Genomic DNA, 122,066 nt, shown 5'->3' with positions numbered 1-122,066 from the left:
TTTGTTTGTTCCCGTTGCAGTCGTCAGGGCACCGAGTTTGCTTCCTCAAAGCACTCGGGGCTGTTGGTGCATCCCGCGGTCCCGTGCCTCAGAGCTCAGCAATCCGGGCGCCCTGCTCCGAGCAGACGAGGACTGAATCTGCTGGGAGCCTGAAGCCGACCCCTCTCCATCCCCCCCGTCAGCAGCATCCAACCTCCTCTCTCCTCAGAGGCCTGCAGTGATTTTGAGCTGGTAAAGATCCAAAGTCCACGACAGCCGCTTGACCCTGTGGTGGGGTTGGGTAAACCAGGCACCGAGCCGCGGCGTTCCGCCGACCCACGCTGGGTTTGCAGAGGGGACGGCTCCATCACCTCCATCACAACAGTCCTTCCCTTCAGGTTTGGTTTTGTTCCATTGTGGCCACGGGTTCGAGCTGGTTCCTGGGCCCTGGTGGCACCAGAACCACGGGCTGGGGTTGTTGTGCTCTGTGCATTGGAAACCCTCCGCTTCGCCAGTAGAGAACTGTACAAAATCCCAGCTGTGCTGAGGGCTGAGCCATGGTAAAGGCTGAAGGTCAGAGCCATCGGCGTGGCAGAAATTCCCCGTTAACCTTTTGTCCTCTTCCAGTCTCGGGACCGCTCCTCTTTTGGTGTGCTGGGTTTTTTCTCCTTTGGAAACTGATCCTTCAGGCCAGTCCTTGCGTTAAGGGTATTTTATGAAGAAACCAGAGTTTTTAGTGGTGTCTCCCCTGAGTATTTTCAGCAAATTTCATAGGCACCTTCAAAAAAAGCTTCCGGAATTCTCGGTTTTGCTACAAGAACCGGTCCCGTGGAGGGAACCAAAATGCTGCTTAAAAACAAACAAACAAAACATACAAACAGAAAGAACCCCAAACACTCATCCTGATCACAGGTTCCAAGCATCCAGTCCTTTGTTCGTAACCTCTCAGTCACCCTAATTCCAGATCAGCAGAAGATGCTGTTGAGATGTTCCCCTGTAGCGTACCAACAAGTTGAGAGTTAGAGAAAGGGCTGGCTCCAGGGTCTGGTAAACCCTCAGCTCCTACTTGGAATTCAAGTATTGAGGAGGGCATCCTGGACCCAAGAGGAGCATCCCAGAGCCAAGGAGAACATCCTGGACCCAGCGACAGCATCCCAGACTTCACAGGAGGGAGGGGCTGGGAGGCAGGCGATAGACCACATCACAGAGCTCCTGCTCCATTGGGTCACCTTCTCCTGACTCGAATTTTCACGTGAGGCATCGCAGAGTTTACAGTTGAGGTCTTGCTTTGGCCGTACAAGACCAGGGTCAGTGGAGAAACACGAGGAGAAAACCAGCGTGTGCTCAGGTGAGGTGAGTGCACCTTCTCTTCTCTCTTGCTTTGGCAACGTCACTGGTCACAGGCTACATGCTACTACCAGAAACAAAACAATCAGAAATAAAGCAAAGTGGCCACAGAAGTGCTTGTTCGTGTCGCGGGATTCATGTCAGAAAACCAACAAATGGGAAGTGACTGGCAGATGTGTCCGGTCAGTCCGGAGCCTCTTGGATATTGCAGAGAAGTGAGTGTGTGTCAGCACGTGGCAAGCTACATAATAGAAGATGCTACATTCCTTGGAAAACAAAAGTAGTGCTGAGTTGGATTTCTTTCTGAGTGCTTGTTTTCCTCTTTGAAGAGCTTTGCCTCCGAGGCAGGGAATGGAATCCAGGGAAAAGAAACCCCATCACTGCACTGCTCCAGCAGTGCTGGATGGAGCGGCCCGAGATGCTCCCGCCGGGTGGGCAGGACAGAACCACATCGCTCTGAGTCCTGCCCAACGGGAGGAGGTGCAGGAACAGTCCTGGGATGGGGCAGCAGCCGCAGCCCTTGGTCTGCATCATGGAGGGGGGGGTTTGCTTCTCCTTCCCCCTGCCTCAAAGCGCTCGGCCCTCGGCCATCTCCAACATCCCGGGATGTGCTCAGGGAGGAGCGTGTGGAGAGCAGGGAGGGAGGGTGGAAAAGAGAGAAAGAAAAAGGGTGCGGGAGGACCAGGATATTTACAGCATCCAGTGACAGTTCTGCTGGGGCAGGGGCTCCCTTCCCCGCCCAGCCTCCCCCACCAACCGGCCCCTATGGGCAGGAGGGGCTGGTGGAGCTCTCCAGGGAGGACTGGGAGAGGCGGCGCGTCAGGGGACCGATGCTGGGGTCGGCCAGCGAGGAGGTGGGGAAGAGTTTGTACCAGCCCGCGACCGCGCTGGAGAGATCCAGCTCCTCCAGGATGATCTGCGCCATCCCCATGAAGCACTTGTGGTCCATGCGCCCATAATCTCCCCAGACGATCACCTGTGGGGCAGAGAAGGCGTTGGGGGCACTGCCCTGCTCAGCGGGTGGGGATTTTGAGGAAATCTTGGCAAACTCGGCATGTCCAAGCACGAAGGACCGGCCATGATGGGAGCAGGGAGGCTGAAGAACAGCAATGAGGATGCTGGGTTCCTACACCCTGCCCTTGCCTCATAACCCCCCCCCCCCCCCGCCCCGGGAGCTGTGCGGGGGGAGTTCATCACCTGCAGGACTTTGCCCTGGGGGCTCTCCTCAAAGAGCAGAGGCTGCTGGTACGAGGGGTCGCAGGTCTTCTTCACCACCTTGGTCTTCTTCTTGGCCAGGCAGATGCCGTTCTCCAGCAGGTAAACCTTGACGTAGGTGGCTGCATGGGGAAACGGGTGAGAGACACCAGCTGGGAGCAGGCTCCGGTGTGGTCCCGGCACTGATCCCGTCCCCATCATTCCCCCTCCATCCCGCACCCACTCCCTTCCCATCCACCTACCAGGGATGGACTTGGAGCCCATCTTCGGGATAAGTCCCCTTGCCTGGATCACCTCCACCTCCAGCTGCCCGTTGCGGTCAGCCATGCCAACGTGGACATCGCCTAGGAGGAGGGACAAGACGCATTCAGCACCCGCCCCCATGGTCACATCCCACCGGCCACTTTGCTCCCCCTCACTGGAGCATCCTCATGCACTGCCCAGCTCCGTGGGGCTGGATTTGGGCCCCCTTGGCTCACCCATGGGTGGCGTGGCCAGTGTCTGCCGTCCCACCAGCTGGCCCGGCCCCAGCCCATCCAGGAAGTCACTGAACTGGCTCTCGGCACCCAGCCGGGTCGTGGGGAAGATGAACCTGTGCCAGGGAGAGCAGAGGGATTCATGGAGCGTCGGGCAGCCGGGGCTGCAGTGGGATCCCCAGCCCCTGTCACCCCGCGGTGCCTTACGTGCCGTCGGAGCTGTTGCTGTTGGTGCTGCCGTCGGTGGACTCCCGGCTGCCCTGCCGGGTGATCCTGGTCCTCATCTCCACCGCAATGCCGGTCTCCGTGCTCCTCCGGATGTTGCTGCGCAGCTTTTTGGGACCACCCTCTGGAATCAAGGCAGGGGTGAGCCCGGGCAGCGCCGGCTGCACCCAGACCCATCAAAGCAGGCACAAGAACTGGAGCACTGTGTATGGCCAGAGCATCCCCATGTGCTGCTCCCTGGTACAGCCCACTGCATCTCACCGCATGGCCTCCAGCAGCCCCATCAACGTGTGCCCATGTCCCTGTGCCAGTGGGGACCGGCACCCTCAATGCCAGAAGCAGGCACAGCCCCAACACTGATGTCTCCCTTTCTCCCGCAGTCACATTGTCCCCACTGCCGCACGTCCCACGCGGTGGCAGATGGCAGGAGGAGGAGTGTGGCACGAGCATCCCCCCTGGCACCGCCGGCAGCCCCGCTCTTGCCGTGTGAGCCTGTGTGTGCCGGTGCCGTGGTGCTCTGGGGCAGTCGGGTTTGTCCCCACATTCAGGGCTGCCTCCGTGGAAGTGATTTTCTGGTCCTGGGAGCCCCCCCAGAGTGGGTGCTGCTCCTCTGGGTACCCACAGCAGGGGCCTCCCGGCTCTGCCCTCCCCGGGTCCTGCCTGGCTTCATCACTTCTTGCTTGGGTTTGGGGGATAATGATACCCCTTCAGAAGCACCTTGGACGTGCAGGGCTGGAGGGCTCCAGATTTTACCTCCTCTCTTTATAGGACATTTCCCAATCACAAAATGCCAACAAGAAGGGGAATAACAAAGCAGAAGAGGAAAAGCCGGCACTAAACTGAGCTTTCGCTTCCCGCGCCCTTTAAAAAGCTATTTTAAGCACTTAAATGTTTCCCAGAGCCAGGCTGTTTGACAAGTCCTTTCTCCGAGATCCCTCCGTGCCTGTGGCCAGGAATGGCTGTTACCGGGAGGGGGGGAGCTGAGGCCAGACCAGACAACGTCCCCACCTCAGGTCTGCAAATGGTTTTGGCACCTGGAGAAGTGCTGGTGTGCCAGGGAAGGGGTTCCAACGGGCAAGTTTAGGTGCCTTCATCAGACACAGAGCGTGCAAGTGTCCACACACTGTGTAGATGAGGCCCTCAGCGCCATGGGTTAGTGGTGGCCTTGGCAGTGCTGGGGCAAGGGTTGGACTTGACCTTAAAGGTCTTCCCGGCCCAGTTGGTTCCATGGTGGCTCTGGGCAGCCGGGACTGTGCCAGGGGCTGAGGGGCCCGGGGGGGGGAACAGCGCTCACCGGTCTGGTTCAGCTGCAGCGTGCTCTTGCTCCACTGGGACAGCCCCACGATGGCCACCATCTTGGCGCCGAGGCTGGAGCGCCGCTTCTTGCTGGTGGTGCCGGCGGTGCCGGCGTCGGCGCTGCCGCGCGCGCTCTTCTCGGCGCTGTACATCTCGCCGCTGATGCTGGAGCTGCGCACCACGCTCCTGCCCACGCCGGCGGCCGCATCCCCGTTGAACATGGTCAGCCACTGGCAGGGATCAGCTGCGGGGGAGGCAGGGGGGGACAAAGCCATGGAATTCCGGCATCACGACCCATTGGGACCATTTTTCCCCACCCATGGGTGCAGGAACCCCCATCAGCCCGTGATGCCCGGTGAGCAGAGGAAGGAGGGGACGTTGAGGCTCGGGTACAGCCAGACCTCCCGCGGCTGCTGCCTTCCCTTCTCCATGAATATTTAAACTCCAGTGGGAGGGGAGCATCCATCTTCTGAAGAAAGGTGAATTATTAACTCCAGGCCAAGTGAAGCCACTTTATGATAATGGATGGAGGCAGCGCCTGGAAAAACATTTCTCTTTCAAGAGAGATGGCTGCGAATGCAGGGATGAGTGATGGGAATGGGGGAGCAGGGCAAGGAGGGGGCTTCTGCTGCCCCTTGCCACCCAGAAAAGGAGCTTCACAGGGGCACAGTCCCTGAGGGGAGCCGTGGGCTCAGCTCCAGCACTGTTGAGCTCATGGATTTATCAGTTACAGGACGGATGTAACAGGGGCAATTAGTAATCAGTCATTGCCATCATTGATGGGCTCCCAGAGAGCAGCACCCAGCCCACGTTTCCCTCCTGGTTGGTGTTTTCTCTCCCTCTCTGCCCAGGCTCCCTCAGGCGCCGCTTCCATTCCTCATCCCCGTTGGTGCTCGGTGCTGAGCAGGACCCCGGATCGATCCAGTGGGATTTGGGGTGCCCCCAGCAGCAGCACATGCTCCCCTCCTGTGCACACGTTCCATTTGCTGCTGAACAAGCTCTGCCCCGAGGGTTTGGGCCCTTTGGATAAAGCCGTTGGTGAGGGCCAAGCACCCGCTTGGAGCCATCCCACACAGCGTGTGCCCATGGCGAGCGGGGACAGGCGAGAGCAGCCAGCAGCACTTGTCCTGTGCTCAGCGCCTGCTCGAGGAAGAGCCAGGACCTTTGGGATGAGCATTTTCTGATGCCCAGGGCCACTCTCCAGCCCCCTTCCGGGCTCCAAACCTGCTGCAGCCCCTCACAAGGGGGGATTTTCTCTAGGAAGCTCCTGCTGCAGGGAATGGATCCCACCCGCTGCCCCAAGCACAGCTCAGCGCTCCCCATGTTCCACGCCTCTTCCCTACCCCGTGCCTCAGTTTCCCCACCTGCAAGCCTGGCGTTAGGCAGTGCCTAAGGAAACACGCAGCCCTTTGCATGGGGCCCGGCGGGTGCAGCACCTGGCTCAGGCCTCCCCAAGCGGTGTTCCAGCAAGGAAAGCTGCGGCACATCCCAGCCCCGGCCAGGAAACACAAAGGGCTCCTGCTGCTGTTTTCCCCTCTGGCGCTTCAGCTGCCAGGAGAGCACCGGGCTCTGGTGGAAGCAAATTAGATGAGGAGAGCGGAGCGCTAATGGGATCATTTCCAATGCATCACACGCACGGATAAGCCACCGCAAAGGATGCGGCCCTCACGCTCCTCAACCCACAGGATGCTCTTTCCCATGCCCATGGTTTTACCGCCTATTCTCCCTCCACAACCTGCTGCTGGTGGGTGCAGGATGGGGAGATCAAGGAGGTGCCAGCGCTCGCTGCCGGGATGAGCTTGGCCAAGACCGTACCCAAGCACCAGAGCCCGTGGCTCTCAGCACCAAGCCGGCCTCGGCACCGCAACAGCATTCCCGGCTGGCACAGCCATCCTAGGGCTGCCCCTGCTCCCTGCCCCAGCAGCGGGTGGGGGATCCAGGGAATCCACCCGCTTCCCATCACCCCGGCTCTCTATTTTATTTATCTCTATATCGCACGACACCGGGGCTCTCGGCGCGGCCGCGCGGCTCCCGCGGCAGCGGGCTCTCATGCACGTCCCCTCCTTCCCCACCATGGACACGCATCCCGAGCCACCGGCGCTTACCGACACCGCGCACCGTCCTCCCGGGACACGGCCCCGGGCACCGCGGTCCCCAGCGAGCCGGCCCCGGCTCCGGAGCGGGCCGGGATGGGGGTGGGATGCACGGAGCCGCCGGGAGCACCCGGCAGCGCTGTCATGGCTGTAGCATCCCCCCCTGCCCGCAGCCAGCGCCTGGCGCCGGTGCACAACCGGCAGCAAAACGTGCTCCCTGTTGCACTGCAATCGCTGCTGCGGCCCCCGAGCCCCTGGAGGCGGCCGGGGCTGGACCCTGCCCTCCCCACACCGGCACCCAAAGGCAAAGGGGAGGGAGGCACCTTACCGCCCTGCGGCCGTGCGGGAGGAGCGGGCAGCGCTGTCCCCGCCGAGGCTCAGCTCCAGAACCCATCCCCGGCCGGAGACGGAGGTGACGGGGCTGGTTAATCTTTAAAGGGTTCCGGAGAGCGGGGCTGTGCCGCTGCTTCAGCATCTCCTCCAGCATCTCCTCCAGCATCTCCATGGTTACATCCCTGACCCAGTTCTCCTCCCGGCCCCAGCACGGGCAGAGGGGTCCAGCGGGGTGGGATGCACCTCGCCCGGGCTGGGGACATCCCTGTGCAGGGCTTTGGGTGCCCAATGACCCTGCTGGGTCCCTCCAACTGGACAACATGGACCTGCCGGGTGATGGTGGGGCTGGGAAAAGTGGGGAGCAGGACATGGAGGGTTGGGGGTCACAGGGGACCCCAGGGACTGGTGCATTCCAGTGACTGGAGGGCCTCTGCGGCTGCGTGTAGTGAGCAACAATGCAGGGCTGTAAGAGCCCCAAATGTCCCACTGAAATAGACATGAGGGGCAAAGTATTGATGGGAAAACTGGAGACCAGTAACGAGCAGCCTGAGAAGAAGGACTTGGAGGTGTTGGTTGATGGGAAACTGAGCATGAGCTGGCTTCAGTGCGTGCTTGAGCCCAGAAACCAACCATATCCTGGGCTGCATCAAAAGGAGGGTGACCAGCAGGTTGAAGGGGGTGATCCTGCCCCTCTGCTCTGCTCTCATGAGACCCCACTTGCAGCAAGGGGTGCAGTTCTGGTGTCTTCAACATAAGAAGGATATGGAGCTATTGGAGCAAGTCCAGAGGAAGCCATGAGGATGCTCAGGGGCTGGAGCACCTCCCGTATGGAGCCAGGCTCAGAACACTGGGGCTGTTCAGCCTGGAGAAGACAAGCTGCGTAGAGACCTCAGAGCAGCTTCCAGTGTCTGAAGGGGGCTATAGGGATCCTGGGGATGGACTCTTCATCAGGGACTGGAGTGACAGGACAAGGGGTAATGAGTTCAAACTGAAACAGGGCAAGGTTAGAGATAAAGCAGAAGCTCTTCCCTGTGAGGGTGCTGAGGCGCTGGCACAGGGTGCCCAGAGAAGCTGTGGCTGCCCCATCCCTGGCAGTGCTCAAGGCCAGGTTGGACACAGGGGCTTGGAGCAAGCTGCTCCAGTGGAAGGGGTCCCTGCCTGTGGCAGGGGTTGGAGTTGGATGGGCTTTGAGGTTCCTTCAACCCAAACCATTCCATGATTCTACAAAAAATCGGGTGTTTTGGCAAAGGCCCTGGGGAAGGAGGGAGGAGCCCAGCGGGAGCCCACACACAGGTGGGTTGAGGAGGAGGATGAGGTGATAAATGAGAATGGTGGGGCTGGCTGAGCTGGTGGCTTGCAGGGGAAGGAGGCAGAGGGAGTTTGGGAGCTCTGTGCTCCCTCAAAGCCCTCCAGGTCAGTGTCCCCACGCAGAGATGGGGTCTAAAAGCCCCAGCAGCGGGGCAGCAGCTGCCCCTTCCCTTGGGCAGCCTCCAGCAGGGAGGGAGAGCACTGCAATGCTGCTGGCATCTGGAGCAGGTAGGACCTAAAATCATCGGTTTGGGGGGAAGAGAAGCTCCCTATGGCTGCTGCTGTGGGGCCTGCCAGTCCTGAGCAGGGCACAGCACCCTGGGCAAGCAGCAGCACTGCTCACAAGCATGTGTTCCTCCTTGATATTAGCAAGTAAAGCAAGGGGTTATTTCCCTAAAAGTACTTAATGCTCATTAATTGCTCCAGGTTTGATAGGCAGCTGCTCATAGAGATTTAATTGCCCAGCAAGAGGTATAAATCAGGGCACGTGAGCTGAGAACTTGCAACTCCAGCTACTGGAGCTGAGCATCTCATTGCTCAGGCAGGTTATAGCAGTGATTCTGGCTGACGCTTGCTGCAGACACAACACTAAAGTTCCTGCACAACCTCTGTGGAAAGGATGGGTCCAAATAGGCTCCATCTGTAGGAAAAGAGGAGCTTAGCGGTGTGTCTGAGGCAGCTGGATGATATCCACTGGCATGGGAAGTGCTGCTGTGGTTGAAGAGCTTGGTTCCTCCCCCTAGACCTGCTGGTGGGATGTAGTGACAGGGTCTGATGTTGTGGCCTGTGGGTGTCCCTAAGGGCTGAGAGATGGCTTCATGGCGAGCAGCTCCTCCAGCAACACAAGGAATGCATCACCTCTCTTCCAGGATAAGCAGTGGGATGGTGCTCCTCAAGCCCAGGAGCAGGTCAGGTCTGAGCAGCCTTTCTGCTCCAGCTGCTCTCCCCTGCACTGCTCCTGGGCATAGGATGGACTGGGAGCACCACTGGGACCCAGAGCAAGGACCACCGGAGCTGCAGCCCTGTGTGCGCATCTCCAGCACCTCGATACCACAGAAGAACCAACTGTCCCATGCAGGAGCAGGTGTCCTCCTCATCCCTACTGTGTCCAGATGCATCTTGGCCACCGTAACTCATTGTCACCTCCACTCCAGCTGCAGTGATGCTCCTGGCTCCATCCGGGAGCAGTGGGACAGGGAACTGAGTCCCTCCAGGCAGGACAGGCAGGAACAGGGCACCTTCCTGCACCCACCTCGTGGCCATCTTTCACCGGGTGGGAGGATGGATATGGGAGCTGGCGGCACCCACGTGCCCCTGCCTGGTGGCCTGATCCTGGGGCCTCTGAGACGCCCACGACTATGTCCCTGACACCGTCCCTTTCCCTGCGTGACGTCTGCCACCCGGTTAAATCAGATCTGCACCGAATCCCATCGTTTCCAAGGCAACGAAAAAGCATCAGAGGAGCAAAAGCCACCAAGCAAAAGCTGTGGCGAGGGACGGGCAGCTCTGCCAGGTCACCTGCCTGGCAACGAGGGCTCATGGCACTGAAGCAAGCACCGGCACATCCCTGGTTGTCCAGCCCCATCCGGCAGGCACGTGGCAGGGACAGGCTCCTGCAGGGCAGAGCTCGGTGCCTCTGTGTTGGCTGCACCCTGGTGCTGGTTCTGGCCATGATGTGGAGCTTGGGAGGGAGCAGAACCTTGCTGGGGACGTGCCCGAGCAGGCGCATGGCCACCACCAGCAGCAGCCTTGGGTAGCGCGATGCTGCAGGCGTGCGGCCCCGAGAACTGGGCCACTTCCATGGGGAGGCAGTGGGGATGTAGGAAACCAGCCCAGGGCCATTGGTGGCCCCCAGTATGGACCAGGGATGGGATCTCCTGGGCTCAGCCTCGTGCCTGCCCTGCACTGCCACGCTGGGGCTGGTGCAGCTCTCCCCAGCACGGAGGGGCTGTGGGAAGGAGCTCTTTCCGCTTCCCAGCAGCGGCTGCCTTCCTGGCTGCACGGCCCCAAGCTCTGCAATGCAGCTCACACAGCTTGTCTGTGTGTGTGAATCCCATCAATATTGCATGGAGCTGCTTCCTCCAGGGGAACGGCTGCTGTCAGCTCCTGCTTTCCACTGCTCCTACAGGCATCCTCCTCTTGGAGAGAGCATCCACTCTCCTTCCACCAGCCCCCTCTTTCCCTCCCCTTTCTGCACCTGCAAATCTCTCTTCACCTTTCAGGGGTTGAGAGCTCTGGGGTCCTTTCGGGGTCCCATTAAGGCACTGTGGTCACTGGAGCCTGCCCGCAGCAGAGGTGCCCAACGCTGCAGGCACCCAGGACCTGCAGCTCCAGAATGGGTGACTGAAACCACCACCACCCTCCATCTCCCCAGCTGCACGTCCATCACAGGATGATAAATGTGGCCCCATCGTAGCTTGGTGCCAGCAGCCCTGACTCTGCCTGACCAGGTCCGAATGCGCTGCCCAGCACACGTCCAGCCGCAGGTCCCAGCTTGCTCCCAGTGGGAGCCAGGGTGGACGAGGCTGTTGGCAGAAAAATTTGCTTTTTAAATGCTAAGACAGCACTATTCCAGCAAAGCTTCTTAAGCAGAAAACTTGCTGTGGGAAGGCTTCTGTGAGCCGGAGCGATGCCAAGAGACAGCGGGAGCCTGGCACTGCCCGTGGCTGGAGCAGCACCGGCACCCACATCCCTGGCAGAGCAGCAGGATGGGATGATGGGACCCTGGAGCGCATCACTCACCACCCAACAACTAAAATAGGTGCAAGTCCCCACATGCAGGCTGAGGACTCCAGCTCTGGCGTTCCTTTGTCTGCGGGAAGGGTGAGGAGCCGGGAGGCTCCCACCATGGTCCAGCACTGGGAGCCATGGGCCTGGCAGGCAGTGAGCACAGTGGCAGCAGGGCTGTCAATCCTGCACGGAAGCACTTTCAAGTCATTACTACAGCAGCCTGTTTCCTGCTATTTGAGGTGCTGTGACAGAACATTTGGAGTGAGTTGAAATGGATGCGAGGAGACTGTGCCACACGGCCTGGGCTTCACAGGCAGGAAAATGAGGCATTTTCCTAACTTTAAAGTGTCTCTTACATCAGTGTGATGCTTCCCGTAGGCTGTGCTGCAGTGAGAGCAGCAGAGAGCCGGTGGAGGGCTCGGTGGCACCGGTTGGCTCAGCTTGAGGGGCAGCAGAACCTGTGGGAGGATGAAGCTGGACTATGTGGGGAAGCTGGGGGGGGATTTGCCCCTTGCCTTGGGATGCAAGGAGCCATGGAAGAAGCAGACCAAGATGCTGTGATCTCATCATCCCCTGTCCATATCCCGTAAAGGTTATTGTGACCGGTGCTGTGAGGATGGGGCTGAAAATGGGGATGAAACGAGCCTGGGAGTGCTGTGACTGCAGAGGAGCACCTGGGACATGGGAGGTGGCAGGAGTTTGCCCTCACAAAGGGTGCTGGAGCATGTACAGCACTCTTCAGGAGAGATGTGAGCACAGCACAAGGGCTGGCTTCCGAGGGGTGCTGCTGTAGGGGGAAACAGGGACATGTTTGAGCTGGGGCCGGACGAGAGGCGTGGGAGCAGCCCCTACCTGGCTCGGGCACTGTTTGGGCAGGCAGCCCCGTGTCCCACAGTGCAGGGACGGCCCACAAGCAAAGCCCATCCTCGTGCTGTGGCCCTAGGGGTCCTGCAGGCTCCTGCTCTCAGCACATTAAGGCAATGAGCAGCACAGCCCCACGGGATGTTCCCTGTGCATCAAGTGATGCGACTCAGCCCAGGGCCAAGGGCTTTGCTCGCTGTCCTGCCCGGACCCCCAGGAGCAGGCACTGGCCATCACAGAGCCCGGCACGGCCACCACTTCCCACGGGGACACCTCTGCAGCTCAACGTGAGCACCCACGAGTGGCCCTGGCTTTAGGGACTGTTGTGGCTGGCCAGGCCCATGCCCACCCCAGTGCTTTCCTACAGCTGGAATAAGCGATGCCCACGCTGCTCTCAGGCTTCTCCCCACCCACTGTAATAGCCCCGGCTGTAGTATGCAGGGAGCAGCGCAGCCCCTCTGCCCATCCCAGGGCATCGTTTCGCTCCTCCTCACCAGTTCTGTTCTGGATTTCCCTACAGCACCTGCCCAAAGCACCATGGATCATGGACCAAGCCGAGCCAAAGCCGTGGCCGAAAGCACCGGCTGGAGAGGTGAGCGCTGGCTGCTCGGTGCCACTTCCCCAAAGCGGGACCCCCCCGTTTCACCTGTTCCGACCCCCGGTTCCCCAGCGTGCACGGGACGGGGTTGACGTCAAAGGGCTTTCAGCGGGGATGATGGATGGCACGGGAAAGAGCTCCCGTTCCCGAGCCGCTGCCTGGGAATCGCTACCCCGAGGCGGGGGGGGGGGGGGGGGGGGGGGGGGGGGGGGGGGGGGGCGGTGAACCGGCCCCGGCAGCACCCAACCGGGGAGCCCTTGGGGACTGGGGGAGCGCAGCCGCAGCCCCCACGCTCGCAGTGCAGTGATGTTCTGGGGGTGTTCCCGTCCCTGGGGAGTGTTTTAGGGGTCCCGGGTGCACCCTGCCCGCAGCCGTGGGGTGCAGCGGGAGCACCGGGGCTGTCCCACCGGGGGTCGGGTTCCCTCGCCCCCCCCCCCCCGATCCCCGGCGCTCCCATCCCGCTCCTCGCGGTACCGCAGCCCCGACGGCATCCCCGGAATCGCCTCCCCCCCCGCTCCCGGGGGATGCTCGGGGCAGGTGCGGCCCCGCTCCCCGCCGGACCCAGCCGGTGCCGCGGCCGCGCCGGGCTCCGGGAGCGCCAACCCCGCTCCGCCGCCGCGGGCACTCACTCACCGCTGCCGCCGCCGCCGCCCGTGCCCGCTCCTCCCCTCGGCCCCGGCGGGCTGCTGGGAGCGGCGGGCGGGGGAGCCCCGGGCCCGGCCCCGACGGGCGGCGGCGGAGAGGGGCCGGCGTCCCCCCGAGAGCGCAGCCGGGGGCTGCCGCCTGCACCCGCTCCCGCAGGGGCACACCGGGAGCTGCCGGCTCGACCCCAAAGCCAGGGTCCGGACAGCGCAGCCATCAATGGATCCCGAGGGCTGGCGGCTGCAGCCTGCACCTGCCAGGCGCACCCCCGAGCCTCCAGCTTCACCCTGAGCCCATCAAACGGACACCAAGAGCTGCACCTCACGGCCATGGGCCAGACCCCAGGAGCCGGCCAGACACTGCACCCATCAGCTGGACTCCACGAGCTGCCACCCTGACCCTTCTCCCACCAACTGGACCCCAAGAGCTGCTGGCCGGACCCAAGGCCCATCACCCGGACCCCAAGGCTGCCCACAGGGCAGCGGGAGCCCCCAGCCAGGCCTGAAGCGCTGCTGCCGGTCCCTGCTCAGCTCCTGCTCCTTTGGGAACACAGGAACCTGCCACCTCCGGCCCCTTCAGCTGCCACCGGAGCAGAGGGTGGCCCTGCCTGGGGGACAGAGCCCTTGTGCCCTGGCTCCTTCTGAAGGAAGAAGTTGGAGCAGAGGCAGCCCCAGTTCTCCCGCTGCCCTTGGACTCACCTTGGCTCCCCGCACACAAACACTCCTTTCCCTCTCAGCAGCATCTCTTCACTCGTGGTAAATTCCTCCAGCGCTTTCCCTGTCTTGCCTCTGAGGCTGACATGGAGCCACGTGCTGGGAGGAAATCCTCCTTCACTGCCTTTAACTCTGTCCCTCCCTAAACCACCTCTGGGCTTGGATTCCCCAGCGATGGGCTCCCATCCTCACCATGCCGCGGGCCCACCCGTGCAGGGAGCCACCCGGTCCCCATGGGCAGAGCCCCCGTGGTGGGGTCAGGGCCTGGGCTGATCGGGGGCAGTGTCCCCAGGGTGGGTTGGTGAGTTGGGTGCTCAATGGGCACCCACAGTGCAGAGAGGATGGGAAAGGGAATTCCAGCTGTGGGAAGGGAAGGGATCACCGGGGAGAGCCAGGATGCGGCGGGTCCAAGCGCTGGGCACGGGAAAGCTGGATAGAGAGCAGGAATAGCTGAAAGAACTAAATATGGAAACTTGGATAAAACCTCGCTGAAGTAGGGAGATGGTTTCCTAACAGAAGTCAAAGCATATAAACAAAGTCAGGAGAAGAGAGGTTGTCTGAGGGGCCTTCGGAGGAATGGCTAGGAAAAGCAGCTGAAAATATCTCAGTAGGGGAGGCTGGTTCATCAGAGCAAACTTCCAGCTCTGTGGGGAAAGCGTCAGTCCTGGGAACAGGCTATTTGGGGGCAAGAGACAGCGAAACGTGTCTCAGGAGGGACAAGTGTTTCCTGTTAATGCATCATTTTCAACTGCCACATTCTGGTGGTAAAACGTGAAGTTTATGACAATAATAAAACAAGAATGACAAAGTTTTCAGTTCGATTGGTAGGGAACTTTCTGACCAGCTCTGGGTCTCCGCTTCCCTTGGCAGGTTGCTCCAGGATCCCTCACTGACCTCCCACTGGGAGGGACTTGGTGGCTTGAACTGATCCCCTGGGATGGACAGAAGCCCCGGACTTGGTCTTGTGCAGGGATCCCACCTCTGATGTCAACCCATCAAGGAGCTCAGCTCTCTGCTCTGTCAGCTCCTCACCACTTTCTCCTTCACGTCTTGGGTTTGTGCCGGCGAAAGGGAAGGTTTAATGCGATTACCCTGGTAAAGCCCCACATAAGAGGATTGGTGGTGCTGCGGTGCTACCGGCAGCATGTGCCACAGGGGTGAGTGTGCTGGCTGTGGGTGCAAGCCCGGCTGTCACAGGACCCCAAACCCTGCTGTCCCTGCAGGGGTGACCCTGGGATTCTGCAGACCTCATGGGCCAGCATCTGCCTGTGCTGTGGTGGCTGCTTGTCCCGGTGAGACGTGGATGGGATGGGCAGCAGAACACAGGAGGGGGAAGAAGTGCCTGGGGGTCTGGGGTGGCCCCAGGGATCTGGGCTGGGTATCTGGGGGGTGAGGGCTGCACCTCGAGCAGGGTTATGGGGAGAACATGTTTTATGCTGGGGCTGGGTAAACCCAATGTGTTTGGCAGAGGTTTCTCCAGGTCTCTCCTGCCTGGGAAACCCTGCTGCAGTGGTACTGACCAAGCTGCACTGAATCCTATTCCTGGGAGCTGCATCCGCTCCCTGCTGCCGGCACGATGTGGGTGCTTTCCTGGGAATGGGTCCCCAGTTGGAGCTGGGCTGTGAGAAACAGGGAGCACAACAGATATTTGGGGGCTCTAGAGAAGGTAAAAACTAACAGGCCTCAAAATCTGGCTCTTAATAACCTCTTTTCCCCCAGAATCCACAAAGCAGCATGCCCATAAACCGTTTATACCAAGGTTTTTCTTCTGACACTTTTCTTTGCGCCAAAGCAACAGCTTGGTTGGGATGAATCCAGGGATGGGCTGTAACCGGAGTCCCAGGGACAGGATGGGCTTGAGCCGAGGAGGAGGGGGGTCAGGCACGCCCCCTCTGCTCTGAGAGTCAAACATCAACCCTTCCACAAGCGGCCCTGGGACGCAGCCAGCGCAGCTCCTGGAGCTGTGGTGCAGCTCCGCAGGGATTCCCTCAGCAGGTACCAGGAAACCAACAAACCACGAAGAAACCTGTGCAAGCTCTGATAGAGCAGACAGGAAAAGTGCTTTTCTTTCCCCGCTTTCTTGTTTTCCTTGGCTCCTCCCCGTTCCGGGCAGGCTGACACAGAGCCCTCTGTGCTTGAGGATGGCTCTGACCCTGCTTGGGGAAGCGGAGCGGCTCCAGGCAATGAATCACTGCAGCCGAGAGCGCAGGTGGGGGACAGGGAGATCACAGCGCGGAGCAGCGGCGCACAGCGGGATTCAGCGGGAGGAGAGTGGAGGAATTGTGCAGGACCCCCTCGAGCAGGGCCTGGATCCTGCAGGAATCAGAGCTGAGGGTTTCACAGCTGCGGCCAGCAGCAAAGTCAGCAGCAGTGCCGGGTAACTGACTTAGAAATGAGTCATTCTGAAGAGGGGCCTCGCGTATCGTCGCCCTGGAGCGGCACCACCATCACCAGGCTGGCTCCGGAACGGTGAGAATTAGCATTGAAAACAACATCCCAGCTCCAGCACAGCTTTTATTTCTCTTGGCTGGCTTGCAAGTGCCCTGAGATCATAAAGTTGCAAGACTCTGGATAAAACTGCAGGCCTTTGCTGCAAGATCTCTCCCGCTTCAGCGCCAACACAGAGCCTTCAGGCAGCCAAGCTCCAAACCCACAGCATGAGGAGAAATGTGTCCCGTTTCCTGCCTTTGGGCAAATGTCCCACAGCAGAAATCACTGCTCTGAGCCCTGTTCACAAGGTGCAGCAGGGATTTTCTCTGTCCCATCAGGAACTCCACCAGCAGATACTGCTCAGTTTGTGGAAAGGTGAGGGTAGCGCAGCAGGACACAACTTTCCTTTCCCCCATATAAATGACGTGTAAAGCACCTGACAGGCAAAACCTTGCTGTAGTTGTAAACTGGACGCACCAGGTTTGTGCACCAGCAGGACCGGAGGGAGGTGAAGATGGAGCCGCTGCTCAGGACGGGCTTTTTCATGGGAAAAGCACTGGAGCAGCGTGAGTCACGCTCCGGTGTAACGTGCCCCGGAGCCGGGGTGCGGTCCCTGGGGAACGAGCGGGACTGCAGCCTGAGGCGGCTCCAGCTCGGGCAGGACGGGAGCAGAGCGTTCCCATGCGATGACAGCCTGGGGGCTGACGAGGAGGGTTGGACAGCTCAGCCTGGACAGCGCTCAGGCACGGAGCCCGCCGGGAGAGCCGAGACCCGGCTCACGGAGAAGGAGCTCCCCCGCGGGGCTGGGCTGAGGGAGGCCGAGCTCCGCCCGCCAGACCAAGGGGCACGGGGCTGGGGAGCCGGGGATTCGGAGACACCGAGGCACGGCACAGCCCAGCCCCGCTCCGCTCCCCTCCCCGCCACAGCGGGGCCCAGCCCGGCGGACCCGACCCTGCTCCGGGACCCGCCTCACGGCCCGCCCCGCCCCCGGCGGCTCCCGCCCCGCCGTAAGTCTCGCGAGATCAGCCGCGGGTCATGCGCCTGCGCATTGCGGCCGCGCAGGGGAAAGGGGCGGAGCCGCCGCCCCACCGCCTCACGGATCCGCCGCCATCTTGTTTAGCGGCCACTGGGCGCTCGCTCTGCTCCGGACGTGACCCCCTCCCCCCTCCTCCCGCCAGCCGGGCCGGGGGCAGCGCGGGCGCCGAGCGGACGAGGCGGAGGCCGCGGCACCGGCAGCGCCGGTGAGTGCAGAGAGCGGGGGAGCGGCGGCCCGTGAGGGGGGCGCGGGGCGGGGGCGGCCTCAGGGGTTTCCCCCCCTCCTCTCCACCATCCCCGCCAACGGCTCCGCGCCGATTGGCACAGCAGCACCGCGCCCGCTGATTGGCCCGCGCTGTGGGAGGCGGGTGAAGGAAGCTGCGCGCTGATTGGATACCGAGGAGCGGACCGGGGAGAGGACCGGAAACCGAGCCGTTTCCCCGCGCGGACCGGGGCCTGCAGGGCGCGCACAGGGGTCAGTGTGGGAGAGCTCGGTTTGATAGAGCGGTGAGGCCACGTGTTACCGTTCAGCTGCAGATGAGCCGTGGGTCTCCGGTAGACACCTGAGGGATTGTTTAATTTGTGCTTGAAGCCCGGTGGCACAGAGAGCTGTGAAAATACGTGCACATAAACACAGTCTCTAAATTCTGCTTTTCCCTGAGCTGAGAAAATGACATAAATGTCCCCAAGGATAGTGAAGTGCTGTGAGCTAAAAGCAATAGGAGTAGGGCACGAACTGAGGTTTCAGTCAGGTCCATTCATCCTCTGGAGCCCCTTTGCTCTGGAGCGAGGCTGAGAAAACTGGGCTGGGTCAGCCTGGAGAAGAGAAGGCTCCTGAAGGGGAGACCTGAGAGCAGCTCCAGTGCCTGAAGGGGCTGCAGGAAACCTGGAGAGGGGCTTGGGACAAGGGATGTAGGGACAGGCCAAGGGGAATGGCTTGAACCTGCCAGAGGTGAGACTGAGATGAGCTCTTAGGCAGAAGCTCTTCCCTGTGAGGGTGCTGAGACGCTGGCACTGGGCGCCCAGAGAAGCTGTGACTGCCCCATCCCTGGCAGTGTTCAAGGCCAGGTTGGACACAGGGGCTTGGAGCAAGCTGCTCCAGTGGAAGGTGTCCCTGCCTGTGGATGAGCTTTAAAGGTGCCTTCCCACCCAAACCGTTCTGGGATTACCTGTGCAGGTGTTTGGGGGTTGGGGCACAGGACAGCTCTGGGATGGCAGCACCAGTTTATCCTCAGGTCGGCTGTGCTGTGTCCCAGGGCTTGGCGCCAGAACCTGGAGCTCTCACAGGTTTTGGGCTGCTCATAGAAAACAGTTACCACTGGCTACTTCTTGTGCAGTGTGACTCTTCATGTTGCCTTTTGAAACACTTTGGTTGAGTGAAGTTTTCTCAATGTCCTTAGGAATAAATGCTTCTTGTCTGTCTCAGTAGCTGAGTGCAGGCAATATGGAGCAAGCACGTGGGTACCTTCTCTTCTAGTCCTACATCCAGAAAGTAGACTCCTGGCTCATCAAACACCTTTTGCTGCTGTTGCCCTTGGCAAATTAGGTTATGGGTTTGGACTGGGCTACTTCTGCTGGGTCTGTCTGTCCTCAGTTGCACCGTGCTCCGGGCACAGCTAGCTGTCCCTTAGGTTCTGGTTGCGCTGGTGACAACCTGATGTCACGCTCTGTTGTAACTGCCCTGAGGCTTGTGTTGCTCTTAAAAGGGCTCATGTGAGATGCTGGTGTTTAGGGTTGCTCATGGGCACCGGGCAGCACCCAGAGCTGTTTGCTCTGAGTGAAGCCTGGGAATTGGGTGTATTCACCCCGGTTGTGGGTCAGTCTTGAGGCAGCCCCTTGCCCGGCCCAGCTGCTCCCTGTGTTGTTCTGTACTGGGTATTAATCAGTGGCTTCGTTCTCCCCACACGCCCCAACAGCCCGTGGGGCTTATCTGGAAGTGCCGCAGGTCCCAGAATGTGACAGGTCCGGGGTTAGAGCGTTCCCTTCCCTTTGGCTCTGCAGTGAAACCTTCAAGTGGGATTTTGGCAATTCCCAAGTTAGCTCAACGACGCCGGGACACTCAATGCCCTGTGGGATTCCAGAGCTGCAGCGGTTGCAATGAATCCTTTACCACAGTGTTCCCAAAATTCATTTGGGGCCCGGGTTCCACTTTTCCACCAGTCATTACTGGGAAGAGCACAAAGGTTACCAAGTGTGATGATTATTATTTGTTTTAAGACACATTTTAACCATTTACGTATAAAAATAGGTCTTGCTGGTGGTTTGTTACTTAATCCCTCCTCGCTCCCGGCCCCAGATCCCGGTAACCCGCTATTTTTCCCTCTTTTGCTCTTTATTCCGCGTTATTCCCAACGGTACTTAGGAGCGTCGGTAACTTCCTGGGCTCAGATGCCACCGGCAGCTCGCCGTTCCCGGCACCGGGCTCTCCCCCGACCCGCGGACCCCGATTTGAGGGGATATTCCCGGCCCCCAGCTTGTTCTTGAGGCCGTGGGGCCCGCATTCGTGCCGGTTCGAGACGCCCCACCGGACGTTCGCTGCCGGTCGGTTCGTCCCCTCCCCGAGGCTCTGACAGCACGGGGAGCGGCGGCAGCGCAGTCGGCTCCGATGCACCGGTGCGGCCCCGGTTGTTCCGGTACCGCCCGCGCCGTGCACGTGACCCGCCGGTGGCGGCGGCGGCGGGAGGAGTGGCAGGAGTGCCAGCCAATCAGCAGCCGCCCCCCCACCCCTCCGTGTGTTTGAATGGGGCCCTCCCGCCAATAGGAGGCGGCCGGGGCGGGGAGCGCGCGCCCGGGCGCCGCTCTGACCCCTGCGCCGCCTCTCAAGGTAACTTTAAAACAGGAAGTGGACGGCGAGGTTGCGCCGCCGGCGGCAGCCAATAAGCGTGCGGGGCCGCGCCCTCCCTCGGCGGCACGTAGCCAATGGGAGAGGGCGGGGCGGGCGCAGCAGGGCAGGCTGAGCGGCGGCTGTTAAAGGGGCCGGCGGCCCGGTCCGGCGGGGACGCGGAGTCCCGGCAGCCAGGGGTCAGCTCAAAGACAAAGCCATGGCGGCAGGGCGCCCCCCGCCGCTCCCGCGCCACCGACCCGCGCGCAGCGCCCGCGGCGGCCCCGACCCGGTGAGTTCAGTCGCGGCGGCCGGAGCCGCGCTGCTGGGGCGGGGGGCGGCTGTGGCCCGGCCCGGTGATGAGCGAGCAGGCCACGGTGGCGGCGGCGGCCTGCCCGGCCCCTCCGTGCCCCGGCCTTGTGCGGCGGGAGGAGGCGGATTCGGCGGGGGGTGGCAGCCCGAGAGCTCCGGGGGGGGGCGGCGGCGGGAGGCTCCGGTACATGGCGGCGGTCGGAGCCCGGTGCTGAGCCCCTGGCGCTGCCCGGGGCTGTGGGTATGGCCGGGGGCTCGCTGTGGGGGAGCGCCGCCCCGGGGCCGATAACCGGAGGGGGGACACACACACAAAATGGCAGCGCCTTCCCCCTCCCGGGGCCGCCGCCGAGCCAGGGGAGGGGGTGGGTCAGTCTCCCCCGGCTGCCCTTGGCCGGGCTGCCCGGCTGCCTGGGAGCCGCCCGCGGGCACCGGTCAGAAGCGCGGCTTCTGGGAAGCAGCGGGCCCCCCATCACCCCTAAACCCCCGCCAACCCTCCGGCAAGCATAAGCAGCCCTTTGTTTTCCTTTCTGGTTGCAAATAAGCGCTGAAGGTCACGGGAGCCCCGCAGCCCGGCGGTGACAGGCAGGAACCGGGTCGGAGTGTGCCTTAGCTTCCAAGTTTTCCAGCCTAAAGGGCTTTGTCGGCTCTGCCGGTGACACCCGAACTCTGGTGGGGCCAGGCTCCTCCTGCCCGGTGTCGCCGTCAGAGCCCGGGTTGGGCCTTCCCTCGTAGCACGAGTGACCTTGAAATCCCACTGCTCCGAGTTTGGAGAGCGAAGGACAAAGTTTGTTTATGGCACTTTGGACTGAAGGGGAGATAAAAGGAGGGAGAATCCGAGTGGCAAAAAGCTGCTGCCGGTGGCCGGGGGCAGCAGGAGCGCGGGGTAGGCTGTAGGTTAGGGTTGAAGTTAGTTTTCAGCAAGGAGCTGGATCACATTGCAGACATTCCTTCTCCTCCGCTCCCACTGAGATGCTGAGCAGCGCTGGTGCTGTCCTTGCCTCCTCAGGGTGAGCTGGTGACGTGCTCCAGTGTTCTCAGTCCTGCTCTTACCCTATTTATTCCTTCCCTGATTGACCTTAAAAGTGTAGCAAATGAGAGGTGATTCCATTGTGCAGCCTGTTTTTGTGGATGTTAGGAAAGGCACATGTTAACCTCATCTCATGCTGCTGTCAGCTCCTAACAAAGGGCTGCATCTTGGGGTTAAACCTCACCCTGAAAGGTCTTTGAATTGCCACAGTCATCAAGTATTATTGTGGGTGGTTTAATTTAAGTTAAGGCTGAGGAACAGCATCACCTTGGCCCAGGCAAAGCTTATCCAGCTCCTGATGGTGTCGGACATATTTCAGTCTGAGAAGGGCCAGAATGAGAAGCGTCACCATAAGTCATCTATTAATAATGGTGGCAGCTCCGGTATGTCTATGGAAAAGCAGCAGCTCCTGCCGCAGGCTCTTGGCCAGGATGGGGGATTTACTGGCTGTGTGAAGGTCAATGGTAGCATCTTTAAGCAAAAACAAGGTATCTTTTGATTTTTTCCTTGAAATGAGGCTATATTCAGCTGCTACATGATTTGAAGGGGTGGCAGAACATGAGGGAATCTGTAGCTAGCACAAGATGAAAAAAGAAATCCTCCAGAAGTCTCATTACACCCAGCGTTTATCGTATTTCATTGCTTAAGCTCGCGGCATGTACAAATGGGTGCTGCTTGATCTTTCTAGGTCAAGAGCAGCAGGTAAAGCCTACAGCCTCTGGTAGCACCAGAAAGGGATTTAGTAACAAATAATGCCAGTTCCTGAATTTTCTTGCAGTGCCATAGGGGAAGGTCCTTGGATCCCATTTTCTGCCTCTCGGAGCAGTCAGTACTTTGTCCCCTCCATCCCTGGGCTCCAGTGGTACTGGCTGGAAGCGCAGGCGCAGAAAACGGGAGCATCTTCTTGGTGAAGGGACTTTCCCTGCTTGGTTTGCACTGACTTAACTGGCAGTGCAGGCAGCGGAGGTGTGAAGGACAAGCTTATGTGGGAAAGTGCTGGGTTGAGCACCTCGATGGCCTGGAGTGGGAAGAGGAGGAGGAGGAGGATGTGTGTGCGCCTTCCTCGGAGGGTGCTGGCTGCCTGCAGGAGGTCACCTCTCAAGCCATGTCTTTGGGTTGGAGTGATTTTATTGGCTTTAATCAGACCGGGATCTTACATTTCTATAATGCAGGGTGACATCTGCATCTTAATAGCATTGGCACATGGTTTCTTAATTTCAGGGTTTACTGATCTGCCCGTGTTGCAAGTGAGTTACATTTGCATGGCTGCTCACTTAAACGCTTTCATGAGTACCTTTTGGTAAAGCAGGCACTTTATTGTGTTCCAGAGGGTCAGAAACTGTGATTGTGACAGGGGCACTGACAGCCAGCTCCAGCTCCAGGATACCTGACAGAGCTGCCCAGGAGCTACAGGAAGTTCTTCGGTTTGTGCTCAAAAAGTCAGGTTTTCTTCCTGCTGAGACCTCACTTTGTAAGTTGCTTTCCTGTTTGGTTGCTTCCTGATAAATCCACATGGGTCACTTTGTCTTTTTTCCTCCATGAAGATGATGTAGAGGGTTAGAGATTTACAGATTTGTAATACAGCAAATAAAAATACCTACTTAGGCAAGAAGGGCCTGATGAGCCACCCCATCAGCCTTAGAGCAGTGCACTTGGGCTCCATTTAAATGGGATCTGCTGAGCTCAGGAGGTGAAAAGCTTATGGTTGGATGAAAGAATTATTTTTCGCTTTTGCATTATTTAACTGATAACAGTGAGTAAAGAAAGTAACAGGAATGTTGCATGTTAGAATAAACCCTATAGAACAGTATCCCTGATAACCCCTATAGAGCAATAACCTTGCAGCCCTCTCAAAGCAGTAGGTAGATCTGACTTTTCTACCCAGAATAATGAGGTTTGCAGATGTTAGAGGCTGGTTCAGCCTTTCACCGCTTTCAGACCATCTCAAGTTCTTGTGAATAACTCCTGTTTGTCACTCGGGGTTCTCTGGGTTGTACCTGCTCTGTCCTGCTGTGGTCTGAGTCGCTCTTTCTGCCTTCCCCTCTCCAGCAGCACGGTGGTGGCTGAGCCTTAAAAATGCAGCTGAAGAGCCAAGAAACATGTGAGGTTTCAACTGCACTAAACCGAGTGGTTTAGTACCTTTGGCCTAACAGTGCTGCAGCAGCCGGGTGTCAGCGCAGGGGTAGATGATGCACATCTGCTCCAGATGCCACCCATGTCCCTGTGTGACAGGAGGTTACAGTGAGTGCCCAGCTCAGCTCTTCCAGCCACTTCCATGGCTGTCAGGAGCAGGAGGAAACGGGAGGGCGCTAAGAAGACTTTGTATCAAGGAACTCCTAATTTAATGCAGAACTATTTTTAAATTCAGAGTCTCAACTAGAAAGATAAAATCTCTGTGCTGAGCGTGTGTAATCCCTGCTGTCTGAACAGGCATTTTGCTTGTGCTTGCACTCCAGAGCAGGAAATGTGTATGTTGCATGATGGAATTGCTACTGCCTGAAATACAAACGAAATTTCAGTTACAAATGGAATTCAGAAAGTGCTTCAGTTATTTCCAAATCTAGTGGCAATTTTCAGCTCTGGTGGTATTTGTTCGTGGGACTGTGGCACAGGATGCCCAGAGAAGCTGTGGCTGCCCCGTCCCTGGCAGTGTTCAAGGCCATGTTGAATGGGGCTTGGAGCAAGCTGCTCTAGTGGAAGGTGTCCCTGCTTGTGGTTGGAGCTGGATGCGCTTTAAGGTCCCTTCCAACACAACCAGGCTGGCATTCTGTGATGCTGTCATTGAGTGGGTAGTGGAGAGGCTGTTGAAACCCAGCGCCTGGGGATGGGAGAAGGGAGGAGCAGAATTCCTGCTGTAGGTACCAGGGTGGAGAAGGGGCGAGTAGGAGTCGTGTGATCCAGCACAACACAGACTGCAGTGCTCTTAGCAGGAGCTGAGCCATGGGAGTGGTGCAGAGCAGATTTGGCTGCTGAAATCCAACATCGCTGGTTTAACGGGTTGTTGGAGGTGTTGGAAGATCCCGGGATTTGTAACTGATTTGGGCTTAAATCAAACGCTTCACCTCGTGAGAATGAAAACGGCAGTAATGCGTTACCGGTATTAGGGGGCTAATGTTCAAACTTTGAAGGTGGAATAATCTGCTGCTAAATATTCATAGGAAAAAGGGCTGGAAGGCACCTAAAGACGTCTGGGTTTTTTTTTCCCTGCCTTAAGGCAAGATCAGCTTGACCCAAACACCCTTTTTGCAACCTGCTCATAAAACCCCCTAGCAGTGAGTACTTGGTACCCTCTGTAGGTAACTTGGTGCAGCATTTAACTACCTGCTTACGTTCAGAGAGACCTGCAAAACACCCCTTATCCAACAGTGTAGAATGATTCTCCTATCAGCTGAAATCAACCCTTCCTTGGTACCACCTATGTGCTGTGGATTGTGTGTATGTGGTACTGCAAGAGGGAACAGATAAAAATAAACACAAGGAATTGCAAAAGTTCCTTAGAATAACCCACTGGAAGGAAGCTCGTGCTGGATTGTGCTGCTTTACTGACAGCCTCCGCAAATGGTTGTTCACAAGTTGAAAGGTTGAGCAGACCTGCAGACTTGCCTGGGTTTGTGCTCAGCACCTTTGTCCACCACCTGAAAGCTGCATTAGATTTTACAGCTGTATTTATAGAAATGAAAGAGATTCCCTCTATCTTTTGCATAAATAAAGCTAGTGTTCAGTCTAAGATACCTGCTTTGGGCCTATGGTTTAGCTGTTTATGTACAGGCGATGAATTAGGAATAATAATGCAAGTTTTGTGCTGGGTCTCAACAGGCTGTGTACATGGAAGCAGCTCCTCCTTTTGGAAGGCGTTTGACCCCTTTGTATGGCGCACCCCAGCTGGGGTCTCTCCAAGCCCCATTCCCAGGATGTGTTCACTGTTAGTTCTCACAGAATCATTCAAGACATCGAGAGCCAAAGGCTCATGTGTCGTAATGTGGATCCCTGCGTGCTGCAGCTTGTGTCTTTCCTTCTGCTTCAGCAGGGCCGGGCACAGAGCTTCTCAGTGGCTCTTCCATCTGCCATAGTGCTGCTGTTTGTTTAATTCTCAGACCTCTATAGGAGGATTTCCAGCTTGGTTGGTTCAGCTCCTGCCACTGGTGCCAATTCTTCATCAGGTTTTTATGGGGCTGTAACTGCAGCGCATGTTCCCTGGCTAGAAGCCTTCTGCAGGGGGTGACATTGGTGGTGTGCCCAGCTTAGACCCTGCTCTCATTGCTGTATCAGAAGTCAGGTGAGTTCTCACAGCTCAAGCAATTCAGAATCATTCTTACACCATCACTGCCACCACCAAAGCAAGAAAAAGTAGCTCTTGGCTGGGGTTCTGCCATCTTTGTATTGTAGCCGAGCTCTGCACTGATGCTGCTTGGCCTGTGCCTACTGAATGTGTCAACTGGAACTGTATTGGAAATGAATTTGACCTTGTCTCATGAAAGAAACTCGCCTGAAATGATCTATGTTGACTTGAATAGATTTGAAGCAGAACTGCTGTACAGTGAATCGAGGTGTGATACCTCTGGAAGCAATTTTAGACCATTAAAGGTCCAAACTCAAAGGTTTGTTTTAGAATTAAGACAGCAATACATACAAACCAAGTGATGTTGACCTGCACTGCAGAGACAACCTTTCAGTTTGGTTCAGCCACTGTGATTGCTGCTGAGAGCAGAGTTCTGTTGTAGTCCACTTCCAACTCTGTGTATATCCTGTGATATTCTGTTATCAAGTCAGGTGTTGGGTACCAGGTAGCTAATTGCTGTAACTGAAGTAACGAGCAGCATCTCAGGAAGGCATTGGCTTTTTCTCCTGCACTGGGGACTCCTCACTTACATTTACAGAAATGTATTACTAAGTTCATATAAACCCATAATTATTATTCTTGTGAAACTAGTTCTTGGTTGCTAGATTGTTCCTTCTGATCCTAGCAGGATCGGGTGTCTGGTGCTCACTGCTACACAGAGCTCATTCTTCAGACATGCAAGTGTGGCTCTGCACATTTCCCTTGTAAATCGAGGGACAGGCTCCCACCCTGGAACGCTGCTGTTTGGAGAGCACATCAGACTGAAGCGTCACAGAATTCAGATTTATTCACAATAGTCACTTTTCAGCTCTATGGATCTGTGTTTAATTCTTTGGCTTCCCAGGTTTTTCTGGGTGCTGTGGCCTCAGGGTTTATTCTTGGCTGGTGAAGGTGGTACATTAAACCAAAGAGGAACTCCATTGCTTGTTGTCTCCTGTAGCACTACTTCCTAATAATGAAGTAGGGAGTTTGGGGCAATAGTGGATGGTGCAAAGCCGAGAGTATTTAAGAAGAGTTGGAGGGGGAGAGGGGGTTGTGGTGTGAGAGCCTTCTAAGCATTGTCCATGTGGTGGTGAATCTGTATGGTGGTAGAATCATAGATTCCCAGATGGGTTTGTGTTAAAGGGACCTTAAAGCCCCTCCAGCTCCAACCCCTGCCACAGGCAGAGACCCCTTCCACTGGAGCAGCTTGCTCCAAGCCCCTGTGTCCAGCCTGGCCTTGAACACTGCCAGGGATGGGGCTGCTACTCAGAGCCTCAGCATCCTCACAGGGAAGAGCTTCTGCCTAAGAGCTCATCTCAGTCTCCCCTCTGGCAGGGGATTTGGTTTTGCAGTGTCACAATTTTTTTTGCAATTTCACAAATATTTATGTGTTACCCTGATTTGTAGCTATAATCTAAGGATGTTGAGGCAAAACGTTTGCCTGAGCTTCTGTCTTTCTTTTTAGCCTCCACCTTCAGTTTTAGCTGTCTTTTTTAAGACACTTGGATGGAATATGCTGCTTCTGCCATGTAATACCGCGTGGTGTAAAACGGGCTCTTTCCCATAGCGTAAGTCATGGGAATGCAACAGTTCTGTATGCAAAGAAGCTGACGGTTCAGATATTACCAGAGCCTGTGGTACTTGATGATGTTACTGAGTTACTGCCTTCTTCATCGGGAGCCTTGAGGCCCTTCAGTGCTTGCCCCTGGCACACACCCTTTGCATATCCCTTTGGATATTTGGATAAAGTTCATTTGGATCTGCTCTCCACCCAGCTGATTCTGTTTGGTTGGCTTCTTAGTCAAGGCGAGCTTGGGAACAACTTAAAAGTAGGCACGTCAGAAGCTGCGACATGACCCTGGCTCATCGGGAACGTTGTTCTCTGGTTCCCAAGCTCCCTTAGTGAGTGGCACCCGCGATGCTTGGCAATGTCCCATGGTGGGGGCTGGCAGCTCCTGCTCTCCTGGGGCTGGTGGGCTCCTCCAGGCCATGGGTTTGGCAGAGAAAAAGCCCTGGGTACCTCCTCCAGGTGGAATTGCAAGGTTTTATTTGTGATTATACTGTACCTTGTGTTTTCAATAGCAGGTTCTTGCACAAGCTTGCAGATTGTAGGCATCCAGGGTGAGAGAGCTTCATTGGACTGCTTCCCCCTTCCCACAGCGTTAAAGAGCACAAACCAGCATCTGTTTAAAATCCAAATAACAAAAGAAAGGAAAGAAAAAACCACAAACACATAAACCACAGACACCAGAGGTGTCCTCGTGCTTTGTGCTCCGATGCACTGAAGCATTTCAGCGGTTGTGAGCTGCCCTGGGATTTTGTGAATTTTATGTTGGTAAAGGGTGTTGTGCTCTGGTGAGCAGCAAGGCTCTAATTGCAGAGTGTTGATGTGGTGGTTCTTGGCTGTGCTTTGCTGGTCTGCTCTGTAATCCACAGCGCAGCACAGGGATCCACAGAGCACCTCTCCCCTTCTTATGGGGCTGATGAGGAAATGTTCAGAGGAGGAAGGATAAAGTATAAGGAAGCTCTAAAAGTCACCAGCAAACTGCATATCAAAAAAGACGATCAGGTTTAGACATCAACAGTGTGAAAGCAGAGGAACTGCCCCCCTTCAGCTTTGGTGGGCTTATCTTCTGTTGGATGCTTTGGTATTTGTTGGCACTAATCCTGATACGAGGCATTCTTAAAAGACAAGAACACAGCTTCCCCTTGTAAAGGAACTTACCTAAGTGCTCAGGAATGGATTCAGTGGACATTAGTTTGTCTCTCAGAGCCAGGTCTGTAGTTTTGCATGATGGTTTGGCTTCTCTTTTTCTTACAATCCTTTCTTAGTGCTTGCAAGCACCTTCAAGGACACTTGTGTATCTCTTTTAATGGGAAGAAAATACTCCAGTATGTTCTGAGCAGTTTCAACCTGCTTAGGCTTTTATTTTGGAGTTTATAGTGATATCATTCTATAAGTTATTCAGACAATCAGCCTATTGCTGACTCGTGTTTCTACTCTGACAATTCCTAACAATTATCTTAAACAGTCACTTAAAGCAGCAGTTGTCCCTTGGGGTGGCTCTGAACCAGTCATGTGCTTACATTGAAGAGAGGAAGGTTTTTGTATTCATTGACAGGGCTTTTAAAACTCGAGATGGCTGGAGTAAACCATTGCTAGCTCTTCCTGAAGTCTGGATGAGTACCATGGAGGTGTATGAGAAAGGGGAGGCTGCGATGAGCTCTTAGGCAGAAGCTCTTCCTTGTGAGGGTGCTGAGGCGCTGGCACAGGGTGCCCAGAGAAGCTGTGGCTGCCCCATTCCTGTCAGTGTTTCAAGGCCAGGCTGGACACAGGGGCTTCGAGCAAGCTGCTCCAGTGGAAGGTGTCCCTGCCTGTGGCAGGGGTTGGAGCTGGGTGGGCTTTAAGGTCCTTTTCTGCCCAAACCAGTCTGGGATTTATGATATATTTAATGCAAGAAGGTTGCTTTTGCCTGCGGTAGGAAGTAAAGCAGTGGTGGTGGTGGAATTTTCTTCCTGTTTGCTCCATTATCCATTAGTTTTTTCCTCCTTTTTTCAACCTGTTATTTCGTAGGGTTCTGTGGAGCATTATGTTCCAGTCCAGCATTTAAGTGGGTTGAATTAAGTAATTTGTAGTTTTAACTAAAGCCTTGAAAAGTTCTGTGGCTTGTCTGCAGGGTGAATTGCATCTCCAGCTGCAGAAAAGACCCCGTCTAGTGTTGGTGTTGAAACACTGCCAGTACCAAGCAGATTTCAAGGATTAGCTTTTGTTTAGGTGCTAAACTACTTCTTGTCTACGTCTGACAATGCAGATCAAGAGGGGGAAGCTGGGAAGCATCAAATGCCACTTTAACACTCTCATTGGAACGTATATCTCTCTCTATTTTCTTATAAATATATGAAATACTTGAGTTTGTAGGTGGATAGTATTATAATGCAAATCATTGTTGGGAGAGTCATCAAGCAACTTGTCAGTCACCTATTTCCATATGTTCCTTACTTGGAGTTCCTCCTGTCTTGCTTTGAGACTGCAGATGCGCACTTCTGACCTCCTCCTTGTCATCCCCTGTCAGAATCCCCTTTGGCTCTTCCCACACTTCCCGTGTCCTCTCCTCAGGTTGATGAAAGAGAAATGCAACTGTTCACAGGCAGCCTGGGGAGCTGCGGGCTGCAGGAGGGAACCAGCTCATTGTCTGACAGTCACCTCTTTGAGCTGATAATGGGGTTTTATGGATCATCACTGCTTTGGAATAGTAGATTTTGGGAGGCAGCAGCCAACTGCCAGTAGTATCACCAGTGTTCTGGTGTGTTGTAAGTTACCCCTGCTTCCCTTTGGCTTGAGGAAGGACTGAAATCAACCTTGACACAGTGAATCCAAAGCAAATGGGAATTATGCCTGTCTGTGTCAAAGCTAAATCTGCTCTTGGGTCCTTTTCCATTACATGGCGACACAGAAAGACCTGCATATCTGGAGATATTTCCCTATGGAAGGTGTAGCACCTTTCTCTTGCTGTTAGACACAGACACTGTTTGTACATGGTGTGTGCTTGTGGTTCATGGCAGCCTCACAGCTGCTCTGGGTGACCCTAAGAGCGTTTAACATCAGAGCCTCACTTGAGTGGTGCGTGGTGACTGCTGGCATTCACCAGGATGCTTCCAGTGCCCGGGAAGCACCGAGTCTGGTCCTGCCAGGTTGTGTCTCAGCAGGTCTTGTGCGTGCCTCTGGCATGTCTGCTCTGTCCTTCCAAGCTGCATTCCCTGTTGGGAATCCTGCCAGAGCCATGCGCTGCTGTCGCACGGAGGAGGCCAGCAAGACTGCCCTTGGTGTTCCAAGGGGTGCCAAAGGTGTGCATCTGACTTCATTTTAATATTAACTAGAGCTGTCCTAAGAGTTCCTTGTCAGAGAGGCACAACTTGGTCAGGGAGGTTATGGGGGGAGGAAGAATTGTGTCAGCTGGAACTTGCCTTATGCCTGGGCAGTGCCACAGGGGCTGGTGCCACCTTCGTCACCAAGGGGCCAGGTTGATCCATGCTGTGTGTCCTGAGCACTCCACCCCCTGCAGCTCAGCACAGGCACGGGGCAAGCCTGAACCCTGTTGTTGTAGCTCTGTTTTCTCCTGCTGCCACTGATACACACTGTGAATAACAGCATTTGCAACGATACACATCTTCATGCACAGGCAACGTCCAGTGTATATTTAATAACAGCCAGGCTTGCTGAGCAGCCTGCACTTGCAGAGCACTGAATGACAGCTGTGGGGCTTTTACAATTGTTTCAATTAAGATTTGAATTTTAAATCTCACTTTGTGCTTTTGACACTCTGCATTATACAGACTCTTAATTCCTCCTGTTGATTGTACCCAAGGAGAAGAGGTATTGTAAATTTAGCATCAAGCCACAAAAACTTGACACCTTTCAAATAGGCACAGAATCAACTGTTTCATTTCACTTCTTAACTATAATATCAGGCTGACATTGACATTCTGGTTTCAGCTTGAGGGAGATTTACTGACACATCCTGCACAAGCAAGAGGAAAATGATTTTACAATAGGTGTGTACTGGAGTGGGAGCTGTGACTGGGCATCAGTTATGTTCTGTAACTCCTTGTGGAAACGCAGAGCTCCAAGAGGGGAATAGACTGGTTTTTTGTTTCAATTATATCTTTTTTTAATGTTCTTTTTCAATCTTTGGAAAAAGAAATAAAACTTTAAATGCAGCTCTGGAGCCTGTGAGTGTCTGCCTTGTTGCTGTAGCATGATGTAGCATGCATCCCCCCCTTCCTGTGTTCCTGGGGCTTGGGGGGATCTCGGGGAGCCTTTGCCTCCCCCCCTCCCTCCCTGCTAACATGTGTTGTTCTCTCTCCCAGCTCCCAGGATGTCTGCGGACGGTGGCTTTGGCACAGCTGGGAACAGCGATGCCCAGCAAAGCCTCCAGTCCTTCTGGCCGCGTGTCATGGAGGAGATACGCAACCTGACTGTGGTGAGTGTCCTCGTCCATTGCCTTTCTCCTGGAGAACTGATGCTGAAAAGTGCCTGCTAATGCCTGTGAGCAAGATAATTCAGCTTGAAAATCCCTGCTGCTCGTGGGATCCAGTAGAGTTGCTGTGTACACCTCAGGGCTGGCTCATAGCAAAATGATGTGCACCAGTTGTACCTTCAGCTCGTTCTGGACTGAGCCAGACAACAGAGCTGATTCTGAAGGCTCTTTTAACAGGCTGCCTGAGGACCATGGCTGCTGCCTGGAGAATTGCAGAGGAGTTATCTGCTGTTTGCAAAGGAAAGGGAAGTGATTTTAAAATAGCTACATGGTGTGTAGCTGCCATGTGCTGTTCTAGCTTCCAGAGGCTGAAGGGTTTGAGAATACACCTTGGGTTATACTCCATGGGCTGTTTAACTACTGTTCACACTCCAATGTAAATGAGGGATCAGCATTGTCCGTGCTGAAGGACAGGCCATGTCAGCACACGCTGGGAGATGTTACTGTCCAAAATGCCACTTAGTCCTTTCCCCTTCAGAAATTCAAACACTTGGCTAATGACAGTTCCAATTTTGTAAATGAATTTTGAGGTTTAGGCTGTTGCGTAGAACTCTTGTGCCCTCTTCTAGAAACATCTCCTTTGACAAGCCTGAAAAATCTGAAAATCACATGAATGCCAAGTGCATGGTTATCACAGGCTTTATTAATTTAAAGACATCTGATTAGAAAAATCCTGTATAGGCTGCGAAGAAGAATTGGACTAAGTGGCTTCTATTTTTTTCCATCCCCAAAAGAGATGTGCCTGAGAACAAGGGCATATAATAAAAGTGACTTTTCAAGAGAGACTGATATCTTACTGTGTGATACAGTGGTCCTGACAGCACACTCCAGTGCTTCTAATGGAGCTCAAAACAAAAGAGCTCCAGTGGAAGATGGGCTTTTCAAAGTGAAAACCCCAATCCCCCAGCCTGAAGATAAGCTGCTTTTTTCAGGCTGTGCATAGATAGTTGATTAAAGAAACAGATGTAGAAATTTGTATGTATAACCAGAATTAATGACTTTCCTCTTTGAGCACAGTGAATTCTTGTGTTCAAGAGCTGTAGTTTGTCTTCATCCCCACATGAAAGGGGTTTATTATGCAGCTTATCACGTATGGGCAGCTTCATTTTTAACTGTCGTGTGAATTTATTGCATTGCAAGCTAGGAATATTGCGCTGGGGACAGTAGTTGGAAAGGAAAAAGGATAACTGCGAAACATCCATGTGTAATAAATCCTGAAATGTATTGGCATCCCATGGATGTGGACGTAAGTAAACTTAAAACTGTCTCACCATTCCCATTTCCAGCCTCTTCTGCATGTGCTCTATAGCAGAGGTCAGAGCGGTTTGATGGAAACCTGCTTTCTGGGGCACGCTCTGTCTGGGTTTGTGTCATGTGCCACTTGTAGCTACAATTCAGAGGAAAAAACATGGGAGCTGCTTTTGAAGTCCAAACCGGAGTTCCCTCTTCTTTGCCCACCACAGCAGAAAGGGTGCTAGCCTGGGCTTGGAGAAATGGGAAACAGAACCAGGCTGGAAGGAGTTTCCCAGCGCTGCAGGGAGTTAGAAGAGACCTAATTTGGGAAAAAGAAAAGATGAAGAATTGGTGTGTGAGGTTTGTTGTGCTGGGAGGTGGCCAGTGCTGGTCGTGCTTCCCTTCCCCACCTTGCTTGTGTGCTAACGGTGATTTATGTGGCGTTTGCCTGTCTGCCTTAAAGGAATAAAGGAGCTTTAATTCTTTTCTCATTTCTCCCACTGCCTTTCCTCCCTGAAGATGTTAATGGTGCTGTACCTGTGCAGCTCTGCTTGCAGCTCAGCTCGTCATAGAAGTTGATGTGCTTAAGGCTGTTAAGAGCTTCACAAACAAGACACTTTGTCCTCATCTGTCTGTAAGGCTTGCTCAAAGCTCACCAGGCTCTTGAAAAGGAAAGAACCTTTAAAAAATGTTAAAAACTAAACCAAAAAATGTAACACCCCCCTCTTCAGCATGTGTTTCCATGCCCTGGAGCCCCTTACACTGCTTGTGTGACGGTTACTGGTTGAAAATGCCTTGAGCATGCTCTGTGTTCAAACACAGGTCCCAGCCCTGGCTGCCCTCTTCTCATTGCCCCCAAATCCTTCCAAACTTCTGTGATCAGCAATGGATGAGGCAGCCCTCAGCACTCCACCAGGCGGAAATGTCCCCACCTCTCAGATTAGTTCTGGATTTTCCTCTCTCTTTTCTTTCACTGCCTTGTCTCACAGTGCTTCCTTCCCTGGAGAAAGGAGTTTTCTATAACATTTTGGTGAAGAAGGGAAGATGTGTTTTCAAAGCCCTTTGTTTGAAGGGACCCTTCATTCCTGATGCAGTGGTGCCTCAGCTCAGCCTTTCTCACTCTTTAAGAGGCTCCTGGTACAGCACACTGTGGATTTGTATTATTGTATTCCTCTCTGTCCCTTCAGAGGAGGCAGAGCACTGCTCATAGCGAAGCTCAGCAGTTTCCCTCATCCCGAGAGCTCTGCAGAGAGGATCTCTCCAAGGGACATGTCATTGGTATCTCCAGTGCTGCTCCTGTTGGGTACGTGCTAACAGCTGAGCAGAGCAGGAGCATTCAGTGCAGCACTCACTCTCCATCCCTGAACCCAGCGCTGCACCACTTGGAGTGAGCAACAGATGCTGGAAAACAGTGAGAAATCCAGCTAAAAACAGGAAAAGAGATTTCTATGGAGGAGACTTCTGCAAGGTTTTTAACACCAAAATTGGTATCGGGCAACGGGGAAGTGGAAATAAAGCCCAGAAGATTTCATCCTGTGGCCCCCACATAGCTCTTGTTTGCCTTCATTTTCTCTTGTGGCTTTTGGTAAATTCCAGTGGTTCCGGGTCCCAAGACACTTAATTGAATTAGTTGCCTCAAATATAAATAGATGCAGAAATGTCTAACATCAGAAACATCCTGTTCTGCAGAATGGCTGCAGCTTTGAGATGAAATAGTAAATACAAATGTCTGACAGGAGATTTAACAGAATTCTATCAGTACCAAATACAGAAAAGCAGATGAGAATTCTCAGGCTTGAGGAGAATCTGCTCTGCCTCAAAGAAAATAAGTTATTTGTGTAAATCTGTTAGCCAGTTCTGGTCAGTTCAGACTTGTTCTGACATCTTGTATTTTACCTTTGTTTTAAGTTAAGTATCAGTAAAGTGTCTCTCAAATGTGCATCTCTCTGCAGAAAGACTTCAGGGTTCAGGAACTCCCTCTGGCTCGGATTAAGAAGATAATGAAACTAGATGAAGATGTGAAGGTAGACTCATGGGTTTTTCTGGACTTTTGCTAATCCTTTGGTGGATATTGTAGCAATTCCTTGCAATTCATTATTTCTTACCAGCATTATTTATTATTATTTTAAAGCACACTCGAACAGTTGCCTTGAATGCAGTAGTAGCTGGTGTGTAATTAAACAGAGCTGGGAAAGCAGACTGATTTGGGAGCTTTGCAAAACTCTGTCAGTTTTGCTTTCTGCTGGTAAAGATCAGTTTTCTGTGTAATTCTGGATATTTCCTGTTTTTTTCTAGCGCTTGCTTGTCTTTGCTCATGTGTCCTCTGTGTTTCTCCCATTTCTTCCCTCTATAAAGCTTTATGAAGTGATAGCCCTTAACCCTGTGCTCTACAGTTTCAAGTTTTACGGAAAAAAACAGGTAGTACTTCAGGCGGGTTACAGGGGTGTGATACCAGTATTGGAGCTGAGCCCTTGACGTGTGACTGATGACCATAACAAGTGCATTCACTGATGAAAACTGCACTGCCTTCTTGTTTTTCCCAGTTTGACACCATCCTTCTGTTAGAACAATCTTTAACACTTGAACGAGATCCTGAAGGAGGTGTGTGTTGTCTCCCTGTACAAGCAAGCCATTCATTCATCTGGGAAGGGAGCAAACCCAGGCCTGAGGTCCCAGATCTGTGTCTGAACCAAATGAGTGCCACGTTTTTGCTGATGAAGAGGAAGAGGAGATTTGTAGGGCAGGGCAAGTTTCTGGCCTGGAACATTGTTTAATCAGAAGGCTGTACTAGAAGTAAGCAGGAATGCCAAGCCAGCTAATAATGAAAGTGCTTAATTTGAGTAAACTTGAGCTAGAGACTTTTTAAGGAACAGGAATTTGGAGAGGAGGCAGAGTCCTTGCTCAGGCCTCCAAACCTCCTTTGCAGTTTCAGCAGTTACGGAGTCACAGAAGAGCAGGTTGGTATTCATTCCAAACTACAGAAATGTAACGATAAAGTGAGGGCCAGGTTTTACAATGAGCCCTCAGTCTGTCCTCTTCAGTTGCCAAATCCCTTATGTACATGCCAGGACACTGCTAGGAGAAGCTGCTGTTCGACACCATCTTGGTGAATGTGCACTGATGCTGTTTACTGGCCATAATGAAGTACAATAGAACCATCAAATCCTAGAATCCCAGGTTGGAAGGGACCTGAAGGATCATCTGGTCCAACCTAACTAGGCAAAGCATGACCTAGACTAGATGGCCCAGCACCCTGTCCAGTGAATCTTAACAGTGCTCAGTGTTGGGGAGTTACCACTTCCCTCGGGAGATTATTCCAGGTTGTTCTCACTGGGAAAAATTTTCCTCTTGTGTTTAGTCAGAATCTCCCTGGGAATAACTTGTGCCCATCACCCCTTGTCTTTTCCATGTGACCCCTTGTGCAAAGGGAGTTCCCATCTTCTTTATAGTCATCCTTTAAAGGCTGACAGGGTCTCCATGACCTCATGGAGCTGACATTTGACCATTTGGCAAACTTTAGATGCCGAGTCCTGTTCACAGTGTGTTTAACTGGCATGTGGTGACTCTTTGGGACTCTGATTGCAGATGATCAGCGCAGAAGCTCCGGTGCTGTTCGCAAAGGCTGCCCAGATATTCATAACAGAGCTGACTCTGCGAGCGTGGATACACACAGAGGATAACAAGCGCAGGACGCTGCAGGTAACAGAGCTGCTCCCACCCAGCCTTCAGCTGCTTCACCAACTTTCCAGCTCTTTGTTTCCATAATATGAAGCATGTTTTGTGGACAGTACCTTTAGTGTCTGTGTTTACCAGTATAAACCTGTGTACCACGCACAGGGCGCAGTGCAACTGAAATGCTGTAAGCAACAACAGCAAAACCAAACCAGAGCTGCAGCTGTGAGCTAACTGACCTGCTGTGAGGACTCGGGTAGCTGTGGTGGTCAACTTGGGGTTGATTGGGTTTTCAGTAGTAGTTCTAATGTAAACCTGTAGATGATTGTATGGATAAATTGAGATGAAAACAAAAACACCCTCCTCTGGGACAGATGACTGTTTCTTCTGGATTGAGGGGCCCTCAGTAATAGTCATATTTTAGTGGTTCAGGAGTAAACTGTAACTCTTTAAGGTTAAGAATTGAAACTACACCAACAATCAGTTCAGGCCTTCAGATCAGAGGTGAGAAATTTAGGACCATGTCACGCTCCTGTACCCTGGCACTGAGATTGCTGTGGTGGCAAAGAGACACATCTGATTTCAGTCCAGAGTTGTCCTATTGGCATCCAGCCACTCAATCCTCAGTAAACTGGGCTAATGCTACTTGCTTAATTCAGGTTTTAACACAGTCACTGTCAGAGGATGTGTTTGATAGATATTCCATGATGAAGATGCTTTGTAAGTAGAAGTGCTGACTTGGGCACCTCCTCTTAAGAGTTTTCAAGCTTGGATGGGTCCATTTATTTCAGAATTGTACTTAAAACTTGATCCTAATGTGCAAGACCTTGAATTGTCTCAGGTTTTGTTGCTGTCTTGCCTTCCCCAGCAGCTGCTCTCCACATGGTCAGTCCAGCTGCAGAAATGCAGTTGCTGCTTATCAAGTACTTGGGAAGAAAACTTGGAGTGGTCTGAGTTATGGAAGTGTGTTCCCGAGGAGATTGGATTGAAGCCAGTTCTCAGCAGGGCGAATGGAACAGGAGCTGTGTCTGTTCAGGCCAAGTTTTCTTCCTGGTGAAGACACTTCTGTAACACGTGCTGCCTGCAGAACAAAAGAAGTCTCTCAGGCTTTGTGTGTGATCACTCTTTGGCAGTTAAATGCCAAAGGCAGTGTGAGGTTTAGAAATGTCAACTAGCACAAAGCGAGAAGGTTGATGGTCTTTCAGATTTCACCTCCTCATCAGGCAGCATGGGCATCTGTGTCTCAAATCTTGTTCATATACATGTATATATATAATATATATATGCTTTACAGATTTATCTTCCGCTAATGAGACTTTTAACATCTTCTTCAATTAGCCCAGCTTTGTAAAAAGGCTTGCAGGGGTTTTAAAATGACACAGTACTTCTTTTGTTGTGGTTTTATTAAGAAATTCAGCTTTTTTATCATGGGGGTTCTTTCAGATCTTAAGCATATACATTTAAGTGATGGCTTATTGCTGGGTTACTGTTTATGCAGGTCCTTAATGCTTTGACCTAATGCTATTCTTTAGCAGGCACGGTATGAAAGCAAAGTTACAAGCTGCTTGGAGCAGACATTTACCTTGCCAGTTTTTCACAGAAGCTCGTTGGCTCTTGCGCATCCTTTTTCTGATACATGTTTGGCCAGTTTGCTGAGTGCGTTTTAATCTTCATGCTTTCTTCTGCCCATTTTGCCCATCCACATGCTGAAGCTTGTTCTCAGCATCTCTTGGGATTCCCCTGCCTTGAATAAGATCCTGTAATACTTAATTTTTTTCTTTCTTTTAATCCCTGCCTAGCTCAGAGGCTCTGCAGACGTTGCTCCATGGAGCAGCCATCCAGCAAAGCTTCATTTTAGCTCACTTTGGGGTTTTAAAATGGTTTTTTTTTTTAGAAGAATTTGCCCTGTTTTTTAATGTGCTAAAAGGCTTATGGTGGTTGTCATGAGCCCTCAGTGGTGAATTACAGCTGTAATATTGTAGACAGCCTGATGGGGCCTGGTGGGTGAGTAGACGGCTGTAAAAGCACCTTCTATTGCGCATCTTGGAGGCCTCACTTGACTCAGTTAACAAGCTCTAACTGTAGTTATCCAGAGGCAAACCTGACTTCTAAAGCTGAAGAATGTATTTCTCTGTTGTTTTTTTTTTTCCTAGAGGAATGACATTGCCATGGCCATTACAAAGTTTGACCAGTTTGACTTTCTTATTGATATTGTTCCAAGAGACGAGCTGAAGCCTCCAAAGCGGCAGGTGAGACACTAACAGGCCTTATGGCTTGTCCTTTCCTTGGGGTGACTTCAGTCTGTCGTTAAACAGAGTTGATAAAACAGTACAGGATCAGATTAAACATGAGGTTTGTGCCTCTCTCTTTTACATGTGTATTTACAGTAATTTTCGTGTTCTTCAGATTTTTAATAGAAATAGAACTTGAGAGGAGATTGACAGAAGTCGGACATGGGGACGAAAACTGCTAAATAATTCTCATGCCCAATATTGCCAGTGTTAAAGAACTAACTTTAGAAAGTGTGCTGAAGCTACATCCTTTAACTTGTAAAGGGAGAAAAAGGCTCCTTTGCTTCTGCTTCCTTTGGGGCAGTCCTGGCTACTGTAAACATCCTTGACTGGAAGCTTTAAGGTGTTAAGGGGGCTTTCAGTCGGATGTTTACAGCAGCAGGCTGCCACGCTCATCTGAGCACAGGGTCTTTGAAATTTCACAAGCTGCTTGCTTTACAAAGCATTTGTTTCCCTCCATGCTTGAGACAGTGCTGAAAAGGCAACGAGGTGGGGTTGAAGCTCGGTCTTGCTGCTTCAGACACAGCTCCTGGTGGACTCATTTCTCTCCTTCACCTAAAAATGTGGTGTTTTGCTGCTGAAAGGTCACCAATTCAGTGATTGTTACAATTCCTTCAACTGGTTTTCTGCTGCTTTGGAAGGTTTGCAGTGTGTTAGTCTTTGAAAAAATCCAAGGTGGTCCTTTAGCTTCCCAAGTGAGTGCCACTGGAGAAGCTGGAAAACATCTTCCTGGCAAGGAAAACACCTTTTGTGTCACAGCCTAGGCAGGACAGGCCATGCTGCTGCTGCAGTCAGCTGGGATTAAAGTGAGCAGCATCCCAAGGCTTCATTCTGGGTGTGCTTGGAGCTCTGCTCTGCACATAACAGGGAGCATCACATACGGGAGCGTGGCACAGTTCCTTCCCCGCATTCCCTGTTTTCTCCCTGCAGCAGAGATGATTTAGCCAAAGATCATGAGTTCTGTTTCACATCAAAAATGAAGCATAGCCTGCACAGCTGCTCATGATGCTTCACTTCACGGGGGGGTGAAAGAAAACCCACGTTTGGTTTGTTCTGCTCTGTAAGCAGCCTGAGATAGCACAGGTTAATTCTGACATTGCGGATTCAGTTCTTTTAGGTGCTTCGTTTGGTTATTCTACTTTGTAGAGCTATTTTTAGAAGTACTCCATGTTTGGGAGGGAGAACATTGCCCATATCTTCTTGCTGGAGTTTTTTGACTCACATCAGAATGTTCTGATTATGGAACATTCGAGTTCTGTATTCAAATGAATGCCTGAAGTATTTTAGTAGTGCGTTAGATGCATGTAGGTTGCTTGGTTAACGTGTCTTGATGATACATCAGTCTTTTGGATTGCACAGCATCAGCAGTGAAACGCTGTTGGGTTTTGGTTTGAAAAAGGCTTTAGAGATCTGTCTGTCACTGATACATCCACTGGCTGTGAGCACTGCTGTGTCATGAGAAATGCTTCTGTTGGAAGGGAAGTTTAATGAAGAAGCAGCTGCCTGGTAAGAATGTAGTTAGGACTTTGCAGTGGAAGACACTCCTTTGCCTCAAGAGCGTTGAAAAGTGGCTGCCCGTGGGCTCGCAGCCTGCACCTCTGCCTGGGGGCACAGTCTGTGTTTTCTCTCTGCCACTGTTTGACAAGTTAGTGGTAGTTACGTGGAAGAGCTGGGAATGAAACCATCACTGTTATGTTGCTCTGGTAACTGAAGCCATGGCTGGAAAATAAAATATGCAAATGATGTGATACAATGTAGTTCAAGCAGATTTGGATTTAAAGCCATTTTTGCCTGTAGCAAACGCAGCTTAGCCTGGAATAGATGCTTACAGAAGTATTCAGTTGCTTTAGTTGCTACGGGATTCAGCTAGGAATGAAGGGTTGGAGCACTCTAGAAGTAACATGTCTGAGGACTGGGGTATACAGAAGCAGACACAGCTCTCCTATGCGTGCAGTTTGTGGTTGACTGAGATATGGCTTGTTGAATATATATTTTAAATTTGTTATTAATCCCTCCCCAAAGGATTTGATGAAGCAAATGGGAATAATCAGCAAGCTCCCATATGTAGGAAGTGTGGTGAGTACCTGATTGCAGTGGTGTGCAGTACCATGGGATAGTATCAATGTTTGCTCTGAGAGCCAAGCTTAGAAGTTGCATCTTGATTACAGCCAACTGTGAGCAGCTTCATCTTTGGGGGGTGATTTTCTGTAGGCTGTTTAAAAACCTCCCAGTAGTAAGTCTTTCCTTTAGTTGCTGTCTCTGAGAGACCTGCATCTAAGCAAAGAGGCTTTTACTCAAGCCTGGTGCCCGTCTAGCCAACATGTATTGATCTTGTGTAATGTGGATTTTTCTTCTCCTGTCCAGTTGGATATACTGAAGGTAACCCATGAACAAGCCTCATTTAACGCAGGGGAGCCAAGCAGCCTGGTGTAAGTGCGAACTACCATGTTGTAGCACGTGTAAACATCCTACACTCTCAGCTGTGAACTCGAGGTGGCTGGGAGAGGATTGTTTACGCCTTCTGCCATGGAGTGAACGTCTGTGTCCGCAGCTTCCATGTGTGCAGGATCTGGCTGCTCCTCTGAGGAGCTTAAGAGTTTGGCTTCTTAAGCGTTAACAGCTTGCACTTCACATCAGCTCTGAAAATCCACTTCTCTGCCTAAAACTCTGTTAATCACAAGGGGATTTTCCCTTCTAAAGACATACTTAAATAAAACAAACCAGCAGCATTTCAGCCTGTGCTTCTGACAGTGAGCTAGAGCAGAGCCTTTTGTTTCTTCACACTGTTGAGATACTCCTGCCACCAGCAGAATCAGGCTGCTAAGCTATGGTACAAGATGAAATTGTTACCATTCTGGAGAAGCTGGATTTAAATAAAGGCACAACAGGGTACATGAAGTCCGTGGCTTTTATTCCCAGGGGTTTAATGTCAGAGCTAGATTGAGATTTGTGTTAGGCTAAGACAAGGGTTTGGTAATGGATGAGGCTTCATAAGTCTTCTGGTGCATTTGCAATTCATTCTGAGTTAAGGTAACAGGCGATGATAGAATTCATTGGTAAGGAGTTGTGTGGATTTCGGCTATGGTAATTTTACTCATTTGCTTCTCTTAATGAAATTGGTGACTGCATATTACACAGAGGGTATTGGAAATGGTTTTGATACCCCCATAGCTGGAATAAATAAGGAAACCCTGTTTTGATTTATAATCTCATATTTATTTGGTTAAACTGTTTCAAACGAGGTATTAAAGGTATTCTCCCATAGATTGTGTTTAGGGGGCAGATGTTCCAGCTGGGGAGGGCTTGGATATGGATCTGTTCCCTCCCTGTTTACCTGGCTTTTACTTCTGCTGCAGGAAGAGGTACGTCAGGCTGTGACCCCAGCTGAGCCTGTGCAGTATTACTTCACCCTTGCCCAGCAGCCTGCTGCAGTGCAGGTTCAGGGGCAACAGCAAGGACAGCAGACCACCACGTCTACAACTACCATCCAGCCAGGACAGATCATCATCGCCCAGCCTCAGCAAGGGCAGGTGAGCCATGAGCAGCATTCAGAGGCTCTGCAGGTCAGTGTAGCTGGTGAAACCCTCACCTCACCCATGTGTGTACTGCAGTGTCCTGCTCTCACTGCTCAGAACAGCGAGTATAGGCCAAAAGCGTGTGTTCTGTTCACAACCAGGTGTTCAGATATCTCACTAACAAGGATCATCTCGATCCTGGCTTCCATTTGTGGTGATTTATGGATCAACAAGTAACAGTGGGTCTGGGAAGCAATCTGTCTGTTGTAATCCTTGTATGCTGTGGCTGTTTTGCTCATGTTCAGTCTTGCTTGGTCCTTATCCTTGTTTTGAATACAGACCACCCCTGTGACGATGCAGGTCGGAGAAGGCCAGCAGGTACAGATAGTGCAGGCCCAGCCGCAAGGCCAGAGCCAGCAGGCTCAGAGCGGGACGGGGCAGACCATGCAAGTCATGCAGCAGATCATCACCAACACAGGAGAAATCCAGCAAATCCCGGTAAGGCTTTGTCAGGAGAAATGTCTCACAGTGTTGAGAGCAAACTGTCTGCTGGTATTCTGGCACGAGACTGCAGACGTGTGCTTTTTTAACTGGAAGAGGAAGTTTGGATTGAGTGGTGTGTTTCCTGCGCTTAGAGAGGAAAACTAACCAGGTGTGACATGAAGAGGGAAATAAATCTACCCACTAGTGTAGGCACATTGCCCACCCCCAGCACTTGCCCCTGAGTGAAATAGCTACGATTCGGAAGCAATAAGAATTTCCTGGATAAACCTCAGTTCTTTACTCCAGCATGGTTTCAATAAAGCATAATTGACTTCTTTTGCCTTTACTTGGTTCTGCCTCTGCAATCTGAAGTCATGACTGGGCAGACTGAGTGGGAGAGGTGCCATCTGTGAGTTATTAATAAAATTCTATGTTATAAGAAGTATTTCTACAAGTACTTTGGGCTGGTTGAAGGAACAGCTTTGCAAAGCCAGAAGATACTTCTTCACTTTCACATCAATATGGACTTGCTGTGGCTGTAAGGAAGGGATTTTGAGTACCCACCATCAGCAGTGACATTCTGGCATGTGTCCTAGGTAAACACGTGGGTCAAAAAAGTCACATTTTTCCCCCCCTCTGTGTAACTTCCATTCACAACAAAGCCAGGTCTTTTGGTTCCCATCTGGAAAATTTCACACCTCTTAAAGAAAAATCTGTGCAGCTGTGTGTACTTAACCAGCAGCCAAAGGTCAGAGCGAGTGACCAAGACCAACATTTCACTTTGCCTTTGATTTCTGTTATTAAGCTGAGCTTTCACAGCAGTGCTGCTCTTCAAGACTTGTGGAGCTTCACTCCCTATGGCTGGAAACGCTTGTGCTTTGTCACAGCGTCTTGAAGAAAGTTTCAGTTGTGGGTGTTGCCAGGTTTTTCCTACCCACTTCCAAATTCTTTTCACCTCTTGAAGTCTCCAGCTAATTTCTGCTGCTTGGCTTAAGGTGTTGGTCAGAAAGGAAGCGAATTGCTTGTCAAATACAGTGCTTTACTATGGACAACCTTTTTCTTCCCTGTGATCTTCTCTACCTTTCTTTTTACATCTTTTTTCCTTTATGAAAGTCTCTCTGAGATACTTGTTCTACAGAGCATTTTGGAAAGAGATATCCACCTCCAGCCTCAGCGAGTCCGTTAGAACAGCACTGAACATTGCAGCATCCTCCTTTGGTTCAGCAGTAAAAGGAACGGTTCAGTCTTGTTTTCCAGCTGTCTCCAGTGAATTCTGTAACTCACTAAAAGGAGGAGGATTGGACATCTACTAGGAGAAGGGATTCTTTATAGTGAGGGGGCTGTAACCTGCTGAAAGAGCTGTTCTCTGCATAGGTGGATCCCATTGCAAGTGGTCCCGTGTTTTAGGAGTGTGAGACTGGAGACTCTTCTCTAGTGTCTGCTTTTGGCCAAGCATGTGTTTCTACTTTCCTCTTGCTTGAGAGCATCTAAGAGTAGGTAGCTGGTCCTCAGAAGCTCCTTACACTGCTGAGTGTAGTATCTTTTGTCTTTGGGAGCACTTGGGTCTCTGACAATTGTAGGACTCCAAAACAGAGCAACTTTGGAACAGCGTCTTAATGAAACAGTCACAATTCACACTTCTGGATCTAGCAGGGATGCTGTTTGCACTGTAATTAAGAGGATTTTTCGTAATCGCAACGTGTTGAAGAATCAAGTTTGTGCTGAAGGAAGCATCTTCCCATTGCTCACTTCAGAGAGTGAAGTAAAATAGGACATGAAGCTGTGTGTTTGCTACATGCTTTGTAATGCCCTGACCTGTTTGATTCGTGAGAATTTCAGCCCTTGGTCTCTTCAGTGCTGCTGCCTATTCTGCTCTTCCTGCTGTGCTTGTCTGATTTTTCCCTTGGGTTTCCTTTCTTCTTGTAGTTAGTGCTGTCTTCTCATAGTTCCTTTTCTCTCTGGTATGTGTTAGGGTTTAGCAAAGAATCTTTCATAACACTAATGTGACAGTTCACAACTCTCATGAAGCTGGCCTTGCCTCTGGCGACTGCAGGAGTGTTCAGAGAATCTCACCAATGTTCTCTGCTGGTTTCCCACATGCACTAATCCCATGTGCCCATCTCTGCTGTGATTTACCAGTTAGGACCACGGGTTGCCTGTGGAGAGGTGGCTTACAAACTGAGACAACCTGGGAGGAAGTGTGTGTGTCAGTGAAATGGTCATCACTTGTTTGACTACGTTAATTTTGTTTGAGACTTAACCAGTGTCTCACCAGACCTCGCTGGGCTTTGGAGCTGGCTCTCACTGCTGATGGAACGCTTTCTGAATCGCTTTTCACCCATTCAGTTCATGGTGTAGTTAAAATGGAAGCAGGAAGCCCCCAGTGTGAAAAACAAAATCTGCTGGCAGATCCCAGTGCAGAAACAAATTCTTTATTGAAATGTTGATGTTCATGTGCAGTTTATTTGCTCTTGAAATAATCTTGGAGCTTTTAGCCACAGCTAGTGAAGTCAGCAGCCTCTGTGTAAATGCCAAGACTGAGTTCTAGGCAATTGAATCTTTGTCAGTGAGTGGTTTGTGAAGTATTTTGTATGTCCTTCTTTCCCCTTTGTAAAATGAAGAAAACTCAAAACCTTTTTCTGTATATAATTAACCTTAAGACATCTAAATGTCCTGAAGTTAAATAACACAAAATGAAAAACTCAGCTGTAGTATCAATCATACTGTGACCCTTTTATTGCTTGGATGTGTATTAGCTGTTTATATCACAGGTTAGCATGATGACAATGTCTTCGTATCCCACACCCCCAAGCATCTCACCTTGCAAGATCAGGGTTGTAGGAAATAAATTTGTGTTTCAGTGTTGTACACAAAGCATCAACACAGAAAGTGCCGGCCTTTGCCAGGTGGGGGTTGATGTATATTGGCAGAGAGCTGCATTAAAAGCTTCCAAATATATCCTTGGGTTTTGTCATCTCAGCTGTCTTTATTTATGTGAAAATATCCCATATATTCTGTAATATTTCTTTGGCAGGATATGATAGGAGTGTCATTATGTGCAGCTAGCTCCTAGCAGCTTTCTTTATGTGAAGTGCTACATCATAGTAATTCAGTTCTCGTAACCAAAAAGAAGTGTTCTCAAAGCTCTCTGAAACGGAGCAGTTAATGTGCTTCAGCTGCTAACTGACCACCCCCGTTCTGGAGCAAGAGGTAATGTTGGGCTTCCTCAGGGGTTTACCTTAGGAATGTGCAGGAGTTCTGTGGAGCTCGCTCTTGCTTGGCAGGGTCTGTGGTAGTTACTCATCTAAACCGTTAATCAAGCGAAGCTTCCCGGTGTCATCTGTTACTCTGGCTCCTGTTGTGGAAACGAGAAGGGAGGTTTGTGTGTTTCAGGTTACAGTTACCTGTTTAATTTTCTTTCCCTGCCCCCTCCACTTGTCTCCAGGTTCAGTTGAATGCTGGCCAGCTGCAGTATATCCGCTTAGCCCAACCTGTGTCAGGCACCCAGGTAGTCCAGGGGCAGATCCAGACGCTTGCAACCAATGCACAGCAGGTATGCACGGGAACAGCAGGGCTGACATGAACTGGTAAAGTGTTGTTCCCTAGCTCCTGAAACTGCAAATCCCAGTTGAATTTACCAACTCTTGGGCTAGGTCTCCTGCATTTCTTTTTCTTCCCTTTACGTTCATCACAATAATGAAGCAAGGAGCGTAGAGGAAGCCTCCTTTACCTGTACGTGAAAGGTGCATGCATATATGTATGTATGTGTGTGTGTCTCTGTACAAAGCTCATGCTGCTTCTGAGCTGGTTGCCAGTAAAACTCCAGTTCATCAACCTTCTCTTTATACTTCTGCTCCTTCTGGCCGGGTGAGGGAGAAGCAGCTGTGCAGCCTCTCAGGAAAGCTGTTTCAGAGGTGAAACATCAAGACCAGCGTTGCTGCCAGAAGGTTCTCTCATGTTCTTGTTGAGGCTGGTCTCTTAAGGGATTCTTCTCTGCCTTCAGAGGATAGGAAAGCTGCTGCTTTTCTGTGATCCTGAAGGCCACGTTCTAAGTCAGGAGATGCTTGTGTCTGGTTTGTAAGGCCTGAATCCCTTGTCCTTTGTTCTTGACTTGCCATTAGCACCAGCATGACTTTGGGCTGGCGGCATAAGCTGTATCTTACCACGTGGTGGGGTAATGATGTTTGAAAGAGTCTAAAAGCTCTTGAAAAGCAGCAGCACAATATTGTTAGTGGGGTTCTGACCCTCTGCAAAGTGCTGTCAATGATCATCCTTCTCTTATCCTTGTAGATAACGCAGACAGAAGTCCAGCAAGGGCAGCAGCAGTTCAGCCAGTTCACAGATGGACAGGTAAGAACTTGGAGTCCCTGGGTCCTACACCCTTTTGAAGTCAAGGACTAGAAAGACTGTCCAGAAGTCTGCATGTTCTAGCAAATCTGCCTATCCTGGTAAAACCCTGCTACTGCTGGCGAGCCCTGACCAGGAGCAGGGTAAGTGGATGCTGTGCCAGTCTTAATTCAGATGCATTCCCTGTGTTCTGCTGCCTTCACTCTCAGTTAATCCAGTCCCTTGCACTCTGGGTGGGATCTGTTTTAGTCCTAACCACCTCAGTCTGGGCACAGAGGCCAGGTTGGATGGGGCTTGGAGCAGCCTGCTCTAGTGGAAGGTGTCTCTGCCCGTGGCAGGGGGTTTGAACTGGATGAGCTTTACGATCCCCTCAGCCCAAACCAGTCTGGGATTCTGTGATCAGAAATTCACAGGATGACTGTTAGGATTTAGCAGCAAATGTCTAGCAGTGATTTCATGGCCTGTTTTTTCAGGGGGATGGATTTTACTTGGACCTGCGAATTGTTGTTAAGGCCACCTCTAAATCTGTGGGGTTAATGCACCATGTTCTGCTCAGAGGGAGCTGGTGCTGGATGTCATGAGAACTGACAGTCATTTCTTTCCCTTCCTTCATCTCTGCCAGCAACTTTATCAGATCCAGCAAGTGACCATGCCTGCAGGCCAGGACATCACCCAGCCCATGTTCATCCAGTCCACCAACCAGACCTCAGATGGCCAAGCCACACAGGTGACAGGGGACTGAGCAGGGACCTTGGAGCAAGTTGTCTCTGTGTAGGAAGGAGCACGTACCAGCTTGACGTGTGCCATCCCGCCCTGGTCTGGTGAATACATCTGCTTCTGTGTCTCTGTACTCGGTATTAAGCCTATAGTAGGCTGCGTTCTCCGGTGCACTGTACACCTTCCTCTGGTGGGTATGAGGGAATATCCAACAGACACTGCCAAGAATGCAATATTTTTATTTTTAGAAATCAAAATTTCTGTGTATTCAGCTGCTTGTTCAAACCTATAAAACCTGAAAGAGAACTCATCAAGAGGAGATTGTAGCATCTCATTGAACAACGACGTGTAAAACGTTTTTACCTAGTACGATTATTAAAGGGTGCTGCATCTGATTTGTTGTAAGAGCATTCCCAGTATTGTGTTTTCTCTCTGACTAGAGCTAGATTCAGTCCTCCCGTCTCAGTGGTTTGTTAGGGGAGTGGGGGGAATGTGTGTGTTAGATTTTCCTCTCCTGCCTCCTTTTTTGGTAAGCCAGAGCATTGGCTACATGCAGCTCGAGGGCAGGGAGCAGGGGAGGAGTAATTAAAGTGAAAACAAATAAACCCCATTCCTTGCATTATGACTGTATTTTCTAAGGGCAAAAGGTTCTTTAATTTGGCCTGGTTTATTCCAGGAACACTAATGGAAGTGTGGACAAACCCCAGCCCTGCTGTCAACTGTTGTACCAGCTGCAGTCCCTGCATGTAATATAAGCTTCATAAAATGAAATAAATCTCCTTTGTAAGATAACGTGTGTGCTTTCTTTGAGCCCCAGGGCCTGGTGTCAGCCTGCCAAGGCAAAGAGCATCCTCAGTCCCTGGAAAATACCCCACTGAAGTAGTGAAACCAGCAACAGTGTTTAAGGGTGGGCTGGATGAGGGCTCGAATGGGGAGGTGGCTGTTCTGTGGCTGCCTCCCACAGCAAGGGGAGCTCCACGCACTGATCAGTGTCTGAGTGCAGGCCTTCAGCTGTGGGTGCTGTGGCTGCACTGCCTCTCCCTGCAGCTTCCCTGCTCATCCAGCAGCAGGGAAGGGGTTTGGGGCAGGCTTAACTGAACACACTGTGAGTACCCCAGTGGTGCTGGGTCACTGAGTCTCACTCAGGTCTTAGCTAATCATGGGTGTGAGTCTGAGAGCCTCACGCTGTGACACAGTTGGCACTTGGTCCAGGAGCGGCTCCGTGGCTTCGTGTGGTGCCTGCTGGGGCCGGTGCCAGCGCTGGCTCCTGCTGCTCTCTGCCAGCAGCACTCAGCGTGCTGCGGTTTCACAGCGAGGAGGAGCCTTGGCCCACCTGTGTCGTGCGCTCCCCCGCAGTGCCCAGGGACCCGGGGTGAGGAGCAGCCCTGGGTGCCCTTTGTCCTGCTTGAGGAAGGAAAACTCCTCTCCAGCCCTTCACTGCTGGAAACTGCTCATCTGGAGCTGGCTCCTCCAGTCGGCCGTGGGACCTTGCTGCACGGGCTGCACCTCCTGGCCTTTGTAAGAGTTCATTTACTTGGTTGTAAGTGTTTTCCCTGGCCCTGCAGTGCCTGCGAGCCAGCAGCGGGATGCTGCAGCCCGGCGCCTTCCCAGGCATCATCATTCAGAGGCAGGGCTCTGGAGGAGCATCTCCTGTGCATGGAAATGATGAACTTGGAGGGGGAAAATGAACCTCCCGTGAAAGCTCCGTGCTTGGCACCGGCCGCGAGAGGGCACCCGTGAGCGCTGAGCTGGGAATGGGTTGGAATGGTTCGTGTTGCAGGAGTAAACCGCTTGCGGGGCGGAGAGCGGCAGTGAGGCGCTGCGCCTGGAAGGAGAGAGGTTTCCGGCGGCAGTCTCTGTCTCTAGCTGGCGGCGACGCTGCTTCTGACCCGCTCGGTATCGCCTCGATGGTCGCAGACAGATCTCGCCCTGGAGTGTGAGAATTTAATGGGCAGTAAATGCCGGTTGTGTTAATGTGTAGCTAATAATGGAGATACGGCTCTGTGAGGCTCCAGAGTGCCCTCGCTTGTTTGAAAAAGTATTTCAGGGGGAGCGAGCAGCGTGTTTTGGAGAGAGCTGACCTCGTTTGTCTGTCCCAGCTCGGTGAACCTCGGGTGCTAACGGGAGCCAGATCTCCTGCATGAGGACTTTGGTTATCTTCCGAGGGAGCCTGATGGCAAATCGGGTGATGGGGGGCGATGGAGGAGGTCGGGCGCGTTCCCGAGGGCTGAGGGACGTGTGGGACCCTCTGCAGGGGGTGCTGATGGAGGTTGCAGAGCCAAGACGCCTCCAGGGAGCCGGGGGGGGTGAAAGCTGATGAGGAAGCAGCGGTTTGGGTTTCCGTTTCTCCTCAGGGCTGATGAGCTCAGCACAAGCCGCGCGGCTGGGGTTGGCGCTGGTGGGGTTTGGTGCTTGGCCAGCCCTCGCCCAGGCGCGGGGGTGAAGCTGCCCTCTCGCAGCCTCTCCCGGTGCAGGGTCTGGGCTCCCACCTGCAGCAGGAGCCGTGCCCCTGGGGAGCAGCGCTGGAGCGGGAATTTCCTGCATCTTCGCGGAAGGAATCTGGGTGTGAAGTGTCCTGGAGCCGCAGAGCCAGGGGTGCAGAGCTCTCTCGAAGCCCTCAACCCGCTTCCTGCCTCGCCTTTGGAGCTGGGGAGCGGGGCCGAGGCCCTGACCCATCCCCTGCAGGCAGCGCTGCGGCGGAAGCGTCCCGGTTCCTCCCGCGGGGCCGCGCTGGGCCGTGCCCCAGCTCCCGGCCGTGCTGGCTCCGCTCCGAGCGCGGGCTCAGCGCAGGCGGGGGCCGACAGAGCCGGGGCCGGGCCGAGCAGCCCCGCTGGCCCCCAGGGCTCCCCCGGCGGGACGGAGCCCTCGGAGCGCCCCAGCCTCTTGCTCGTCGGAGCGCGTGCGAGCACCGAGCCAGGAGCTCATCGCGCTGGGCCGGGGCCAAGCCCCAGCACAAGCAGGTGCTCTGCAGCCTCCCCGTGCCGCCGCCACCGCTGCTGCTGTCCCCGGGGCTCGCCGGCTCCTGGGGCACCGCCAGCACCGGGTCCCCTGAGGCCTCGTCCGTCCCTCACTGTCCCGGCCGCCAAGGCCCGAACCCATCTCCCTGGCACGGAGGGGGCTGCCCGCATCCTCCCCACCGCGATGCCACCCCCAGCGTCCCCCCACGACCAGGGCGCCAGGCTGAGGCTTTGCTCCGGTGCCGGGCTCGCCCCCCTCCCGCCTGCCCCGCTCCCAGCCCGCGGCCCTGCAGCCGCATACCAGGACTGCAAAACTTACTGGAAATCCTGTGGATGCAAATCCCGGCCTCCCGCCCGTGCCAGGAACCGGAGCTCAATCCCGAGGGGGCAGCAGGCTCTGAGCACGCTGCCTCCCCGCTCGCCACCGCCCGGCCTCGGGAATCCTCTTTAGCTCCGCATGGGAAGGATGCTCTGCGGGACCCCGGGGTGGCTTCCCAAAACCTCCACCGGTTCTGACGGAGGGGTCAGCACCGTGCAGATTCAGGCTCCCTGGCTCCATCCCAAACCCTCCCCACCCCAGGATGGATCGTGGTTCCCAGGGTTGTGAGGCAGGGGTGGGCATTAATGTGGTGACCCCCAACCCCATGGCCCCAAAGCGGATGCAGCGGGGAGGGCAGCTGGTGGTGACGAACCCTCTCCCCTAACTCATGAGCAGCTCTCGGACTCCGGCACAGTTTAGAGAAGTGACGTCTTTGTTTAAAACGGAATCCTTCAGCAGCTCCTCACCCACAAACAGCTCCGCCGGTGCCTCCCCGGGACACCAGCCTGGATGTTCCCCATCCAGCGGTGGAGCACAGCAGCAACGAAACAACTCCACAACCGCCCCGACTCCTCTCCAGCAAGGGCCCACCTTGGCCGCAGTCCTTTCCAGGTCACCTTCCCTCTGCCCCCGCCGCAGCCCGGAGGCTTTAATCAATCACCAGGTGAAACCTAAACCTTGGGCATACGCTGAACCGAAGGCAGCCGGTGAAGGTCAAGGTGCTCCCGCTGCCGGGGCCGAGGCGTTCCGGGGGCACCCTGAGCTCAGCCAGGGCCATGGTCCAGGAGCTGCGTTCCCAGCAGAGGGGGTGAGGGCAGGAGGGGAGCACAGAGGAGACCCCGCAGCTTCCCTGGGGAGAACTGGGCTTGGATTCACAGGATCGCAGCCTCCATGGACACGGCTCTCGCTGCAGTGGGGGCCGAGTGGCAGCAGGATGGGGCAGCATCCTGGGAGGGGATGCGGGCTGGTTCCTGGGGCGAGTTTCACCAGCACCAGTCCCTGTGCACCAGTAAATAACATTTGCTGTTGTCTATTAAAATAACCTCTTTATGGTGCGGTTCCCCAGAGCTCCCCAAGACCGCAGTGCTCAGAGGGCCCGTGCCAGGATCTCCAACACCACGTTAAATAATTCACCAACCAAAGGCTTTAGGTTGCTCTGCTCTGAGCCCTGCGGGGGTGGGGGGACCCCGCTGCTGCAAAGGTGCAGAGGGTGCACGGGGACAGCAGGGACGGGACTCCTCTGCCCCTGGGTTGCTTGGGAAAGGGACTCCCAGCACCTGCCTCAGTTTCCCCAGTGGTTAATGGGAGGCTGTGTGGAGGGGCATCAGGCAGATGGGAAAACCGCTGGGAAACACACCTGTAGGTATTTGGTGTCCCTCTAAACCTCGGTGTGCCCAGGAATTCCTGGCCCCTGAGCAAAGGAAAGGAAAGGGGTGGCCTGGGCTGGGGTACTCTGTGTCAAGCAGCAGGGGGGGGGCGTCGGTGCCAGCTGCCCCATGGAGCTTGTGCCTGGGGTGCTCCAGCCAGAGATCTCTGATGCCATGGGGTTTGGGAAGCTGAATCCCAGGGTGCTCCAAACCGCCTGATTTGGGATGCTCATTCCCGAAGTGCTCCACACCCCCTGGTTTGGGATGCTTGCTCCATGCCCCATGGCTTGGGATACTCACAGGATGCTCCGCACCCCGTGGTCTGGGATGCTCACTCCCGGGGTGCTCCACAACCGTGGCCGGGGCTCGCTGCCCGCTGCTGGGGGGCAGCAGAAGTCCCCGCTCCCCAGTACCCTCACGGGGAAGGGTCCCGCAACCGGACCGGAGCTCCCACCGGGGAAACCGATGGAGGCGGCCCCGCGCTCCTTCTCCCCCCACCTCCAGCCCCGTCCCGGCGGAGCCCCGGGGGCGGGGGCCAGGTACGGCGGGGCGGGCCTGCCCCGCGGGGGAGGGCCCGGCGGCGGGCAGCTAAAGGCAGGTGGCACCGGGAGCGGGACCGGGGCGCGCCGCGTCCAAAGGAGGAGCGGCGGCAGCGCGGGGGGGGGGAATGCAGCGGGCGGCGGTGCCCTGAGCGGGGCCGCGCCATGGCCGGGGCGGAGGGCGGCGGGGAGCGGCGGGCGGTGCTGGCGCTGACCGCGGTGCGCACCGAGGGCACCGGGCAGCCCGGCGGGACCCCCCCGCCCCGCCGCCGGGGGCTGCCGCCGGGGCCGCGCCCCGGGGCCGCCCCCCGCCCCGCCGGGTCCCCGCGCTGCTGCCGCCGCCGCCTCCAGAACTGCCTGTACAACGTGCTGGAGCGGCCCCGCGGGTGGGCCTTCGTCTACCACGTCTTCATGTGAGTGCCGGCGGGCGGGGAGCGGCGGGCAGCGGCGTCCCGGGACTCCCGGTCCCGGGGGAACGCGGGGTCGGGCGCTGCTGGTGCCGGTGCCCGAGGGGAAGGGAGCGCGGGGAGCCGCGGGCAGGGGTGGTTCCGAGCGAGCCCCGCACCGAGCTCCGGCTCCCGAGCTCCACCGGAGAAGTTTCTCCGTGTTTTGGTGGCGTGGAAGCGCCGCCGGTGCCGGTTCCAGCCGCTCGTCCCGGTAGCGGGGTCGGAGCGGTGGGAGCAGCGCGCTGCAGGATCCCGGGGGGAGGGCGAGCGGGGACCGAGTGGATCCGTGGCACCGGCTCCGGTTGCGGGGAACTGAGCGCGTCCCGGGGGATGGGACCTGGTGTCCCCGGTGCAGCGAGCCCCTTCCCGGCGGCACCGGCGCGGAGCTGGGCCACATCCCGCTGCCCCCCTCGGCTGCTGCCGGGTTCTCTGAGCCTTAAAGGCAGAGCTCCCCACCGGCTGACCGCATAGATCCGGGTGGGAAGAGGCTCCTCGTCCTGTTGTGTACCTGGAGTGCTGGGACGGCAGAAGTGCCAGAGCCCGGCACCCCCGGAGCTGTGCCGGGATGGGACGGAGGAAGGTGGGGAAGCGGTGTCCTTGTCCCTGCAGCCGCTGGCTGCTGTACCCCAAGAGCTGTGCCCATTCTTGGGTCATGGCCGCTGTCAATCCCCTGCACTTTATCATCCCTCTCCAGCGATGGAGCTTGGGATGCTCCCAGGGCCCCACCTGCTCCCTGCCCTGGCTCCATGCAGTTTGTGTCCCTGCTCGCTGGACAACCCATGGGTTTTGCAAAGAAGCTTCTCCACGACGCGCAGCTCAGGGCTAAGTAACAAACTCAGCCCTTTGGGGTTGCTTTGAGAGCTGGAGAAGGGATGCGGAGCTGGGGTACCCACAACGCCCCCAGGGCTGAGGGGAGGCTCCATGCTGGGTGGGGGGTGTACTGGATGCTCCAGCCCAGGACTGCACCGGACACTGCAGGGACACCCCTGCAGCCATGGCGGGGGAAGTGGTTTCCCTCTGTGTGCTTGCGTGCGCAGACCCCTGTGCCACCGTGAGCCAAGCCTGCCTCCTGCCCTCCCCTCCGAGCTGGGCCGTTACCGGGGTGCCGGAGCTCATTAGGAGGCAGCAGAGCGGGTCCTGCCGAGGTGAGCACATCGGGGTGGCAGGATGAATTAGTCACTGGCTGAGAGGGCACCTCAGCTCCCGGGGGAGCGGGAGAGGAGCTCGGGGGCCATTTGTAACGCCTGCCCTGAGCTTCCACAAGAATCCCTACGCTGCAAATCCTGCCCTCAAATGAGCTTTTCCTGCAGGGAATTAACGATGGCAGCGAAAACCTCCCGCTGCAGGAGGGGGACCAGACTCTTTGGTGTAGGTGCTGGAAGAGAGATGCCCTCATCTCGCAGTTGAGACTCATGTGTCCTAGCGTCCTCCACTAGTTCCTCCTCCCAACCTGTGCATGTTTTGCCCCAGGAACAGCCACATCAGACCTGTCTGCTCCCATCACCGGGCCCCAGGTCCCTCCTGCACCAGGCTGTAGGGGACGGTCATTGCTCTGTGGGGGCAAGAGATGCCCGGTCTGCAGCAGGAACAAAGCCTGTGGAGCACTCGGAGGATATGGGGTTGCGTCACTCGCTGGGTTCACAGCCGGGAAGGTGACGCAGTGGGTGCAAGATGTGGGTGAATGTTCCGTGAAGCCGTTTGCTGTCAGCGTGGCTCATTTCTGGCTCCCCAAAGTAGCCGTTTCTTCTGTGTGCAGCAGCGCAGGGCAGTGTTCTCAGGAACTTGGGTGCCTCAGGACGTGAGCCCTGAGTGCCAAGGAGAGGAGGGAGGTGTTACCCCTGCGTGAGGGGAGACCGAGGCACGGGGGAGAGGGAGCCTGAGCTCAGGGCCATGCTGAGGGCTGAGCGCTGCCTGGCTCCATGGGGCTGAGAGCTGTTAGGATGGGAACACCTGCTGATGAGCAACGCGCTTCCCTCCCCGGAGCAGTCTAACGGCAGGAGCACGGAGCAGGGGTGAGCTGGTACCGTTTAAAGGACAAATCCAGTCTCTCTTGGTTGGAGAATTGATCCCAAATAGCTTCCTGTGCCCAGCACTTGGGGCTGGGCTGATGCCGAGTGGTTTGGTGGCTTCACAGTGTCTGCAGCCCCTGAGCTGTGCTGGGCTCTGGCCCGATGGGCTCAGAGCTGCTGCTGGGGCTTCACGGCCCCTCAGGGTCCTGTGCGGGGCATCCCTGTGCGTTCCCATGCTGCAGCCTTTGTAGGATGGGGACGATGTGAATGTGGGTGCCCGTGCAGGGACCGAGCCGTGGCTGAGGTGTGTGGTGCTGACTGGGCAGCACCATCCCCTCTAACCCTGTGCTGACCATGGACGCGTGGGGTTTCAGAGCTGTGCCTTGTCCTCTTGAAATCAGTTTCCAGCCCTGGAGCTTGCAGAGCAAATGCAGGAGCGTGACCAGTGCATTAACCTAAAGGCTTTAGAGCCAGAAGGCAAAATGAAAACTTCCTTTCCCAATCCCTTTCTCTTAAGCCAAGGGGAAGGCTGTTCTCGTACCCAGTTCCTGCTTTGTGCTGTGCATGGGGCTGTTGGGGACCCACTGCAGGCTTCTGCCCTTGGCACAGGCAGCACTGCCAGCCCAGCCTGGTGCTGCCCGGCCGTGGGCTGTCCCGCAGCTGGGAGCTGCACTGGACAGGTTTCAGTTCGAGCTGTTCCTGCTGCACTTTGAGGCTTCTCCCTGCAGCCGGGCTCGCTGGGGCCATCTGCCAGCCCCCCCCCCCCCCCCCCCAGCATGGTCCCCAGGGGGCTCCCTGATGGGAGCCAGGGTCTGGGAGCTGGTGTCGATGGTTATGAAACCGCTGGGTGCACCAGAAGCGCAGCTCAGCACTTCCCCGGTTCCTAGAGGAACGCTTTAATGAAGAACAGCTTCTGGAGCAGATTAGGGAGCACTGAGCTGGCAGCACCGGGAACAACCCGCAAGCCCCTGCCTGCCACCCTCACCTCACTGGGTGCCGCTGGGTTGACTTGGTGTCATTGCCTTTGTGGAAGTGTCACCGTGTACCCGGGGCAGGGAGAAGATGAGAGCACAGAGCCTGGGGGTGCTCGTGGCACCCTTGCTCTTGCATTTGGTGCTGTCAGGTCCCCGGGTGTGTTTTGGGAGCTGGGTCCTGGGGCAGCCCTGGCACTGGTTGAGCAATGCCAGGCACCAGCACTGGGCTCTCCTCACTCGGAGCCATGGGGATCCCAGCTGGCAGGGACAGAGGGTGCTGATGGGCACAGGGCAGCAGTTGGCAGGTCCCCCCCAAGCACTGGCCGGGGACCAGGCTGCTGACAGCAGGTCTGTCCCTGAGCTTCCCGGTGCTCCGGTCCTGCTGTGGTCCGGCTGAGGGCTGTGGTGTGCAGGAGGGGTCTGTTGTCCCTGCTGCAGGGAGGAGGGCTGTGGTGCCGTGCTCCCCTCATCTCGCCGCATCCCTCCATCACCACTTGGGCAGTGAGAGGGCGCTTTCCCCGCCAGGCTGGCCGTTGCTGCCATGGTCGCTGTCTGCAGCAGCTCCATCCCAACCCTTTGCCAACCCATCCGGGGCTGTTCCATGGCCCAGAGGGGTTGCAGGAAATCTCTTCACCCCTTGCTCTGGGTTGTAACGTGCCATCACTGCATCTCCCGCAGGGGCTGGTGTGGTTGGTGGCCTCCTGCTGTGCTGCTGCTCTTGTATGGCCCAGAGAAAAGGGGTTGGGGAGGCTGTGCCCTGAGCAGGGGTCCTGCTCGCGGGGCTGGCTCTGCTCACCTCCCCGGGCTTGAAACGGGAGCTGCATTTGGGGGACACGCCAGCGGGAGGAGAAGCAGGCGCAGCACTTCCCAGCCTGCTGCGGTGTCACCAGGGCATAAAATTAAGAGACTTTGGCGCAATATGAAACTGGGCATTGATTATTTTTCTTTTTTTTCCCCTTTCCGCTCTTGCTGCTCCTCAGCTCGGAGCAGGAGGTGCCAGTTTGGGTACCTGAGGATGGGGGATGCCCCACTGCTGCGGGATGCAGAGGTGATGTTCAGCAGCACTCCGTGTGGATGAAGGTTGGAGTGGGGCTGAGCTAGTGCCTGGGCCTGACCGTCTGTCTGCTCATGGGTGCTTCTGCCCTCTGTGCAGTGCACTTGGGGTCTCAGCCTGCCTCGACTTCTTGGGGCTCTCCATGCACCTGTCCCCCAAAGCTCCCCATTCCCTGTGGAGTCCCTGGGTGCTGGAGCTGGGGGCAGCCCCAGTCCCTCTCCGGGGGCTCAAAGCCCACGACGCACTGAAGGTGCAGCTGAGAACACGCTGGGTTCCCTTTGCCCTCCTTAAGCCAGCTCCTTGCCAGATGATTCAAGAGCAAAACTATCTCGGCCGCTCCGTGTGAGCATCTTGGCACTGTGCGCAGGAGCCTTGTGACCGAGCTCCCCGTGGGGACAGTGAAGCGGGGTGATGGGAGTCACAGGGGGGTGCAGACTGGTGCAGTGCGAGGGCGATGGGTGATGCTGTCCGCAGGCTTTGGCTCCTGCTTGTCAAAGCACAAGGACGCTGGGGCCATTGGCTGCTGCGTGCCTTGGGATGTCATCTGGAGCTGCTGCTGTGGGTGCTGCTGGGCGGCAGGAGAAGGTTTGCAGCCCGCTCCTCATCCCAGCCCTGCTTTTAGTCTGCATCAGGGTGCTGGAAAGGCGCTGTCCTGCTGCACCTCTGGCTCTGGGGTGAGGAGGGCACTCAGAGCAGCACGTTCCTTCTCCCATTGACAATAACCAGGCCGTGGACCCTGCTCTGAGCATGTGCTGGGGTTGGCAGTGCCGGTGCCGCAGCGGTGCTGGGCTGGCTCCTGGCTCCAGCTCCGGTTTCCCTGACCGTGGGGAAGGGCTCGGTGCTTTGCTGCTGCTCTGCAGCGCGGGACGGACCCTGTGCCATGGTTACGGGCGCAAACAGGCCCAGTACACCCGGTTATTTATATCCCGCGGGGCAGACAGGCCGCCTGCTCCACCTCTGCCCATGGGCTGCTGCGCAGAGGGATGGGGATTTATAAACTGTGTTTATGCAGCTGCAGACGGTGCTCGGGGAGCTGAGCCTCTGGGCTGGGGAGGCTGGAGAGCAAAGCACGATCTGCGTCCTCATCCCCATCCCACTGCAGCTGGGCTTGGCCGCTGTTGGTCCAAACAGCCAGAAGAAACCTGGAGAGGGGTTTTGGACAAGGGATGTATGGGGAGGACCAGGGGTAATGGCTTTAAACTGTGAGAGAGATTTCGAGTAGATACTGGGAAGAAATTCTTCCCTGTGAGGGTGCTGAGGCGCTGGCACAGGGTGCCCAGAGAAGCTGTGGCTGCCCCATCCCTGGCAGTGTTCAAGGCCAGGTTGGACACAGGGGCTTGGAGCAAGCTGCTCCAGTGGAAGGGGTCCCTGCCCATGGCAGGGGTTGGAGTTGGAGGAGCTTTGAGGTCCCTTCCAACCCAAACCAGGCTGGGATTCCGGGGTTCCCACAGTGGCATAGCAGTGGGTACAGCCCGGGTGGGCACTCAGCACTGCTGCCAGCACCGGGATGGGGTCAGGTTTGGCAGAGAAGGGAGCTGTGCCGTTGGGAGGAGGCTGTTGCTCGCTCATCCCCTGGCTGAGCTGTTTATCCTACAGCACGTGGTGTTTTCCTTCTGCTGAGTTATCGCTGGGCTCACTGTGGGCCTCCCTTATGCTGCCTGCGCAGGGGGAGAGTGAAACGGGGTCTGGGCCAGCCCTGCTGGGACACAGGGGTGCCCAGTGTCACCCCTGTTCCAAGCCTGGACACTGGCTGCTTGCTGGGGCTGGGGCTGCAGCTGGGCTGCCCTGTGCCATCCCATCCCACTGCACGTGCTCTGAGCATCACGGTCCCTTCACTGACCGTGGTGCCGTGGCACAGCTTCTCCCGGGCTGTACCAGGCTGCAGCCCAGGGGTGTCTGGGTGGGCACTGGGTGCTGGTTGCTGCCCCCATGCCCAGCTCTGCTCCTTGCTGACCTGGCCCCACTTCCCTGTGCTCAGCAGCTTTCCCAGCTCACCTGGATCTCCATTGGCATCACGCTGCTGGGGTGGGCAGCAGCATATGGCAAAGTCCATTGTAATGAAGATTAATGGGAGGAGATTCGCCTGCTCCAAGCCAGGCCCCCCATCGAGTTTTAATTATTCTGGGGAGGAATGTTCCTGCAGCCAGGCTCTGCTCCCGCTGAGGTGAGAGCAGCCGGAGGGATCCCATCCTTGTGTCCCCTCCTGTATGGGACATGTGGCGGTAGGAAGCTGTGTGGATGGTGGTGGGAACCCCTCGGGGAGGGGGCTGCTGGGAGCTGGGAAGTTTAATTGGGGAGAGCTGATGCATCGGCTCAGCAACAACAGCATCTGCTCCCTGCATCCCATGGGATGCTGGCTCAGGGGAGCAGGGAGGCAGCGAGGATGCTGCTGGCTCCTGCCCCACCATCTCTGCACCATCCCCGTGTTCCCTGGTGCTGCTCCTGGGTTCTTGGCCTCACTTGGTGGGTGGGAAGCCTGGCACTGCTGGCATCACTGCCTTCAGGCATCTGACCCTCTCGCTAAGCTGCTTACGCATTGCCGGCAGTGGGACGGGGCGTTTGCCCAGGCTTATGATTTAATTCCAAGCAGGTGATGTGTTCCCAGAGTTTCTTTCCCAGCCTGCCCCAAGGGGCCTCACATGCCTGTATCCTCCACCAAATCCTGTGAGATGCCGGGGGCCGGGTGGAAGGTGTCTGCAGCACGGGTTTACCAACCAGCCCCATTGCTCATGGTGAGAAGTGGGGGCCTCAGCTTGGTGCTAACTGTGATTTGCTGCTCCCCAAGGCAGGGTCACCCACAGCACATCCCATGGGAGCAACATCCCAGGTACCGAGACCCCCACTTTCCTGCTCCTGGCTGGGGTGAGAGGGACAAATCTTTGCAGGCTGGGAGATTCCTGCCTTTTCTGCTTCGCTGCCCATGCAATTGCCTGCTAAGTCCCGACTGTGTGATCCTCACTGCTGAGGTCCTGCTCACCAGCTCTGGGGCTGCTCCTCAGACCACGGTGCCTGGGAAGCAGCAGCCGGCAGCGTGCTCCCTGCCCGTGGTCCCCCTGCCCGCTGTGCTGGCACGGGCAGGACAGGGGCTTCATGTGCCCGGCTGTGCCATCGGCTGCTGGAGGAGTTAACGCAGAACTGCTGTGCTGGAGGAAAGGGGCTCTATTAATAATTCAGAGGGAGAAGGAACTGGCTCCAGCCTCTGCCTTGCAGATGGGCAGTGCCTGGGAGAGGAGCCTCGTCCTCTGCAGCGAGGGCAGGGTGGTGTTTAGCCTGCGGTACCCTCAGCCCCATCCTTCCTGTAACTCGCTTATGGTGTGTTGCTCCGGTTCTCCCTTTTCCGTGCTCTGGGTCCAGCCTTTCTCCTGTTTCCCGGGGTTTCTCTTCCATCAGTCCCATCTCCTGTTTCCCCTCCTCGTGGTTTTGGGGAAGGGGACCTGCCTGTCCCCTTCAGGCTGGGGTTTGAGCTGGGTGCTACCCCCTTGTCTGGGTGTGCAGAGAACACAGAGCAACCTCTCCTCTCCCCTGCATCAACCAGGGTCTCCCCCCATCAGTGGGGCAGGGATGCTGGTCAGGTCTGGTTTCACCCCTCAGCTGGTCCAGGTCTGGCTCTAAATTCCATGTCAGCAACAAGAGGAGATGGGAGCGGGGTCCCAAGTGGGTGCCCCCCACACCATTGATGGGTCCCATGGGCACTGGGGAGATGGTGCTGGGTAGGCAGGGTGGGTGCTCACCCGCTTGAGGACATCGTGCCAAGGCTGCCTCACTTGTCCTGCCGGCCTCACCCCGTCCACCCTGGTGCTACCAGTGCCCGGTGCCCCCAGTGCCATCCCGGCGCCGGCTCTGGCAGCGGTGGCCCATAGCGCGCCATCACGTGGCTGGTGGCACAAACCCTCCTATTTCTATTTTTAGAATCGCTGGATCAGGGGAAAAAATGTATTTTTGGAGTTTCATTTGCTTCAGCTTCAGTCTCTTTTCTTCCCCCCCCTTCTCTATTTTAAATGGGCCAAAGCCCCTTGTGCCTTAAGCTAGCTCTCAGGAATGGATCCCCTCAGTGGCAGTGATGCTGGGAGCTGTCAGGAGAAGCTCTGGTCCCTGTTCTGCAGCAGCAGCACCCTGCTGTGGTGCAGGACCCCTGTCTTCCCTCCCTGCCTTTAATTAGTGGTTGTTTTCCCTGGGCAAAGGCTGCAGCAGAGGCTGGCGCTGAGCCATGAGGCTGCTGGAGCCTGGTCCTCCTCCTGCTGCTGCCCAGGGATGTGCGGGTGCCACACAAGGCTGGTCCCCATCACATGGGGGGACCAGTGGGAGTGATGTCAGGGGGGGCATCATGCATCGAGCCCATGCCCGGGGTTGCACAAGGGGGTCCCCAGTGTGAGCAGCCTGCCCTGATGCCCACATTGACCTGCTCTCGTTCCAGATTCCTCCTTGTCTTCAGCTGCCTGGTGCTGTCGGTCTTCTCCACCATCCAGGAGCACCAGAAACTGGCCAACGAGTGCCTCTTCATCCTGGTAAGTGGGGAGCAGGGCTGTGCTTGGGGTGTGTCCGTGTTCCCCCCGTCCCTCCCCCCCATTACGCTCTAAAAGACAAGATCACAGACAAAACCCCTCCAACCCCTTCCCAGCCCAGATATCACTATTGGTCATTGGTGTTAGTGACAGGAGCTGTCAGCTCAGGAAGCCCCACCGCTGCCACTGGTGCAGACAGGTACAAACGGCTGGAAAAGGCAGGGCAGGAGGGGCTAAAAAAGGCAACTTTCCCCCAAACTGTCACAAAGAGCTGACGCCGGAGTTCTCCCGAGTGATGGAGACTAAATTGGGAAGGTCCTTGTGACTTTCCACGAGTAAGCAGTGTGTGAGAGGCAGGAGGACAATGCTGACGGTGGAGGAAAAGGACCCAGCTCGGTACGAGCTTGGCACAGGCAGGAGCCGGGGCTGCTCACACAGGCTCGGCGCCTGCGGCTCCCGTCTCGCTGCCCTGATTCCCTGGGGATGGCTTCAGGCGTGGTTGTGTCAGGGCGACACCATTCTCCCTCCTGCACCCTCAACACCTGCATTTCACTTTGCCCCCCCCAAAGCCGAGTACCCCCCACCTCACCCCCGTGTCCCTCTTTTCCCCCGGCAGGAGTTTGTCATGATCGTGGTGTTCGGCATGGAGTACATCATCCGTGTGTGGGCCGCCGGCTGCTGCTGCCGCTACCGCGGCTGGCGGGGACGGTTCCGCTTCGCCAGGAAGCCCTTCTGCGTGATAGGTACCGGGATGCTCGGGGTGGGAGCGCTGGGACGCGGGGAGTGGCAGCGTCAGCCCCTGCTGCGGATGGTGGGGAAACCTCTGCTTGTCCCCAGACTTCATCGTCTGCGTGGCCTCGGTGGCCGTCATCGCTGCGGGCACGCAGGGCAACATCTTCGCCACGTCGGCGCTGCGCAGCATGCGCTTCCTGCAGATCCTGCGCATGGTGCGCATGGACCGGCGCGGCGGCACCTGGAAGCTGCTGGGCTCTGTTGTCTATGCGCACAGCAAGGTGAGGACGTGCGGTCCCGGTGCGGCCCCACACACACAGCCCCCGAGCCCCTCTCACCCCCCGTGCCCCAGCAGGAGCTCATCACCGCCTGGTACATCGGGTTCCTGGTGCTCATCTTCGCCTCCTTCCTTGTCTACCTGGCTGAGAAGGATGCCAATGCCCAGTTTGCCACCTACGCCGACTCCCTGTGGTGGGGCACGGTAAGCTCGGCCGCCACGGCCCCCCAGTGCCGGGAGGGGACGAGGAGGGTGGGATGGGGCTGCGGTGGGGGAGCTCCCTCCAGGCCTCTTCCTGCTCTGCCCCTGGGCAGGTCACCCTCACCACCATTGGCTACGGGGACAAGACACCGCAGACGTGGCTGGGGCGGATGCTGGCGGCCGGCTTCGCCCTGCTCGGCATCTCCTTCTTCGCGCTGCCCGCTGTGAGTAGGGCAGAGAGAGGTCCCTGTGCCTCCAGCCCCACAGAAATGGAGACAAAGGGACCAAATCCACCCCTGTGGTGGGAGCTTCCCCGTCTCTGCTGGCACTCACAGACCCCATTCTTTCCCATCCCCAGGGGATCCTGGGCTCTGGCTTCGCCCTGAAAGTGCAGGAGCAGCATCGGCAGAAGCACTTTGAGAAGAGGAGGACTCCAGCTGCGAACCTGATCCAGGTAGCACAGGGCTGCATATCCCATCCCATCGCATCCCTTCCCGGGGATGCTCCACTCTCCCCCCGCCCCATCTGCTCTGCCTGCCCCTGCCTGCTGCAGGTGGAACCCAAACACTGAACACCAGAGGTGGCTCCTGGGTGCTGGGCTCTGCCTGTGGTGGCCAAGGGATGTGCGGGGCTGGCAGGGGCTCAGGAGCTCTCCTCGCTTCCTGCAGGCTGCCTGGCGCCTGTACTCGACGGACATCAGCCACACGTACCTGACGGCCACCTGGTGTTACTACGATAGCCTCCTGCCCGCCTTCAGGTAGGCAGCGCGGCCGAGGGCTGCAGGTGTCCCAGGGGATCCCTGTGGGGCTATGGGGTGCCCCACAGCCTGGGCACACCCTGCCACGAGGGGCCACGTGCAGCCGCTGAGGGCTCTGTGGGGCGGAGCAGCGTGGTTGGAGCCTCGCTCAGCCCCAGGACACTGGAGCACAGCATCTGCTGAAGTCTGGGGCTCCTCACCAGGGACTGTAGGGGCAGGACAAGGGGTGACGGGTTCAAACAAATAGGGGAAGTTCAGGTTGGAGATAAGGCAGAAGCTCTTCCCTGTGAGGGTGCTGAGGTGCTGGCACGGGGTGCCCAGAGAAGCTGTGGCTGCCCCATCCCTGGCAGTGTTCAAGGCCAGGTTGGACACAGGGGCTTGGAGCAAGCTGCTCTAGTGGAAGGGGTCCCTGCCTGTGACAGGGGCTGGAACTGGATGAGCTTTAAGGCTCCTTTAATACAAAACAGGCTGGGATTCCTTCCTCCATCCTCACCATCCTCCAGGATCCATCCCACCCTTGTCCCCTCTCGCCCCATCCATAGTCTTCCTCCAGCATCACCATAAGGAAGAGGATGGCGCCATGAGACCTCTTGGCTGAGGGAACGGAGCTGCAGCCAGCCAGGAGCTGGCTCTGAGCCTGGCAGCAGAGTAGAGGGACGTGGGGGTCTGGCAGGGAGCCCCATGCCCTGCCCATGTCACCTTCTCCCCTCTTGGGACCCCTGGATTTTGCCTTCATGCTTGAAGATACCCTGTGTGTTCCCATCACATCGAGCTCACCAGGGTCTGCCCCTGCCTGCACGTCCTGCCCCTGCCTGCACATCCTGCCCCTGCCTGCACGTCCTGCCCCTGCCTGCACGTCCCGCCCCTGCCTGCACATCGTGCCCCTGCCTGCACGTCCTGCCCCTGCCTGCACATCCTGCCCCTGCCTGCACGTCCTGCCCCTGCCTGCACATCCTACCCTGCCTGCACGTCCTGCCCCTGCCTGCACATCCTACCCTGCCTGCATGTCCTGCCCCTGCCTGCACGTCCTGCCCCTGCCTGCACATCCTGCCCCTGCCTGCACGTCCTGCCCCTGCCTGCACATCCTGCCCCTGCCTGCACGTCCTGCCCCTGCCTGCACATCCTACCCTGCCTGCACGTCCTGCCCCTGCCTGCACATCCTACCCTGCCTGCACGTCCTGCCCCTGCTGTATCCACGAGCTCCTTCGCAGTGACAGACGTGTTCTGTTTCACTCCATCTGTTCAAGGACAGGCTCTCACCAGCCGCGCGCGCTTCCCTCTGGTCCCAACCCCGGAGATGCGGCTTCCCCAGCACCACTGCGGGGCAATCCCAGTGCGGGCACCACGGGGGCTCCACCGGCCCCTCCCGCTGTGCCAGGGGTTGGGATAGAGCCAGCTCTGAGCTCGCCCCTCCTGGCTGCTCCAGCAGCGCCCAGGCCCCCGGGGCAGGTGGAGGCGAGCCCCGCTGTCCCCGCGCCGTGGCACGGTGTTTGTCCTGCGTGTTCCCTGCCTGACCCATCACTGCCCGCAGCCATCCAGCCCCTCGGGGGGGCTCCCAGCACCCCTGCCCCTGCTCTGTCACCCCAGGAGCCAGCAGCAGCGCTCGGAGCTGTTAAGAAACCGTCTGTCAAAAGAAAAGTGCTGGGTTTTGTTGCTTCTTTTGCCCTGGTTTTGCTTTGGCTCGCAGGCAGCCTGGTGTTGCGCAGCCTGGGTTTGCTCAGCTCCTTTGCTTTGGAAGGTTTAATTTCTCCATGTTTTTATTTAACCCCAACCTCAGAGAACTGGTCCTTATCTTTGAGCATTTGCACCGAGTCCGCAACGGAGGATTTAGGAGTTCAGAGGTGAAAAAGTTGCCGGACGGAGCCCCACCGCCTTATCACCCCTTCACCCCTGGCCAGAAAAGCGCCAGCCCCGCTGCTTGTTCAGGGGACAGGTAGGAGGGTGCAGCCCCAGCCCCGTGTTCTCCCCTCTCTGCCCTCTCTCTGCTCCTCTCTGTCCTCCTGCGGTGCCACCGCGGTGCTCGTCAGCATCAACCCAGAGTCCCGCTCCTGCTGCTGCCTCCGGCGGGGCCGCGCTCGGCCTCCATGGACTCCCCCTGGGCCATGGGGAAGCCTCTCGCGCCGCTCCTCTCCCCCTCGCGGCACCAGGACCCTGCGCAGGGCAGCCCAGAGAGGCTGGAAATGGTCCTGCGGGGGCAGTGCTGTGAGCCCGTGGGGCTGGGGCTGCTGCAGAGCCAGGCGAGAGCAAACCCAGCTCCTCCCGTCCGAGGGGGCTCCCGTGCCTGCAGCAGCCACGCCAAGCTGCTCCAGTGCCAGGAGAACCCAGGCCAGCGTCAGGGTTAGGTGGGGAGAGGCAGGCTTCGTGCCTCGGTTTCCCCTGTGACGATGGAGCAGGGGCTATGGGAGGTCCAGCGAGGTGTGGGGCTGGGGGACCCGGAGCTCCTGCCAGACCCAAGGTGAGTATGGGTTTGTTGGGCTCAGAAGCTGGCAGGGGAGAGACTGAACCCCCCTCAGCCATCCCAGCCGGGGGGGGGGGGGCCAAGCCCCCATCTCCTCTGTGAGCATCACCTCTCACAACATCTCATCTTCTCTCTCTCTCCTCCCCTGCCCTGCTCAACCTCCTCCTCTCCATCCCTCCAACCACCCCAAACCTCCTGTGCCTCCCATTCACCCCCCAAGCTGGAAGGAGGAGGATGTGCAGCCTCACAAGTGCTTACGCCTCAGGTAACGTGCCAGCACCAAATGGCTCTTTGGGAGAGCCCCACTGCTGGGAAACCGGCCCTTCCCCTGCGGGGCAGGCGTTCAGTGTTTATGTAGGACCTACACAAACAGTGTTACTCGTGCTTCTTGCCTCCACAGCACAAGTGGGTACCGTGGCTGGTGCAGTGGGTGATGCGATGCTCACCATGGCAGGCTGGGCCCCTGCACCCATGCACTGGGTCATGCCTGGAGCACTGGGGCCTGGGATGCTTCTGACCAAGGGCTAATTCTTTTCTCCTGTGTCTTTGCCCTGCCCCTCCAGCCCCATCTTTAGTGGCAAGAGGAGGCTCTTGCGGACGTGGGGCACTTGGAGACGGAGGTACAGCATCCTGCATGGTGCCTGTGCTGGCTGCAGGGAGCAGGGGCCAGGGCTTGAGCCAGCAGGGTCAGAGGCTGCAGGCTGATTCTTCTGCATGGCAGAGGGGTCTGTGCATGGCCTGTGCTGAGCTGCCTGTCCCCAGTGTCCCCACATCAACCCCTGCCTCAGTTTCCCCTCCCATGCAGCATGGATGAGCGTGGTCCATTGGCTGTGCTGGGGTTGCCATGGCCATCAACAGGGCACTTGGATAAACTGAATCTCATTTGTCCCCCAGGACACATCCTTCCCATGCTCCGGCATGGATCGCATGACACCCGCTGCAGGGGCTTGTGGCAGCCCTGCCTGGGACCAGCTCACCAGTAACCTGCACTGGGAGTACCCTCCCTTTCCCTCTGACTTGCCCTGGGATTCCTGCCCCTGGAGATGCAGGAGGCTTCCCAAAGGCTCTGGCTTCCTCTGCTCAGGGGCTGTGAATCTGCTTGGCCTCCTTTCATGGCCCAAGGTGTGCCTGTGGTCCTGCATCCTACGAAAGGGAGCTCCAGGTGGTGTTTTTGTGTAGGTCCTCCATAAACGATGCCTGTTTCTTCCCCTGGCTGGACCTGGGAGCAGAACTTGCGTTAGGGCAGGCAGGGGCTGCTCTGCTCGCCCGTTGGAGCAGAGCCTGAATCAGGTGGTGTAGCCAGGAGGAGGATGAGGAGGATGAAGAGGCCTGGCTGGGTGCCTCTGTGCCAACAGGGATGGAGCAGGAGCAGCGCTGCTCCCTGTGGGACGGGCCGGTTGTTCTGCCATTGCTCTGCTGTGTCCTCCCCATCACCGTACCTCTCTGTTCTCTCCTTCCCTCTCTGTGTCTCCTTTCTCTGTTTCTGGGGAGAAAAAAAGGTGTTTCAAGGAGTAACCCCAGAGCCGCTCCTTCATGGGAACACGGCATCACCTGCCCCTAGCCCAGCTCACACCTTGTGCCCATCATGTGCCAGGGACTCTTCATGAGCTCGGCACAGACACCCCCAACCTCACCCCCACCGTGTGGGCACCGGGTATTCCCACAGCAGGGATCCATCCGCTCCTTGCCCTGTCCCCATCCCTGTCCCCCCTCACTGACCTGCCCACCCGGCTCTTCTCGCACAGCAACAGGATGGGCATCAAGGAGCGGATCCGGCTGAGCAGCTCGCAGCGAGGCAGCCGGGGCAGGCAGCACCTCGGGCCCCCCCTGCACCGCTCCCCCAGCACCGAGGACCTCCCTGAGGCCTCCAGCCCCACCAAGGTGCAGAAGAGCTGGAGCTTCAACGACCGGACACGCTTCCGAGCATCCCTGAGGCTCAAGCCGCGGACCACAGTCGAGGGTGAGCCATGGGAGTGGTGGGCTCCACATGTAGATGTGGGGCCATGCAGGGGGGTGCAGGCTTTTCAGGGGGCACAGGGGTCTCTGCAGCCCTCGGTCTCTGCTCCATCCACAGCTGACTGCCCGCTGGAGGACAGCGGCGAGGAGAAGAGCTCCCACTGCGACCTGACCTGCGAGGACATCATGCCAGCCGTGAAGACCCTCATCCGGGCGGTCAGGTGAGGCCATCCCCTCCTGTGTCCCCCAGTGCTTGTGCTGCCATTCCCAGCTGGATGAGTGGATCTGTCCAGAGAGCCCCGGTCCAGCCCATGGTGGTGCCCAAGCCAGGCAGGGAGCAGGGATGGATCCTGGCTCAATCCCAAAGGGGCAGTGGTCAGGACCTTGGTGTTTCGCAAGTGCTCCCCCCCCACCCCAGCATGGACCCGCTGGGGTTCCCCAGAGCCAGCCCCGTGTTCCTGCAGGATCCTGAAGTTCCTGGTGGCCAAAAGGAAGTTCAAGGAGACCTTGCGTCCCTATGACGTCAAGGACGTCATCGAGCAGTACTCGGCCGGTCACCTGGACATGCTGGGCAGGATCAAGAGCCTGCAGACGCGGTGAGCTGCCCTCGAGGCTTGCCTGGGTCACCCATCACTAGTCATGACCATGTCCCCAGAGCCCCTTATGGCCTCATTCCCTCAGTTCCTGCTGGGAGTGATGAGCTGTGCCCCTTCCCTCCCTGCCAGCGTGGACCAGATTGTGGGCAGGGGCACTCTCACTGTGGACAAGAAGGTGCGGGAGAAGGTGGAGAAGCCAGCGCTGGAGACGGAGCTGGTGGACGAGCTCAGCATGATGGGGCGTGTGGTCAAGGTGGAGAGACAGGTCAGGAGGGGGCCACCCCCGGGAGCTTGAAACCATCCCCAGCCGGGACCCCCGTGTCCTTCCTCCATGGGGATGGACCCCCCCAGCTCTGCCCACCCTTGCAGGTACAGTCCATCGAGCACAAGCTGGACCTGCTGCTTGGGCTCTACTCCCAGTGCCTCCGCAAGGGCTCCATCAACTCCTTCAGCCTGGCCGCTGTGCAGGTGCCCCCCTGCGAGCCAGACATCACCTCCGACTACCACAGCCCCGTGGACCACGAGGACATCTCGGTCTCTGCGCAGACCCTCAGCATCTCCAGGTCGGCCAGCACCAACATGGACTGAGCAGGGTGGCAGCAGATGGATCCTGCCATGTGCAGCCTCCGGGATGGGTGCTGGGATGCCCTCACTGCGTTACTTGAACCAAGTCTTCCTCTGTGGGAGCACGGCTGCAGTGGGGCGCCCACACCGGGATGGGCTGGGAGTCAGCAGCTCTGCTCCATGGCCAGACCACACTGCTGGGATGCTCCTGCCCCTCCTCAGGGGTGAGACCCCCAAGCTCCTGGGCCCTTGAGTGCTCCCCAGCCATGGTGGGGATGCTTCAGGCTGAGCCCCATCCAGCTCCTCATCAGGGTCCAGCCTGGTCCCCCAGAGCTGAGCCAGGGTCAGCTCCAGCTATGCAAAGCTCCCTCTCCCTCCTGCTACTGGGACCGAGAAGGGATGTTGAGGCAAGACCCATTGTGGTTTTACCTGTGTCAGGACTGTGTCAGGCCCCCCTCAGGCTGGGTAACAGGGGTCTGCCCCCTTCACCCTCCTCTGCCTGGGTTGTTTCTCTGCTTGCAGCTCTGGCTGCACCTCTAGAAGCACAGCAGAGCCTTCTGCCTGCCCGTGCATGCTCCCAGGGCAATATATATATAGATGACATATATATATTTATGCAATAATGTCTTAATATGCAATATCCCCGGGAAGAGCAACCCATGGGGCTCATAGGCAATAAGCAACTCCCTCCACCGGCACACAGGGCTGGATCCTGCTGCCCACGGGGGCTCAGGGCTGGGCAGAGGCTGTGGAGGAGGAAGGGATGCAGCACAGGCAATGGGGACAGTGGTCCCAAAGAGCCATCTCTCCCTCTTGTATCCCAGACCCTATTCCTGCTTAGAGGATTCCTTCCCTGTCTGGTCCTCCAGTGCTCTCCATATCCCCATCCCTTCTATGGACTGAGAGGCACAGATCAGCTGGGGAGCTGTTGTCCATGACTCCTGTCATGCCCTGACCCCAGAGCCGGGGCCCGTTTCCAGCCCTGCAGGATCATGGTAGTGCCAAAGTTTGCTGAGCTGGGGCAGCCGGGGGTCCCGGGGGGCTCGGTGGTGGCCATCCCCTTGCTGCCAGTGCAGCCCTCTCTGGGCTTTGCACCATGGGATTTGCACCCCCTTACCCAGCCCCCCTGTGCCTCTGCTCCTGCACTGGGGAACCCCGAACCCTGCTCGTTTCTCTGCCTTGTCAGTGCATGCGGCCAGAGCCACCTGCAGCCTCCCCAGTGCTCCCATGCCACCCTGGCCCCGTCCTCTCGCCCCGGTCGGTGGGGCAGCGGTGCTGTGGGGGCACAAGGGGCTGGTTGGGTGCCACGGGTGGGTTGGTGTGGGTGCTATGGGTGCATGCGCACGCAGCAGCTGACCGGGTGGGTTAAGTGTGGCGGGTGCCCGCAGCCCTCCCCGCGTGCCGTTACCTCACTTGATTAACTCGTTAACGGATTGGTTTCATTAAAGCCTGGAGCAGGGGCCGCGCCGCCCGCGTCTCTGTCGCGGCTCCCCCGGGAGGTGGCACTCCAGCCCCGCCACCGAGCACCGCGGCCACGGGCCCTGACCGTCCGGCCACCACAATGACGCCCCCCGGGTTCGCCCTGAGCCCCCCGACATGAGAACGGGTCCCCGACTCCGGCTCAATCCCCACATCCACGGCGCTGCGTGCCTGTGGCTGCAGGCGCGATGCCGCGGCAGAGGGGCTGATGCCCTGCGGTTGGACCCCCTGAGAGGGTCGCTGTGTCCCATCTGCCTCTTTAGAAGTGTCGCAGTGTGTCCCCAAGGGGGGATGGTGCTGCCACAGGACCACGGAGGGGTGGGGGGTGCGGCCCCCTTACCCAGGACCCCACAACCCCTCAAGGGACCACAAAGCCTTCACCCCATCCCTGTGCGCTGGCGGTCGTGGGGACAATGTGAGCCCCAGCCTGCAAGTGTCGGGGGTTCGAGGTGGCCCCTTCCCGCGCCGCCCTGCCCCGGTGCTGGCCGGGGAGGAAGCCGGGGCCGGCCGCAGGTCGGTCCTGCCTTTCCTGGCTGCTTCTTGCCAACAAACTCAGCGCTGGCTCGGAGCACTGTGGGGGCCAGCGCCTCCCTGCCCTGGCCCCACTTCCCCCAGCACTGCCCCAGCCTGCTGGGATGGGGGCTTTGGGGTGACTCCGGTCCCCTGGACCCTCTGGGTGATCCCTGGGGATCCTTGACGCTGCGCACCTCCTGCTTACGCTGCTTTGAAGCAGAGGCTTTGAAGGGGGAGCCAGGATGCAGCAGGAAAGCCCCGTGTGAGCAAACTGCCCGGCTCCCTGGCCTGATCGGTGGCTTTCCAGGGTGGGTTTGGAGGGTTCGTGCACGGGGTTGTGCATCGCTGGGGTGCTCACCTTGCGCTGTGCAATGGTGCGGCTCAGTGCGTCCCTGCTGCTCCATGGGGCATCCAGGACCAACCCACCTGGCTCTGGGCTCTTTCCACATCTCCATGCAGAGGTGGGACCTGCTCTCCTGCAGAGCACAGGCAGCAGGGGTGAGGGCAGGACAGGCACGATGCCAACCCACAGCTCCTTCCTCTGCTTCCTGCAGCCACGTGAGCCCAAGGTGCCCCACCTGGACTTTGCCCTCGTCCACCTTGGCTGCCCCACGTGTGCCAGAGGCTGGCACTCCCCGAAGCATGGCCACGCAGTGGGGGAGATGTTGGCATCAGAGAAGGCAGCAAACTGTGACCCCGTAGTGCTGCATCACTGCGTCCCACCAGGAGCCACACTTGGCATGCAGAGCATGGTGCAGGAAGCAAAGGGGGGTCACAAGCACTTGGACTGTTGCTGCTCTCGCTGCCACTCACGAGCCCCTATCTGCTGTGGGGGGAATGGGGGCTGCAATGGGAAGGGGCCAGCTCTGCTGGCAGCACCCCACGGCATCCTCAGCCGCTGCCAGGGAGCTGCCTGGCAGCAGCACAAGGACCCGGAGCAGAAGCTGGGGATGTCCTTTTAGCCAGTGGCTCTGCTTTGTTCCCTGAGGGTCTTGGGGAATTTGTGACTCACTGAATTCCTGGCAGTCCAGTCATGGAGACAGCCGGACTCCGGGCTGGACCCAGTTCCTTCCTGAGGCACTCCAGAGCCCTCGAGCTCAAGCTCCAGCCCAAGGCCACACTTCCAGGAAAAGCCCTTTTGAGAACAACAGCCGAGGAGCTGGGCAGGGGTCTCTGGATGTGGCTCTTGCAGGACCCTTGTCTGGGCACTCAGAGCACCCTGGGGTCCCTGGCAGCTCTCATGCCCAGTGGGATGTGGTGCTCCCTGTATATGGGGTCTTGGGGTGCAAGCACACCCTGATGAGTCCCAGCATCCTCCCCACAGGCTGCAGATGGGAACCAGGAGGAATCCCTCGGCAGAGCTGGGAGATGCTCCTTGTGGGGCAGAGACAAGGCAAGAGCCCTGGGGTGGGCATCTGAAGCGCTGCAGTGAGCGCTGGGCCTGCAGGGGAAACCAGGACCTGTGGGGTGGCCAAGACCCCCATTCCCAGGTCCTCAGCACCTCGACGTGGGGCTGAATCCAAGAGACACCGACTCCGTGCCCTGGGCGGCGATGGGGTGTCCCTCTGTCTGCATCCCTCCCTGTGTCACTTGCATCCACCGACCACCTGCAGCTGGGGTGCTGCGAGGGGCGAGGGGCTCCCCTCGCTCCCCTCCACGTCCCAGGCAGCAGAGGGACCCCGCTGGGTGCCACCGGGGCTGCCGGGACCCCCCCAGTTTGTGAAGGCGCGGGGCTGGGAGCAGGACCCGGGGAACCCCGGTCCGCAGGGCAGGAGGTGCCGCTGGGTACCCCGGCGGGGGGGTCGGGGCCGCGCTTCTCTCTCCCGCCCGCCCCGACCGGAGCCCGGAGCCCGGAGCCCCGAGCCCGACCCTCGCCCCGCCCGGGGAGGGGCAGCGCGGCCCGGCCGACGGCGGCTGCCCCGGCGCCTCCCCGCTCCCCCCGGCCGGGGCGCGGTTATAAGGAGCGGCGGGGCCGGGGCACGCGCTCGGCGGAGGCGGCGCGGGAGCGGCAGGTACGGGACGGGACGGGGCTGGGTGCGAAGGGAAGGTTCCCCCCGCACTTGGGGACCGGGGTTAGGGCTGGACCGGTGCCGGGGTTTGGAGCCGGGTATCCCCCCCGGGTGCCCAGGGCAGCCCCTTCCCGATGGATTTTGCTTTTGGAGCAGAGGGGGTTAAGGGGCGTGGGAGGGCTCAGGGCCCCCCGAAGGGCACCAGGGGGGAGCGGTGTTTTGGGTGCCCAGAGCCACTTCGGTCTCACGGGGAGTTAACAAACGTGAACCGTGGAGCGTCCCGGGGGAGAGCAGGGCTGGGGCGAGGTGGGCAGCGCTCTGGGGTGGGTCTCAGCAGGATGGGGCTGGTGTCGGTGCGGAGATCCCCTGCGTGCTCACTGCCCTCCCTCTGCAGCGGCTGCAGGTTGGGGACACTCTTGGCACCATGCGGGCCCTGCTCTGCCTCTGGCTGCTGGCCCAGGCGTCCCGGGCTTCCCGGGTGCGCACCCGCCGGGAGCTGGCCCCCGGCCTCTACGAGCACGGGGTCTATGATGCCGGAGGGTCCTACTGCCAGCGGGGGGACGTGTGCTGCCACGGCCGCGACGACGCCTGCACCGTGCCCTACCACGACACCCTCTGCTACTGCGACCTCTTCTGCAACAGAACAGTGTCCGACTGCTGCCCCGACTTCTGGGAGTACTGCCTGGGCATCCCGCCCCCCTTCCCCAAAGCTCCGGGTGAGGCAGCCCCTGGTCCAGCCGGGCAGGGGGCTCTGGGTGACAGGTCCCTTGTGCTGTGTGATGCTGCTGGGGTCATGGATGTGGCTGGATATGGAAACCCATGGCCCTGTCCTCGCTGCAGGGTTGCTCTGGACCTATGGGGGGGGGGGGGGGTGTCCCAGAAATGGGTCTGGGAGCAGCCCATGGCCCCACAGCACGTCCCCCGTGCCTCCCCACAGCACGGGCTGTGGGGGTCAGAGGGGCAGCTCCAACCGCACATACCTGTGGGGAGAGCAGGGGTATGGGGGGACACATCCCCGGTCATGTCTGGGGCAAGCAGATGCTGGCCCTGACTTAACCCCTCCGGCAGCTGGATGGGGGCGAGAGGGGGGCACGTGCAGCCCCCCCGTGCATGACAAGGCTTTCTAAGAAGTCCCTGCGGAGCAGCGCCAGCTCCCGGGCACAACTGGCCCCTTTATCCCTGTCCCGCCAGGCTGTGCTCCGCAGCCCCATGGTTAACCCTCCCATTGCCGAGCCACCCCTGCGCCGTGGGGCACGAGCTGGTCCCCATCACAGGTGTGGAGGTGCCGAGATGCACCCAGGAACCTGCCTGGCTCTAAGGACCTCATTTATTTTCCCCTCGGTATTTACCTCCTGGAGCCCTGGGGGTGCTGGTGCCAAGTGCTCACTGGGGCTCCCCCTTTTCCCATCCAGGCTGTGCCCGTGCTGGCCGCAGTTATCCCACCGGAGCCACGTACCGGGAGAACTGCAACCTGTGGTGAGTGCCCCGGTGCTGCCGGTGCTGCGGCACCACTGCCTGCCCTCCGGAAGGGCGTCGGGGGGCCCGAGCTGGGTGGCGGGCGCCGGTGCCAAGTGCTTTGCTCCAGCATATTCCAAGCAGAGAGCCCGGGGCCTTGAGCCGCTCCCATGTTCCAGTGCTTGGCCTGGTGGAGCGTGGCGGGGCTGGCTGCGGGCTGCCGGGGCTTCTCTGGCCGCGCAGGTCCGAGCCCAGCTTGCCCAAGCCTGACGGGACGTGCCTGCGCGGCCAGAGCCCGGCGCCGCTGCAGCCATCGCACCCGTGCTGCGTGCCAGGAGCTCGCTGTTTGCGTTATCCAGAGCTTGGGGTTTATCTGGGAATGGTATTAATGGCATCCTGGAGGTGGGGGAGAGGGGAACCGGCGGGGAGCAGCCCCAGCGGCTGCCTCGCAGCGATGCAGCAGATAAGGGGAATGAAAGGCTCCATGTGGGGCATGTGTGAGGGCACGAGCACGTGTGTGGGCATGTGTGGGCAGGCGTGTGCGCCGGAGCTGCAGGTGAAAAGCCAGCCCGACCCCTCCATGAAGCTCTGGTGCTGCCTGGGGTTTCTCCAGGACCATGGGGCAGAGGTTTGTGGGGCTGGAGAACGACCCAAAGCCTCGGGGAAGGTGGAGGTCCCCAGGCTGTGCACTGGCAAGAATGCTGCATCCCATCCTCACCAGCGCTGCCCTGGGGGGCTGAGGCTCTGCTCCCAAATCCTTCCCCCGCACTTGGCACATGGAGAGCAGCAGTTCCAGGAGTGCTTCACCCCAGACCTTATCCCTGCCTGGCTCCTGCGGGATCTAGGGGCTGTCAAGGGGGCAGTGTGAAGCCGAGGGAGGTGCTGTGGGCACCCAGCCGGCTGCACCCTGAGGTGCTCCCGTGCAGTCCCCAGTGCCGGGGCTGGGAGGGGATGGGGTGAATGGGGTGCAGGTGCCGTGGGTGGGATCAGGGCTCGGCTGCCGGGACACGGCCTGGAGGGCTCCTTAAAAGGGAAGAGCGTGGCGGGAAGCTGGCGGGGCCGCGGGAGCGTGCCAGGCATTGCTCGCAGTGCGGGGGGAGCGCGGCCCCGCACCCGGCACTGCCCCCCCCCCCCCCGCGGGGCTCCCCATGGGGCACAAACAGCTCCTCCGGGGGGGCACCTCCAGCCCCAACCCCCCCCCCCCGCCCCGGGCTGGTGTCCAAGCGGCTGCAGCCCTGGCTGCTTTACAGCGCGCTCTGTCCCATGCTCCGGCTGCCCTCTGGGACTGTCCCCAGGGCCTCGCCAAGGGCTGTCCCTGGCCCAGCTTCACCCCGTCCCGTGGTGCTGAGCCACGGCGTGACCTCCAAACCCCCACTGGCTGCCCTCAAGAGCGGAAAGTGCCTGGTTTGGGAGCACCAACACCCATTCAGCCCCCCCCAGTCACCCCAAGGACATCATCCCTCCCCATCTGTCCTCTCTGGTGCCATCCCCTCTGCAGCACCTGCAGCCCCGGCGGGCAGTGGCAGTGCGAGGACCACGCATGCCTGATGGACGGGGAGCTGATCGACGCCGTCAACAGGGGCAATTATGGGTAAGGAGCAGGCACCGGAGGGTGAGGAGGGGCTGCCTCCCCCCTCAGTGCTTCTCGGGGCACCCCTGAGCCATGTCCCGTCCTCCCCTGCAGCTGGAGAGCCACCAACTACAGCCAGTTCTGGGGCATGACCCTGGAGGATGGGATCCAGCGCCGCTTGGGCACCTTCCGGCCCTCTCCCACCGTCATGAACATGAACGAGATGCAGGTGAGTCCCCGCGGGTGCTCGGGAAGCAGAGGCATGCCAGGGCTCGACGCAGAGATTCAGCATCCCCTTGGCTGGGTGATGTCCCCACTGTGTCCCCTGTCCTGGGAAGGGGCTGTGCCGGGTGGGTGCCACAGGCAGCCCTTGTGTTTGGAGACAGCAGCTCAGCACATTCCCCCTGACAATCCCTGCGCTGCCAGTGTTGTTTTTTCCCCTTCTCCTCCGTACTGGTTTCCCATCGGAAAGCCAGCCCCATAGTGCTGAGTCAGCAGAACCGGCTGCACCAGCGCACTGCGAGTGGGGTGCCTCTGACTGCATCCGAACCCAGCTCCCGTTTGAGGTGGGCAGCATGTGGGGCCGTGGGTGCTGGTGGGGGGCAGGCACCGCGCACGCCCAGAGCCGGGGCCTTGAGGTTTAATTTTAGAGGCGCTTCCTGTGCTGGGATACGCCGGGGCCGTGGCCGCATCCTCCCCAGGAGCGGAAAGGCTGGGCCTGAGTCAACGGCCAGAGGCCACAATGAGGGGCTCAGGACACCCAGTGCCGTGCACTTGTTGGTGCATGAGACCAGACACTTGGTGCTGGTGTCACATAAGAAGCCGCTGGGGCTGAAGAACCTGAGTTTAGGGAAAGTTGAGGGATTCACCTCCCCTGGAACACCAAAATCCCGGTCATATTTGGCTGGGTCTCTGGGTATCCCCATCCTGAGGGGTCCTACAGGGGGTCACAGGGATGATGATGCTGGCTGGGGACCCTGAGAGGGAGTCCTGGGATGCTGGGAGCAGGAGAAATAGAGGGGAGGGTCCCTGTGTGGTGAGAGCCCCTCCACTCTGGCTCCCATAGATGAACATGGACTCCAATGAGGTGCTGCCTCGCCACTTCGATGCAGCTGCAAAGTGGCCTGGGATGATCCATGAGCCCCTGGACCAGGGCAACTGCGCCGGCTCCTGGGCCTTCTCCACGGCGGGTGAGATGGGGTGGGATGGGGCAGTCGGTGGGGACAGAGCCCTGCTGTGGGGCTGCGGGCAGGGCAGGAGCCAGGGGAGCAGCTGAACCTCCCTGACCCCTGCTCGCTCCCAGCCGTCGCCTCGGACCGCATCTCCATCCACTCCATGGGACACATGACACCCGCCCTGTCACCCCAAAACCTCCTGTCCTGCGACACCCGCAACCAGCGGGGCTGCAGCGGGGGGCGGCTGGATGGCGCCTGGTGGTACCTGCGCAGGCGAGGGTGAGTGGGGATGGGATGGGGCAGGGTGATGGGATGGGATAAGGAGCTTCAAGGCTCTGGTTACCTGTGGAGAGCCCAGGGCTGCTCCATGCACATCCTGCCCCTGGTACCAGCGGGAAGCAAGGTGCCCAGGTGGGGTGGAGAGCGGCTTTTGGGGATGCGGATGGAGCCGACTGGTTCATCCCCTCCTTGTGCTTGTCCCTGCGCCCAGGGTGGTGACGGATGAGTGCTACCCCTTCACCAGCCAGGAGAGCCGCCCGGCCGCTCAGCCCTGCATGATGCACAGCCGCTCCACGGGCCGGGGCAAGCGGCAGGCGACCGCTCACTGCCCCAACCCGCAGACCCACGCCAACGAGATCTACCAGTCCACCCCTGCCTACCGCCTCTCCTCCAGTGTGAGTGCCCGCGGGGAGCGGGATGGGGCTTGGCCCAGGGTGGTTTCCTTGGGAAAGCCAAGGCTGGAAATGAAGCTGGGAAAACCCCACTGCGGAGACCCTGGAGCAGCTGCTCCTCCACCAGCACCTCCACAGCACCCACCCATGGGTGCCTGCGGGCCCTGTGCTGGGCTGCACCCCCAGAGCATGAGCAGCAGCTCAGGGAGGGGATCCTGCCCCTCTGCTGTGCTCTGAGGAGACCCCCCTGCAGCCCTGATCCAGCTCTGGGACAGCATCACAAGAGGGACCTGGAGCAAGGCCAGAGGAGGCCATGGAGCTGCTGTGAGGGCTGGAGCAGCTCTGCTCTGGAGCCAGGCTGAGAGAGCTGGGCTGGGGCAGCCTGGAGAAGGCTCCTGAAGGGGAGACCTGAGAGCAGCTCCAGTGCCTGAAGGGGCTGCCGGAAACCTGGAGAGGGGCTTGGGACAAGGGATGTAGGGACAGGGCAAGGGGAATGGCTTGAACCTGCCAGAGGGGAGACTGAGATGAGCTCTTAGGCAGAAGCTCTTCCCTGTGAGGGTGCTGAGGCGCTGGCACAGGGTGCCCAGAGAAGCTGTGGCTGCCCCATCCCTGGCAGTGTTCAAGGGCAGGTTGGACACAGGGGCTTGGAGCAAGCTGCTCCAGTGGAAGGGGTCCCTGCCCGTGGTTGAATGGGCTTTAAGGTCCCTTCCAACCCAAACCATTCCATGCTTCTCTGATCCCCAGGGGGTGGGAAGGGCAGTGCTGGGGTCCTGGCCCTGGCACCATCCCAGCTCTGTGCTTGCAGGAGAAGGAGATCATGAAGGAGCTGCTGGAAAATGGTCCTGTGCAAGGTAAGGGGCCGTGTGCCCCAGAGCTGGCGCCGCAGTGGCTGGGGGGTGAGGGGGGATGAACCGCTCTGCCCGGGACCGGCCTCCCCCCTCAGCTCCTCCCCTGCTCAGTGCTACCCCGTGCTCCCGCGGCCCTTTCTCGCTGCCCGCACCTGCGCTTGGTGCTCATTAACCCCAGGGGTTTAATCTCTGCCTTGGCACCTGGGTTTGGTTTATTTCATGGCGTTAATCCTCCTCCGAGTCCGGTCACATCCCCGCGGGGCATCCGGCCCCTGCCCTCCCTCCTGCCGGGTAACCCCCGTGTCCCTGGTGCCCGCATCCTTCTTCCTGAGGCACTTGGAGCCCCGGGATCTCGGCACCCGCTCCCTCAGGACGGGTCCCAGCCCTCTCCCCCTTCCTGCAGCCATCCTGGAGGTGCACGAGGATTTCTTCATGTACAAGAGCGGGATCTATCGGCACACGCCGGTGGCCGAGGGGAAGGGGCCGAAGCACCAGAGGCACGGGACCCACTCCGTTAAAATCACTGGGTAGGTGGGGGGTGTCCCCTTGCTCCGGGCAGGGAGAGGAAGCGGGAGGGGAAGGAGGGTGCAGGGTGCGAGGGGGGGGCACAGGAGCCACGAGTGTGCAGTGCTCAGCACGTGCAGAGGGAGGAGGGTTGGAGAGGCAGATTCCAGCAGCTTCCTTCCTGCTCCCCGTGGCTAAATGTACCTGCCTGTATTCTGTACCTTGTGCGGGCCCGCAGGGAGGTGCCAAGGCTGGGAAGGGAGTGGGGTGAGCACAGCACCCCGCTATCATGGTGCTGGATGAGGTGATGCCCGCAGTATGGGGCTCATGGGGAGGACCCCCTTTCACCGCCCTCCTCTCCTCCTACAGGTGGGGAGAAGAGCAGCTTCCCGATGGCCAGACCCAGAAATACTGGGTGAGTGCTTGTGGGTGCCACGAGTGTGCCGGGGCTCAGCCACTGGGGTCGTGGGGGGGGGGCTGCAGGAGCGGGGATCCGGCTCCTTGGGGTCTGGCTGAGCCGTGTCCCCCCCGCAGACCGCAGCCAACTCCTGGGGCACAGCGTGGGGAGAGGGCGGCCACTTCCGCATCGCCCGCGGCGTCAACGAGTGCGAGGTGGAGACCTTTGTGGTGGGGGTGTGGGGCCGGGTCAGCGTGGAGGACATGCCCCACAAGTGAGCTCCGCGCCGCCACCGCCTTCCCCCGGCCCCACCATGGTCCAGCAGCGCAGCCCCTCCGTCCCGTGCTGGGGACCCCCCCAGTACCGCGGGGCGGGGGGCGAGCCCAGATTGTCCCCTGGGTCCTCGCTGTGCTGACGCAGCGGCTGGGTGCAGTGGGGCATGCACGGGGCATGCGGCCGGGGGTGCCGCAGGGGCTGCTCCTGCATCCCGTGGGATTTACCCACTAATCCCCCTGCCCTGGGCTCCGCTGGGCTTTGGTGCAGCTGGGGGCCCTTCAAAGGTGGCTTCATCCTCCTCTTCCTCCTCCCAGACCTGGCTGGGGAGCGCTGCAGTGGGACCGCAGGGCTCCTGCACCCCTGCATCTGCCCACCTCCCCGCTCCCCTCATCCAGGGGCTGAGGGAGAAAAATAACTCCCGGGGGACCCCCAGGGCCGGGGGTCAGGATGGGGTGTTCACCGTCCCCTCTGCCTGTCCCTATGGTGCTATGGCCCCTGCCACCTCCTTTGGGGACAGGAGAGGGCTCAGCCCTCTTGTGTCCCTCTGCTGCTGGGGCCACAATTGGGGACCATGCAGCAACACAGCCCCAGTCCCTCCCCCCCACCCCCTGCTCCTTCCTCCCTGCCCCGGGTTGGACTTTTAAGACTTTTTTTTTGTATTTATTTTGCTTTTTACTATTTGTAAATAAAGCACCTGAACCCTCCGTGCCCCGGCTCTGCTCCTGCCCCAGCGCTATTGGGACACGCATGGCACTGCTGGCCTCTGCCTGCCCCATGCCGGGGGGAGGGACACGGGCCCCAGGAAGGGCTGTGGGGTGAGATAAGTCCCTGCTCATTGTGCTGCCTTCCGGCCCCACCGGCTGCCTGTGACTGCGGCCAGCGCCGGGCCTGCCATGGGCACACGCAGCCACACTGTCTGCTGCAGCTGCCACCGCAGTCACCCCATGGCCACCAGTGCCACCAGTGCTATGCAGCCAGATGGGCCACCGCAGCCAGATGGGCCACCGCAGCCAGGTGGGCCACTGTCGCCACCCTGGCCATCACAGCCACCCTGTCCACCAGAGCCAGGCATCCCAGTGCAGGCAGAAGTGCCCCCGCAGCCAACTGTGCCACCCTGCCCGCTGCATCCAGATGTGCAAACACCGCCAGATGTGCTACCGCATCCACATGTGGCAGCGCAGCCTCGCAGCCGGCACTGCGGGGCGGGGGGGGGGGGGATGGGGGGTGTTATTTTTTAGAATTTGTTTATTTTCTGCGTTTCCCCCCGATTCTTTCCGTGCCCCCTCAGAGCGCCCCCAGCCCGCGGGCAGCACGCACAGGGTGGAGTGGGGCGCCACCTGGTGGGCACAGGCCGCACCGGAGCGGGCAGGCGCAAAACCGCCCGGACCGGCTTTGGGGATGCTTATACACACATATACACGTTATGCACACACATATACACGTTATACACACATATACACACATATACACGTTATACACGCACATATGCACGTTATACACACACATATACACACATATACACGTTATACACACACATATACACGTTATACACACACATATACACGTTATACACACATATACACACATATACACGTTATGCACACACATACACACACATATACACGTTATACACACACATATACACGTTATACAAACATATACACACACATATACACACATATACACGTTATACACACACATATACACACATATACACGCACCTATGCACGTTATACACACACATATACACATTATACACACACATATACACACAAATACACGTTATACACACACATATACACACATATACACATTATACACACACATATACATGTTATACACACACATATGCACGTTATACACACACATATATATACATGTTATACACACACATATACATGTTATACACACACATATACACACATATACACGTTATACACACACATATACACACATATAAATGTTATACACACATATATACACACATAGACACGTTATACACACACATTTACACACATATACACGTTATACACACACATTTACACACATACACACGTTATACACACACATATACACACATATACACGTTATACACACACATATACACGTTATACATGTTATACACACACATATACATGTTATACACACACATATACACGTTATACACACACATATACATTATATACACACATATACACACACATATACACGTTATACACACACATATACACGTTATACACGCACATATACACGTTATACACACACATATACACACAAATACACATTATACACACACATACACACGTTATACACACATATACACGTTATACACACGCATATACACACATATACACGTTATACACACACATATACATGTTATACACACACATATACACATTATACACACATAGACACATTATACACACATATACACGTTATACACACGCATATACATGTTACGCACACACATATACACGTTATACACACATAGACACATTATACACACATATACACGTTATACACACACATATACACACATACACACATATGCATGTTACGCACACACATATACACGTTATACACATATATACACATTATGCACACACATATACACATTATACACACATACACATTATACACATATACACATTGTGCACTCATATACACATTATACACATATACACATTGTACACACATACACACATTGTGCACGCATATAAACATTGTACTCACACACGTTGTATACACACATATACACACATTATGTACACACACACATATAAGCACATACATATATTCATATACATATGCGCATGCATATACACATGAATATACTTATATACATATACACATACATGCATTTTCATGAACAGATGCTGCTGGGGCTATATACACACACACAAACTGTTGGTGTTTTATGTGTATATATATATATATGTATGTACGCACATGAACAGAGTGATTTTTTTTCAATATTTATATATACACACACATACACACACGTTAACAGACACTGATGGGTTTTTTATATATATATGCACAAACACAAACAGTGATGGGGTTTTATATATATATATACACACATGCACACACACTGATGCGGGTTTTTTTATCTATATATATCCACAAACACAGACAGTGATGGGGTTTTATATACGTATATATATACACACATGCACACACACTGATGTGAGGTTTTATATATATATACACACAGACACACACTGATGGGGATTTTTTTATATATATGCACACATACTGATGCTGTTTTTTTAATATATGTGTATATATATACACACACTGATGGGATGGTTTTATATATATATATACAAACACACACACTGATGCAGGGGTTTTCTATACATACACACACACTGATGCAGGGTTTTTTTATGTATATACATATATACACACAAACACCGATGCAGGGTTTTTTTATATATATATACACACACATACACACACACACTGATAGGGGTTTTTATATATATATAGACTGATAGGCTTTTTTTTAATCTATATATACAAACACAGTCAGTGATGGGGGTTTTATATATATCTACACACATATATATGCACGCACACTAACAGACACTGATGGGGATTTTATATATATATTATATATATTTATATTTTGTTTATATTATTTTATATTATATATATTTATTTTTATACATACATACATACAGTGTGATGGCTTTTTTTTTAATATATCTATATACACACACACTAACAGATACTGATGTGGTGGGGTTTTTATATTACATATATAAACAAACACAGTCAATGATGGGGTTTTTATATATATCTACACACACATGCACACACACACTAACAGACTGCTGGAATTTTATATGTGGATATATAAACATAAACATATAAACACACATAAACTCAACCACACACAGGGACACACTGACCAACACTGTGGAGTTTTTATAGGTATATACACAAACTAAAAGGCACTGCTTTTTATCTAGTTACACACATACATACACACACTGCTGGGTTTTTGTTTAATATAGATATGTAAGTGTGTATATGTATTCACGGACTCTAACAGATACTGTTAGTGCCAGGGTTTGGTTTTTTTTTAGATTTAATTATTTTTTATATATCTCTCTATATATGAAAACACAGGCTTTAATCTATCTATAGATAAATACATATATGCATGCTTTATACACACAGAGAACAGTGTGATTTGAAACAGCACTGTCTGTGCACTTTGTGTAGCTCTGGGTGTGTATACTCTGTGTGTGCATATATATATATATATATATATATATATATATATATATATATATATATATAAAACCCCAGCACTGTGTGTATATACATGAAAATAAACTCCCAACAGTGTCTGTGTGTGTATAGATGTGCATGTATATATATGTGTATCTATATATGTGTATATGTTTATGTATAGATATCCCCCAGACCCCCTTGGTGCCCCAGTTTCCCTGTTCCCCCCCCGAGTTGAGCCAAGCTGAGCCATGCGGTAAAAATTCTGTCCCTGCCCATGGCAGGGGTGTGGAACTGGATGATCTTGAGGTCCTTTCCAACCTTAACTAGTCTGTGATTCCATGATTATACCCACATGTACACATTATACACGGATACACACATTGTACATGCATATACACACATTATACACACATATACACACATTGTACACGCATATACACACATTATACACACATGTACACTCATTATACACAGATACACACATTGTACACACTTATACACACATATACACACATTATACACACATGTACTCTCATTATACACAGATACACACATTGTACATGCATATACACACATTATACACACATATACACACATTGTACACGCATATACACACATTATACACACATGTACACTCATTATACACAGATACACACATTGTACACACTTATACACACATATACACACATTATACACACATGTACTCTCATTATACACAGATACACACATTGTACACGCATATACACACATTATACACAGATGTACACTCATTATACACCGATACACACATTGTACACGCATATACACACATTATACGCACGTACACTCATTATACACAGATACATTGTACACAAACATATACACACATATGCACACATTATGCACACACACATACACATATAAGCACATACATATATTCATATACATATGCACATGCACATACGTAGGCACATACACATACATAAACACATACACATACACAAAAACATACGCATACATATATACATATACATATACATATACACACATGCACTTTCATGAACAGATGCTGCTGGGGCTATATACACGCACGAACAGTGTTGGTGTTTTATGTGTATATATATGTATGTACACACATGAACAGAGTGATTTTTTTTTAATATTTATATACACACACACGTTAACAGACACTGATGGGTTTTTTATTTACATATATGCACAAACACAGACAGTGATGGGGTTTTATATATATATATATATACACACATGCACACACACTGATGCAGGGTTTTTTATATATATACACACACACTGATGCAGGGGTTTTATAGATATGTATACACGCACAGAAACACACTGATGGGGATTTTTTTATGTATATACATACACTGATGGTGGGGGGGGTTTAATTTATATATACACGCACACACTGATGCGGGATTTTTATATACATATATACACGCACACACACTGATAGGGGTTTTTATATATATACACACAGTGATGCAGGGGCTTTATATATATATATACACGCACAGACACACACTGATGGGGATTTTTTTATATATATACGTACACTGATGGTGTTTTTTTTTAATTTATATATACGCACACACTGATGTTTTTATATATATATACTGATGGGCTTTTTTTATATCTATATATACAAACACAGACACTGATTTTTTTAGATGTATATATTTATACACATATATGCACACACACTAACAGACACTGATGGGGATTTTATATATATTTATATATATTTATATTTTATTTATATTATTTTATATTATATATATTTATTTTTATATATACATACACACAGGGTTTTTGTTTAATATAGATATGTAAGTGTGTATATATATACACGGACTCTAACAGATACTGTTAGTGCCAGGGTTTTTTTTTTAGATTTAATTATTTTTTATATATCTCTCTATATATGAAAACACAGGCTTTAATCTATCTATAGATAAATACATATATGTATACTTTATACACACAGAGAACAGTGTGATTTGAAACAGCACTGTCTGTGCACTTTGTGTAGCTCTGGGTGTGTATACTCTGTGTGTGCATTTATATATATAAAACCCCAGCACTGTGTGTATATACATGTAAATAAACTCCCAACAGTGTCTGTGTGTGTATAGATGTGCATGTATATATATGTGTATCTATATATGTGTATATGTTTATGTATAGATATCCCCCAGACCCCCTTGGTGCCCCGGTTTCTCTGTTCACCCCCCAAGCCGAGCTGGGCCGTGTGGTAAAAATTCTGTCCCTGCCCATGGCAGGGGGGTGGAACTGGATGATCTTGAGGTCCTTTCCAGCCCTAACTATTCTGTGATCCTGTGGTTCTATGGTATATGTGTATGTATAGCTGTATATGTATGCATATGCATATATATGTCTGTGTATGTATGTGCATATATGTATACAAACCCAGCCATGTCTGTCAGAGCGCGTGTGCCTCCAGCTCTGTATTAGCAGCAGCATCTGCGTGTGCACACACACACACACACACACACATATGCACACGTGCGTATACATTTGGGGTGTCAGCATGTGTGGCTACATAGGGGCCTCTATCAGTGTGTATCTATTCACATGAGGGTCTTACTTTGTGCATACACACATAGGGGTGTGTTTCTGGGTGCATCAGTGCCTGTTAGTGCGTGTGTATCCGTGTCAAGAAGTGCGTATCCATGTCAGTTAGTGCATGTATATCCATGTCAGTAAGTGCACATGTGCAGGTATGTGTATACACAGGGATTCCTGTTTGTATATATGGGGTTTGTATACATGTATGTATATACAGGCTTGTCTGTTACTCTGTGTGTGTACATATCTATGTATTTATTATATATTATGTATAATAATATCTTATATAAATAGATAAATACATAGATATATGGGTGTGTGTATAGATATGGAAATATATAATAATATATGTCTGATAAAAATAGGTAATACATATATAAAAATATATAATAATATATAATAAATATGTAGATATATATCTATATATTATATATATTATATATATGTATTTATTATTTATATGACATATATTATTCTATATTTCCATATATATTTATGTATGCGTATACATACATGTGCACAGAGCCCTGTATGGGTATATACATCCACAGAGGGCTACCCGTAAGCATGTGTGTGCACAGGGTGGTGTTTGTGCAGACATACACCTCCCTGGGTATTCTTTCTTCTTACCTACCTTCTAAAAGCTGCAGGTAAATTACTTTTAACTATTTTGTTTCATAAATATTCCTTCAAATAGACAGTCTCCAAAAGCATCTCAGCTTCTCAACAAGCCCAATTCCAGGAGAATCGCTTAGACACCATTTTAAAACCCCAGGAAAACACTTCTATGTTGGCTAAATGTTTACGTTCCTGGTTGTACCTCAGCAGCAGAGCCCAGCATCTGATTTTCTGTGATTTGACACGAACTGGGTTAAGAACCACCTCCAGGGCTGCCCTACAAGCACAGGATGTGTCCCCAGAGCTGCTGCTGACCCCATGGGGGTGACAGGAGGCAGGACCATGCTCCCATGAGCCGCTCAGCAAACACAAACCACTCAGCAGCCAGTGCACATCACCCTTTATTCAAAAGCTGTAGAAATAAGCTCTAAACCGTTTCCAAGTTTGGCTTTGGCAGAGACGCAGCAAAACGCACATTGGCAACAAGGGGGGGATCAATGATCCAGCGTGGCCCAGAGAGAAACAGGGCTTAGGAAAGCTGGAGCACTTCCAGCAGATCAGAGGGGCTGGAAATGCTCGCAGGGAGGAAGAACGGTTTGTGAGGTGAGGGAGAATGAGCTCTGCCATCACTTGAACCCTTCCTGCTGCTTTTCCAATGAAGCCCAGCTTTTAGGCACTGGAGAGTCCCTGAAAGTGCAGTAAGACAGGGCTGTTCCAATGCAGACATCCCACCAAGCCAAGGGTCAGCACAAAGGGGGTCTAAGGATGATTTTGTGTCTGGCAAGGGAAGATCTAAGCGCTCCCCGGGAAGCACAGCACCGGCTATCAGTTTGGCTGTCCCACCCTGCAGTGTGGCCACAGAACCAGGCTCTAGTTTGGCATGGAGGCGTGTACTGCCATCGAGTGGGGACACGGAATCGAAGCCGGGAGGGTCCTGGAAGGGCTCAGGGCTCCCTGGAAAGCTGCCCTGGGAAAACAGCTTGGTCACATCCCAGAGGAGAGCCCCCCACCCTCGGCAGGGGCATCACAGCATGCGAGTCACGACCATGGTGAGGAAGTCCTCGTAGCTCAGGCGCACGTTGCCCACCAGCCCCGTGTCCTTCTCGCGGAAGGCGTCGGTCGTGCTCTGGAGCTGCATGCAGATCTGGATGAAGCGGTCCAGCTGGATGCTGGGGCTGGGCGATCGCTGGGCATAGCGGGCTAGCAGCAGCTGGCTGAACTGGGGGCTCAGGTTATAGCCCATCTGGGAGAAAGCTGGGAGCAAGAAACACTTGGATTAAACCTTCCTGACAAGAGGGAGAGTGACTGCGCCTTACCTGCCCCTTGCCGGCACACACCCCACCTCCCACCACCCCACGGCTTCCCTTGCAGCAGCGGGTGTGTGCAGGCAGGGCTCTCCCAAGGGAGAAACCAAACCAAGGCACGAATTCCAGACATTTTTCCCCTCCATCAGACACACACACCCAAAAGCTCCTCCCAGAAAACAGGCTTTAGCTGCATGCCATTTGAGGGGGCATTTTGGGTTTCCTTAAGGAAGAAAGTTTGTGCCACAACCCTGCTGTGTCTCCTCGTCTCCTGTCCTGTGGGAAGGCTCAGTGCCAGCTCTGCCATGGCTGGCTCAGCAAGCCCAGCATGCTCCTTGCTCCACCACTGCATGGGAGGCACCCCAGGAGCTCAGATTCACCCAGCCCTGCTGCTCGGATGGCACCGGTCTGGGCTGGGAATAAACACCAGCAGAAGCAGATGTTGGTGTCAGCAGGGGTCAGGTTGGTGTCTCTGCCTCTCACACACCTTGCTGGAGCTCATTGAAACTGATGGAGCCCGACTGGTCCCTGTCATACTGCTGAAAGAGGTTCTTCCACTGCTGGATGAAGCGCAGCAGGGCTGAGAAGCCGTACACATCGATGCGTCCTGACCTGGTCCTGTCGAACATGTCTGAGGAGGCAGGAGCAGAGAGGAGGAGCAGGGCAGTGAGGAGTGGAGCAAGGGTACACTGCAGAAACTCCCAGAGAGCTCAGGATCTGTGCATGGCTCCCCAGCACTCAGCTCTGGCCCCAAAAGCTGTGATCAACCAGCACCCAAGAGGCTGGTATGAAACAGCACCAAGCCCCGATGCCGGGGCTTGTGGGGGAATGGGATGACTCTGGGTCAATACTGGACCATTCCCCCCTTTTCTCCTGGCTCTCTGGGAGCAGGGGCTCATGCAGAGCTGGGCTCCCTTTCCCAAGCAGCATTCTGAGCCTCTGACCTGTGTCCCCCACTAAAAGGGTGCTCACAACTCCCTGATTTGCCCAGCTCTTGCTCCAGAGAGCACTCACAGACCAGCTGCCCAAGTAAGTGACACCCAGAGACAGGGGAATACGGCCTGGGCTGAGCTTCACCCCGAGAGCAGCTCATCCCAGAGAGACCAGCACAAGCAGCAGCAGCAGGGCAGGGAGAGCCCAGACGCACTTATCATCAGCAGGCAGGTCTCATCGTTGAACGTTGACCAGTTGGAGTTGACCAGAGCCTGCTTCAGCTCCTTCACAGAGATGTACCCGCTGCGATCGGCATCAACCGCCTGGAACCACGAGAAGGCCTCCGGGTCCACACCCGGGGGAGCGTTCCCTGCATGGGGAGAGGCCATCAGCAGCTCCCACCTCCCCTCAGGGACCGCTGCCCGCTCCGTGCCGGCGCTTTGCTAAGTGGCGTTTTTCAGCCCGATGATCCCAGGGAAACGGGCTGGGAGCGCCAGGGCTCGGCACGTAGCGCCTGGGGGCTCCGGAAGCGACCCACACCAGCCCCCGGCACGGCTGCGGGCCGTAAACCCGGACACTGACGCGCGGCCAGGAGGTTTAAGGGGTGCTGCTGGGGGCTGGAGCCTCCTCAGCACCGTCCTGCCCATCCTAACGCACCAAACCGGGGCTCAGCCTCACCCAGGGGTGAATGGAGCCGAGCCAGCTGAGGGGCACGGGGCTGGGGCAGACCCCAACCCCCGCAGCGCCACCGAGGGGCTCGGTACCGACCAGGGCCGGTTCTCCTGAGCCTCGCAGCCCCACTCACCGCCGGGAGCAGCTCCTCCGTAAGGCCCGGGCTGGGGCCCGCAGCCGGGCGATCCGTAGGGTGCCCCCGGCGGGGCCTGTCCGTACGGAGCCCCGGGAGCTGGGGGAGCTCCGCTGCCGTACGGAGCCCCGGGGTAGGGCCCGGCTGGGGGCGCGCCGGGGGCCGGTCCTGCGCCGGGGAAGCCCTGCGGAGGGGACAGAGCCCGGTTGTGCGGCCGGTACCGGGCACCGCGGTGCCGCCCGCCCCGGACCCCTCCGTAACCTCCGGGGCCCGGGCCCGGGCCCGGCCCCGAGCTCCCGGCCCCCGCGCGGCCTCACCTGCCCCGAGTACGCCGCCATGACACGGCTTCCGCTCCCCCGACCACGCCCCCCCTCGTGAGGTCACGGGAAGCACGCACGCCCATTGGTCACACAATGGCCCCGCCCCTCTCGGGGAGGGCGGGTCAGCTGGGCGGGGCGGGAGGAAGCCCAGACGCGGAGGCGCCTTAAGGCGGCAATGCCCTTAGGGTGAGATGAGGTGGGCCCCTCCGCTCCCCGTGGGTCATGGCCGGAGCGCGGCTGGGATCTACCCGGGGCGGCAGGAACAGGAACAGGAACAGGGGCAGGATCAGCCTGGGAATGGGGCTGGGACCTCCGCAGGAGCTGGTCCGGGATGTCCCGAGGCAGGGCTGGGATCAACCCAAGAGCCTGGCCGGGATCATCCTGGGAGCAGGGGTGGGGCCAAGTCAGAGCTGGGATCTCCCCAGGAGCTGGTCTGGGATTGCCCCAGATCACGACTGCGAACACCTGGGTCAGTGCCGGGTTCTCCACATGAGCTTGTCTGGGATTGCTCCTGAGGCACGGCCAGATCCCCAGATCAGGGCTGGGATCCTTTGGAATCGGAGCTGGGATCTCCCCAGGATCTTTCCCCATCCAAGGGATCTGGTGGGCACCGTGTCCCCGGCTGGGGTGGCCTTAGTACCGAGAGCTGGGCTGGGGCTCCGGGGCTGTGTAGAGCATCTCTCGGGCACAGGGATGGGGACAAGGACGTGGCGGACGCAGGAGGCAGGAGGCGTGGGGGCACCAGCACGGGTGTATTTGACCGGGCAGGATCCACCCGCCCTCCCGATCCCAGTGGAGCTGTACAACACCCGCCTCCCGCCCCCCGCGGGACAGGCACGGCCCCGGCACAGCGGGGAAACAATATTAACAGCACAGGCGGGGGACGGGGGCACGGGGGGACCCTCAGCCGAAGGGGCCCTTGACGTTCTTGGGCTGGAAGAGGGGCTGCTCCATGGGCAGGGCCCCCATGCACTCCGCCGGGCTGCAGTGCCCTGTCTTGCCTGGTTGCCCCGTGGCACCGGGCGGGCCGGGGATGCCGGGGATGCCCTGCTGCCCCACGGGGCCGGGGGGGCCCATCTTCCCATAGCCTGGGGGCCCTTGGGGACCTGGAAGAGAGAAAGGGGGGGGGGGGTGGCAGGGTGTGGGGATGGGTGCAAGCCCCACCATGGGGCTGGTAGGACGAGGAGGGAAGGGTCTCACCTGGGGGTCCCGGGGGGCCAATGTCCCCCATCAGCCCCACGCCCTTCTCTCCTTTCTCTCCTTTGGCGCCCGGCTCACCTGGAGGAGATGTGGATGGAGGAGGGTGAGACCCCGGCACAGGGGTGACAGCGCCGCGATGGGGGACGCGGGGAGCAGCACCTACCCCGCATGCCCGGCACACCCTGCCGGCCCTCCCTGCCGATCTGCCCCGGCATCCCTGGGGAGCCGGGCGGGCCCGGCCGGCCGGGCAGCCCGTCCTTCCCTGGGGGCCCGGGTCTCCCCGGGGATGCCACCATCTCCACCGGGAAGTGCAGCCGGGAGGTGTAATAGGCCATCCGCTCTGCGGGAAGAGGTGGCTGCGCTCAGCACCGGCGGGGACAAGGTGATGCCGAGGGGTGCCCGGCCCTTGCACCCCCCCCCGCCCCGTTACCATCAAACATCTTGTTGAGCTCCTGCCGGATGAACCTCTTGATCTCGTCGTAATTCACCACATCTCCCTGGGGGACACACATGAGGGGACGTTGCCACTGGCCCCGCAGGGGACAAGGGGCGGTCCTGCCCCCGCAGCAGCTGCTCCTTACCATCATCCCGGGGGGTCCCGGCAGCCCGGGGCTGCCCGCGGGGCCCGGTGAGCCCGGGGGACCCCTCTCTCCTGCAGGTCCCCGTGGCCCCACGAGCCCCATGGAGCCGCTTTTCCCGGGCCCCCCCGGCATGCCGGCTCTGCCCTTCTCCCCAGGGTAGCCGCGCTCGCCGGGGGATCCAGCATCACCCTGGGAACAGACGTCAGCGCTGGCACCCCCTGCCCTGAGAGGGACGTGGGGTGCCGGGATGGGCACGGCCAGGCTCTGCCCTCACCTTCTGCCCAGCCGGTCCTGCGATGCCAGGTTTTCCTGGGGGACCCTGAGGGGACACAGGAGCAGGGTGGCAGGGATGTCCCCACCACGGGCAGGACAGAGCCTGCCACCACCCAGCCCCAGGTCCCCCTGTGCGGGAGAGCCGGCAGCCACACTCGTACCTCTTTACCCACGGGTCCATCTGGTCCCTGCTCCCCCTGTGGAACAGAAGCGGGGCAGTGTGAGGCGGTGCTGCCCTGCAGGTGCTCCTGCCCCGGAATGCAGGGCTCTGTGCCTCTCCTGTGCCCACCGCACTCACCGGTGGCCCTGGGTGGCCGGGGGGTCCCGGCTGTCCTGGCATCCCGGGCAGGCCTCGCTCCCCAGCGGAGCCGCGCTCACCCTTCAGCCCCTGCAGGGAGGCAGGAGGAGGGAGCCGGGAGCATCTGCAGGGACGGGGTCCCCAGAGCTGCTCCCATGGCGCCTGCCCAGCCCCACATCCCATAGGCACCACTCACCACTCCAGCGAGGCCAGCGGGACCCGGCTGCCCCGGGGTGCCAGGGGGTCCCTGCGGGCAGAGGGAGGGGTGTCAGCTCGGGGGCACCATGGCAACGTCCCCACTCCATGTGCCAGAGGGAGATCCCACCACTCTCCCATCCATGGGGACCACCCCAGTGTGCCAGAGAGAGCAGGACCAACTTACAATGAGCCCCGGGGGTCCCTGCCGGCCTTGGGGTCCCATGGGTCCAGGCTCACCCTGAGGAAAGCAGGGTGATGAGGGGGGATGAGGGGCCCATCCAGCTCAGAGCCCCCAGCACCCGTCCCCTTGCTCACCTCTGCTCCTGGCCGGCCCATGCTCCCCGGGGGACCAGGTTGGCCGCAGTCACCCTGGAAAGAGGAAGGGACACCACGGGCAGTGCAATGTGGTCCCGGGGCTGTCACCACTGAGTGTCCCCCAGTGCCACCATCACTCACCTTTGGTCCCGGGAGACCTGGGTGCCCCGTCTTCCCCTTGAAACCCTGGAGAGAGAAAAGAGCTGAGGGGGTCCCTGTCCTGCAGCACCAGGATGAGGGGATGCCTACCCCATGTGCCCACCCACCCCAGCACCAGGAAGGGGTGACAAGGGTGGTTGTCACTCACCGGAGGACCCATCATCCCTGGTGGCCCAGGGGGGCCAGGGTCACCCTGGAGGGAAAGAGACAGGGGTTGTGGGTGGCCTGGGCGGTGAGGGGTGGCTGTGATCCCCCCCCGGGCACCCCCATGGGTCCCGCAGCCTCACCCGCTGCCCTGGCTTGCCATCCTTGCCGTCCAGTCCCTCCAAGCCAGCGGGACCCTGCGGGAACAAGGTGAGGGGGTCAGGGGGTGGCTTGCACTGAGGGGCTCTGGGGATCCCCCAGGGCATGGGAATGGGTCCATCCAGCAGCACTCCCCAGCAGCACCATGATATTAGTGGTCTTGCCCCCCATGGGGGGGGTCTTACCTGGATGCCTGGGGGTCCAGGGGGCCCAGGGGGCCCTGGCATCCCAGTGGGGCCACGAATGCCCTCGCTGCCCTGCAAGAGCCACAGGAGGTCACAGGAACAGCTGGGGATGGGCCCCAGAGCAGGGGCCAACCTGGCCACCAGTCCGAGGGATGAGGCTGCCACCAGCCCGAGGGTGCCGCCATGCATCCATGGCCCAGTGGCACTGCACGGTGGCACTCACACACAGCACTCACCTTCTCAGCTGCAGGTCCCGGTGGGCCGGCTGGCCCGACCTTCCCTGGGAAGCCGGGAGGTCCCTAAGGAAAAGAGCAGCATTGAGTGAGGGGAGAGCCCAGCCCCACACAGCACCGACTCCAGGCTCAGTGCAATGGCTTTGCTCAGGGGCTGCTCTCTGCACTTTATCCCATGGGATGTGCTCATGTCCCCTGGGTGGAACCCTCCATCCCATCCCTGCCCCATGGGGACACAGCCCAGGACACGCGCTGTGCTGGAGCATCGCTCCTGCAGCCCCTTTGGGATGCACTCACCGGTGGTCCCGGAAAGCCAGGCTGGCCCTGGAAACCCTGCGGAGACACAAGGGCTGAGCAGGACCCCGAGGGCCGCATCCTGCCCCGCGGGGGCCCCGGGTGCTCACCTGCTCCCCCTTCTCACCAGCGCTGCCAGGGAGCCCTCGCTCGCCCCTTGGCCCCTGCGGAAAGAGAGGGTGAGGAACATCTCGCTGCACCCACAGCCCCCCATCGCTCCTACAGCCCCCTGGGACCTACCGCTGGCCCTATGGGGCCGGGGAGACCGTCCAAGCCGGGGGGTCCCTGGGAAGGGAAGGAACAGCTTGGATGGATGTTGCTGGAAGGACCTCAGCCCTGGTGCCCACAGCGAGGGGGAGGGCTGGGAGACCCCCAGCCCCAGAGCAGGGCCCCAAGTGACTCACCAGCTCCCCTTTCTCCCCAGGGGGGCCCACATAGCCTCGCTCACCTTTGATGCCCTAAGGAAGGAAGGAGATGAAGGCTCCATGCAGGACAAGAGATGGGCTGAGACATGGGGCATGGATTGAGGAAACATGGGCACAGACACGGGATGAACAGGGAGCAGATGGGGTGAACAGAAAGGAACCGGGAATGTGTGGGACGGGATGGATGGGACAGGGATGAGCCCTGCAGGGATATGGTGCTCATTGCCTGCTGGGCTCCCCACCCCAGCTGCATGGGGGGCCCTCAGCAGGCACCAGGGGGGCACACGGGGGACAAAGGAGGTGGCAGGGGCTGCCTGGTCCCCGCAATACTCACAGGGAGGCCGGGGGGCCCTGTTGCCCCCGGGTAGCCGGGCTGCCCTGGAGGTCCCTGCGCAGGAGGAGGATGATGCTGAGCCCCCTGCACTGCTCCTGCCCGGTGCCCGAAGCCCAGCGTCCCCACGTCCCCACTGCCCACAGCACTCACCGGCTCCCCTTTGGCTCCAGCGAGCCCGGCAGGGCCACGTTCCCCCTGGAGACCCTTGGGAGGGAGAAGAGAGGAGCTGCAGGGGGGCTCCTGCAGCCCCTGCCCCGGCTGCACCCGCAGCACAGCCAGGGATGAGGACCCGGGCACTGCCCCTGGAGCCTGTGACCTGCACCAGTCACGGGCAGGACCCGCTGGGCACTGTGTGCCCCGGGCTCAGCACCCAGGGGTGCCCGGGGGACACCCAGAAATGGGCCACTGCTGCGGGCAGGACCCAGGGGCAGCCCTGTAGCCATGGGCAGCTCAGCCCATGGGGTGCCAGCTCCCAGCACCCCGGCCACGCACCAGGACACACTTAAACCACAGCTCCAGCCTGGTTCCCAGGCACGGGTGACATGGGCTCCGTGTCATGGGAGCACTGGATGGGTTAGTGGAGTGATGTGGTGTTGGAGGCTGGACAGCACACGCTGGCACACCGCAGAGCAACGACCCACACAGACCCACACAGACCGTGGTGTTACAGGGACATTCACGGACGAAAGGACAGGAGCAGGACACAGCCGGCACAAAGAGCCACCGGCACAGCCCCACTGCCACCTTGTGCTAGGAGGGAGCACAGGGGGAGCAGGAGGATGAGGATGGAGGTGAGGATGAAGGTGAGGATTGAGATGAGATGGGGATGAAGATGAAGATGGAGGTGAGGATTGAGGTGGAGACCAAGATCAAGGTGGAGATCAAGATGAAGATGGAGATGGTGGTGGACGCTGGCTGCCAGCTGGTCCCTGGCACCCTGACAGCAGCCTGAGGACTGCTGCTGTCCTCAGCACACGCAGGTCCCACGGCGACGAAGGGCCCCAGCACAGGGCCCAGGGAAGATCATTCCCGGGTCTGCCGAGACCCCCTGCATAGGGATGGAGGAGATGAAAATGGGAGGATGGAGATGGGGTGGAAGGTGGGGGGCAGCTGGGCTGTGACTGCTCCCGGGGGCACAGGGACAAGGGACACAGCCAAACCAAGCGACAGCAAGAGGCACAGAGCAGAGCCGTGCTGGGTCCTTACGGGCAGTCCGGGTGCACCAGGTGTTCCAGGAAAACCTGGAGGGCCCTGAGGGGAGAAACAGGGAGGTCACAGCCTGGAAGTCATGCCCAGAGCCTGGCCTGAGTCCTGGGGGTTCCACGGAGTGGCTGGGCAGGGGCTGGCTTGGCCTCAGCCTCCCACCAAGCCGGGCTCCTGCTCTGTCTCCAGGCTGGCAACACTTCCACCTCCATCTCCAGCCTCACTGGGAATAGCCGTGCTGTGCTGCACCTCCTGGCCATGACCCTGGCCCTCTGCTCATCACCATGGCCTCGGAGCAGGGCATCAGAACCCCCCTTGTAAACTGCGGGGGGGGGGGGCTCCAAGTCCCTCAGGACCATACCGTGATGCCCACAGAGCCTGGCAGCCCCCCCACCTCTGGCTGGGTTTACTTACGATGGGTCCGGGTGGCCCTGGGGGTCCGCGAATTCCTGGTGAGCCCTGGGGGGAGACGGGTGCATTGGACGTGACCACAGCGGGGACAGGGCCCGGCTCTGAGGGGCACTGAGGGACCCACAAGGGCTGGGTGCCGGGCCCGGTGTGGGTGCGGGTGCGCACGCACCTGCTCTCCCCTCTCGCCAGGGATCCCCGGAGCTCCCGGCAGCCCGGGCTCACCCGCGCAGTGCGGGTCGGGGCTGTCACCCTGCGGGGAGCGGGGACGCGTCAGGAGCCGGGGCCAGGTCCCGCTCCAGCCATGGCTGAGCCCTGCCGAGCCCCGCCAGTGCCCCCCGAAGCCCCCGCGGGTCCCGCAGCGCGGCTGCGGTGCCGGGGCAGCGGGAGCGGGGCCGCAGCTCCGCCGCAGGGCCGGGAGGGGGCGCTGCGCAGCGGGGAGCACTCACCCGGGCCTCCTCCGCCCTCGGGAGCTGCGCGAAGCACTGCAAGAAAGGGCAGCGGTGACCCGGGCACCGCCCGCGGGGGGCACTGCGGGAGCCGCGGGGCAGAGCCCGCATCCCGCTCCCGTTGGGCCCCATCGCCCCCCCCGGGCCGCACTGCGGTGGCAGGAGCTGTGCATGGAGCAGGACCGGCGTGCCCGGCGCGTGCCCGGCGCGTGCCAAGCTGCTTTGCAGCGCTGCTGTGTGAGCCGGGGGCAGCGTCCCTGCCCTTCACCCCAGCAGGACCAGGGGCTGCGGGCACCGGGATCCCAGCGGTCAGCATCAACACCCACCTGGGCGCAGGCCTCGCTGCCGGGGGCACCCGGCATCCCCCCGGGGCCCTGCTCGCCCTTGGCACCACCGGGCACCTCGAAGGCTGCCTGCAGCTGCGCGCAGTCCCCGCACAGGGTCTGGGGGGGAACATGGGGGTCAGGGGCACCCTGAGGTGCTGGGGACCCCCGGGCAAGACCCACACTCACCTTCAGCACCTCAATGTTCCTCTCTGCCATGATGGCCAGTGGGCCCTGGAAGAGATGCAGGAAGGATGGGGCTGGTCCTTGTGCTGCAGGAGCAGGATGGATGGATGCAGGGGCACAGCTGGTACCTACCAGGTCTCCGGCTGGCCCAGGCAGTCCTGGCAAACCGTTGTGTCCTGGCATTCCCTAAAGCCAAGGAGGAAGCTTCACTGTTTAACCCCTGTGCTAAAAGCTGGGCAGGATCAGTCCCTGCTCCCATCTCCCAGTGCTCACCTGGCGGCCTGGGGCACCGGGGGGGCCCGGGGGCCCGGGAGCTCCGGGGGGACCCTGCAACACCCCAAGACACAGAGAGGTGTGGAGGAGGTGGTGGGGATGGGGGGGCTCAGCACAGTGAGGGCAGCACCCACCTGCGGGCCTGGCTGTGGCTGCCAGGTCATCCCTGTCCACAGGCCTGGGGCTCCCTGGGGCAGAGGGAAAAGGGGGGTGAAGCAGAGCTGGGGGTGCCCACGGGTGCTGGGGGTGCCCACGGGTGCTCGCAGTGCTTACTGGCATCCCGGAGTAGCTGGGGTCCTGGCGCAGGCTAGGGGGGCAGGAGCATTCCCCAGGGTCTCCCTGCAGAGGGAAGGTGAGGGCAGGGAAGGTGATGGGGAGGCACAGGGTGATGTGGGGGTACAGCCTGACCCCGACCCCAACTCACCTTCTCACCCTGGGCACCCTTCTCCCCCTGCGAGGAGGAAAGCCACAGATGAGTGTTAACAAGAGGCCCCTGGACCCCCCCCGCTCCCCCCTCCATGACTCAACACCCCGCTGTGCCCAGCACGTACCGGCAGCCCGCTGGACCCGGGTGCCCCGGGGAGCCCCGGCTGCCCTTCAGGGCCCTGTGAGGAAGAGGAGGGTGAGGAAGCTCTGGGCTCAGGCCCTGGTGTGGTGGTTTACAGCGAGGGATGCACAGCGATGCTCAATCAGGACTTACCGGTGGCCCTGGGACACTGGTCCCTGGTGGCCCCGGGGGTCCTGCAGCACCTTTGGGCCCCGGAGATCCCTGCAGAGGAAGGACAGCAGGAGCTGGGGGGCAGTGGAGAGGGAGGGGGGGCTGGGGGATGCTCCCTTACCTTGGCACCTTTCTCTGCCGGCAGCCCTGGAGGGCCCTGTGGTCCGGGGGAGCCCTGGGGGTAGGAGAGGATGTTAGGTGCCCCCAGCAGCCCCGGACAGCCCATGGAACCTGGAATGGCTTGGGTGGAAGGGACCTTAAAGCTCCTCCAGTTCCAACCCCTGCCATGGGCAGGGACCCCTTCCAGTAGAGCAGCTTGCTCCAAGCCCCTGTGTCCAACCTGGCCTTGATCACTAACAGGGATGGGGCAGCCAAAACGCTACTTACGGGTGTCCCGGGGGCTCCGGTGCTCCCGGGCTCTCCCTGAGAAAACCAGAGAGTATGAGAGCTGGCAGAACCACATAGCACGGCATAGCATGGCACAGCACAGCACACCACAGCATGGCACAGCACAGCATAGCACAGCATGGCACAGCACAGCACACCACAGCATGGCACAGCACAGCACAGCATAGCACAGCATGGCACAGCATAGCACAGCACACCACAGCATGGCACAGCACAGCACACCACAGCATGGCACAGCACAGCATGGCACGGCATAGCACAGCACACCACAGCATGGCACAGCACACGGCACAGGCACGTACCTGTGGTCCTGGATGGCCAATGCCCGGTGGTCCTGGCTCGCCCTATGGGGACAGAGGGGCAGTGAGCAGCCCCTGACCTCCCATGCCCGGCCCCCATGGCCCTGCTCACCTGCAGCCCCTTCAGCCCCATGGGGCCCTGGATCCCCGGCAGTCCTGGCTTCCCCTACAACACACCAGCGTCACCGCAGGGCACGGTGCCACCTCCGGGCACCCTCCACCGTGGGGACAGGGCACTCACAGCTCTGCCTGGCTGGCCGATGCCCGGGGGGCCCTGGTCCCCTTTGGGCCCTGGTATTCCAGGGATGCTGACCACATCCCCATGTGGAGCAGGACCAGGCTCACAAGCATCTCCCTGCAGAGGAGGGAGTACAGGAGGGCAGGATGGGATGGGTGACACCCCAGCAATGGGATGCAGGTCCCCATACAAGAGCGGGGCTCTCACCTTCTCTCCTTTGGGGCCGGCTGGACCCCTGAGGCCGGGCTCACCCGACAGCCCTGGGACTCCAGCCATGCCTGGGGTGCCCGGGTCCCCGGGGCTGCCTGCATCCCCCTGCCAGAGAGAGGGGACAGAGCTGGCACAGGGCAGGGGGGCACAGCGTTCCCCCAGCCCCTCAGCTGGTGGGGGTCACAGCCACCCCTGCCACTGCCAGCCCCATGGGAACCCCATCCCCAGCGCCACTCACCTTCTGCCCCTTCTGCCCAGCATCCCCGGGCCTGCCCTGGAAAGGAGCAATGGCTCAGGCTGGAGCATCCCCCAAGGGGTACCCGTGAGGGGGGGCACTCACCGCTCTGCCGGGGGGGCCACCCTGGCCCCTCTCCCCCGGTGGTCCTGGCACCGCCAGCACCGTGGCAGCCCCTTCGAGGGCCTGTGGCATGGGAGGGCACTGCCCGCATGGCTCCCCCTGCGCAGGGGACATCCCGGTTGGTTGGAGCTTGGCTTTGGGGACCAGAGCTTTGGGGGGCAACTCAAAGCCCCCCACTGCTGTCCCCGTCTCAGGGCTGTGCCATGCACAGGTCGCAGCTGGGGGGTTCAGCACACCTTCTCTCCTTTGAGCCCCCGTGCACCCAGATCACCCTTGTCTCCCGGGAGACCCTGCATGGAGAACCAGCAGTGGAGGTGACCCTACAGCCCCCAGCACCCAGCTCCTACACCCCTGGGTCCCAGCACCCACTCACCGGTGTGCCTGTGGGTCCCTGCTGGCCGCTGTCCCCCTGGAAGGCAGCAGGGTCATGATCAGACCCAGAGGAAGCTGAACTGCCCCATCCCTTTGGGGTGATGCAGCCACTTGGGTTTGGGGTCACTCACCTTCTCACCCTTGATGCCAGCCAGCCTGGAGAACCCCTCTTCACCCTGTTCGACACCCCATGGAGTTACACACCCAGCCCCAGGGTGGCCCTCGGGCACAGGAGGGGGGCTCAGCCCCACACACTCACCACTGGGTCACCCCGCAGCCCCTCGCTGGGTGCCCGCAGCAGCGCGGCGAGGACACGGTCATCGCAGGCCATGCAGGAGTCCCCCTGTGAGGGCAGGGAGGGGATACGGCTCAGGCACGGGCCGAGGAGGCACGCGGGATGCAGGGCTGGACACTGACCTTCTCCCCTTTCATCCCTTGGATGCCGGGATCTCCCTGGGAAGGAAACACAGGAGCTGGTCCGGGTGCTGCCGGCAGGGGCTGGATGGTGCTCAGGATCCTCCTGCCCCGGCTGGATGAGCCACCCCTCGGCCCTATCTCACCTACCCTGTCCCCTTTGGGTCCTGCCGGTCCGGGTCTGTCCTGGGGAGGGGGAAGCGAAGAGGGAGCATGAGGGACGCTGAGGGAGCCCCTGCTCTGCACCTCAGCCCCCGCGCTCAGACTCACCGAGGCGCCGTCCCTGCCGGGCGCTCCGGGCGCTCCCCTGGGTCCCGGTTCTCCGGGCAGCCCCGCGGCACCGAGCATCCCCTCGGGCAGTGTGGGACAAACCTCGCAGGGCTCGCCCTGCCCGTGGGGACAGTGAGGCACAGCCCGGGGGGCCCGAGCAGCCCCGCGCCCAGAGCATGGGCTCTGCGGGGGGGCTGTGCCAGCGGGGTCTGCCCGTGCCCGTCCCTGTGCCCCCCGGCTGCTGCACCCACCTTGTCTCCTTTCGGCCCCAGGATGCCGGGAGGACCCTGTGGGATGAAGCCAAGGAATGAGGCTGCTTTGGGAGCCCCCAAGCCGACGTTTGACCCGGCAATGCCATCAGCACCCCCCAGTCCTTGCCACCAGCTATGGCACGGGATGATCCCAGCTCCAGACGAGGCCACCGGCTCTCCCAGACCCTGCTCCATGCTTGGGCTTGGATCGCATCACTGAACCGGGCAAGCAGCCCCGACCCCAAGCCAAGAAACCCATCCCTGACCCCGGGCCTTGGCTCCAGGCTCATGGTACTCACGGGCATCCCAGGGGATCCTCCAGGTCCAGGAGCTCCCGAGCTGCCCTGGAGCCAGAGGTGGGAGAGCCTGAGCTCAGCAAGGGAGAGAGCTGCAGCCCCGGCGCCCCAGCAGCCCCGGGCTTCCCTTCACCCCTGGGGGATCCTGTCCCCGAAGACAAGATTTGGGCCACCCGGCTGGGGCTCGCCGGGTCGGCAGCACCACGAGCCAGCACTGGCTCAGCTGCTTGGATGCGGCTCCAACCGGGAATCCTCGGCACAGCCCGTGGCCGTGCCAAGGGCAGCCAGCACCTCCTTGCCCCCAGCTCACCTTTTCTCCCTTTGGACCTGGGGGGCCACCAGGGTCTCCCTGCAATGCATTGGGGAAGGTGTCAGCCTGGGTGCCCCACGGCAGAGCCACTGCCTGCAGAGCCGGGAATGCCGCAGCCCCACGGTACAGGCTCCTTACCGGCTTCCCTGGAAAACCGATCCCAGGAGATCCTGGCTTCCCCGGGGGCCCCGGCTCCCCGGCCAGCCCCTCGGGTCCCACCAGCCCAGGGTCACCCTGGAAGGCAAAGGGGGTGTCAGTGCTGGGGATGCCCCCGGGTGCCCTGGCTCCCACCCGTTCACCCCCAAACTCCAGCTCTTACCTTCTGCCCCTTGGGTCCCACCACACAGATCTCTCCGGGCCGGCCCTGCCAGAGGGGAGCAGGGTGTGAGTGCCCCAGACGTGCAGCGCCATGGGGAGGGGAACCCCAGTGCCCGGGGGGGAGCCCAGGGGATGCCCAGGTACTGCCCAGCGCTACTCACATCGCGCCCTGGGCGCCCCGGCTTGCCCTGTAGTCCCCCGTCGCCTTTCTCACCCTTCTGGCCCTGCAGGGCACAGAGACGTCACCCGTGCCGCCTCCCGGGTCGTCCCCGGCAGGTCCTGGAGCCTCCAACGCCATCGCAGGACCCATGGGGCTGCTGCCCCTGCTGCAATGCTGGGACCTGCAGCGGAGCTGGACTCACCTTCTGCCCATCGCTGCCGGCTGTCCCCGGTATTCCCTGCAAGGGAAAGTGGGTGCCCATGGATGGGCTGATGCAGGGCTTCCCTCCTGCTCCTTTCGCCCCACCAGCACCAGCTGAGCTGTCTCCTCCGGGCCGCACCCCCACATCCCAACCCGGGGTACACAGGAGACATGGGGGGGATGCACCCCACGCTCAGCCCCGTCCATAGACCATCACTCACCGCCTCTCCACGCTGCCCCTTCTCGCCCCGCGGCCCCTCGGCGCACTGGGGAGGATGAGGAAGGAGTGGGGTGAGGGTGGGCAGCACCCCGGGGGGTGCACAGAGGGTTGGGGGGGTCTCACCTGCACGGGGCCGCCGGGGTGGGTGCGCACGCAGTCAGCGCCCTGAGGAAGGGGAGGGAGAGCAGCTCAGGGGCTCTGCCTGCACCAGCCACGGCCAGGGATGGGGGGGCCATGGGGCAGGAGCAGTGGAACCCCCTTGTGCTGCCCCACAGCAGAGGGGTCCCTGCCCGGGACACTCACACGCTCGCCTTTCTCCCCCTTGCTGCCGGTGGTGCCGGGCAGACCTCGCTCACCCTTCCCACCCTGCAAGAGAGGGGAGATGGGAGCGATGAGACGGTGCTGATGTCCCTGTGTCCACAGCTCCCGGGCAGGGATGCCCCAGGTACAGCCGAAGGTCCGTGCGGCCACGGTCCTGCTGGAGCCGGGCTCTGTGTGTGCTGGGGTGGGGGGAACAAACCTACCTTTGGACCTGCGGGGCCAAGCGTGACCTAGGGAGGAAGGGGAAAGATGCCCTGCAGTGCCCTGAGCCCCTCCAAAGAGCACCAGGAGATCCCCATCCCTGCCATGGGCACCACCCCCCAACACCCTGTCCCCAGGTGCCACCCCAGGAGCCCCATGGGGCATGTGGGGTCTCAAACACCCGAACATTCCCACACCTCCAGCCAGAGGTTGCCTTAGGACTGGAGCCACATCTGGAAAGGATCAGAGACTTTCTCTTCCGTGCAGCCAGATGTTGATGGGCTCCAGGCCAGGAGGAGCTGTGGGTCGTGGGGGGGCTCACACCCCCAAACCAGCACCACGGTGGCTATCCCCATCCCCAGCTCAGCCCAGCCTGGGCAGTCCCCAGGTCGGGGTCCCCATCTCCCACCAGCAGGACCGGTGTTGCCCAGTGGCACACTCACATTTGTCGAGGCCGTTTGTGATGAGCAGGGTGGGCACTGGAAGAGACAGGGATGGTGGTGGCTTGTGCCAGCTCCACGCGCTGCCCACAGCACCCAAACCCCTACAGCACCTGCAGCCCTGCAGCACCCACAGCCAGGACTAGCCTCACAGCCTCACCCCTCACTGGGTGTCCCCAGGTACTGGGGGGTCCCCTGTCACCCAGCAGAGCAGTGACATGGGGAAGATGACAGGAGGAAAAGCCAGGCAGGTTCATGGACCTCAGGGCCCCAGGGCCCCCAGTCCAGCTGCTGGACTTGCTCTACAGCCCGGGGATCCCTGGCAGGGTCCCACATGGGGATGCAGCCGCTGCGGGGATATGAGGACATGTGGGGATGGGACATGGGGTGCACTGGAGACACTTCCCGGCTCTGGGAGTGCTCTGGAGACACTCGGAGGGAACAAAGAGGCCCTTGGCTGCGGCTGGGATCACTCCAGCAGCAGCAGCAGCAGCGAGTGGGGCCTCAATTCCTGCTTGGGGGAGCAGAGCAGCCGCTTCTGCAGGCGTCCTGCAGCTCTGGCAGCAGCAGCAAGGTCCCAAATGCAATGGGAACAGACCCAGCCCAGGGCACGGGCGGGCTCCTGGCATGGCACCAACATCAGCAGGAGGAAGGGGAGCAGAGCCAGCGCCAGGGACTCTGCCACCTCCCCTCACCTCTCCTTGATCTCCCTTTGGGCCAGTCCTTCCTGAGGTCCTCAGTGGCTCCTGTGGAGACAGAAGAGCACACATGGGTGCTGCCTGCCTGTGCACCCCTGTGTTATCCTGTGTGTGGCACCCACGGGTGAGACCTGGCTCGGGCTGACCCCCCATGGAGCAGAGCAGGAGCATCCTGAGCCAGGCTGCGGGGATGTGGGAGCTCACCGTGCCCAGCGGCTCCTCCAGGCAGAAGCAGCGGGTGTACAGGCGGCCCTCAGGCTGCGGTGACAGCTCGATCAGGTTGCTGCTCTGCATCAGCTCCGCTTGCCGACGCGTCTTGGGTGCTTCTGGGAGGCACTGCTGGGAGAAAGAGGGGTGCTGGGGGGAGAGCCGGGAGCACCCGTGCACCTCGGGAGAGGGATGCATCCAGCACCATGCCCCACACTGGCCATGGGGGCAGGCAGCACCCCTGACCACTGGACACAGGTGAGCTCTGCCCTGACCGTGCCTCAGTTTCCCCGTTGGGAAGACCCCTGTTAGGCAATGGCAGGGCTGGGTCCGGGCGCAGGTCGGAGGCACTCACCCCGCTGGCTGAGATCTCACAGCACCCCTCCTGCTTGGCCAGCTCGGCATCACAGTAGATCTGAGCTTGCTGGAGGTCGAACTGCAGCGGGACGGGGCGGGAGGTGAGGGGCAGGTGGGGGGGTCCTGCAGCCACCCGGCCCCCGGCACTCACCCGCACGGGGGTGCCGCGCGTGGCATCCAGCCCCAGCAAGGCATTGCCCTCCGCGGCCAGCGCCCGCCGCGCCGACAGCGGCTTGGAGGAGATGGAGGCGCAGTCGAGGTGCACGGAAACGGCGCGGCTCTGCACCGCCACCACCACCTTGTGCCACGACCCATCAAAGAGCGAGGCCACGGCCTTCCCGGAGAACACGGCGCTGACGAACGTGGATCCCGGAGCCCTGGCTTGAAATTCCAGGCTCTTCTCTGGGCCATGCACGGCCAGGGAGAGCTGGGCAGAGCGGGGACAGCGGGGTCAGGTGTGGCTCCCGGCTGCCCTCTGGCCACTGGCGCATCCCTTGGCCCCTGGCTGTACCTGGGGGTAGCCCTGCCGGTCGGTGATCTGGAAGAGGTACCAGTGCTCCCCAGTGCTGTTCTTCTTCAGCAGCAAGGTGAGGACGAGGGTGAAGGTGTGGGGCAGCCCTCGGGGGAACACCTTCCTGCAGGGACCAGTGTCAGGGGTGGCCAGACCCTGCCCCATGCTCCAGTGCTGGTGGCGGCACTGGCCCCAGCACCCCAACCCCTGCAGCACCCACCACCATAACCCCAAAGCCACTGCCTCTACTTCACAGCCCCTCCTGGGATCCATGCACTTATCACCACAGTGCCTGGTTTTGTTCCTGACCCCAAGGCTCCATGGGACAGATGCTCCCATGGCGGGGAGCATGGGAACCGTTCCCAGTGGGATGTGCCCAACTCGCCCACAGCCTGCTCAGCCCTGGAAATACTTTGCTCCAGTGCCTCCACTCTGCTCCCAACTCAGCTCCACACCAGTGGTTTTCCAAGCCACCACTCTGGAGCTGGACCAAGGCGTGGGGAATAGGCCAGAGCCACCGGGCCCCTCTGCTCTCCATGGGGCACCAAGGAGCAGGGCTGGGGTGGGCACCAAGGAGCACCCATGGGTGCCCCTCTGGAGCTTGTGACCTGGCTGCTGGGGCCACCTCCATGTTGAACATGCCCTGGGGCTGTCTCTAGGCTGCTGCAGGCACCCAGCCAAGAGCAACACCAGTCTGGAGCATCCACCATCCCAAAGCCATCTAAGGACCCGGCTGCCCAGGTCAGGAGCCAAGGCTGGGACTCCATCACCCTCGGGAGAGCCCCATGCCATGCGCAGCTTCATGCCAGCCCTGGGGTGATGTGGGGACAGGCAGGAGGAGGCAAACCACAGCAGCTTCCTGCAGGAGCAGCTCCTGAGGACATGGACCTGCTCCCACCTCACCACGCTGCAGCATCTGCGCCAGCCCGGCAGCGAGAACAGCTTTGGGCACGGCTGGGAGCAGGTCTGTGATGCCTCCCCCAGCAGCCCCACAGCCCCACCAGTGCCTGCTCAGAGCTCAGGAGCATTTTGAGCCTGTCTGGATCCTGCCGAGTGCCTGCCAAGCTGAGGAGAGCAGCCACAGAGCAGTCACAGAGCTGCGGTTGCGCAAGGCCTGGCCGCAGCCCAGCCCCACCGCTGCAGCCCATCAGTTACTCTCTAGAAGAAAGGTGGCTTGGGCACCTCTGCATCCCCCCCCTGTGCCACGGAGCTGCCTGGCATCTCCAGCGTGAGCTAAAGGCAAAGCCGAAGAGCCTCCCCCGTCCCTAAAACATGGAGAAGGTGCCCAGAGATGCTTTGGCCACCGCAGTCCCCTGCCTTGTGCCACCCACACTCACTGTGTCGGCTGCACCAGCGGCACAGCGCCCAGGCGCAGCACCACTGGCCCCCGTGTGTGCCGGACCTTCTTGATGGAGGAGATCTTGAGCAGGTCGAACCTTTTAATCAGGTTAAAACCTACAGGACAAGAGTAGAGGAGGTAAGAGCTGGCCCTGGCATGAGTGCTGCGGGTTGATGGTCTCCACGTAGGGCACGGAGCCCATCCCCATGGAGTCGGGGCTGGCAGGGACCCCATCTGCAGAGCAAGAGGGGCTTTTCCTTACCCGTCACATTCTCATACTTGTCGCCGACCAGATCCTCATCCCAGAGCTGTGGGCACAGCTCCCCTGCAAGGCAAATCTGCACATAACCAAGTGTCCCCAGGGCATGGGGCTGCTCTACAAACAGGGTTGGACTGGGCAGAGCTCCTCAAACCCAAGTGGGTCTGGGGGCTGCCAGGCCCCTGGCAGCCATGGGGCAGCACAGCTCCAACAAACACCACCCCTGGCAGCCAGGAGCGGAGCACAGGGCTGGAAGGGGTGGGCAGTGAGCTCAGAGCTGGCCTGCCCCCCCCCCCAGCAAGTTCCCCAGGTGAAGAAAATGCTTCTCCCAGTCACCACATGCTTGGAAGCAAAACAGCCTCATGGCTGGAATCAACATCAGGAGACTCGGACAGGTGCCACGGACACCCAAGTCGGGGAAATGGCACCCAGAGCTGACGTTTGTGTGCCATCCTGGTGACATCCTCTGACCTGGTGGCCCTAGGGACAGGGTGAGGGCTCTGAGCCGCAGGGACCAGTGATGGTCCCAGGGATACAACTGTATTATTGCTTTAGCAGCATCAGTCCACCTCCGCTGGTTGCTACCAGATGTTGGGAGGTGCGAGATAGAAAAGGGAACAAATGGGCACTGACAAAGGAATTTGTTTTTGTCTCTGTGCTCACCAGCCCTGGAGCAGGTTTGACCCCTGATGATGGATTCGCCCACCCCTTCCCAGCCCTCAGCCATTCCCAAGGAGCAGCTCTGGCCCCAACAGCCCCACGTTCACCTCCACCGCTGCCCGAGGCATCTCCGCACGCTGACCCCTGGCTCGCACAGGGCCAGCAGCAGTGCAGGGAGGTGCCCGTTGCCCCCCGGACCCTGACACGGCAGCGGCTCCGGACCAGCCCCGCCGCACGCGTCGCGTGGTGGCCGGGGCGAGCTCCCTCCGCCGGTGATGAGATCATCCCCAGCGGGGCAGGGGTGGAAAGAGAACATGAATCACCCCAGAGCGACCGCTGGGAAACCTCTCCCGGCCCCAGCGCTGCCACTTCCCTAACGAAGGGCCGGGAGCCAGGAGAACACGCTGGTCGCTGGTGCTGGCCGCGGGGTCCCTCTCATGGGCAAAGGCCCCCCGGAGGAGCCACTGCTCCACCCCACAGTGACTGATGCAACCACGGCTTCACTGCCAGTGGCTCCTCCCCACCATCCGCCTGGAGCTCCCCCCGAGCCGCAGCCAGCCCCACACTGGGACCCACACGCAGTGGCCCCCATGGGCTCAGCCATTGTCCAGCTGTCCCCAGCTGCATGTAGACAGCACTGAGCCCTCCACCGCTGGCATGGACCACAGCCAAACCTCTTCCCACCTCGCAGCCAGAAGCCAGATCTCCCTCGGGAGCTCAGTGCATCTTCACTGCTGCCCAGTGGTCCTGGCTCACCTACAGAGCAGCCCCAGACAACGCTGCCTTTGCTGCCAGCTGGCACCAGGCACTCAGTGGCCAGAGCGTGGCCAAACCCCTTCTTCCCTCCATGAGACCGCAGCATTCCCAGTGCTCAGCTGCGTCAGGGGTGATGGAGGGCTGTCCTCAGGCTGGCTTCCCATGTCAGGGTTCTCCCTGGCATCCTGCCTGCCTGGGATGCTGAGCAAAGCCCCACAGCACAGTGGTGGCACACAGCAGGGAGCTGATAGCCACAGCCACCACTCCAGCCACCAGCGTGCCCTTGTGTGCAGTCCTGGCATGGCTCATGGTGTCCCCTGGGCACCACTGCCCTGTGATCCCTCCTTCTCCTCAGGCACAGACAAGGAGCAGGGTGGGATGCTCCCATGCGGACCCCAAGCCCTCGATCCCAGTGCTCTTACCTTCTGCCAGCGGCAGATCCTTCCCCTCGCAGGCACTGATGAGCCCCATGAGCATGAGGGCCCAGAGACCCCTCATGGTGCCCAGGGCAGTGGCTCAGGGCGATGTGGCTGCCTGTGAGGGAGAGAGATGTGGCAGCAGTGGGGCAGGCACATGGTGGGTACTGACCACGAGCAAAGCCACCAGCACCGAGAGGATGCTGACCATGGCTCGGGCAGGTTTTGGGGGCTCAGCGTGGCCCCCATCCACAGCTGGATCCCCCATCTGCTCCACACCCAGCACAAGCACAGAGGACAAGCCCCAGCATCCCGGCATTCATGGGCTCAGTCCAACCCCAGCACTCGGATTTACTCCAAACATCTGGAAACGCAGAGGCTGAGGTGCCCCAGAGAAGAACCGGTGCCTCCTGCACGGACCCCCCCCCCCCCCGGAAAGGTCTCTCTCCCTCACGTTTTATCTCCTGATCCCATGTGGATCCCCGCTTGGCCCAGGCTCTGCAAGTCACGCCGACCTGGCTCCCTCCTGCCTGCTTCCTGCCACGAGGCAAGGCCGGGCTCCAGGAGCCGGGGCTGGGACACACCGGACACGCTCAGCTCCACTCAGCACTGTAAGAGCAGGACCTGCATCCCTGCGTCTCCATCCCAGCCACAGTAACCGAGGACCCTTGTCACCGGCAACCCTGCCTCCGCCTTGCCGGCACTTAGCTCTGTCGCACCCCCAGCTCTTCCCTGCCTGCACCTCCCGGCTCCCGTCTGCTGTGTCTGGCACAGCTTGAGTCCATCCTGCCCCCCCCTGCACCCACCCAAGCTCTCATCCCGCTCCCGCTGCCCCCCGTCTTTCCGACCCTCGCACCCTCCGCACCGGCGGGTCCCCCCGGCCCCGGTCCCAGCCCCGGCCCGCCCCGGGGCGGTGATTAATGACGATAATTAACGGGGCACCGCCGGTTCCGCGCCCGCTCGACGGCGGCTCCGCGCTCTGCCCCGCTGCCCGTGCCCGGGGCTCACCTGGCGGGGCCGGGGCTGCCCGCGGAGGGAGCGGGTCCGGCCGGCCGGGGCGGTGGGAGCGCCGCGGGACACCGGGAGCTCCGCCGCCTTCCCCGCCTCCCTCCGGGGGGGCCCGGGCCGCCCCCGGCGCTGCCCGCCCTCCGCCTCCCAGCCTGGGGGGAACCGAGCTGCCGCCCGCCTTCGCATCCCCGCCCTCCTCCTCCTCTTTTTCCCCTCGGCCGCCTCCTCCTGTAGCACCTCCCACCCGTCTCCCCCCTCCCTCCCCGGGGCTGGACCCCCGCCCGGAGGACAGGACCCATCCCGAGCTCCATTCCCTGGCTTCCAGCCCTGTGGAGCAACTCTTCATTCCCAGGGATCAGAGCGGACCCAGGTCGTGGCTCTGAGGATGGGCATTGCTGGCCAAAATAGTCACCACTATTGAGATGATGGTGTCCTCCTAGGAGTGCTCCTCCAGTGCTTGGTGGCTTGGTATCCCCAAGGTCTGCCCCAGGACAAGGTGCTGGGGCTCAGGGTCTCTGCTGCCATCATCCCGCTGGCATCGCTGCTTGCAGCAGACTCTTTGCTTGCTTCTGCCACGGCTCCTCCCTGGTCCCCAGCAGCAGAGCCATTGACTCCTCAGAGCTGAACCATCTTCACTGGGCACTGGCTGGTTCCAGCACTCATCCCAGCTCCCACCAGGAGCCACAGAGATGTGCCAGCCCCGAATACTGCCCCACTGCCCGGCTGCTCGGATCCATGCCAGCATCCCATGCCAAGGCGACCCAAGCCATCCCGGGCCCCTGCAGGGGCAGGGAGCAGGTGGGGAACAGACCTACCCAGGACAGCAACTCCTCCACTCAACTTCGAGTCTGCGGGATGCAAAGCACCCATGGGTGTCCCCATCCCTTCATCCCCTCTGCAGGAAGCCCCGCACGGCACCACACACCCCTGTTCAGCTGCTCTTCCTCCCAAACTGTGATGGATCTATTTACACGGAAGCTTTACAAACGTATGTGCAGGACGCATCCATCTTAATGAAGGCGCCGCAATTAACAGCTGATATTTATTCAGCCCACAGTAAATAAGCTGTCGAGGGCAAACCAAGCGGCTCCACTCTGCCATTTATGCAGGGCCAGCCCCCGAGGTGCGGTGACAGAGCGCTCCATCCTCCCTCAAGGTTCCTGCTGCAGTAATTAAGAGTAATTAAAGCAAGTGGGGACGAGATAGAATGAAAATTCCATAATTCCCGTTCATTAGGCAATTTTTCATCCCGAGCTGATTTTTTCTCTGTGGCCACCCAGCAGCAACAACTCCCCGTGCAGCGTTTGAGCACCTCATAGGTAGGACCGCCCTTGTCCCACAGCAGAGCAGGGATGAAGGGCAGCCCCATCCCTTCCTCTCAAGCCAGACCAGCACAGCCAGCAGCAACCTGGGCCCTCAAATCTAGCTGTGAACATCTTCGGGTTCCTCCCTCCTGCTGCTCCTCCAGTGCCTCAGTTTCCCTCATTTGCCAGGGTGTTCCCCTGGGTACGTTGTGCCCAGTCCAGTGGCATGAAGGGACCTCGCCAGCCACAGGAACGCTGAGTGGAAACCTTCGCTCCTGCTTCCCTTGTGCCAGTACATGGGATCCTGCCTCCCCAGCACTCTGCTAAGGGGGGGAGCAGTCTGCCTCCATCCCGTGCCGGCTTTCCCTGGAATGCTGCCGAGCTGGGTGATGGAAAATCCAGATCCTGCGGCCCCTGCCCACCGACCCAGCACGGAAAAAGCAGAGACAAGCTGCTCTTCCCAGAAGCACCGGCGCCAGATGCCAGGAAATACAAGCCGGAGCAGAACCCGGCAATTTTCGGGCTGGAGTCAATTAGCCTCCAACCCCAAGCGTTACCACGGGGCTCCCACCTCCCGCGCCGAGCTCAACCCCTCCAGGGCCGGGGGCGATGGTAACGGCAGCTCTCCCTCGCTGCATGGGCAATGGGCAGGAGGGAATTCCTGTGGCGGGGATTTCGGCGGATCAGCGTTTATTCCTGCACTGATTTAGGCACAGATCCCCCCTCCCTCCCCCAGGTTCCAGCTTTCAGCCGGGAAGGAAGGAGCCTGCGGGGATTCTTTCCAGCCTGACAGGGCCCGTTTGTTTCCGCGGCGTTAGAGCAGCAGTTTCGCCTCTTTCGGAGGAAATAGTTTGCTGAAGAGCGGAGCCAAGCGGAGGAGCTCCGGTCCCCCGCGCTGCCGGGCGCGGCGCAGCCTCAGAGCCGGTTCTCCAGCATTTCCGCCCCTCAAATGGAACAGTTTTGGCACGGGGGGGAGCAGGCAGCTTGGCTCGGGTGGAAGCTGCGGATGGAAAATGGCTCCAGAGCTTTCCAACCTGCTTGGACCCGTCTGCACCCCGCAGACACTGCCCAGACCCGCAGGACTGGGGGCTCCCCTTGTCCCCCCGCAAGCCTACTCCTCTCGCCCGGGCTCCGTTCCCTCACCGCATATGGCGTCTCCGTGACTAATAAAAGCTGCTAATTGCCAACAGATGCCCCGGGAAAGCCTGACGCTGCTCTCGCGGCTGCGCTTGGCTAGGAAGGGAAAGGAGCTGGAGCCAGCCCCCGGAGAGCGGGGTGGGGGGATCCCATCGCATGGGGCTCCCGGCAACTGGGGCAAGAGGATGCGGCTGCCGTTAGTAGGCAGATCAGCAGCCAGGCCATGGCAGCGGGCAAACATCCCTGGGGATGGGATGAGCCCCGTCGCAGCCCCTGCTGCAGCCCTGTCCCCTCATCCCGTGCTCCTGCATCTGTTGCACAACTGGAGCTGGCACCAGCCCAGAGCCGGCAAACCCCGGGCAAGAGGCGGCTGTGCCGGGCTGAGATCCCCTTCCTGCTGTGATTGAGGACGGTCTAATGAGGAGGAAGAATTTGGCATCTTCCCTCACCTTCCCCAAGGGCGGCCACCTCCTCCCTGCCCTCATCACCGTGCTGCAGCCCCCCCAGCCTGCTTCTTCCCACACTCCAAACCCAAACTGGGTGGTGTTGGGATGAGCCGTTATGTGATTAGTGCTTCAGCCTTAACTGGGCTGCCTGGGAGAGACCCCCTACTCCCGGGGATGGTGGGTACTGGCAGCTCCAGGCACTCCCAAGGCAGGTTCAGCCCGTGATGCTCCCCATCACCCTGCCCAAGTTCATGCCCCATCTCACAGTCAACATCTCCATGGCTCCCAGCCTGCTCTGGAGGACAAACTGATGCTGTGGTGGGGGAAAGCACATCTGCCCCCCACCCCCAGCACCCAGGGCTCAGGGAATCCCAGGTTTGCAGGGTGCTGAGCCCAGATGAGGAGCAAACCAGCACCTTAGAGGCCACTGGTCCAGACTGGGCAGTATCCTTTGCTTAGCTGTCCTAGCAGTGCTGGCATCCCCTGTGCTGTATCCCATGGCTCCCACCAGCTCCATTGCTGAGGGAAAGTTGCACACCCAAAATACAAGTGCTGATCAATAGTCATGACCAGGACATGGTCCCAACCATCACAACCCTTCCCGGTGCATTATGATGCACCACGGCAGGATGGTTTCAGTGCCATGGTCCAGCCAAGCTGCTGGAGATCCACACCATGGATCAACCCCTAGCAGAGCCCCCATTAGTCCTCGAGAGCGACGGCGCAGGGATGTCCTCTCCTCCAGCACTCCCCAGGCTCGAGTCCTGCCCCTGCTCTCCCAACACAGCTCTTGGTCTAGCACAAGCCTGGCATTCACATGCCCCAGGCAGCTGCGCCTGTGCTGATGCCAGGATGCTCCATGTTCCATCCCTCTGCAGATTGCACGGGAATTGCCTCTAAAGTTACTAATTTGCTCATGGATTAATTACCATGTAATTCAGCGCTCCTGGCTCCCGCGATAAGACACTCATTTGCAAGGCAAGGGCACGGGCTCGGCAGGATGCTGATAGCTGGGTGGGGGGAACCAGCCACCACAGGGTGACAGCCACCCCCTTTCCCTCGCTTGGACACGAGGCCGTGGCCCCACGGCACCACAGAGAGTGAACTTTTATTTCCAACAACAACAGCACCTTCCCCGTGGGGAGGGATGGTGGGGAGGGCTGGGACAGGGCGCCGGGGGCGGCCGCTCGCGTGCACACGGTGCACGGCGTGAAGAAACATCCCGGTACAAAAGAAATGAGGATCCGATGGCCTCGACGGCCGGACCTGCCCCGGGGGGTGCAGGCGTGAGCAGTGGGGTGAGCATGGGCAGGGGGGTGCACGTGTCCCCTCCGCACCCGCATCCGGAGGGTGGCAGGAGGAGAAACCACGCAAAGGACGGACAGGAGGCGGCCGCAGCCGGGGGGAGCGCGGTGTGTCCCATGGGAATGGCTCTGGCCACACAAGGGCCCCTGGCCGCCGCGGATGATGGAGCAAACGCAGCATCTCGGCTGGTCCAAGACAGTGGTGCCGGGCACGGGGCTCACACCTCAGTCTGGAAGTCACCATCGGCCACATCCAGGCCGGCACAGGGCCCCCCCCAGTCAGCGCATCGCAGCTCCAGCCGGTCCCACTGGGCACTGGGCAGGGACCCCAGTGTCATCGCCTTGAATGTGCTCCAGGGCTTCGGTGGCGCTGCCGGTGCCTGGAGCTGCTGCTCCTTGGGGCTGGCCGCATCCTGTGGGCAAAGAGGGAGCTGCGGCAAGCAGCCGGGTGCATGGCAATGTCCCACCACCACCACCCTGTCCAGGGGCACAACCACCACCACCATGCTCCATCCCACGTGGGATGGGGCCCAGGCACTTACATTGGCCAAGCTCTTCTCCCCGCCACCCGATGAGACGCTCCACCGCTTTTCTCGCTGTGGAAAAACCCACCGTGTTCAGCTCCAGCATCATTCCAGGGATGCCCCATTTCCCCATCAGCCCCAGTGCATGCAGGGGGAGAGGGAAGGGTACAGAGGAGCAGACTGGGGTCCCCAGGGCCTCACCTTGGAGGATCCGGCAGCCGGGGCTCGGTACCGGTCCAGTGTGTGAAACTTCTGGTTGAGCTCATGGTAAAGCTCAGAGTGGCGCTTCCGTGTGTGCATCACCTTCTGTGGGGTGAGAGCAGGGCCTGTGGCCATCCACATGGCCCTGTGCCCCTTGGCACATCCTCTCCACTGCCATCCCCATCCCTGACCCCTTCCTGCCCGCTGGGGCACCCAGAGCCCCCTGCGATGCTCCCTCTTGGTGTTTTAATCAAGAGCCAACACTCGTTATTGCCTGGTGTAAACCCCTCTGAGGCTGGCTGATGCTTTGCTGGCATCAAGCAGAGGGAACCAGGGATGAGCTGGTTTAGAACCTGGATGGTACCCAGCCCCATGGTGGGGCTTACCTCAAAGTCCAGATCTGAGTATCGCAACCTCTTCCTCTGGTAGGGGACACACAGGGCCCGGAGCAGGGGGAGGAGATGGAGAAGAAAAGGGAAAGGTCTTTGCAGGCCCAGGATGTGGCGGGGGAAGCTCATGCCAGTCCCTAGGCTGGGGACACGGAGCTCCAGGACGAGGTGGGGACATGCAGACACCCACCATGCTGCCCCATGCAGAGGGTGGGATGCTGAGCAGGGAGCATGGGGGCAATGCATGCTACACCCTCACCCAAAGCCCGTCCCCGGGTGTGCTTCCTCACCAGCCCCCCACTCACCTCCAGGGACCCCACTTTCATGGCAGAGCCGGGCACGGTGCGGGGCATGGTGCGGCTGCGCTCTGACAGCTCCGAGGCCAGGATCTGCCGCACGGTGGGATGCTGCTTGAACTGGAGGCCATAGGGAGCTTTCACGGTGCCGTAGGGCTGGTTCAAGTTCACATTGACGTGATCCACCGCAACGAAGCTGGGGTAGGCATCACCCTCGGCTGCCGGGCGCCCCGTCCCGCCGGGCACCCCTTCCTCAGTGCTCTCATCCCGTGGGAAACGCTTGAGGCTGCTGGTGCGGCGCGGCAGCATCATGTAGTCACTCTCGCGGGGGGGCTCGGGGGCCCGCAGCCACCCGTACTCCAGCGGCCGCAGGCTGCTCTCCGTGCACAGGTACACGGGACCTGGTGCCTCCAGACCCAGCTGCTGCGCCGGGGGGTCCCCCAGCTCGCCCAAGCCCGCCACCACGTTGGGTGTCATCTTGGGGACCTGGACCAGGATGCTGGAGGGAGGAATGTTTCCTGGCAGGCTGGAGAAGCCCAGGCCTCCCTCTGAGGTGGTGTTGAGCTTGGGGTCTTCATCCCCATCCAGGGAGATGCGGGATAAGGTGCCCGTGATGGTAGCAGGGTTGCAGGTATTCACCTCCTTGAACAGCACTGTGGGAGGGAGTGGGGTCAGAGCTAGCCCATGGGTCCGACCCCAGCACAATCTGCCTGTCCCTGTCCCATGGTGACAGCAGCCCCAGCATAGGGGACGGGGACACCTCACCTGTCTGACACGCTAGGTCAACGTCCTTTTCAAAGTCTGTCTATAAAAATACATAAATGGGGGAAGAGAGAGACAGAGGAGAGAGAAAGACGGGGAGAGAGACGGGGAAATGAATGCATCTTGGCCAGCATGGGGGGCAGTGGAGTTTGCAAGGGGGACCCTGCCCCAGTGGGGTGAGCACCCCATGCCACTGCCCGCTGCATCCCACACCACTGCCCGCTGCATCCCACACCACTGCCCACTGCATCCCACACCACTGCCCGCTGCATCCCACACCACTGCCCGCTGCATCCCTCACCACGGCCCGCTGCATCCCTCACCACGGCCCGCTGCATCCCTCACCACGGCCCGCTGCATCCCACACCACTGCACGCTGCATCCCACACCACTGCACGCTGCATCCCACACCACTGCACGCTGCATCCCACACCACTGCACGCTGCATCCCACACCACTGCATGCTGCATCCCACACCACTGCACGCTGCATCCCACACCGGCACTGCTGCACTCACCAGGATCTGAACCTGCCCATTCTTGCAGGAGTCGGGCGAGTTTTCATTCTCCTCGCTCCTGCACCCCCCCATCTGACACTTCACCACGTCCTGGACCTGTGGGGACAGAGCCGGTCATGGCCCCGCAGCCAGGGGTGTCCCCCCCTGCCCCGGCACCCCCGGGGCCACCCCACCTCTCGGCGCAGGAACCCATGCACGGTGATGATGACGAAGCCCTGGACAGAGTTGAAGACGGCAAAGAGGACCTGGAAGAGGATGGAGCGCCGGTCGGTCATGGCGAGCACGGCCGACATCCAGGTCAGCGCCAGCAGAGGCAGGACCACGCAGGAGCTCCACAGCGATGCCCTGGGGCAGGGAGAGAGGGGCTGTGGTGAGCTCATTGCACCGGCTGCCCCATAACAGCCCCTTGAGCATCACCCCTCGCCCCGCAATGTGGACAGGGCTGACTGAACCCCAGCACCCCCCCAGGCCCCCATGGACCCCTCTTCTGTGGTGTCCCCAAGTGCTGTCTGGGTGCCTGCCTTAGGGCGAGGGGGGGCAGGGCTCCTTCTGCCCACCAGGCTGAGCCAGCAGCATTGCCAAGCAGCCCAGGTGGGGCACAGCCACACGTCCCTGTCCCCACACAGTGTGAGTGGGGACATGGGGCCACCATCACCCTCCCACAGCCACAAGAAGAGCATAAATGGGGTTTATTTCTTTTTGAACAGTGAATTTTGGGGCTGCTTCTATTGCAACTAACCCCTGGGACCGGGGACCTCCACTGACCAGGGTGCAGTGGTCACAGCCTGGCCCTCTGGATACATCCCAGCCAGGGGGAGGGTCCCAGAGACACCCTAAGGCCAGGACTGTCCCATGCCCCATGGCATGGGTCCCCTCATTCCCTCCCCACTCCCCAACTGCCCCAGGGAAGAGAAGCTGAGCCCTCACGATGATGTGACCTGCGGGAAGCCATGCCATGCAGACGTGATGGCCATGGTGGGGCCGCCCCAAGCACACAGCCTTCACCCTGCCCATGGGACCCCCAACCCAGAGCATGTCCCCCACCCAGGGCGATGCCCACAGCCCCCCCCCGGGGTGCAAGGCTGTGCTGGGGGCGGGGGGGACGCGTGGTGGGCACTAACATGGCACTGCTGGCGGTGGCGGAGGTCATGGCCGCGCTGGACACCACGCCGCACTTGGTGCATTTCAGCAGCAGGTTGCCGCAGGGGGGGGGCTTGGAGCTATGAGCCCACCATCCCCCCGGCGCCCCACGGCCAGGACCGGGCCACGCGGGGATGCAGGTGAGGGGAGCAAGGCCATGGGAGAGCGGGGTAGACAGACAGATAGAGGGATGGATGGATGGATGGATGGATGGATGGATGGATGGATGGATGGATGGATGGATGGAGGGATGGATGGAGGGAGGGATGGAGGGAGGGAGAGAGGGAGGAATGGATGGGTGGATGGATGGATGGAGGGAGGGAGAGGGGAATGGAGAGAGGCAAAAAGCAAATGGGAGAAAAAAAGAGAAGAGTCGGGTTAGTTGAGGGAAGCAGCAGTTGTTAATGATGAGCGGTGGCGGGATGGGGCAGGCAGGGCTCAGCCCCCTCCGCTGGCAGCAGGGAATGGGCTCCGCAGTGTGCGGCTCCCCCTTCCCCAGGGGAAGGTGCTGGGGTGACCTCCCCCCACCAGCAGCCTGCAACAAGGGGCTGTGGCTGCCCCATGCTTGGCTCCCACCACCCGCTGCTGGAGTGAAGTGTGCCCCGTGCTCGGCGCGCTGCTGCCGGACACCCCTTGCCGTGCCCTGCGGCAGGGCCGGGAGCACCGCGGCAGCCCCGGGACAGCCCCGCGGGCGCAGGGCACTTACCCAGCTCGCTGCTTTTTGGACTTATCTGAAATGCCATCGCGGGACATGAGCTTGTTGAACACGATGATGCCCACCAGCATGTTCACCTTGGGCGAGAGCGGCGCCGGGATTAGGGCATGGAGCCCTCGGCGAGGCAGGGCTGGCACCCACCACGCACCGGGGTGGGGTTTGGGGGTCTCAGGCTCGGGGTCAGCTCACCAGCACGATGACAGCAGCGGGTCCCACGAAGGCGTAGAGCAAACCGCCCTCCAGCGAGAGCCAGCAGCTGCAGGGATTGTGCTGTGTCAGGGGCTGGTGGAGATGGGACCATCCGGGTCCCCATCTCCTGCTCCCAGCACTGCTTCCAGCCCAGAGCGATCCCATGCCCAGCCTTATGTCCCCCTGCCCCCACGTACTAGCTTGCTGTTCCGTAGCCTTTGGTCCGTGTGAAGCCAACAGAGACTGCGACCACGAGGGCTGGCAACCCTGAAGAGGGGAGATGAGGCTGCAGCTGCAGGGGGTGGCAGCCCTGTTGCCCCCCAGCATCACCCCCGTGAATGGGGATGGGGCCTTTTTGTCAGCCCTCCATGGTCTGGGTGCTCAGAGGAGCCAAGACACCAGGGTCTGCTTTCCTCCACTGCGCCTCAGTTTCCCCTCCTGACAACCCTGCAGTGCCTCCCCTCTGCCCATCGGGACCAACCCTGCCATGCTCTTACCCCATCCCAAGCACAGGAAGCGTTTCCTGACCAGGCGTGTCCGGATCCGGCCGATCACTGCCAGGTAGGACTGCCAGGCCTCCGTCAGCACCCAGCAGAAGGATGAGAGGAAGAAGAAGTGAAGGAAGGCGGCTGTCATGGTGCACACACCCTGCGGGGATGTGGGTACATCAAGGGGAGGCATCACGGCAACACCGCAGCCACGTGGTGCTTAAATTCCCTAACCCCGGCAAGGTTTGTGTCAAAGCCATGGGCACAAAGGATTTAATCCTGAGATTGAGTTAATCCAAATCCAATCTGATGCTGGGAGCCAGCAGGGATGAGAAGACCGGCCAGGAGAAGAGGGCTCAGACCCCACTGCAGCCCCTGCGCCCACCTAGGGACGCCCACGAAGGGGGCACAGTGCTGGCACCCACCTTGCTGAGCATCTGGGACTGCCCCACAAGGATGAGGATGTTGGAGGCCAGGATGGACACACAGAAATTGAGCAGGATGATGGAGCGCTCCGACTTGATGAACCTGCAGGCAGGAGCAGCGTGGGGCCGGGGCACCAGCCTGTCCCACACCAGGGGCAGTGCCAGGTAGCCCAGCTGCTGCTATGGTTATTCCATTCCCACCACGCTGCATTTCATCACATTGGTGCTGAGCCTTTGTTCATGCTGTGCCCCCCTTTTGTCACCCCCTTCCCCCATGGTCTTGCACCCCATGTGCCCCCCAGGTTCCCCTCTGTCCCTGTGTCACCTCCAGAAGGCAGCGTAGATCACCAGCAGTGTCAGCAGGGCCATGCAGGACACAGCACAGCCGATCATCAGCGGCACGGATGGGGTACCCGAGGAGTCCATGGCCTGGCGTGGAACAGGGAGGGGGCCATGGCTGAGCCTGGCGCCCCCATAGCTGCTCCCTGTGCACCACTGGGCCCCTTCACCCCCCTGGTTGGGGACCCCCGGGTGCTGGGGGGTTGGTGGCATTGCAGCTAAGGCGGCTTCCCAGGGACCCATGCCCATCTCCATGCCGACGCAGGATGCAGGTGGAATAGCAATGGATGGGGGGATGCTGCGGCCAGGCCTGCCCCTCCCCTCCTGGCACACAGCAATGCCCCGCATGGAGCCCTATAGACCACAACAGCCCCGTGCCCACATGAGCCCATCCTTGGGGTGCCAGGGGGCTGGGGTCCTTCCCATGGGTTATGAAGGACACCCCCTGCCCTCCAGTGCCCACCCCATCCACCAGGATGCCTGCAGGCAGCACCCTGCCTATCGCCATCCTCCTTTGGGACCCCCAACTTGGCGAGGCCCCACAGCCCGGGGAT

The 122,066-nt window shown here is 58.3% G+C and overlaps 7 protein-coding genes across 29 annotated transcripts in view; 3 read left to right on the top strand and 4 right to left on the bottom strand.

Annotated features, from left to right (window-relative positions):
* Positions 1–1,534: 1,534 nt before the first annotated feature.
* On the bottom strand, positions 1,535–14,002 carry RIMS3 (regulating synaptic membrane exocytosis 3). 5 transcript variants are annotated; one of them, XM_062620705.1, is made up of 7 exons: positions 13,802–14,002; positions 4,537–4,782; positions 3,225–3,366; positions 3,021–3,133; positions 2,776–2,885; positions 2,524–2,643; positions 1,535–2,302 (listed from the first exon to the last, which is right to left on the bottom strand). In XM_062620705.1, the coding sequence occupies exons 2-7, from the start codon at positions 4,757–4,759 to the stop codon at positions 2,090–2,092; spliced, it is 921 nt and encodes a 306-aa protein (XP_062476689.1). In that variant the 5' UTR covers positions 4,760–4,782; positions 13,802–14,002; the 3' UTR covers positions 1,535–2,089. The 5 variants fall into 5 exon arrangements, with proteins under 5 accessions (XP_062476689.1, XP_062476685.1, XP_062476688.1 ...); XM_062620701.1 differs by having other exon boundaries at positions 2,524–2,663; positions 2,784–2,885; positions 13,802–14,001; XM_062620704.1 differs by lacking the exon at positions 13,802–14,002 and adding an exon at positions 13,095–13,129 and having other exon boundaries at positions 2,524–2,663; positions 2,784–2,885.
* A 3,307-nt stretch (positions 14,003–17,309) lies between these two features.
* NFYC (nuclear transcription factor Y subunit gamma) lies at positions 17,310–48,850 on the top strand. 3 transcript variants are annotated; one of them, XM_062620697.1, is made up of 10 exons: positions 17,312–17,487; positions 31,631–31,743; positions 34,986–35,057; positions 36,619–36,732; positions 38,859–38,954; positions 42,353–42,526; positions 42,851–43,009; positions 46,440–46,547; positions 47,285–47,344; positions 47,964–48,850. In XM_062620697.1, exons 2-10 carry the CDS (start codon positions 31,639–31,641, stop codon positions 48,081–48,083), a joined length of 1,008 nt encoding a protein of 335 aa, XP_062476681.1. In that variant the 5' UTR covers positions 17,312–17,487; positions 31,631–31,638; the 3' UTR covers positions 48,084–48,850. The 3 variants fall into 3 exon arrangements, with proteins under 3 accessions (XP_062476682.1, XP_062476683.1, XP_062476681.1); XM_062620698.1 differs by lacking the exon at positions 38,859–38,954 and having other exon boundaries at positions 17,310–17,487; XM_062620699.1 differs by lacking the exon at positions 46,440–46,547 and having other exon boundaries at positions 17,311–17,487.
* A 4,540-nt stretch (positions 48,851–53,390) lies between these two features.
* On the top strand, positions 53,391–71,262 carry KCNQ4 (potassium voltage-gated channel subfamily Q member 4). 5 transcript variants are annotated; one of them, XM_062620685.1, is made up of 15 exons: positions 53,391–53,653; positions 62,138–62,228; positions 62,842–62,968; positions 63,063–63,238; positions 63,313–63,438; positions 63,522–63,659; positions 63,794–63,889; positions 64,104–64,192; positions 65,970–66,125; positions 66,871–66,915; positions 68,396–68,610; positions 68,725–68,827; positions 69,071–69,202; positions 69,332–69,467; positions 69,572–71,262. In XM_062620685.1, exons 1-15 carry the CDS (start codon positions 53,406–53,408, stop codon positions 69,788–69,790), a joined length of 2,097 nt encoding a protein of 698 aa, XP_062476669.1. In that variant the 5' UTR covers positions 53,391–53,405; the 3' UTR covers positions 69,791–71,262. The 5 variants fall into 5 exon arrangements, with proteins under 5 accessions (XP_062476669.1, XP_062476671.1, XP_062476670.1 ...); XM_062620687.1 differs by lacking the exon at positions 66,871–66,915 and having other exon boundaries at positions 63,549–63,659; XM_062620686.1 differs by lacking the exon at positions 66,871–66,915.
* A 1,138-nt stretch (positions 71,263–72,400) lies between these two features.
* On the top strand, positions 72,401–81,367 carry TINAGL1 (tubulointerstitial nephritis antigen like 1). Its single transcript, XM_062620831.1, has 13 exons — positions 72,401–72,422; positions 73,526–73,770; positions 74,162–74,483; positions 75,180–75,243; positions 76,721–76,813; positions 76,907–77,021; positions 77,859–77,982; positions 78,096–78,246; positions 78,458–78,641; positions 79,444–79,489; positions 79,890–80,013; positions 80,360–80,405; positions 80,525–81,367. Exons 1-13 carry the CDS (start codon positions 72,401–72,403, stop codon positions 80,663–80,665), a joined length of 1,677 nt encoding a protein of 558 aa, XP_062476815.1. The 3' UTR covers positions 80,666–81,367.
* Positions 81,368–88,503: 7,136 nt separating this feature from the next.
* PEF1 (penta-EF-hand domain containing 1) lies at positions 88,504–91,578 on the bottom strand. Of its 2 annotated transcripts, XM_062620706.1 has the most exons (5): positions 91,478–91,578; positions 91,161–91,344; positions 90,570–90,725; positions 89,910–90,053; positions 88,504–89,372 (listed from the first exon to the last, which is right to left on the bottom strand). In XM_062620706.1, the coding sequence occupies exons 1-5, from the start codon at positions 91,496–91,498 to the stop codon at positions 89,143–89,145; spliced, it is 735 nt and encodes a 244-aa protein (XP_062476690.1). In that variant the 5' UTR covers positions 91,499–91,578; the 3' UTR covers positions 88,504–89,142. The 2 variants fall into 2 exon arrangements, with proteins under 2 accessions (XP_062476690.1, XP_062476691.1); XM_062620707.1 differs by lacking the exons at positions 91,161–91,344; positions 91,478–91,578 and having other exon boundaries at positions 90,570–90,744.
* A 631-nt stretch (positions 91,579–92,209) lies between these two features.
* On the bottom strand, positions 92,210–111,520 carry COL16A1 (collagen type XVI alpha 1 chain). 2 transcript variants are annotated; one of them, XM_062620683.1, is made up of 71 exons: positions 111,337–111,520; positions 110,335–110,446; positions 108,500–108,562; positions 108,236–108,353; positions 106,899–107,022; positions 106,539–106,814; positions 106,386–106,466; positions 106,028–106,162; positions 105,821–105,871; positions 105,129–105,164; positions 104,688–104,714; positions 104,467–104,529; positions 104,287–104,328; positions 104,165–104,209; positions 103,945–103,980; positions 103,744–103,806; positions 103,584–103,628; positions 103,403–103,498; positions 103,265–103,303; positions 102,958–103,002; positions 102,659–102,694; positions 102,408–102,524; positions 102,288–102,323; positions 102,141–102,176; positions 101,983–102,066; positions 101,855–101,899; positions 101,725–101,760; positions 101,588–101,641; positions 101,334–101,450; positions 101,232–101,267; positions 100,991–101,098; positions 100,787–100,900; positions 100,658–100,711; positions 100,549–100,590; positions 100,226–100,261; positions 99,960–100,013; positions 99,821–99,889; positions 99,672–99,725; positions 99,545–99,571; positions 99,394–99,459; positions 99,255–99,308; positions 99,121–99,174; positions 98,980–99,033; positions 98,851–98,895; positions 98,665–98,781; positions 98,339–98,374; positions 98,062–98,142; positions 97,896–97,940; positions 97,485–97,529; positions 96,429–96,482; positions 96,279–96,332; positions 95,924–95,977; positions 95,760–95,804; positions 95,630–95,683; positions 95,523–95,558; positions 95,229–95,291; positions 94,993–95,064; positions 94,792–94,845; positions 94,653–94,697; positions 94,487–94,531; positions 94,346–94,399; positions 94,215–94,268; positions 94,029–94,079; positions 93,833–93,922; positions 93,696–93,731; positions 93,536–93,580; positions 93,262–93,450; positions 93,111–93,177; positions 92,844–93,020; positions 92,681–92,758; positions 92,210–92,586 (listed from the first exon to the last, which is right to left on the bottom strand). In XM_062620683.1, exons 2-71 carry the CDS (start codon positions 110,408–110,410, stop codon positions 92,384–92,386), a joined length of 4,833 nt encoding a protein of 1,610 aa, XP_062476667.1. In that variant the 5' UTR covers positions 110,411–110,446; positions 111,337–111,520; the 3' UTR covers positions 92,210–92,383. The 2 variants fall into 2 exon arrangements, with proteins under 2 accessions (XP_062476667.1, XP_062476668.1); XM_062620684.1 differs by lacking the exon at positions 98,339–98,374.
* Positions 111,521–115,313: 3,793 nt separating this feature from the next.
* Positions 115,314–122,066, bottom strand: part of ADGRB2 (adhesion G protein-coupled receptor B2) — a 25,952-nt gene continuing 19,199 nt past the window's right edge. For 8 of the 11 annotated variants that reach the window (XM_062620665.1, XM_062620664.1, XM_062620658.1 and 5 more), the window contains 15 exons: positions 121,499–121,602; positions 121,174–121,276; positions 120,758–120,908; positions 120,458–120,527; positions 120,261–120,327; positions 120,063–120,148; positions 119,338–119,436; positions 118,390–118,561; positions 118,217–118,312; positions 117,703–117,742; positions 116,947–117,590; positions 116,639–116,674; positions 116,253–116,357; positions 116,070–116,123; positions 115,314–115,940 (listed from right to left, as the gene is read on the bottom strand). In XM_062620665.1, coding sequence (XP_062476649.1) covers positions 115,746–115,940; positions 116,070–116,123; positions 116,253–116,357; positions 116,639–116,674; positions 116,947–117,590; positions 117,703–117,742; positions 118,217–118,312; positions 118,390–118,561; positions 119,338–119,436; positions 120,063–120,148; positions 120,261–120,327; positions 120,458–120,527; positions 120,758–120,908; positions 121,174–121,276; positions 121,499–121,602 — 2,022 coding nt within the window. In that variant the 3' untranslated portion in view covers positions 115,314–115,745. Of the gene's footprint in view, positions 115,941–116,069; positions 116,124–116,252; positions 116,358–116,638; positions 116,675–116,946; positions 117,591–117,702; positions 117,743–118,216; positions 118,313–118,389; positions 118,562–119,337; positions 119,437–120,062; positions 120,149–120,260; positions 120,328–120,457; positions 120,528–120,757; positions 120,909–121,173; positions 121,277–121,498; positions 121,603–122,066 lie in introns of those variants that run through there. The other 3 variants (XM_062620659.1, XM_062620660.1, XM_062620669.1) reach the window with 3 other exon arrangements.

The sequence above is a fragment of the Pezoporus occidentalis genome, unplaced genomic scaffold (assembly GCF_034315485.1).
Source record: "Pezoporus occidentalis ecotype Australia unplaced genomic scaffold, CSIRO_AGI_Poc_V1 ctg223, whole genome shotgun sequence".
NCBI classification, from domain to species: Eukaryota; Metazoa; Chordata; class Aves; order Psittaciformes; family Psittacidae; genus Pezoporus; species Pezoporus occidentalis.
This window is presented reverse-complemented; position numbering and strand designations above follow the sequence as displayed.

Excerpts from the sequence above, each read along its gene's own strand:
- PEF1 (XM_062620706.1), bottom strand. The coding sequence starts at position 91,498 with ATGGCGGCGTACTCGGGGCAG. Across the intron at positions 90,054-90,569 it reads GACCTGCCTGCTGATGATAA|ACATGTTCGACAGGACCAGG; the intron begins GTGCGTCTGGGC and ends CTGCCTCCTCAG. Across the intron at positions 89,373-89,909 it reads TTTCAATGAGCTCCAGCAAG|CTTTCTCCCAGATGGGCTAT; the intron begins GTGTGTGAGAGG and ends TCTTGCTCCCAG.
- RIMS3 (XM_062620701.1), bottom strand. The coding sequence starts at position 4,759 with ATGTTCAACGGGGATGCGGCCGCCGGCGTGGGCAGGAGCGTGGTGCGC. Across the intron at positions 3,367-4,536 it reads GCTGCAGCTGAACCAGACCG|AGGGTGGTCCCAAAAAGCTG; the intron begins GTGAGCGCTGTT and ends CCTTGATTCCAG. Across the intron at positions 2,886-3,020 it reads ACTGGCCACGCCACCCATGG|GCGATGTCCACGTTGGCATG; the intron begins GTGAGCCAAGGG and ends CCCTCCTCCTAG.
- TINAGL1 (XM_062620831.1), top strand. The coding sequence starts at position 72,401 with ATGGCCACGCAGTGGGGGAGAT. Across the intron at positions 74,484-75,179 it reads CCCCTTCCCCAAAGCTCCGG|GCTGTGCCCGTGCTGGCCGC; the intron begins GTGAGGCAGCCC and ends TTTCCCATCCAG. Across the intron at positions 79,490-79,889 it reads GGAAAATGGTCCTGTGCAAG|CCATCCTGGAGGTGCACGAG; the intron begins GTAAGGGGCCGT and ends CCCTTCCTGCAG.
- NFYC (XM_062620697.1), top strand. The coding sequence starts at position 31,639 with ATGTCTGCGGACGGTGGCTTTGGCACAGCTGGGAACAGCGATGCCCAG. Across the intron at positions 43,010-46,439 it reads GAGAAATCCAGCAAATCCCG|GTTCAGTTGAATGCTGGCCA; the intron begins GTAAGGCTTTGT and ends ACTTGTCTCCAG. Across the intron at positions 47,345-47,963 it reads GCCAGTTCACAGATGGACAG|CAACTTTATCAGATCCAGCA; the intron begins GTAAGAACTTGG and ends CATCTCTGCCAG.
- KCNQ4 (XM_062620685.1), top strand. The coding sequence starts at position 53,406 with ATGGCCGGGGCGGAGGGCGGCGGGGAGCGGCGGGCGGTGCTGGCGCTG. Across the intron at positions 63,890-64,103 it reads CAGCTGCGAACCTGATCCAG|GCTGCCTGGCGCCTGTACTC; the intron begins GTAGCACAGGGC and ends CGCTTCCTGCAG. Across the intron at positions 66,916-68,395 it reads CACAAGTGCTTACGCCTCAG|CAACAGGATGGGCATCAAGG; the intron begins GTAACGTGCCAG and ends CTTCTCGCACAG.
- COL16A1 (XM_062620683.1), bottom strand. The coding sequence starts at position 110,410 with ATGAGGGGTCTCTGGGCCCTCATGCTCATGGGGCTCATCAGTGCCTGC. Across the intron at positions 100,712-100,786 it reads TCGGCCAGCCAGGCAGAGCT|GGGAAGCCAGGACTGCCGGG; the intron begins GTGAGTGCCCTG and ends GGTGTGTTGTAG. Across the intron at positions 97,530-97,895 it reads CAGGGCCACCCGGACCCATC|GGCCCTCCAGGTTTTCCTGG; the intron begins GTAAGTAAACCC and ends TTCTCCCCTCAG.